A 144,179-nucleotide genomic window follows, 5' to 3' on the forward strand; every position below is an offset into this window, starting at 1 on the left:
TAGTATCACTGTAACTGACTCCATTGCGAATATCACAAGTGCCTTGCCGTCCCCAGCGACAGTCCCATGTTTGATTACTAGCTCCTTGCCTCCAGATTGGCAGGAACTCAGACTGTTGTGAAGGCTTCAAACCTGACTCACAACAGCACTGCTGTTCCAGCCTTGTGTTTCTCACTTGCAGAAACTGCTAGCTGTGCCAGATTCACACAGTGAATGAAATAACGAGCACGAGGCTACTGCTGGTCTTTAAACAGTAAAATAATTCTAATTATAGCCTGCATGAAAAATATCAAACCACTCATTGGTAGCAACATGCCAGCTTAGTTCACAAAAACGTTTCAGACATTGCTGCAGTTTGCACTTAAAGAGATACTCTTTAATCTTGTGTCCTGTCACGTTGCATAAGGTTCCAGGACAAGGTAGGAAATCAAGCTAGTTGGCTGCAGGTGCAAACTAATTGTGTGGAGTGGCTCGCTGCTGTTGCCAGTTGATGATCAGCCAGATAGTTCAATACATATCTAATAAATAGTCAGGGAACATCTATTCCAAATGCCATAGTACAGACAGCTTTGTTAATTGAGTGAAGTTTCAAATACTTCATTGTATCAAAAAAAATGGGAGCTTTCAAGGAATACTGGATGGTATCCAGTACTCTATCTAGGATAAGCTTCATTGTTACATTTTAAATATATTCCGGTTATAACTTGCGTGAACCTCTCTAGAAGTGGTATTTAGGAATAAGATTTTTATTCATATACTGTTACCAGAAGCACAGGATAAAGGCCATTGTTTCAGAAACATATTCATAATTAAACGGGAATTACAACGGTAAAATAATTAAATACAGTCAGAGTGAAACAGTTGCTTTAAAGACTCTGCTGTGTCATCAAATGCAGCTGTCAATTAAAATTATGCAAACTCAGTATTCTGCTTGGAGCATTTCCACCAAATAGAGTCACAAAGGAAAGGGAACGCATCTCTTGATGAGAATCAGGTCAAAAAGGCTGAGAGTATCTACGAGGAGAAAAGTGGACATTTCAGTTAAAGAGACAAAGTCGAGGAAGAGCTGCTTCTGGAGGGTTTATTTCATATAAAGCAGCAGTAGAAAACACAGCTCAGTTCAAATGTAACCCTGAGTTCTTTCATCACAACAACTGAAAAAAAAAAATCACAGACACAGTATTATTACAAATATAAGTTTATTTATTAAAAAACATGCTAGATCGTACTTAAAAATACAAAACTTAACCCCCTCTCTGAATACTTACCTCAGCTATCTGAGGAATAATATTAGAATTGTGTAGATTATAATTGATTAACTAAGAGAATAACAGCAACAAAAGATACTTTTTTCCTCCAGAACAAGCATAACTGTGACTAAATAACTGTTTTCAGGTTGGAAAAATCAGCCCCCAGATAGGAAACATTGATTATTTATTTATTAATGGACTTCACTTACTCTTATCTTCCCTAGTAGACATTAGTGTAGACTCTTTGGAATCGTTGTATTGATCTCTGTTGGTATTTGTTAGTTTCTACTGGTTTCCTTGGGCTTCTGTCGGGAGACCCATAGTGCTGGGAGCTACTAGTCCAAAATTTAGTTGTCGTGTGGAACAGTAGGAGTCAGTTGAACATTTTCACCTGACAGCATCTTTGGTGCAGACCCTGTATTTTCCATACGTTTGAATGGACAGCCTAGACCATGACTTCTCTTCTGCCTCTGTCTCCCTTGACGCCTGAAAAATAGGCTCATATTTTGAGTTGGGATAGTTATTCAGTATCTGATTATAATAAATAACTATGATCCCTCCATGCAGAAGTAATAAATGGACCAAACTCTGTTCTTAGTTATACCACTGTAAAGACGGAGCAACTCCAGTGACAAAGGAATTGCTCCAGAATATACCAGGGTAATTAAGAGCAGAAATTTGTCTCAATAAGCTTAAACTACGGGAACAAAAATATGCAAAGTATTTAATAGATTGTTAGCTTTAGTGATTGGTCTTAATGCAAATTAATAATATTCAAATGATTTCATTATTTTTTTCTGCATTAGTTTAATTAGCCTTCAACAGTACAAGTACCTACAGTGTTCAAGCAGGAAAAAGTTAAAAGTGAGTTACCTTTCTCTCCATCTTGACTCTGAGAAAGGTTAACAACTTCCTGCTTCTTTTGTCATGTCAAATGCTTTACTTTGAAATTGTTTTTAGCACAAATCTTAAAAATTTGCCATATGAGAATAAATTTAAACCATGTTGTCATGTCACCACTAGTGCTAAATTATGGGGCAGAAAGCTAGAATGATAAATAATCTATTTTTATACAAGAGGCTACGAAAATGAAGGTCCTTAATTGGCAGACCACGGACTATCTCAAACCTGGGTAACCAGGATACAATTTCATTGCCCTTGACTTCAATAGGGCCAGGATTTGGTTTTATAAGTGCCTGAAGAAAGAAGATAGTGTGGCCCAAAAGTATCCCTGTATTCACAGGCTACCCACCATTGTAATAATCTTTGTACACAATATGCCTTGTGAGGTGTCATTTGAAAACCATGTTTCAAAACCAGACAGCCCTGCCTAGGCAAAAGTTGTTAAACAGGCCTATCCTGAACAAAGGAATGTGTGTTTACCTCATTGTACATATAAGTAGTAAATAGGGGCATGAAAACAGCAGGGGGAGGAAATGGCAGGAAACAGAACAATTTGCATTTGAGCAAACACAAGAGGGTAAGGGATCAGAGAAAGAGCATGGAGCCTTTTGCCACAAAATTCCATGTCATCTTCCTCGTTATTTGGATAAGCTTTTCTTTGTGGGGTAATCTTCAGAAGACTCTACTTCAAAGATTCACTGGATTATTAAAGAAAGGCGCAGAAAACCTCAAGTTCTCTCTTATTCCTAAGAAGTCACAGGCACCAGCAGCTTTAGGCCTCTCGGAGAGCTCCTGACCAGGGAAAGGGTCAGTCACCATCTTGCTGGAAGACTAGGGTGAAAGAAGACATCTTAAACAAAGCCTAGAACCAAAACTTGCTGGATTAAATTTTAGCCTTTTAGATGCAAGTTTTCATTTTAATTTACTTATAACCATTTCTAACTTTGTTTTATACTTGAATTAATCTAAAATTCTCTCTTCCTTTGTTAATAAACTTGTTTTATTTTTAATCTAAACCAATCCAGTGCTGTGTTTAAACTGAACTGTTTGGTAACTCCAGTTAAAGTAACAAAATGTTGAATATTGACTCCTTACAGAAGCAACGAACCTTAAAATCTGAACTATCCAGGAGAGGCTGGGCATTTCAGAACACATTTTTGGGAAAATCCAGGCTTGGGAATGTGTTGGGGTCACCGTGCAAGTAGTAACCAAGGCGGGTGGAAGCCAGGGTGGGGCTGTAGGGCTGCTGGAGTCAGGCTGTCTAGCGCACAGACACTCAGGGCGTTACCTGCATGCTGGCAGGCATGGGTGGTGAGTCAACTGCCCTTGAGGTAGGCTAGCTGCCCACCTCCTTCTGCCCCTCTTGCTCACCAGAACCCTAAGTCAGGTCCCCCCACCCCCGACTGCAGTCAGAGAAGCCCTGGCCAAACCATCCCAACCCTGGGCCACACTGGCTGGCCTGCCCCAGCCACACCAGTTGGCCCGCCCTAGCTATGCCAGCTGGCCTGACCCCCAGTCCAGCAGCTGACCTGACTCAGCCACACTGGCCAACCTAAACCGACCCCTGGTCCGAGCTGCCTCTGGTTGCTGGCTGAGTCCTATCTCCAGGCTTCTGGCCAAACTGAGCTGCTGCTGGCTTTGGGGTGGGGGTGGGTGCTTGAGACAGAATATGGGCAGGGCCATGGCCTGGCTTAGCCTCCCCTGGCCTTTGATACCCACCGCCCATGCTGTCAGGCTCCTTGTGAGTGGCCCAGCTTGGGAGCTACAATGGCAAAGCATTTTGAGGCAACCCAGCCCCCTCACTGATTTGGATTGTACTCCAGAATGAGACATTCAGTTTTCATGGATTCTAAGGCCACATTGTGATCATCTAGTCCAATCTCCTGTATAATACAGGCCACAGAATTTCCTCAAAATAATTCTCAGACCATATCTTTTAGATAAAAACCCTATCTTGAATAAAAAAATTTCAGCAATAGAGAATCCATCATGAGCCTTGATAGATTGTTGCAATGGTGAATTAATCTCACTCATAAGAATTTATACCTTATTTCCAGTCTGAATTTGTCTAGGTTCAATTTCCAGCCATTGGATTGTGTTTTACCTTTATCTGCCCATTCTTAATACTTGTCCCCATGTAGATACTTACAGACTGTAATCAAGTCACTCCTTAACCTTCTCTTTGTTAAGATAAAGAGATTGAACTCTTTGAGTCTATCACTATGTGGCATATTTTCTAATCCTTTAGTCAGTCTCATGGCTCTTCTCTGACCCTTCTCCAATTTTTCAACATCCTTCTTGAATTATGGCACCAGAAATAGACACAGTATTGTAGCAGCAGTTACACCAGTGGCAAATACAGATATAAAATAACTTCACTACTCCTACTTGAGATTCCCCTGGTTATCCATCCAAGAACTGCAATAGCTCTTTTGGCTATAGCAGCACACTGGGAGTTCATGTTTGTCCGAGTATTCACCATGACCACCAAATCTTTGTCAGAGTCACTGCTTCCCCGTATAGAGTTAGCCCATCCTGTAAGGATGGCCTACATTGTTTGTTCCTAGATATATACATTTACATTTAGCCATATTAAAATTAAGATTATTTTCTTGCTCCCAGTTTATCGAGTGATCCAGATTGCTCTGAATCAGTGACCTGTCTGCTTCAGTATTTGCCACTTTCCTAAGTTCTGTGTTATCTGCCAACTTTATCAGTGATTATTTTATCTTTTCTTTCAGGTCATTGATAAAAGAGTTAAATAGTGTAGGGCCAAGAATCAATCCCTGAAGAATCTCACTGGAAGCACCTCCACTTGATGATGATTCTCCTTTTACAACTACATTTTGAGACCTATCAGCCAGTTTTTAATCCATGTTATGTATGCCATGTTATGGCTATGTTATTCTAGTTATAGAAGCAAATTGTTCTGCAGTACTAAGTCAAATGCCTTAGAGAAATCTAAATATTCTACAGGATCTATTTTCCATAAACCCATGTTGACTGTCGTGAGTTACAAAATCTTCTTTTAGTTCTTTATTAATTGAGTCCTGTATCAGCTGCACCATTATCTTACCCAGGATAGATGTCAGTTTTAACTATTTGTTTAATGTAAAATATTAATAAATAAATTACTGTTATTCATATTTATCATTTCTTTAACTGCTCCTTTGAATATCTAAGTGCACTTTAAAAACATTATGAAGTTTACAGATAATTTGCATACAGAAAAAGGGACTTCTCTTTATAAAGCTTAAATTATCCAATCGGGGAACTGAAACAATACCATGTGATTTTGGCGACCAATCATGCATCATAAATAATGAATACCCATATTGACAAGCCTAAACCAGAGGCTAACATTTCTCCACACAATCTTTTTGTCAAACAATTGCAAGTGATGAACAAATAGTAGAAATCACATCTTGTTTGTGGGTAGTTTGTCAACATAAGAATGGGCACCCTGCATAAGGTAAATCATTCAGATGAATAATAATTCAACCAACTCTACTAATAGACTGATGCTTTCAACATAATATGCAAGTATCTTGCAGTTGTGAAATATTTGTATCAGTGAATGTATTCCCTATTCAAGACTGTTGCAAGTGATATCATCACCCCTTCTGTTATTACACTAGGGTGGCTGCACTGCACGGCTGGCTGGCTGCCAGCCACATACCCATGAAGAAGAGCTCTATGTAAGCTTGTCTCTCTCACCAACAGAAGTTGGTCCAATAAAACATATTACTGTACCTCCCCCACCTTGTTTCTCAAACACCTCTCTTCACTGACTACCCTAATTCTTTCTCTGCTGTTTAGCACAACAATAAAGCCTCTTCACAAAGGTTTGCAACCACTTTGGGGCTCTGCATGTGATAAAATGACATCAGAAAGAGGAACAAGAAGTGCTCAAAATCCTCTGCTCACCTCTCTTTTCTTTTCTTTTCTTTTTCTTTTCTTTTTTTAATCAAAATTACCTAATGTGTGTAAAGGAAATGCAAATAACCCTCTTATCCTTGGTGTACATATGTTGGAAGAGACATGCCCAACTTTTGTAAATCAGTCAGACCTTAGGGCATTTTAAAGGAAAATGTTATGCGGCCATTCAGCATTCTCAATAGAAAAAGCAAATCGTTTCTTGAAATGCTAAGAGCACTACTTTTGATTCTGCTCTCATTATAACAAGCATTCCTGTGATGATGTGACACATCTATTGATGTTAACATTGTAAGGTATGCTCATTTGACATTGCAATCACCTACTTTTTGTTACTTTGTTGTGTAAATTCTTACAATTTCTACCATAGATGTAATGTTTACTGTAGAAATTGTAAGAATTTACACAACAAAGTAATGTAATGTTTACTGTAGAAATTGTAAGAATTTACACAACAAAGTAACAAAAAGTAGGTGATTGCAATGTCATACTGCAGCTGATTCATTCAGTTGGGTTGCTGGTTTCCCTTGGACCATGGCAGTCCATCATTTAGATTTTGTACTGTAGTAAAGTTATAGGAGTACTGACTGTTGTGAAACCCTTGTTTATCTCTAGTCTATTTTATAAGATAATTTTGGCTAATGTCAGTAATGGGAGGATCCCAAATTCTTCGGGTCTATGAAGATTCAATCTATTTAAAAAAACCACTAGCTCTAGTCTTGAGCTTTCATCAGTTGCTACCGTTCTGTTTCTTCCTTTGTTGTGACTTACAATAGAGTTTTAATTCCATGGTCAACATCCTTGCTGCTACTTTGTTCTTCTAATGAAAATAATCGTCTTTCATTGTCCTTTAAATACTGTACTTTTGGCACTAGTAATATGCAAATACTCAGCTGTGGATTATTACACTTCTCTTTTTGTTGGCAGTTTTCCTGAGAAATGGATTCTGTATATGGCCTTTGTTGCTACAGCCGTTTCCAATTTTTCTTTTCATGCATAGCAATTTGGGGAAGGCTGCCATACTCCTGTATGTGAAAGTAATCATGCCAGGCTTTTGTTTCAGCAAGAGACCCTGCCTGTGTCTCCTTTTTACTGCTCTGGATGATGAATCTTTGTGTTTGCTTTCCAACTGCTGCTGCAGCATTTTCATCAGTTATATAGATCTGTTGGTGGTGCTGTGCACAAGTAGTAAATTGAGAGGGAGCTAATGCCCCTCAAATTTAAGGGGCTCATTCTCCCATCAGTATAAGGGCTTGCCTACACATGGAGTTATCCCTAATTAACTATCTCTGATTATCTCCATGCATTGACACACTTACTCCAAATTCTGGGGTTAAACTAAAGCAGGAACAAAGCGCTGTTATTTCAGAATAAGAGTATCCACACATGGAATTAATCAGGGATAACTCCATGTGTAGTCCGGCCCTTATATTGATGTTCCATTCTTAAGGTTGGTGAGCCCGGCACAATTATCTTGGGTACTGGATGTTTCATAGAATCCTAGAATCATAGGACTGGAAGGGAACTTGAGAGGTCTTCTAGTCCAGTCCCCTGCAGCTTCATGCTGCAATCTAGCCCAGTGTGTTTGATCCTTACAGAGAGGGCAAAGGGTAATTAAAGATCTTTTAGAATTCTTACCAATTATGGTAATAGTGATATTTAGCATTGATGTGGTCTTGTTGTTATTTACATCTTCAGATTTTATGAACATTAACTCATTAATCATCAGAACATTTCTATGCAGCAGGTAATAAATAAGTGGCCACAAAGGGCTTCGTCATTGTTATAATTATGTCACCCACCAAGCATATATTCCATGTCTGGGTGAGACTTCTTTGTCTCTGCTTTAATTCCTGTATCTGATTGTCAAACAGACAGTATTTTGTTTCTTTCTCTCTGTCTTTTAGCTGAGTTTATATAAAATGTCACTGAGGGTTTGGAGATTATTTTTTTTAAGATCAAGGTCCCATCTCATCTGACTCAAAATTCCTGTGGGAACCTCATGCTTAAAGCTTACTCTTTCTCTATTGTCACGTTTTTGGACTGAGTAAAAGGCTCAGGGCCAAGTTCAACTCTTAGTGACAACAATGTAAATCTTGACTAACTTCACCAAAGCCAGTGGTATTAGTGTGGATTTATACTGTTGTAAATGAGATCAGAATTTGGCCTGGAAGCTTTGTGGTCAATGCCTGAAGTAGGAAGCTTCTTAACTTCAGGTTTGTTTAAGTAGCTACTCCAGAATTCTTTTCAGAAGAGCACAAAAATCCAGTTCAGACACACTTGCTATTTCTCTTTTAAATCACCAAATCTCCATTAAGTTCAGGAAAGCTGGCAGTTCCTCAGGGAGACAATAATAGAGGCACAACTGCAAACTATTCTGATTCAAAGGAAGAATAGTAAAAGGGCAAAATGGCTCCACCAGGAGTTCTTTAATGACCTGAAAATCAAAAAGGAATCCTAAAAAAGTGGAAATGTGGTCAAATTGATAAGGAAGAGTACAAAAGAACAGCACAGATACATTGGGACAAAATCAGAAATGTTAAGGCACAAAATAAGTTACACCTGGCAGGGGACATAAAAGGCAATAAGAAAAGGTTCTTTAAATATATTAGGAGCCAAAGAAAAATGAAGGAAAATGTAGGTCTTCTAGTTAGTGGGGAAGGAGAACTAATAACTGATGACATCAAGAAGGCTATTTGGCCTCAGTCTTCTCTAAAAGTGTTATTGATGATCAGATACGCAACACAATATTGACAATCAAGGGGAAGGAATGGTAGCCAAAATAGGGAAAGAACAGGTTAAAAAATATTTAGATAAGTTAGATGCATTCAAGTCAGCAGGACCTGATGACATTCACTAAGGCTACTTAAGGATCTAGGTGAAGCAATCTTGGAGCTATTAGCAGTTATCTTTGAGAACTCCTGGAGGATGGGAGAGGTGCCAGAAGACTGGAGAAGGGCAAACATAGTACCTATCTTTAAAAACAGGAACAAGGAAGAACCAAGGAATTATAGACCATTTCAATACCTGGAAAGAGACTGGAGCAAATTATTAAACAATTAATTTGTAAGCACCTGGAGGATAATAGGATTATAAGGAAGAGTCAGCGTGGATTTTTCAAATACAAATCATGCCAAACCTAACTTAATTTCCTTCTTGAATAGGATTACTTACCTAGTGGATATGGGAGAAGCAGGAGACATGATATACTTGACTTGAATAATGGACAGTATGCAGATGACACCAAGCTGGGAGGGATTGCAAGCACTTTGGAGGACAGGTTTAATATGCAAAATGACCTTGACAAATTGGAGAACTGGTCTGAATTCAACAAGATGAAATTCAATAAAATGCGAAGAATTTAAGAAGGAAAAATCAAATACACAGCTATAAAATTTATTTGGGTATAAGCTTTTGTGGGCTAAAACCCACTTCATCAGATGCATGGAGTGGAACATACAGTAGGGAGGTATAAATACACAGCATATGAAAAGATGGGAGTTGCTTTACCAAATGAGGGGGTCAGTGCTAACAAGCCAATTCAAATGGGCTATTCTCAACAGTTGACAAGAAGGGATGGAATTTACTTTTGTAGTGTTAATGAAGGCAATGTAAACAAGGTGGCCCATTTCAAACAGTTGACAAGAAGGTGTGAGTCTCCGCAGGGGGAAACCATCCACTCCCAGTCTTTATTCCGGCCTAATTTGATGGTGTCCACTTTGCAAATTAATTCCACGAGCTGCTCGCGCTGTCTTTATTAGTATGCCACACTTTGTGTAAAAGGAGGTTACCACATTCAATCGATAGTCCTATTGATTTTGGGAGGAAGTGCAAAAAATAATTAGGGTTAACGCTTTCAAAGAAGCCAGAGCCAGGATTTGAAGTGCTTCCTCCTCAAAACTCACATCTCCCCAGCACACACTTCTCTCACACACCTGAGCCCTCATGCAGTCTCCACCACTTTCCAAGTATCACACCACATTGCCTTCTTCCTGAACATCTGTCAGGCCACTGAACCCGCATGAACACGTATGGGCCCATCTGCCCACCACCCACAGAGCTTCTGCTTCCTCCTACACCCAATTTCTGTTCTCCAGAGAACTTGAGGGAGTTCCTGCACCCATGTCAGCTTCTGCTCTATGCACGCCTCACCCGGCTTCTGCTCACTCTCCCTTGCTTAACCACTTAACCTCCTTGCTTCATCTGCTCCTGGGCTTGGTGAATGAGCTGCTCAGGCTGTCTTTGTGCAGGCCAGCAGGAGCTGTCTCCATTCTCCTGTAAGGCTGGAGAAGGTGACTAGAGGAGGAAGCAGCATCCACTGTTGTAGTTGTAGACCCTGGTGAGTGGGTACCTGCTGCCTCCGTAATCTCTTCAGTCATGCGACTGATCCTGAGGGTGCCATGAGCAGCTGCACCATTTGCACAGCCCAGGACTTGCTCTGGGTTAGACAGCAGTTAATGTGATCTCAGACTGCCACAACATTGAGGACTCAGTGTGTGTTTAGGGTGGAGCAGAAGTTAGTGAAGCCGGTGACGGGAAAGGAGATGCAGTCTTAATATTATACTTTTTATATGTGTAACAATTGCCTCAATGACATTTTCTTTTCATGATGGATCCTGGCAACAACATTTAAACTGCAGTAAAGACAAAAGCATGCAGAGGAATGCAACAAATGTGCTGACGGATGCTATGTGTGACAGAGTCAGCACAAAGTGCATAGTGTATCACATGTTTCAGGAGGGTGGAACTTTGTGCCATGGACAACACAGTGGAATGAGCTGAATGTGTAGATATTGTTTTCATTGTCATGGTTTGCAGATAACAAGTATAACTCTCAATCCTGTTTCTTTTGTGAAACCTTACATACAGGAAGTATCCTGACTGACACTAGTGGCTCCACTCCTATTGCTGAACCTAAAATGGTATTTTGCATTTCCTGTTCTCTCAGCATAGAAGATTCCAATCCAGAATCTGTTCATATGTTTTTCACAAACCCCACAAGACCATTTTCTATATTTTCAGATATTTTGGATAAATATTGAAACTCAACTGTTTTGGATGGTTTCATTTTCTCCTGTTATGGTTCAATCTCCAGATTTTAAAAAATGAAAATGTATTCATCCTTTTATCATAATATGTGAGCACTTGAGGGCTCTTTGTATTATTATGCAAGCCTAAGTTAACATATGAGATTCTTTCAGAACTTTCTTTACTATTGCAGTTGTATTCTGACATTCAGGAGTGCAGTGCCAATGGTTATGAATAGGGCCAGTGTTTTCCAGCAATGAAAACAGAGTAATTTCAGCTTTTCAAAGCTGTATTTTTCAGAATGGTTCAGATATGAATTATTGCAATACAATATTTTTGTAATATATACTGAGGGCTAAAGCCAGCTGTGTGTGGGGTCAGGGCCGGCTTTAGGACATGCGGGGCCCAATTTGAAAGAGCTGCCACCAAAATGCTGCCGGAGACAGCAGCAGTGATAATGGCGGCAATTCGGCAGCAGCTCAATCGGTTGCCACTGTTTCCGGAGGCACTTCGGAAGAGGGTCCTTCCTTGGCAGCAGTTGTCTTCTGAGGCCTTACCTTGCAGGGCCCCTCTTCTGGACACTGCGGAGCCCTCTGAGGCACAGGAATCGGGGAATCGGCCTAAAGCCAACCTTATGTGGGGCGGGGGGACAGATGTTGGGCACCGAGGGCTAGAGCCAGCTGTACAGGGGAGGTGGGGGACAGGCATTGTTAGGCACTGAGAGCCTACAGCCAGCTGTATGCTGGGGAGAGGGGGCAGGAGCCAGCTGTGTACATAGGAGGTGAGTGGGGGAGAGGTGCTTGGGATGCTGCCAAGAGCAGGTATGAGCACTGTCCACTCTGTAGCATGGCAAAGGAGCCCAGCGCCCCAATGCCAAGTGCCCTGCCTGCCCAAGGGAAGAGCCGCGGCCATTTTGCTGAGCCCAGGCCTCTGTGAGGAGGGGAGAAGTTGGTAGCGAGGCTCAACAGCAGCCAGCCCCCAGCCTGTGCTGTGGGGATGAGTCAGGTGGCTCCAGGAAGAAATCTGGGAGGGGAGAACCCTGTGTGCCCCACCCACCCTCTGATCAGCAGTTCCGGAAATGAAAAAAATGTGACAATTTCCAGAAAACACTGCCCCTAGTTATGAAGGAGGCTAAGAGAAGCCTGGGAAGAAATGGGACAATTTAGCTCTTTCAGAAAGTGGACTCTCTTGGAAATGCACAGCCCCAAACCTGCTCACATGCAATGGGACAGACAGAGGTACGGTGTAATTGTCACTTATGAAAAGTTTAATTGCAGCTAGCAAAGGTGTCATAGGCCTCAGTGCATTATCAGCCAATGAGGTTGTGCTTAGCTAGGGACCAATTATTGGAATTAACACTTTTCTGTTCATGAAGTTTCAGGTAAATTCTGTTGAATTAATCTTTTATCTTAAGAAATGTGGGCATCCATGTTTAACATAGAAGGGTCCCAGTCTTCCTTTTCTCCAGATAGTTAATAACTAGGGGTGTATGTTTAGCACAATATATAATAGAGCAATTAAGTCCCAGTTCACTACATTGAAACTTTTCTCCCTCAATGCCATAGCCCAGATCTTCAGGTGGCGTAAGTCAACAGAGCTCCACTGAAGTGGTTGCACCTATGTACTGATTCCTGGATCTTCCCTAAGATCCCATCTAAATTATGGGTGTTATCTTAGGTTCATTCTATCCACAAGTATCTCTCCTGTTTCCAAAGAATGTTCAAGTTTATCCAAATAAAACATTGATTTTTCACATGCATCTTACACAGAAATTGTTTCTGTCTGGCCTTAAAGTTTTAATCAATTCTGACATGAGCTTTATTTCATAAACCATCTCTTATTTCTCCTCTGAGAAATCTATGCCAGCTTTGGACATCTGGCCCTTGTTCACCATTGGGAACACAGCGAGAAATGTCAATGAATTTTTCAGCAGTCTCTGCATTGCAACTCCTGCTATCTGTGTCCCCTCCCCACATAATTTATGATGGAAGTAAGCAGTTCTGTACCATATCCCAAATTTAGGGTTAAGTCTTACCCTGACTAGCACACCAGTGACACAGCCTGTGCATCTTCTGCCACAGAGATCTTGCTGGTCAGGATAGCATTCCACAGGGAGCACCTTGCGGTGCCAAACACTTTGCTGCTCCTCTGAGAGGCCAGAATATGAGCATCCTACCTCCGCCCACTATCACTTGCTGTTGATAGCAACATTTGTGGGAGAGAGGTCAGATCCTAATCCTCAGATGGGGAAATAAGCTAGACCCATCTACTAGTACACATTTGTTTGCAAGGGGTGAGACGTACCCTACATCCTCTTCAGGACATAGCCCATTACTGTTGAATTTATTCTAATTATAGAAGGAATTAGTGTGTTCTAGGGCTTGTCCAATTACTTGTAACAGCTCATTGTTACTAGCTCTTCTCATAAACTTTTTGATTTCCTTCATTATCTCTTATTTCTCCATGGGAGAAATAAGTGTCCTTTAGGTGACAGCATTTAGATGTAATAGTGATAAATTCTTTATAAAACCTAAGACACACGAAGTGAATGTGATAGAAAAAGCGAGTCCCTAACTACTTACAGTGATTAAAGATTCCATGGCACTTTTCACAAGAATCAGAATGTTAATTCCAGTTTTCTGGCCAAATGCTAAATTGGTAAATAGTATTCTGCCAACTGTATTTTCATGTGGCTTCATATGCAAGCAGCATTTTTTCCTCCATTTTCAGTCCTCTCGGAAAATACATTTATAACGGTTGCTTGGCCGCATCCCAGAGATGGTTGAATGGAGGTGGTTTGTGTAAAGTGATCATCCTTCTATGGGTGTAATCTGTGATCGTGTAAAGCACCCTGATGTTTGCAAAAGGGAAAAGGGACTACATGAATCAATTTTAAAAAAACCTTAATTTCTATTATATTACCATTAAAGTCAGTATGCTAATAGACTTCTACTGTAAGAGACACAATGGTCCACCAGGGAGATAAGTGTCTCCCACCTCCTGTCTGGAGAAGTTTGTCACAAGACACACTACCTTTGAGTAATCTGCCTTTAACTACAAGGCCTAGAGGACAATTTTCAGCACAGCTCTCATATTTACTGTGCACACATCTCATTAGTAATTATGATGACCAGTCTGACACATGCTTTCAATTTGGTGATCCCAGGGGATCCCTGTGCCTCTAAGTAACTCTGTGCCATATGCCAGTTGGCATCAAGAGGTCCTTGGATCACAATAACTCCTGTTGAGTTTAATGAGTATATATCTGAGGCAAGGATTTGGTCCATAGCATAGACAGAAGTCAAAGAGAATCAGCAAAAATATGCAAGAGATATAAAGTAACAAAATAAATTTACATGTGTGATGCTTTAGATCACAGAAACCCCTTTGGGATCTGCCACCTGATGTGTCAAGACTACCTCTGCTCCTTCTTTTGCTGCCAGCTCGGGACCCCAGCACCCTGTCTTGCTGAGCCAGACACACCCGTCTGCTCCAACACAGACTCAGGGTCTGAATTATTTGCCCCAGAGCTGCAGACATAACTGAAAGCAGCTTACAGAGGTGTTCTTGTCTTTAACGCTCAGGGCTTGGCTACACTGGAAAGTTGCAGCGCTGGTGGTGGCTTTACAGCGCTGCAACTTACCATCCACACTTGCAAGGCACATACAGCGCTGCATCTCCCTGGCTACAGCGCTGGCTGTACTCCTGCTCTGCCTGGGGTATAAGGACTGCAGCGCTGGTGATGCAGCGCTGCTCCGCAAGTGTGGCCACCAAAAGCACTGTAATTGGCCTCCGAGGTATTCGGAGGTATCCCAGAATGCCTGTTCAGCCACCTGCTGTTTTGTTGTAACTCGGGCTCCCGGAAGCTGTTATCTAAAACAACAACACAGCTCGTTGCTCGAGCAGAGGCAGGCAGGGGGATTCATTGGAATGTTCACAGTTGCTGAGGAGAGAAGCAACACGGCGGAGGGAGAAGGGGGATTGTTTTTGGAGCAGCCGCTTATCTGGTTCGAGGCCGATTTGATTTAGTGAACAGAGAGACGGGGGAGGGTCAACTTTTTAAATGATTGAAAGGTTGGTGCTGTGTATCTTCCATCCTTAGAACTTGCAAAGGCAGGGTGCTGACACAGTGTCAGCTTCCAAAAATCCACTCTCTCTGTCTCCCGAGCTCCCTGTCAACTCCACCCCCACCCCCCTCTTTTGCGAAAACGCACGTGTGCAGCCACTTCGAACGCTGGGATAGCTGCCCACAATGCACCACTCCCAACAGCGCTGCAAATGTGGCCACACTGCAGCGCTGGTTGCTGTCAGTGTGGCCACACTGCAGCGCTTTCCCTACACAGCTGTACGAAGACAGCTGTAACTCCCAGCGCTGTACAGCTGTAAGTGCAGACAAACCCTTAGATGGTTAACTTCCAATGGGGTCTAAACCCAAATAAACTCATGAATTGTTCGCCCTCTATAACACTGATAGGGAGAGATGCACAGCTGTTTGGCCCCCTCCCCAGGTATTAATACATACTCTGGGTTAATTAATAAGTAAAAAGTTATTTTATTAAATACAGAAAGTAGGATTTAAGTGGTTCCAAGTAGTAACAGACAGAACAAAGTGAATTACCAAGTGAAATAAAATAAAACACGCACATGTAAGCCTAATACAGTAATACAACTGAGTATGGATAAAATCTCACCCCGAGAGATGTTTCAGTAAGTCTCTTTCACAGACTGGATGCCTTCCTAGTCTGGGCACAGTCCTTTCCCCTGGTACAGCCCTGGTACAGCTCAGGTGGTAGCTCGGGGATTCCTCATGATGGCTGCTCCCCTTTGTTGTGTTCCACCCATTTATATATCTTTTGCACAAGGCAGGAATCCTTTGTCCTTCTCTGGGTTCCCACCCCTCCTTCTCAATGGAAAGACACCAGGTTAAAGATGAACTGCAGTTCAGGTGACATGATCATGTGTCATTGCAAGACTTCATTACTCACTTGCCAGCACACAGGTATACAGGGAGACTTACAGGTAAAACAGAGCCATCTGCAGTCAGTTGTCCTGGTTAATGGGAGTCATTAAGATTTTAAACCACCATTAATGGCTCACACTTTGCATAATTGCAATAGGCCCTCAGAGTTATACCTGCATGTTTTTGTTTACTGATACCTTCAAAATTTCTTTTGGTTACCATTTTTTCATTGCTTTCTGGGGTTTGCCTTTTTTTCTGATGTTTATGTCACAAGAACATTCCTCCTGTTTTCTCTCCAGGCATTATCTGTTTCACTGCATCAGATTATTTCCTCTCTGTTTACCCGTCTGCTTATTTTAGCTGTGTCTTCCTTCCATTCTGCTATTTTTTATAGACTTCCTTCCTACACGTCTTCCTCTGCCCTTCCTCCACAATTTTGTCTGTTCTCTAACACGAACATTGTTGCTCTGAGTCTAGATCCAATAAGATTTATGAGAAAACCACCCTGAAGTCTAGTACTCCCTAATTCTTCATACCTGATCTGAAGTCTGCTATGACTTATGACATGAGTTTCAATGTCATCCAAGACCACTGGCTAACTCTTGCCTGGAGCTCGTGCCCTATGAAGGGATGTCTCCCATTCTGGTAGCAAACCATACAAGGCTTGTAGATATAACTGTGCAAACATTATTCTCTCCACTTTTATACATAACCCACTGCCTATGATCTGCTGGGTTTTTTTCTCTATACATTCTTCTCCCTTGCTTTTAATTACTGAGCATCATCAGTGTAAATCAGGAGCAACTCCAATGAAGTAAATTGAGAAAAATAAGTGTAGGTGAAACAGAACCAGAACCCTATGGATGTTTTTATGAACATTTGCATTCTCCTAATTGATATGCCACTTGACAAGTTCGATCTCCCCAAGGAAAAATCCTGTGCATTTTAACAGGAAATGATGACTTCTCTATATCTTTGTTGTAAACCCATTATAGAATTTAACAAAGAATTTTATCCCTGCAATATAATTTTGTGGAACTTACAAAAAGGAGACAATTCTCTTTCAGTTCTATAGGCTTTACAATAATGTCTATAGAACCCTATCATTTTCCTTCCTACTAAACTATATGAGATCCTGCCATACATGTACAGTCAAGAATGTTGTTTTCCTTTAAAAACAAAAACAAACAAACAAAAAAATTCATTTTAAGAAACAGGGCCTGAGCAAAACCCCATTGCAGTCAATGGAAAGACTCCCATGAGCACAAGTGCAGAAACAACAGACAATTGCAAGCAAATAAAAATCACCCTTAAAAAAGCCAGTGCCTATAAAGTGCAACCTGGCTAGAAGTATCAGTGTCCTAGCTTTACATCCACAGCTTAGTGTCTAACTTCTTCAGCAGCTATTATATGCTGTATATTGTGCTTCTGTATTAACAACAATACCTAAAATGCAGCTGCATCTCAATCGGTCCAATGATATGATATTGGGCTCAAAGGAGCCTCAGACCACCTTTTATTCTAATGGGATTCTTCACTTCTTTCAAAAAGAAAATTAAACTAAACAAGCTGTGTTCAAATAGCTATAAGGCTCAGCTATAAAGACACCAAAGCAAAAAAAGTCTGAGGGGAAATGCCCTCTTTAATCCACTGTGTTTTGACTGGGTATTGTCAGATTTGTCAGCTAGTCATTTATCTTACAAATCAAGACACAACAGTAGGAATTAAGGAATTGGATGACTTAGGGGCCTGGTAATAGAGCCTGGCCCACGTTGGCAATGACAGTGAGTGAAAGTTGATGCTTGTGTGATTTCCTATATGTAATGAGTTGTGTGGTCTCACTCCAATTCCCAAAGGACAGGCATTCACATTACAAAACCCACCCACATCATTGTCTCCTTTAGACTCCACAGAGAGGCTGAGGACCGATTGGCTACAGACAGCAGATTACAAAGTGGTCCTGCCACATCAGGGCTGAGCTATTTTGGTTGAGGATTCAGAAGCTTCTCTGCCACAATCCATTACTATAGCTGTCCTTTGGCTGCGTGCGTGTAAGACTTCAGTCCCCAGGCCTGTCAATTTTGCACTTTCCATAAGCTCTACAGTCACACAGAGTAGGTAGTGGCTATGGTTGTTTTAAAGAATAGTTTAAGGACAGAGTTAGAGACTTTAATCTAATTTTCTGTCCTTCATTGGTTTATATGAGATCCCAGTGCATTATATTAATTTAAATGGTTTATCTTAATATAGTTCAATTTTATCATAAAAGAATTGGTATCTTTTCAGATTCAGCACTACAAAGTAAATCCTTCTCAGGTGCTAGCTAGTGTTTTTCAAAATTTGTGAGCTGCCTCTCCCCATGGCTTTGATCAGCACATACATCTATTCCATCAGGATCAATATTTGTGGAATGTGTTTGATATACTTGCCAAACTTCCTCTTTCCAGAAACTTTGTTCCAGATATCTTAGAAATGATCCAGTACGAATCTGAAACTTTTAAAAAGCTTGATGCCTTGCCAGATAAATCACAGGCACTACACACTATAAGCAAGAGAAATGTAGGAAAATGAGGACAATAAGAAACAAAACAATTAATAAGAAATATTGTATCATCTTCTCCACAGGGGAGCAAGGTCCTAGTGGGGTCAGAGAGGGGTTAGGCTATAATGTCTCAACTCATTTTGTAAGCTTGTGGTGGATGCCCAGTGCAGATACTCCATAGGGAATGGACCCGAATCAGATAGGCTGGATTGGTGAAGAATTTAAAAGTGCTCTTTAAAGGAGTAGAGAAAGGGGTTTGGGGCTCTTATGACTTCTACAGTGGAGACCAACCTTCCCCTCCCTCGCTATTTGTTAGCTCCTCTCTAATCCTTATACAAGGGGTGGATGACAGGTTCCCAGCAGCAGGCTGGATGGGATCAGTATGGGTAAGGGGGAGAACTGATGGCAGCCCTCAAGTATATGGAAAGGATTATGGAATTACCTGCACTGTATAATTTTATCTACTGGATACCCTCAGATATTTAAGAAAAAAGTTGCAACCTAATTAAAACCACAGCCAGTGCCTCTTGTACTTCTGCTGGCATAGCTGCACAATGGAAACAACAATAAGAATCAAAACAATTAATGAGGAATATCATAATGGAGTTTCCTTACAGCTGGCATCTGAGGTACCTAGTGCTGCTTTTTAATAGGTAGCATTCCATTTCTTACAAATGACAGTCAGCCAAAACCACAGCTCTATAAAGGAAATGGAAAAAGAAGAAAGAGGCATTTCACATTTTACGTTTCTGGGAAAAGTTTGCAAATTACATGAACTCTCTGATTCTGAAAAACTATTGAGTGTACAGTTATAGGCATGTGATTCTTCATCGGTCATGATTAATTCTTTCCACTTTAGGCCTGCAGTTGTTGTACTTTATAATAATTATAAATCTAGGAGTATCTATTTGTCACTTTTGATTTGTGGAAAAATCAATTAGTAACTGCTCAATATTATATTTTTAATTTTAATTCATATTCAAAAGCTGAATGACCAAAAGTCTGACTCTTATTTTTATGCAAAAACAAGGAGTCCTAGGGCTGGATGGTTGCATATATGCAAATAATGATGAAGACAGGACATTTACACAGAGCAATCTGGAACAAACAGATTGCAGTCAAACAACATATATTCTAACCAAAGGCTGGAAGCTGAAGCCAGCCCTGAGGAGAGCTTCCAGAAGAGCGGGATGTCCCATCCCAGCCCACGCTGCTGGAGCTCAGAACCGATGGAGGCTCTTACAGTGCCAGAGAAATGGAGGGACTGCCAGAGCTGCCAGGCACTGGGAACACCGAGGGGCTGTTGGGGCTGCCACTAGCCGTTTACCTCAGTGAGATGAACAATGACCCCAGAACCCAGGTACCCCCTGACTGGGAGTGAAGGCAGGAGCCCAGGGAAGCCAAATAGGGTTTGGCTGTGTTATTGACTGCAAGCCAGCCAGGGTGTTGCAGCCGGATTTCACTGCTGACTCAGAGGCAGACCACTCTACCACTGTTAGAGCCCTGGGCTGGAATACAGTGGAGTCAGGTGGGCCTGCATCCCCCTGTCATGCCATCCCTGGGGGTGGCAGCCTCCCTACCTTTAGGCCAAGAGGGCTGCATTGGTCTGTCACCTGCCTGAGCTCAGATACCAGATGGTTTTGCTGTCTTTCCCGCCAAAGAGTTAATCCCCCTAGACCTGTTTTCCTCTGCCTGACTGCAAGCTGGAACCATTAACTGTTGGCTAATTTCCCCCTGAGCTGAGTCACTCCAGAAGCACAGTAGCAAGGGGGTGTGGTCTCCCTCCCTGATGGACAGGGAGAGATCCACGACCACCTTACAGAAATATTTTGGTAATCTTTTCAGTAATATTTTTGACAATTTAACTGACAAACGCACACCCACTTTTAGCAAAGAATGGAAAATTTTGACAGCATTGACAATCTTTTGTGACAGTTTTCATTTTTGAAAGAATAAAGGATTTTTCAATTTAAAAATATTAGTTATACAAATTTCAGTTGTCTCTCATCTCTAATGACTCTACATGGGGAGGCTATCCGATATGAAAGGATCTTTCATCTCATAGACAAAAACATAACAAAATCTAATGGCTGGAAGTTGAAGGCTGACTAGTTTAAAACTGGAAATAAGGTGCAATTTTTAACTGCGAGGGTAACTAGCTACTGGAACAATTTATCTGGAGATGTAGTAAATTTTATATCAGTTGACCTCTTTAAATCAAGGTTAGATATGATGTCGCTTGGCTCCAATTATTGATGCAGAAATCACTGGGTAAAATGCAGAAGTCACTATGTTAATGCAATAGGTCAGAGTAGATGATTATAATGATCCTTCTAGCCTTAAAATATACGTCACTTTACTCCAGACGAGTTCCAGGAGGCATATACCTTAGGTGCACATGTGTAGATTATGAGAAGAGGAAGAATGTGAACATCTAAAGAAGTGTAGAAGCTAATAGAGGAAAGAATTGTTGCCCTGGGTCTTGTTCTCAAAATAGATGGTAAAAAAATGTCCTCTGCACATATGAAACCTTACAGTCTACATCTAGAGCTTCAGTGCCAGCAGAGAAATGAAATGACATGTCACAGATCTCTGCATCAGTTTCCTCACCATGAAGTGGAAACAATAATTATAATTTCCCAGCTCATAAGGTATTGCATTAATTAGTCCCAATCCTGCAACTGATTTCACATGACTGGGCCCTTTGCAGGACAGGGCCTTAATGTTTGCAAAGCGTTTAGAAAAGGAGCAGTGCCAACTAACAGTTGGATTTCCTACACTAACTGCTTAATACTTTAAGTAGCAATAATTGTTTACCTTATGCCTTCTCCACAAGGAAAATTTAACAGATGCTAAGCGCATAAAGATATAACAATGATCATAGATAGGGAAGACCTGTGGGTTAATGTGCAATATGTCAGCCAGATTTGCTTCCGGAATACTGTCTTCTTTATATGGCCTGGCCTTTTAAGGTTACCTACATCTGGTTAGTTGGGTAATTCAATTAGAAGACCCACTTGACTACAGACCTCATTTATCTATATGAGATGGGGCAATAAATCACTGCTTTCTAAGCAACAGTACAAGACAAGTGCCCGATCCTCCTTGCTGATCAGTCCTACAGTGGGGTGCTTGTGTATGGTCTCAGTGACGTGTTGTTCCTTGTATCTGCAGCAGTCTGATGCCAGAAGTGCACAGCACAGCCAAACAGATGAAGAACTGGAAACCACACTGAGCTTCAAAGAAAACTGCCATAATTTTGCTTAACATAGCAATTGGAAAAATACTTGTGGAGAGAAGCATTTCTCGACACGTGTAGTCTGCAATTGTATTTTAATTACAATTCTTCTATCTGAGTCTTACTTCTGGCTGCAGTTTTACTGCTAATATTAGAGCTCAGATTTAAAAGATTATAGTACAAGTTTCCATCACTATTAATACTAGTTTAACAATTCTATGTAAGTGTATAGATTCATAGATCTTAAGGCTAGAAAGGACTGTTGTGATCATCTAGTCTGACCTCCTGTATAACACAGGCCAGAGAACCTCCCAGAATAATTCCCAGAGCAGATCATTTAGAAAAACATCCAATCTTGATTTTAAAAATGTCAGCAATGGAGAATCCAACTTGGTAAGTTGTTTCAATGGTTAATTACGCTGACCATTAAAATGTACACCTTATTTCCAGTCTGAATTTGTCTAGCTTCCCTTCAACTTCCAGCCATTGGCTTGTCTTATACTTTTCTCTGGTAGCCTGAATCCTTTGGTTATAGATTTACACACAAAGCAGCACAGGTAGGTATGGTTTGTAAATCACCTGCACTGTTGGGGCAGCTGCACTTGAGGGGGTTCCACAAGAGGCAGGCTATTTAATTTATGGTGTAGACCAGAGGTCGGCAATCTTCGGCACGTGGTCCATAAGGGTAATCCACTGGTGGGTCATGAGACATTTTGTTTATGTTGACCATATGCAGGCACGGCCCCCTGCAGCTCCCAGTGGCTGCGGTTCACCGTTCCTGGCCAATGGGAGCTGCAGGAAGCAGTGTGGCTGCAGGGATGTGCGGGCTGCCACTTCCTGCAGCTCCTATTGGCCAAATGGCAAACCGCAGCCACAGGGAGCCATGCCTGCAGACAGTCAACATAAACAAAATGTCTCACAACCCTCCAGCAGATTACCCTGATGAACCGTGTGCCAAAGGTTGCCAATCCCTGGTGTAGACTATCTGGGGGATAGCGTTACCTGCTTCTGGGTTTCAGAATAGGGCACAACTTGGCTCAATGTATCTTACAAAGCAGAACTGACATAGTCTCATTTATTGCTATGCCTCTGCTCTTCTGGAATTACCTCTTCTTTGAATGTGTACCTCAAAGTGCCCCTTATATATAGCAAAATGACTCCTAATGGCTCAGATTTAGTATGGGCCAAAATCCATTTTTGCACAGTTATCCATAGCCTCAAATAAATCATATTGGCATGGATCTAAGATCCCTTATGAATTTATTTGCTTTGAAAAACATCTCTGGAAGATGAAGTCCTCATGAATTTTAGATACAAATGTGTCTGCAACACATATTGATGTCTAAATGGTACTGCCTGCCTTGACAATTTGTCTAATGCTTAGAAATTGGTATGTCACTTAATCTTGATAAAGGCTGAGTGCAGATAATGGATTAATCAGCCTATCATAACATAATGAAAATGGTCCCAGGAGAGCACAGATGTACAAAGAGAGAATGATCTGTGGGTTGGAATAGCCCACCAATAATTGAAAATACCTTGGTCTTTGATATGCACCTATTAATGCAAATGATACAGTGTATGATTTACAGTTTGGTCCCACTTATACTCATTTGTATAGGTAAGTTATTACTTGAGGCACAAAGTAATTAAACAACTTTCCCCAGTGTTATGCAGTAGATGATTGGCTTATGTGCCTGAATTTAAACCATAGGTATGCTGTTGTAACCAAGTCTAACACCTTCTTCCCCATCCTGCCTAAATTAGACACAGCCTCCTATATGTGAACTAGATATAAGTGGCAGCAGTTGCCACTTAAAATAAACACACATTTCCCAATATTAAAAAATCAGTGCATTTATTTTCTATTTTAAGTAGCAAAAAGACTTGTGATATTTCAGTATCACTGTGTGGTAGCGTAGTAAATGCTGTTGTCTCCTCCCCCAAGAGCAATCACTGGGCTTCATGAAATGGTCAGAGACTGAGGAATTGAGTTGACTATACATACAGTACTAAAGTGCATGAGGAAAAATAGGAGGAGAAATGGTGGTTTCATTAAACATCACTCAATATAAGCAACTGCATAAGGTAATTGAGTTTTTCCTGTTTTAGCTGTTTATGCATGAAACAGCGTGAACATTCATGACCTAAAACCTGGAGAGGGAACACTCCTGCTTTTGCACTTCTTTCTTTCTGTTTAGACACCTTAGTTATTTTTGTCCATACCCTCTCATAAATCATAACCAACTGAACAAGGAAGAAAAATAAATTCAGGCACCAGAAATAAAAGAAGAGAGCTCTTTTGTACTCCTTTTGACAGGCAAAAAATATGCAGTGCCAAATTCCAAGCCTTGTTCAAGTCTGGAGATGGCTGAATAATAATAAAAAAAGAATTATGAATAATTTATTTGCCAAAAAAATTCCCACATTGGTCAGATGAATTATTCACAATGAATAATTCAGCCAGCTCCATTAAAGTCTTTAAATAATTTCCAATGTATTGAATCCCCTGTGCCAGCCCACTCAGCCCACTTCTGAAATCCAGCAGTAAAAATAAAAGGACCATTTGCACTTGCAGTCATGATGTTTCAATGGTACCTCTAAATCCTTACTCCCTGTTTGAGGAGCAGAACAGTGACTTTACTGTGGGAGTGGGAGCTGGGAACTCCTGAGTTTTAGTGCTGACATGGTTCTCTATTGGCTCACCAAGTGACCATACACATGTTATTTAAGCTTTCTGGGACAAATTCACCCCTGATGTAACTCCATTGGATCCCAAGATGTTATATCAGGGCAAATTTGGCCCTCTGTGTCTCAGTTTGCCCTTTTGTAAAATGAGGCTGATATATTTCACTCACAGTGGTGCCTTCAAACATGCCTGCAGTTACTAGTATGAATCTGGACTAGATAGATAGTGTGTAAACTTGATTACCATTTGACAGCTACTTAGTAGATTTGGTGAAATGTGTGGGCAGTCTCAAGCCATCTCCTAGTAGACCGTTGTGCCTGGCACATTTGACGCTAATGGTCACCCTTGCTGCCACACTCAGGAGGGAGGCCAAAGATGAACATGCATGGAAAATGGACAACCTAGTCACCTCCATGTGTGGCACTTCCAAGGCAAAAAAAAGGTGAAGCACATTCTCAAGGCACCATATGGAAGTTTCCAATGTCATTGCTCATGCTGCCCTGTTCTGTGGCTAGAGTGTCAGGCTGCAGGGTTGTCAATCTCTAGTACCTTTCACCAGAACTCAAGTCACTTTTAAAAAACTGAATGAAAATCTTTTTGATGATCTATTTTTTAACATTATCTAAGATTTATTTTAAAGTACAGAATTGTTCTCTTGGAACAATCTCCCTCTTCCTGTGTACCGCTCTTTGGCTATTGCATCAAATCTCTTCTTAAGATATTCCAGCCCTGAGTCTTCCTTGCCCTGCACCTTGTGAAGGTGTAAAATGGTGTAAAATATATCATTCTGGTGGGGTAGCATTTTACACCCACTTTTCACTAACTTTATACTAGTGTAGGGGAGTGTACCCAGTACAGGGCAACAAAGAACTGGGTTTGCTTTCTGCAGAAAGCCTTGCAACAATGACCTCTGCAAGATTGCTGCACGGCCTTCAGCTTATAACATGATTATACCAGTCAGAATTGTGGCTGAGCTGTTTTTTTTGTATTTGACCAATACTGCAACTTCCTTCAGCCAAGTACTACCTCTCCCTATACCTCATGTTAACAGACATCATCTTCCCAGTGATACTCTGTTTCCCTTTCCTTTCCGCAGGGGTGAAAGTAACTTACAGGACTTACCGGTACTGCCAGAGTCCTGAGGGGGCATGGCCTCATCCAGAAGAGGCGTGACCTCATCCGGAAGAGGCGTGGCCTCTCAAGATTTAAAGGCCCTGGGGCACCAGCTGTGGATGTGGGCCCCAGGGCCTTTAAATCAACCATGGGCTCCCAGCTGAAGAGGTGGCTGGGAGCCCTGCCCCCCAGGCTCAGGGGCAAATTAAAGGGCCCGGGGCTCCTGTCCCCAGGGGAACCCTGAGCTTTGCGGGGCTGGGGCAGGGATTTAAAGAGCCCCGAGCTCCTGCTGTTGAGGGGAGCCCTGAGCCCTTTAAATCCTGGCCCCAGCCCAGCCGCCAAGAGCCGTGGCCGGGATTCAAAGGGCTCTGGGCTGCCCGCAGCAGGGGGAGCTTTGAGCCCTTTCAATCCCCGCCGTGGAAGTCGATGCGGTCCAGCACGAAGTACTGTCTCTTGCCAGTACACCGGACCGGACCGGACCGGCTTACTTTCACCTCTGCCTTTCCGGAATATTGAAGCTGGAGACCATACCTGGCTAATTCCGATACCATTTTGCATAGCACTGCTGATCTAAACAAATGTCAAGTCGTCCCCTATGTTAAATTTAACAGCAGTAGCTGCTTTGGTGAGATTTTGGTGGTGTGTGCAGGGACCTCTTGATGCCAACTGACAGAGGGCACAGAGAAGATGCATGAAGTTTTACCCCTGGGTCTGGTACACACATACAAATTCACCAAAGGGTGGCATCTAAGGTGTGTACCAAGTGCCACTGGCTTAGTGGTCATCATAGTCCCTGCAAAAGATATGTATGGATAATAGTTAAGCAGTTATGTATCTATACTGGAAATTATGTTCTTCAAACCTTGAAGTTAGAAGAAGGTCACCAGTAGGTGACAGGCCTTGGACAGATTCTGTTCTGGCAAGGGGTAGGAAGTACTTACCTCTCTCTGTCTTGTCAGATGTGTATTGTGCAGTGTCTGCATCAAAATGGAGGCCTATTTCCATTACTGAGCCTGAGGCTAATAGAGAGATTGTGAATTCACCTGAGAGAAGATCTGCAGGAAAAAACAAACAGCTGGGGTGGGTTTGGGAGTCAGAGGTGCATCATGCTGTTTATGAGTAAAGACAATAACTGGAGCTACTAAGATAAACCTGGGACCCATCACTGAAAAGACAAGCTGAGAGTGTGGCTTGTTTCATGAGAAATGGATCCCAGCTTGCCTGGCTGAAAACGATGATGGGTAATACTATAAGATATGGCAGTGACTAGTTCAGTAAGACTAGCTTCTACAATGCACGTTATGATTTTATTTTACATGTAACCATTTGTTTTCAATATATATACTTGCTCTCATTTAATCTCTACTCTTTGTTAAATAAACTTGTTTTCGCTATACCCGTATCTAAGTGCTGTATGTTAAATGGAGAGGCAATCCTGAGGTGAAAAGGGTAAGCTGGTGTGTACTGCTTCTTTGGGAGCAGTAGATTGGCAAATTCTGTGAGTGGGCCTGGGGCTGGACACTCCAGAGGACACTCAGAAGGCTTGAGGGTTGAAGTATGCTTATCTCTAGCCTGTAGAGAGACAGCAAGCTAGGTGCAGGCCTTGAGTGCTTGTGTTGCCCATTGCTGATGGGGTTAGAGAGCTGCCTCCAGACAACACAGGTACTGAATTTTGGTTTTGCCGGTGGGTACCCAACACTGGCTCCATCCCTTCTCCTGGGGCCCCGCCCCCACTCCATCTCTTCCCATCCCTGCTCCCCCAAAACTCCCTGCCCTGAACACCTCCTGCCCTCTGCTGGCTCCTTTCTGCCCAATCCTGCCTTAAGGGCAGTGAAGGGGGAGGGGTCAGAGAGGAGTGAGTGGTGGGCCAGCCCCACTCAACAGCTGATGGGCGGGGCAGTCTGCTCAACAGCTGATTGGTGGTGCGGCCACTGAAGAGCTGATGGGGACACAGGACCAGCCACTGAACAGCTGATTGGTGGCCAGCCCCAGGGATGCCAGAACAGCAACCATGGTCAACCTATTTTTTTCCATGGGTGCTTGAGTCCCTGAGAATCCCACAGAGTCCGCGCCTGTGCCAGGCAGGCACAGATAATGTTTCCTCATGCCAAGGGCAAGTGGTAGCAAGGTGCCTCACAACCCTGGGAAGCCTCACAGCTGGTGTCATTTTCTTCTCTTTCTGCAAACATTGAAGCAGTTGAACTGTTCTGCAGTGATTGACATTCAGAAATCTTGGTGCCCAATTTAGAGACTATATGGTATTACAAAGCAGAGAGTCCAGCTGTTTAGCTACTTTTCAAAGTAATTCCAGTCAGCAATAGTTTGCAAAGTCTGTTTAACCCATTCAGAACACACATTTTATTAAAAAAAAGCTACGAGTTAGCTTTCCAAGCTGGCACCTTTGTCACATCTCTTGCATCTAGTTTGAGATATTACAGAACAATGCAACATGCAAAAACGGTGGGGTGTAGCTAGCAGATTTAAAAAAACCCTTTGTTCAGGGTCTGAACATGCTCCATTTCCATTGTTTTAAACCTGAGCAAAACTGGCCATTCTTAAGGGAAGGGCATTTAGGACTGTGTCCTAGAGCTGACTGAAGCCCTTTTAGGAGAGTCTGAGGAACTCTGAGTTCAATGGGCATTGAGGGCCCTCAGTACTTTCCACAATGTGCTTGGCAGATGGCAGGCTCAGGCCCTTATTTGTCAGTGTGCCAACTAGCTCTTCTGCAACACTTCGGGGGGCAGGGGAAACAAACATTAAGAAATTTTACTTAGAGGCTAAATCCAGGAAATGACATTAGATTAGGTGAAGAGTTTCTATTTGCTGGCACAGAAATACTTTAAAGCTTACTCAGCACTTTATATCAGATGCTGATTGTCTGTGGTCACAATCTCAGCTTCCTGTTTACGTACTCCTAATATTTTCAGTGAGTCAGCATCTGGTCTGTAAAAATGTGTAGTTGTACAGGACACACTTTTCTTAGACACTGCATTTTTCATGAATGGCAGGGCATGAGTCATTTTTGCTCGGCCTTGTTCTTCAGTTCATGGCACTGCTCATGTGTTTTTTTCCCCCATGTTTCCTTCAGACTGGTTGCCTTTTCAAGCTTTCCCCATTACCCAGGAGATCAGCATTGCTTCAGAAATATAGAAAATTAAAACAACACTCATCAGTTGTGAGATGCAAGAGCTTAATTTTTAGGACATTTTGCTTCAGAAACCTGTAGTTTAGCACCTTGTAAGGGGAGCTATATGGTATCATGGCATTACAGATTTTGGTAAAATGGTGGCTTGTATAACAAATTAAAAGAAGTTACTTGTAAGTGGGAAGCCCAGGAGATAATACATTTTTCTCTACCTTATGCAGCTCAGCTCAAGAACTTTGTTGGTGTGTATTTCAAACATGAATAAATCTTTCCCCCTTTTTGGCCATAAACAGAGTTCCAGCCTGACTTTGTAAAAAGAAATATGGCTCAGGTTCTCATACACCATCAAAAAGTGGGTGTATTGTTTATTAGGGCATGTTTATTAGGGCAGTAAAATAGCTTGCAGCCATACTGGTGTTCCAATGATGTAGTGCCTAAGTCCCATTTTCAAAAGCAATTTAGGGACTTGGAGAAAGCCATACTTTCCAAGGCGAGTCACTTTGACTCTAGTCACGTTTGAAAATGGGAGTTAGGCTCCTCAGTCACTTAGGTACTTTTGAAAATATTACCTGTAGGGTTTAATCTGTTCCATGAGCTGAGTGTGTTGAAGTCAGAATCTTCTTAAAGCTGGCGTTCTTGAAAAAGCTTTGAGAAGAGATCAAATCCAGAGTTTACCATGACAATCCCCATATTTACAACCTCTAGATTTTATTGTTACTACACTCTGTACCTTAAAATTGCTTCAACTGGTTCACAACCCAGCAGGTTATCTGTTGAACAGTGCATGCTGCCTAGAACATATTACCTTGACGCTTTGCTGTCTTTACTGGCTGGCTCCCCATTGAATGCAGATTATGCCTGCACTGAACCTCTCCCACCCACCTCAGCTCCCCAGAGGCAGTGAGTCTCATAGCCCAGGTTAGCCTACTTGGGCTTACACTATGGAGCTAAAAATAGCAGTGTAGACATTCCCACAGCACTGAGGCTGGAACCCAGGCTCTGAGACCCAACCTCCATGCCTGGTTTCAGAATCAGATTTTAGCCCCATAGCTCTAGCCCGAGTCAGTTGATCTGTGCTCTGAGACTCACTGCTATGGGGTTTTGTTTTGCAGAGAAGATGTCATATTCAAGGTTTCAGTCCTCAATCTGCAAAGTTCTCCCTAAAAGTGACTCAAGTTACTTGAGGAACCACCCTACTCCCTATGATCATAACCACTGATGAGCTGCCAAAATCTTAACAACCGGTTCCCTATAAAAAGTTCTGATTTAAGGGGGGGAGGGGCCAAAGCAGGGAGGAGACATACTTGTGGGGCCGGAGGCCCATGTAGAGCCTGGGGTAAATTGCCCCATTTGCCCCCCCCCCCCCAGCCCTGGAGCTCACAGCCCTCCCCCTTACCTTGCCCGCAGCTCAAAGCAGCAGGACGACTCAGGAGCTCAGCTGAGCTGCCCAGCTGCTGGCCATGCTGCAGTTCTGCAGTGGGGGGGGAGTGGGGAAGGGGCCAGAGGAGACATCCTCATGGGGCCAGGGGCCTCTGAAGGGCCTGGGCCAATTGCCCCACTTGCCCCCTCCACTCCGGCCAGCCCTGGAGCTTGCAGCAACCCCACCACCACCTTGCCGGGCCTCTCAAAAAGAGGCAGCAGGACGACTCGCAAGCTCAGCTGAACTGCCCAGCTGGTGCCAGCGGCTGGCCATACTGCAGCTGGGGGAAAGCAGGGGAGGGGCCCCGGGAGCCTCAGCCTCCCCAGCTGGGAATCCTGGGAGCAACAGGATGGTCAGGCCCACGGACTGGAGTTCTTTGCCACCTCCTCGTCCTTTAACAACTTATTCTCCACGGAGGTCTAATTTTAGCAACCAGTTCTTGGGAACCTGTGGGAACCTGCTCCAGCTCACCACTGATCATAACCTCCCATAGTAACTACATTACATTGGAACAATGGAATTGTTAACTTTCCAGGAAACATCTTTCTTGGCAACTGACCCATGATTATGAAACTCATTTCTGGAAGAGATCGGGGTTTGGGGTCCTTGGAACAAATGTAAAATTAATTTCTGAGACTGCAGGATGGAGAGAGAACAAAGGATAAAATAGTCAACAAAGGCCTGATCCTGCTCACATTGAAGTCAATGGGAGTCTTGTTAGGGCTAGAAGCAGGAGCTGCATTTGATTGTATATAGCTGAATTTCATCACTTTTAAAAAAAGTTGTTCTTTTCCATTTTGCTGCTCAGCTGTTTAAAAAGGGAGTAGAATTTAGGCATTATTTCTTTAGCAATTGCATCATTCATATAAATTAACAGGGTTAGAAATAGACAAATAGTTTTAAAAAGCATTAAATAAAGATGAGTTGTTTTGTTCCTAATATGCTTGGAAAAGGCCTTATTTATCTTAACCTCTTGTGCAATCTTCTGCTCATTTTCTATTCTTTTTCTTTATTTTTTTTATTTGCCACTCCCTTCCCTTCATTCCCTTTTCAAATGTATCTTCATCATATCATACAAAAACAACAGTTAGACATTGGGAGAAAAAAAAAAAGAAATTTTTAAAAAGGGAGCATCTCCTCTGTAATTTATAGCAAGCTGTAACATAATAGTTCCAAACTCACTGGAAGAGGTCAAATTGCACAATTGTGCATGTCTGACTGAAAGAGACGTCCAGGACTATTGCAATCAGGAAATGTTTACACAATTGAAGGACTCGTGAACATTAGTCACTCTGCATATTGCATGTATTACAGGACAGATTCTATGGACTTGACTTACTCCAACGATCTTCACTATGTTTTTGTGTGTGTGTGTGTGTGAGCTCCTGATTTCTTTTTTAATGCATGAATTGATACTATGTATGCCATGACTTCAGTGAAAAGGGGCTTTTCAATTGTTAGTGCAGTGTTAGCTTGTGAATCAGGATTGGGCTTATCGTAAGCAACAATGTATTGTAGCAAATTGCCACAGGCAAGGATTCAAAGACTTAACAGGTATTTTCTGTCTCTAATTTCTATAGTTATTACAATTCTAATAGAATGTAAAATGATCCTGAAGCAATTCTAAGGCGGAGGGGCTGGGGAAGGTTGAGGAAATGGTTCACCACAAGAACTCTGTGTTCCAGGATTTTTTTTATTTTTATTTAAAAAACAACAACAACAAAAAATTTAACATGTTTGAGGGGAGCCCTTGGGTTAATAGACCTTGTGGAAAGACATCACTTGAAGGAAGAGTTGGGAGGGGGCACAGCAGATTGGATCAGGGATTGGAATTTGGGTATATGGAAAGGCTCAGAGATAAGAACAGGCAAAAGATAGGAATGGAGCCGTTAACTGTATTACTTGGGTAAAACAAAGAGGGGAATGAAAAGTGATAAGAGCAGAGAGGTAGATTTTGTAGAGATTTGGTGATGGAAAATGAAGGCAAGCCATGACTTTGGGGAATAGTCCCATTGATCCCAACTGAGTAATCTACATGCTTAAAGTTAAGCAGGTGCTTATGTGCTTCTCTGGATCAGAGCCAGAGTACTCAACATGTAGGAGGATCAAGCCCCTGAGGAGGGCTGGATGTGGTCAGAGTGGCCCTTAACCTCAGATATGCTGAAGCACAGATGTTTGTAGCCTATGCATCTACTTCCACTACTGTTGCCAGACCTCCCTGAGGGAGCTTTTTTTTTCCAGACAGTAATATTTATTTCCATCCATATGTCCCTCTGTTAATGGCAATTTACTTCCTACGGGCTCTCTCCTTCCCACCAAAATACATAATACTGTGTAAATTCCACTGAACTTTTCATCCAAAGATCTCAAAAGCCCTTTAAAAACATGCATAAATAAAGCTTTGTTACAATGGAGGGAAAATATGATCTGTAGATGGGGAAGATGAGGCCAGAAAAGTAAAGTTTTCAAGTAACCACTGGTTTTTGATGACTTAGTTTTTGTGATCCAACTTTGGCCTGATTTCAAGAAGTCCTGAGCCTCAAAACTCCAGTTGAAGGCAAGGGAGTTGTAGGTCCAGCGAACCTGTGAAAAGTCACCCCACCATATCTCAGTTTGGGCCACCTTTCAAAAATCTAGCCTAAATAATTTACCCCAAGTCACACAGTAAATCAGTTATAGTTGTGATTAGAACCTAGGACTGCTAACTTCCTGAGCCCTGCTCGAATGAAACAGACTCTTTCTAGATGCCCCTTGCTTGTATGCTCAGTGTCACACTGCTTAGTAGATTGGGGTCAAGAAGCAATTTCCATCTCCCCATCAGATTGGCTAGGACCTTATGGGGGAGGGAAGGGGAATTGCCTTCCTCAGCAGTGTATATGGATCAACTGTGTATATCTCACCTAATCAATTCTCTGCCATTACAGGGACCTCCAGTACTGGTGGGTTGGCTGCTCCTGTGCTCTGCCTGTGGCATGCTGTCTAGTCGCCTGAAAACTGAAGTGTATTGGTCTAACTAAAGTCTTTGGGCTCAGTATAGGGGTAACTGGGTGAAATCTAGTGGCTTCTGATATACAGGAGGTCAGGCTAGGTGTCTTAAACTCTATGAAAGGAACTATTCCACAGCATGCATTTATCCCTTATTAGAGTGAGTGTTTGCAGAAAAACTGTAGGTGTCAACTTTTTATACATAAACACTGTTGCTAAAAGAACACGATTTATGGATTTCATTTTGTATTGGCATGTTACAAAGATATGTGTACACTACAGCTGTGCCTTTCATCTTCAAAACCTGCACACAGTTAAGCTGCTCTGAAAAAGCTGATGGCTTGAATCACAAACTCACGCTAGTGAGCCTAGTAAATGATGTATGCTTCCTTTCTCTTGTGAAAGGGATAATTAACATTACCATCACAACATCATATTCTGTTGAAGGAAACAGTGAACTAGAGCTGATGTTTTCCTGTAAAAGCTACTGACCATCTGCTATGTCAGACTTCTGGGTAATGACTGGTGTCAGTTTCACAACTGAGAGCACTCAGTCTTGCAGAAAGAACCACAATGCACAATTGTGGGGAAGAGCTCATCTATCTTTGACATTTGTAAGTAAAGGTCAGACCAGAAGTGTTTTCCAATTCACTAGTAAACGTAAACATTTTATATCTCCTAGAAAATCCAAGTCTAGAATGTATACTGCTAAAAATATTACGTTAAAATACACAGTGCTTGCATTAGTGAGGTACATAAAATGTTTCTTTCAGGAGAAGTACCCAATATGGAATTATTTTCTCTCTAATTAACCTACAGACAGGTTTCTGGAGAGACTGATGCACTAACTAAAGTATCTGAGAGGTGTAAAAATATCATATTGCTGAATCTGCTTTAAGTAACACTCAAATAAACAGATGCAAAAACACTATCAATCTATTCTTGCTAAAATTAAGAGCTCACTGTTAATTTGGGGATTTATGATGCTGAAAAGATTTTTAAATAATGACTATTTATTTTACTAATATTTTTGCTAAATTAGCATCTATTTTTATTCTTAGTGAAGGATCAACCTCCTTAGCTATAACCCATAAGCTTCATTTCATTGTAACATATATCCTCATCATCAACATCATCGCTCCAACCTTTTAAGAAATTATCTGATTAAAAGTAGAAGGGTTGAAGGACAATTGGGGATAATCTGCATATCGAATTTTTTTTTAAAAAAAAGAGCAATTAAGACATAATGAGTCATTACCTTGACTTCACTTGTATTTTGTCCCCTTTTCCTTATGCTTTGCCATTTGGTGGACTTTCCACATTCTAATCTCTTCAGGGCAGGTACTGAGCCTTCATTTATGTTTTTACAGCAATTGACATTATGGACACAACCAGATATAAAATATATAATATAATAAAGTAATAAATATAACAACATGATTTTCGGGACTCTTCTCAAGGTATTTTTTTTGCCACTCTCCTCCATAATTAACCCTGCTCCATAATTAACCAACTCTCCAAGACAATAAATGAGCCTGCTTTGGAGGACAGGGTCAAAATTCAAAATGATCTGGACAAATTGGAGAAATGGTCTGAGGTAAACCGAATGAAGTTCAATAAAGACAAATGCAAAGTGCTCCACTTAGGAAGGAACAATCAGTTTCACACATACAGACTGGAAAGAGACTGTCTAGGAAGGAGTATGGCCGAAAGAGATCTAGGGGTCATAGTGGACCACAAGCTAATATGAGTCAACTGTGATACTGTTGCAAAAAAAGCAAACGTGATTCTGGGATGCATTAACAGGTGTGTTGTAAACAAGACACGAGAAGTCATTCTTCCGCTCTACTCTGCACTGGTTAGGCCTTAACTGGAGTATTGTGTCCAGTTCTGGCACCGCACTTTCAGAAAGATGGGAGAAATTGGAGAGGTCCAGAGAAAAGCAACAAGAATGATTAAAGGTCTTGAGAACATAGCCTATGAAGGAAGCTGAAAGAATTGGGTTTATTTAGTTTGGAAAAGAAGAACGTGAGAGGGACATGATAACAGTTTTCAGGTATCTAAAAGGGTGTCAATCAGAGGAGGGAGAAAACTTGTTCACCTTAGCCTCTAATGATAGAAGAAGCAGCAATGGGCTTAAACTGCAGCAAGGGAGATTAGGCTGGCATTAGAAAAAGTTCCTAACTGTCAGGGTAGTTAAAGACTGGAATAAATTGCCTAGGGAGATTGTGGAATCTCCATCTCTGGAGATATTTAAGAGTAGGTTAGATAAATGTCTATCAGGGATGGTCTAGATAGTATTTGGTCCTGCCATGAGGGCAGGGGACTGGACTCGATGACCTCTCAAGGTCCCTTCTAGTCCTAGAGTCTGTGAATCTATGAATCCCTGAACTCTGGTGGTTGTGGGAGGATATTTCAGTCTTCGTGACCCATTCAGGACCTGGCCTCTTTGCCAATTATTTTGATAATTTTTCATGATATGGACACAAGTCCACCTGTCAGTTAGACTGCCAAACTTACTTCATTTAGGCCCCTACAGTATAGTCAGATTGTACATTTTTATCATTAATAGCTGGGTGGAACTGAACCTGAAACTGAAAGGTTAAAGGACTGTCAATTCCTTGAGCCATCCAGTCTCCCTGCTTTATTTCTTTTTCTGGATTTTTTCCAACAGCATAACTGCATTCAAGGCCCTTTGTTTTCAGATTTTACCAGTTTTTACCTAAAAGTTCCCAAGTTTTCAAGAAGTATTTTTTAAATGAATTTTCACCCAAATTTTGGACCATTCACATACATGAAAATACTGATCCCGTTAAGAAAATACAATACATTACATTAGGGAGATGTTCTTATGTTAATCATAAATGAGTCATCATGTAAAGGCAAGGGTGTCTGTCAAAGAAAGGCAGCGTAGTGGAAGATACACACGGTACATCTACATTCCAACCCAAAACTAAACCCAAAAGACCCTGCTGCACCAAGTCTCTGAGCCTGGGTCAACTGACTTAGGCTCCTGTGGCTTGCACTATGGGGACAAGAATAACAGCATAGATATTCCAGTTTGGGCTGGAGCCTGGGGTCTGAATCATGGCAAGGGGGGAGAGTTTCAGAGCCTGGTCTCCTGCACAAGAGGGAATGTCTACACTGCTATTTTTGGCACTGACAAGCTCCAGTCAGTTGAGCCAGGCTCTGAGACTTGCTGCTGTGGGTTGGGTTTTTTTGCAGTGTGAATACATCCACTCACACACTCACCCATGCATTCATGAACATATTGTTAGTGGTGATACAAACAACAGAATTAAACTGCTTTTAATTTCAATACGCTTAGTTGTCTCAATTTGTTGCTTTTTATCTGTTCTCGCATCCCCCAACATTAACCCCAAAATGTAATTTTTTTGCACCAATATTTATTTTTTGTAAGGAACACCAATAAATTTCCAGGAATTTTAAAACAAAATAAAATCTAAAAATGAAGGGCCTTGACTATATTACAGTATGAAAATGTAATACAAAATGTCTATCGTATTTTTCTTTTTAAAGAAGTAATCATGTCACTCAATTAAAAAAACACCAGTATCTGTTCCTTTTTAAAATGTAAACTAATTTCTTCTGTTTAGAAATAGTCAATCCCCCTGAAGGTTCCATGTAGGCGCTTGAGAGAATGTTGGTTCTTTCAAAGCTTTGCACTGTGATTGACTAGAATCCACCTGACTTAGGCAACAAGAGCCAACCAGAGATTTATTTGGCTGTTCTTAGATTAAAAGTTTCAGCTAACAAAGTCAAAACTAGTGTCAGACAAAGAGAGCACTTCGAGTCTGTTCATTTCCCTGGCATAATTCCTTAGTGAACACTTTTTACCTGTATTAATCCCATGTCAGAACCGTACGAAACTCTGAGGGAGAAACTCTGGGCTGTATTGCATAGGAGCAAAGGAGACTCTTCTAGGGCAAGAGTTACAAATCTGGATTGCCTGCCTTTAGGCTACTATATCCATATTTAAACATGTTAATAGTGGCCTGATTTTCAAAGCTACTGAGCATACAGCAGCTCTATTGACATTTTTGGAGTATAACTTTAGTGCACCTCACTCTTAATAAGATAGAATCTGCCTCATTTTTAGGTCATAGATTCACAGATTTAAGGCCTGAAGGCACTGTTATGAACATCTGGACCAGGGGTTTTCAAACATTTTTTCTGGGCACCCAGTTGAAGGAAATTGTTGATGCCCATGACTCAACGGAGCTGGGGATGAGGGGTCTGGGGTGTGGGAGGGGATCAGGGCTGGTGCAAAGGGTTGAGGTGCGGGGGTGAGGACTGTAAGGTGGGTCCGGGAATGAGGGGTTCAGAGTGTGGGAGGGGGCTCTGGGCTGGGGGGTTTGGCATGCAGGAGGGGCTCCAGGTTTGTGGGGGGCCTCAGCACTAGGGCAGGGGATTGGGGCACAGGCACAGACTTACCTCTGGTAGCTCAGCAGTACAGCTGGGGTGTACCGTGGACTGTGCTGTGCCCTGGAAGCAGCCAGCAGCAGATCCGGCTCCTAAGAAGAGGCATACAAGTGGCTCTTCATGACTTTTTCCTGCAGGCACCACCCCCACCAGTTCGGAGTGCGGAGCCAGTGCTCGGGGCAGTGGCAGCGCATGGAGCTCCATGGCCTCCCTGCCTAGAAGCCGGACCCCTGCTGGCCACTTCTGGAGTGCAGCATGGTGTCGGAAAAGGTAGGCACTAGCCTGCCTTAGCAGGGCGGCACCACCAACGGGACTTTTAACAGTGCTGACCAGAGCAAGGCAACCCAATGTCGTACATGCCACAACCCAACCCACAGATTGAAAAACACTGATCTAGACCAACTTCCTGCATAATAGGCCATAGACCCTGACTGACTCAAGACCATAACTGCTGCATGAGCTATTGTATATCTTTTAGAAAGACATCTGGTCTTGAGTTAAAGATTTCCAGTGATAGAGAATCTATCATGTTCCAAGGTAAGTTGTTCCAATGGTTAAGTACCTTCACTCCTAAAAATGTGCACCTTATTTTTAGTCTGAATTTGTCTAGCTTCAGCTTCCAGCTATTTGATCTTGTTATACCTTTTTCCTGCTAGATTAAATCTATTCCCCCGTGTAGGTACTTGTAGATCATGATCAAGTCACCTCTGACCCTTCTCTTCCATAAACTAAATATAACGCATTTCTTAACTCTCTCAATATAACACATTTTCCTCAAATGTCTCACCATAAGGCAAGTCTCAGTCCGAATGTCTCACTGTAAGGCATGTTCTCAATTATTTCCTTGAATGTTTCACCTCTAATCATAGAACAGAATCATAGAATCATAGAATATCACGCTTGGAAGGGACCTCAGGAGGTCATCTAGTCCAACCCCCTGCTCAAAGCAGGACCATTTCGCAACTAAATCATCCCAGCCAGGCCTTTGTCAAGCCTGACCTTAAAATCCTCTAAGGAAGGAGATTCCACCACCTCCCCAGGTAATCCATTCCAGCGCTTCACCACTCTCTGAGTGGAAAAAGTTTTTCCTAATATCCAACCTAAACCTCCCCCACTGCAACTTGAGACCATTACTCATTGTTCTGTCATCAGGTTCCACTGAGAACAGTCTAGATCCATCCTCTTTGGAACCTCCTTTCAGGTAGTTGAAAGCAGCTATCAAATCCCCCCTCATTCTTCTCTTCTGCAGGCTAAACAATCCCAGTTCCCACAGCCTCTTCTCATAAATCATGTGCTCCAGCCCCCTAATCATTTTTGTTGCTGTCCGCTGGACTCTTTCCAATTTTTCCACATCCTTCTTGTAGTGTGGGGCTCAAAACTGGACACAGTACTCCAGATGAGGCCTCATCAATGTCGAATAGAGTGGAATGATCACATCCCTCGATCTGCTGGCAATGCCCCTCATCCAAAACCCTTTCCAGTTTTCCTGCATCCTTTTATAAGCGTAGACACCAGAACTGAACACAGTATTCTAGTAATGGTCTCCTTTATGCCATATAGAGAGGTACTGCCACTTCCTTAGTCCTACCTGATATTCCTCTGCTTATACATCTGTAGACTGTGTACACTTCCTACTACAGCATTACACTGGGAAGCTCATATTCCATTGATTATCTGCTGTTGCTCAGAGTCCTTTTCAGTTTTTTTTGCATTCCAGGATAAATTTCCTCATTTTGTAAGTATGACATACATTATTTTTTACTGGGTGTACCTGTGACTAGTTGTGACCTTAACAGAAGATTTTCACAGCATTGTCTTTCACCTCCCTTAGTATGAGGCAATGTTTTCTGTCATGAGGCCCATTTCCAATAGTTAAATCAGCAGTTGTGGTAGCATAACCTTACTGTAATACCTCTGCAGCAATTAGTTCTCTGGGAGTCTTCACTCTTATGGACACTTCCAGACCATAGGCTCAAAATGCCACAAAATGACAGCAAAAGAAAAAGGGACAAAAAAAGAGAGATTTCAGAGAAAAGAGAATGATGAGAAAAAGTATGTGTTGGGTAAACAGGAAATGCCTTCAGTCCATCCTCTTAACTATGGCTGGCTCAGATGCACAGTAACAAAGTTTATTTATGACTTTCACCCAACATAATTTTAAAAATCTCCCTTTCTACTGGTGTATCTGCAAAACATACTATGTCACTTCAGCTAAATGTAGTTGTTATTTGAGTCCTTCCAAGATACGTTCCATTGAAAACTCCTTTTGAAACAGTTTTAATTTCTCTCTCTCTCTCTCTTTTAATTTTAACTTTTTTTTCAAATATGTTTGTCTACCTTTTCATGAAGCAGTGTCTACCAGGCTTTCAGAAAACAAGAAAAGAATCAAAGGTGACTATGGGTACATTGTCAGAGATTTTCTGTTTATCAAACCACCGATGGTTTTTAGTGAGATATTATATAATCAGGAAAAACAACACTGTGAGGAGATGAAGAAACCTGGAAAGCATCTCATTAAACTCAAACCATTGAAGAGGTGACTGCATCAGATTAATATTCCTCTTTGTGCCATCTTATTCCAATACACATTTTCTCCACTACCAGACAATGGTGCTAATGCAACGTGCTGTAAAATATGTGCTTAATGTATATGAAATGCTTGGCCTGACTATAAAGATTCTTAGCTATTCCTATTAAATTGCAAACTCATTACATAGTTGCACTTATGTAATCTGGGCTGTTATTTACTCTGCACTTAGCCAGACTGATCCTAATATTTGTCTCATTCATATGCATATTGCACTTGCACATGCCATCTCAAGATTAATACACTACCTGCTTGTAGAATTCTCTGACTTAAGGATAATAATGTCAAATCTGTAGATGTTTTAAATCAAAATTATCTCAGCCTTATGTTTCTAGTTTTAGGTTCATAAAACCAGCATTTCTGATTATCTTGATAGGAAACTAATTGAAACACTGTTATGTAAAGCTCAGTTCTGGATTTTTAAGCAGGAGCCCACAATACTTATAAGGTAGATTGGACTGGAAAAAAGTGCAAGGAGGGAGGGTCTCAAATTCAGCCTACCCAATTCCAAAATGCTAAGGAATGAAGACCCTATGCACCAGTAAATTTGATTTTTGTATTTTATATTGTACACCTCTGATGAAAGCACAGTAGCTTCAACTCTGCACCCAACTTAGTGGTGTTAGAAAAACCCTAAGTGGATCAGGAAAACTTGTTCAAGATAGTCCTTGGTTTACAATGGTGCCAGTGGCTCCGTGGAGCTGGGCCCATGCTCAGAAGGGGCCCTGGCCTGTTCCGATTGCACTGTGCCCCGAGACCCCGCTGGCTCCCCCTGCCCACCACTTGCTCCTCTCGGCCTGCCTGCTGACCAAGGGCTCATCTCCTCCTCCTGGCCCCCCTCCCCTGCTCCTCTCTGCCCCCTGGCCAGACCCCAGTGCACTTCTGGCTCCAGGCAGTCTCTGGTTCCCACTACCTGTGGGGCTTTGCCTGTCTCCCTGGAGCTGTGCCGCCTGGTACTGGTGCAGAAGCCTGGCCAGTCTCAGCCAGTAGTAGGGCGTTGGGGGATAGTGTGGAGGGCTTGGCTGGGCCCCTCCAGTAAAGTGGGTCCTGAGGGAGCCGGCCTGGATGATTGCGCCACTCCCAAGGGGCCGGAACAATTCCTGGCTCCGGGATCAGCCCTGGATGCTCTGCTGACTCAGCCCAGCAGACACAGTCACCTCCCAGAAGTGCTGGTGAGTGTGGCTGGAAGGCAGGGAGTGGGTTTCTGGGAGGCCTGGGTGTGTGCTGGGCTGTGAGGGGGCAGGGAAGATGTGTTGGAGCACTAGGGATGTGTGTTGGGGCACTAGGGAGTGGGGGTTCTGTGAAGAATGCTGGGCAGTTGTGGTGGGGCTGTGGGCAGGGGTGGTGTTGTGCAGGGTGCTGTGCATTTGTGGGGAGTCTGGGGGGGCCTCTGGCCTTAGGGAGTTGGGAGGGTGCTGGGCAGGGCTGTGTGGCATAGCATGGACCAACCCCTGACAGGGCGGGCCACTGTGCATCTGACAACTGCCAGTTTGTAAACAGTGCCCTTGCACTGGGCTTTGGCAGAGCGGTGCCACCTCTGCCATACCATGTCCCTGGCCAGCCCCTCACTCCAGGGACTGACCTCCCCGCGCCAATGCTCCATTGCCCCTCTGAAGGCCCACAAATATGTTTGGCACCAGGCCCACAAAAGGTTAATCCAGCCTTGGTTCAAGATCTGAGCAGACACAGTAGAGTGCAACTCATTAATGCTTGAAGTCAAAGCAAGCACTGTCACAGAAGCAATGAGGTAACACCACTGTCCAGCACCCATAGGATTAGTGAAATATTTGACAATAATGTGTAGGCAAAATTGCTTCGATTGATATAAAGGTGTGAGATTCCAGTGCTGCTTATTGGCAAGAAGAGCATGTAAACAGCAATGATAAAGAATCCAGGCTATCCTTCTCTAAGTGTAGGATGCTTGAGGAAGGACATTCAGAAGGCTTTGGTCATTGAGAATCTGAGTTCTTACTATATGTCAGACTGGGAGAAATGACTACAGGAAAAAACATTTCTCTTTACAGCTCATTTCTCTTACAGCAGTAATGCAACCTCATGCTCTAGATTTTATACTTCATCTTAAATCTTATTGTAAAGATACATTCTCTCATCACTACACATCCCATGTGTACACAAAGCTCTTTGGTTTAGGTGGTAAAAACTACCATAGGCAAGTCAGATCCAACCAAAGGATATAGCCGCCCTAAAGAGTCATTTGAAGTTCTTCATTATCTGTCCCCTCCCCCCAAATGAGGGTGAAACGAAACCAAGCAATTTCCTGTTTCTAGTTTTTTTAAGGGACTTTCAAAGATAGGTTATAGACAGAGGCAGGCGTCCTCTTTGGTCTTAATCATATATTCCTGTGGAAGATATTAGTCGTTTGCATCTCTCTCTTTCTGTAATGGGTTAGAGGTTCAGGTCAGTGACGTACAGTAAAGAATCTTTGTGAGCTACTTTACCCACCTTTGGCACTTTGAAACATATGCTTTAACTTTATCTGACAATATGACTCTTACACTGTACTCAAAGCATGTTTCAGTCATAGCTGCCTGGCATTTTAAAGGAAAAGGACTTTTTCATGTTAGATAACTGAAGTCGGCCCTGCAGACAATACAAGCAAAGGGCTTAATTCTTTTTCACACCCATTGACACAGGAGATAAAAGATAATTAGGAAACTGATTTATGTATCATACAGTCAGAAGACTGTGAAGCAATATCACAGAAAAACAGAAATATATCTTATTATCCTTAACACATTAATTTGAATGGATTTTATTGGAAACCAGATTACATGATTCAGGTTTATCTCAGCATAGTCAATACTGGAAATCTTGCCAAAAAAGTGAATATCCTGTCTCACATGATTTTTATAAGATCATTGGAACAATGATTACAGAAGTCTTTCCACAGTTCTAAATATTAAAATTTGTCCTGTTCCAAAAATCTGTGTAGTGGATTGCTAAATAAATTAAATCTTCCAGTTAACACCATGAAAGGGGTACTCATGATTTTGTTAATAATAAAACATGTAATAATCAGATAACAGAACTCTAACAGCTCCAGTGCATTACAAATGGTTGAAACAATATCAAATCCTTAATGGAGAAAATTTAACTTTACGTGGGTGACAAAATAGGGGAAAAAACACTATTGAGGTCATGATATAATATGTCTTTCATGTACAATGGCATGACGAAAATCAACATTTTATAGATGACGGGCCAGATCCCCAACTGGTATAGATCAATGTGGTCCACTGACTTCAACAGAAGTACACCGGTTTAAACCAGCTAAACCCAAATATGTAATTTATATATACTGATGTCAAGATTTTGTGATGGGCCCTTCCTGTGATTAAAAAAAAAATTACAAAACACCAGAAGCTAAAGTGGTAGCTGTGTACGTTTGCATATCTTCTCAAGGAACAGGGACCTGGCCAGGGCTGTAAATCTGAGAATTTCCCCTCCATTTCTCAGACGGTGTGAACCTGGCAGAATCAGCTCCTACACTAGTCCCTCAATGTGTGGGATATATGAGAGATGCGGAGAAACAGAGTACAGCTCCATCCACTAATTCACAGCTTCCAACAGTCCCTATCCCCTCTCAGGTTCTGAGCAGATCAAAACACAGGAGAGAATATGCCCCCGCATTGTCTGAAGCTGTGCAATGCTTCCTAATGCACTGAAGACCTGGCCCTTAATCTATAAAAGGGGCCTATCTGTATTAGGAAAAGACTAGCCGATAACTTCACCCAGACTACACAATTTCACCCAGACCACAGGAAGTTTAAAATTATGGCCTGGCTTACACTTGCAGCTGTACTGTGTATCTAAAGGGAACAAAATGATGAGTTCCCATACAGTAACAACAATAATTTGTGTGTAATGAACCTTCTGATTAAAGATACTTATAGAAGGTTTGGATATCTCGGGCTTTAGTAATAAGCCAGAGATTTTCTACTGCATCTTTTGCTTTCAGGTCAGTAGGTGGCTGGTTTGAATTCAGGTCAGTAGTAACAAAATTATTACCATCTGGTAGCTTTGGAGAGGTCTGTGTAAGATAAATTGGTGTTTAGTCCAGTTCCCATGGGGACAAAATCCCACCAGCACAATGGGTACCAATTGGCAAACTCAGCAGAGCCTCTGAGGAAGGAATAGGCATAGACACTAGTCTAAGCCTTACAGCTGATTTCCCCCAAGCCAGGAATGAAATGTTGTGGTAGGATAGTATTTTTCACACTGGTCTTTGTATATTAATCAATAGGACCGCCAACTTCAGGGCCATCAATCCAATGCATAGATAAGTATTAAATTGGCGCCATTTGAACACATGAGATGTTTGTCTTTACAGGTGACGTATGTGTTTCCAGAGAGTTAGGCCAGACCACAAATAAACTATTAAAAATTGTATGATTTTTATCTCTCCCCATCAGAGTATATATAATCAATTGGCATCCAGATCTGATCTTGGGATCTAGGCCCCTGAGCCCTCTAAAAGTCCATCTCCTGGAGACTCTGATAGCGGTGATAGCCCTGCTGTAACTTAAAAAATTATAGAGAATTTCATTTTTCATTGATTGTAGTTGTCTACAGGTGTATGATGGGATGGAAGTTATTCACACAACTACTCTCATGATTTCATGTGTACACCGAAACTTTGTAGCACCACCACCTCTTCACTTACTTTTGTGAAGTGCTGCACAACTCACAAGACCAGCCCCCTTTTTATCTTATGTACCAATTTCTATCTGGACATCTTAAATATCCACCTAGATACACAGATACCAATTTTTAGATCCAGGAATAGATCACGGCATTTTAGGCCAGATTCTGGTCCCTGCTCTACTTTGGGTTGATTCAAAGGGGTAGTAACCTGGTCACCTCTGCACTCTGGCTCTTCTTAGTCTCTGGAACAGCCTTTTGGGGTTGTTGTGGGAAGCAAGGGGTAAATTAAAGTAGTCTTCAGGGATCTGTACTCCTCCCCATCCCGCGCCACACTGAGCAGATGCAGCTTAGAATTAGGGCCTCTAGAGCCAAATTATAAATGCCTTTTAATGTTTGCAAATAAACATGTATTTTTAAATATGAAAACCTTTCAAACTGTGTTTTAGCAGAGAGAGTTAAAACGCCATACGAATTCACATTAAGCCTTTCCTTACTATACTACTGGAAACATTTACAAGATCTATTTTTATTTATTTTTAAAGCAATAAACTAACAATTTTTTTCATTCATCACAGAACGTTGTTGCAACATCTGGATCACACTATACGATACTCAGCTGAGTCAGACTGGACAAGTGTTAGTCTGAAAACAAATCAGTAATTCCTACCTGTAAGTTAAGATTTCAATGACTCGCTCATCAAGGAGTCCCCTGAAACAGGGTTTGTGACAGTGCCAGCTACTCATGTAAATAGAGAAAACATTCAAAATGTTTGCCTTATAGCCAAATGAATCTTCCTTTTCAATCTCCTGCAACAGGCATAGAGTTACATAGAGACACACACCATTTAGCTACAGCATCTCACCAGCCTCTCAGTCAAGAAAACTCCTTCCTTTCACCTTGATTCTTTTCGGCAACTCCATTTTCTGTGGCACATGGCCAGTTCTCAAGGCCCAGTATATGAGAAAAACTACTACCTGCTTCTTGCACATACACCGCTTCACCTCTGCTATCCACACCCTACTGGCTCATCACTGATTTCTGGATCCAGTTCCAAATTGCTCTCCTTGTTCTTAAATCCTTCTATGCACTTGGATCCAGCCAAGTCCAGCCTACCTCATAGAACTTGCCTTCCTCTTGCCCTCCTCATTCCCTCTGCTTGTCTACAATTTGCCTCTCTCTCTTCTACAGGGCTCACTTGTATCTTTTGTTGCCTGGAAAAATCTCTCTGCCTTCCGACTCTCCATCTCATTCCAGTTATTAGCTAAAATATATCTCATCTCAATTTCTCTCTTCCTCATTTTTGTGATCTTTGTTACTGTGTTATTTCACTAGTGAAGTATTTTCTGGCAACATACATGAAAGATGCTATGCAAAATAAAGTACATTAAATGCAGTACATGGACTTGATCACCAATCTTATGCTATGCATTTAATGAAGATCTAGTTTTTTGTTTCCTGTCCAAACAGTTCTGAGATATTCAATACAGCATGATTTCAATACTTAATCTGCTCAGTCTCTACTTTTCCAGCCAATCTGTGAGATCTAATGCCTCTCTCACTCTGAGGTTAAGAAAATGTTACTCAGCTAGAACCTCAGCCTGCAAACAAACAAACTTCATCAGTCGGTAGTGGTTTCAGCAGGTGCATATAAGTACCAAGAAACACAGAAGCAAGTCTAGAAATGAGGGAAAATGAGTATGTTGAAGAAAAGGCTTCATTACAGAGTCTGTAAACAGCTTCCAAGCCAGGGATTTCACAAATCACAAACACTTACTGCTGGGATTGAATTTCAGATATGCAGCTCTGGCAGGAATTTAACATTTAATTTTACTCTGAATCAAGTTCAGATAAATTAATAGAGTTTCCATTGCATTTGCCAGGACAATTATTTTCAGCATGTTTAAAAATATTCATTGACTACACTTCAAACAACAACAGGATAGATTTGAAAAGATGCTGCGTGTAGAGAGGCAGCTTGCATTTTAGCGCACTGCACCAGTCTCACTGTTGGGTTTGGCCGTCGCAAGAGAAGCTATACCGTTTTTAACTTGCTGCAGAAATGAGTGACTAATTTCATGTTGCTTCTATTAATTTTACCAAGATGGAAGAAGCAAAAGCTTTGTAAGTACGGGGAGCAAAAAACATGAAGAAACACATTTTTTAGCACAACATTCCTAGATGCTTAATGCAGAGCAAGAGTATGTGCATGTGAAAAGGGGAGAACGGAATGCTGTTACTGATATTCATGTCCTGATTTTAGGCCCAGTACTGCAAGGTGCTGAATAGAGCTGGGCAGGAAATCGTTCTCTTTCCCATTCAAATTTTTGAGAATTAATTTTTTTTTCCTGTACTGAATCAGAACAAAAATTGGAAAATCACATATACAGGCAGTCCTTGGACTTATGACGCCCGACTTACGTCACATGCCATTTATGAGGCTTTTCAATTGACTGCCCATTTCGCCCCACAATGCTTGTTTCGCCCTGACTGGCTTCAAGGCAGCAGGGGGGCTTGTTGCCGGGTAGGGTTGCCGCTTGTTTTTGATTGGCTCCTGGCCCCAGCCAATCAGAAAACTTGACCAGTGATAGGTTGAGGCTCAGCATGTGAGCCGTTCTCCCTGGCTTTCTGAACCTGTGTTGCTGGCATTCTGAGCAGCATATGTGAATTTATATGTTTCTTTGAATGTTTTTTACAAAATAGTGTACAGTAAATACAGTGATGTTGCAACATTAGTCATCTATAATTCATTTAGTAAAAAAACTGGGTTATTGTGGTGAAAATAGGGTATCAAGCCTTGGTTCAGGAACCAATCCTCCCTTCATACTATTGATTCCTATGGGAAAAGCAGTTTCAACTTACAACACAATTCTGAGGAACGAATTGTGTCATAAGTCCAAGGACTCCCTGTATTGAAAAGTGGAAATCATGACCTGAAAATCCGGGGAAAAAAATCAGATTGGGTCAATTGAAACCTCTCATTTCAATAATTCTGGAACCTTTCTTGTCCATTTTGACCTTTACATTTATTTATTTGTTTATTTAATTTCCCAATTTTATTGGAAATTAACTTCCCAACAAAACAACATTTTGTCTACAAATTCTGAGCAGTTCTAGTGCTGAGCACTTTCTACACCTCATGATTCCAGGGAGAACTGAAGTCACTCGCACCTCATATAAGCAGTTAGACTCTAAGTTCTCCAAAGCAGGGACTGCAGACTACTCTGAGTTTATACGGTACCTAGCACAATGGGGCCCCGATTCTTGTTTGGTTTCTAGACACTGTCATAATACAAATACAAAAATACAGCTCAGTAATGCAGCTTGACAGTTTCAAATGGCTGAATGGTAGCTGCACAGAGGTTTATTGTACTTGCATTTCACAAAATACCCTTTTCACTAAGGTACTGGATTTACTTCCTATTGCTTAATGTAACACATAGCTTGTCAGCATGCTGTCAAGTAAGTAGTGTAAGACATCCCTCGCAAACTAAATGAAGTAACTTTTAGATGTCTTCTAGGCTACTAAACACAAAATGATTTACACTTTAAAAGATCAGACATGATAGATCAAAGGATGTGAGACATATTTTCTAAATAACAAAATCCATCTAGAAAAAAATGCATTAGGAGTCAAGATCAAGAATTCCAAATATCTTCTTCCCAGTATATGGGGCAACTGGATGCGGAAAAACTTGTTGAAATAAATCAAATGCAGTACCTTGTGAACTTGGGCAAACTACTATATATAGCTCGATACTACATTGTTCTGAACAGTTAGGTGCGTGGTGGAATAAATTCACATTTGTCTTTGTAGCATCAAGTTCCAACCACTGTTAAAAGCAGATATGATGCATCAGTGATCTGATTTTGTGTGGAAAAGCCTATTTATAGTCCAATGAAATATATACCATTAAAAAAAAAAGAACACTAGGAAACCGGGAAACAAGATTTTATTTGTAGCAGGATAAAGTGATGTATTTCTGCTCTATAATTCAACTTTTCATAGCTTTTTAAAAAACATGTTGCAATGTATAAAACTGAATTCTTTGTTGTTCTTACAAATATTTTCATCACAATCTTACGTTGCAATTTTGAAATCTATTTGGTAATGAAAGGTGTGATGGGTTCGGTCACAGAGACCTTTTCCAGTTACATCATATTTACACTCATAAGCATATTTCCATAAAACATATGGAGTGCAACATCACACCCTCCTCCTGAATTTTACTGCCATGACACCATCCATGGTGGAGGCAGTACGTCTAAAATTCCTCTTTTCTGGACAGGGCATCTGCTACCCAGTTCTCTTTTCTTCTCCTCCTGAGCATGCTGCCTCTATCTTTCCTTCTCCTCCTGGGCAGCTTTCTGTGCTTCAGTCTCTTTGTCTTTTAAGTCCAGTGCTTGCTGATGTGCGGCTCTTTGTCTGGCTGCTTCTGCCTTCATGGCAGCCTTTTCCCAGGCAAATTGCACATCAATTTCCATTTGTCTTCCCTTGAGACTGTCACTCAATGAGCTGGGATACCACTGAGAACAACCCTCCTGCCAAAACAGGTGCCCCTCCACTCCTATCTTGCTGAGTTAGACACTTCAGTCAGCTTCAGCACAGACCCAGAGGTTGGGTCACTGAAACTGAGATCCACTCAGCTCAGGGGGTTCTTAGTTAACACAGACTTTCCCAGCGCCCAGTGTTCAGCCTTTTTGGGCTATCTGCAACCTGTGCAGTTCTAGCTTCTTCTGTGCTTCACTCTTACTTAGAGACAGAACAGTTTGCCAAATATTTCCCTAACCCAAAATAAGGAAACAGAAAATAACAACCAGTAACCACTTTGTCTGTTCTCCAGCCACCACACTTAAAACTCACTACCGGTATCTCAAAGCACATATCCTATTGACTACGCCACTGTGATGGCTTCGGTCACAGAGACCTTTTGCATAAAGCATAGTCCATTTACTTCATATTCATGCCTATAAACATATTTCCATAAAACATATGGAGTGCAACGTCACAAAAGGACCCTTTAAAAAAGTTCCACTTTTACAAAACAAAAATACACTTATAAGATGAAGTAAAAACAATACATTGGACATTGGCTGTAAAATATTAGTTTCTGAAGTCACAATAGTCCACTGGTGACCAGTGTTTAATTCTGTAATTCTTATTCAGGATACATTCACATTATCCTTATGGACTCAGTGGAAGTTGTGCCTGTACAAGGACTGCAGGGTTGGGCCCTAAGCCATCAAACATATTTTAATTTGGGAATACTTAACCTATGGACCAGATCATTAGCTGGTCTGAACTGGCGTAGCTCCACTGACTTCACCAGCTCAGGATTTGGCCCTGAGTGTTTATGTACCCTTGTGGGGCTTTCCAGTAGAAATGGACCCTCTGGAATCCCTATACCATATGACATATCATAAAGCATCTTAATTACAACTGTCCATGGCTGGGAGAGGTGAGGGATTAGGAAAGCGCCCTGTGCCTTTCCCTTCCCCAGCACTCCTGTGCTTAAGCATCCATAATTTGGCACTCAGGGTATAGTGGTATCCAAGGCCTTGGCAAGGCCCCCTGCACTGGGATGAATTTCACCTAAATGGAATAAATAAATGGGGGAATACAATTTATGGTTAAACAGTTCCTTATTATGTGAAGGAAATGGCAATGAGAACATTTATACAACTACAGTCCTGGATGTTACAGTAAGAATGGTAGTATTTGGATGTCAAATTACAATGACATTTTAGTATGAACTCTGTAAAGTATTGTGGTGAGTCCACACCAGGTACGTGATCGTCACATAAAAGCTGGTTTAGAAGCTGGGAAATGGTCTTTCCAAATAAAATTTTCAAAATAGATCAGGCAATACATAATGGGACCAGTTAAGATCTCAGCAATTTTCTATTAAGGTCAAGTTCTGCTCTCTTTGAAGTCAATGGAAGTTTTGCCATTGTCTTCACCAAAGGCAGGATTGGACCTTAAAACTGGATTGTATATCACTGTTTGGCAAGGACTTTCATACAAATGAAATATTCCCTTTAAAGAGAAATTATTGCACACTTGATCAATGTTGCTAAATTGAAGTAATTTATTTCACAGTGTTTAAGGCACAAACAATCAAAGTCCCTTGATAGATTCATAGATTCTAGGACTAGAAGGGACCTCGAGAGGTCATCGAGTCTAGTCCCCTGCCCTCATGGCAGGACCAAATACTGTCTAGACCATCCCTGATAGACATTTATCTAACCTACTAAATATCTCCAGAGATGGAGATTCCACAACCTCCCTAGGCAGTTTATTCCAATGTTTAACCTCTCTGACAGTTAGGAACTTTTTCCTAATGTCCAACCTAAATTTCCCTTGCTGAAGTTTAAGCTTAAGTTATGAAACTCTTCCATACTATATTCATTTTCTCAACTTCATACAGATTTATTTTTTCTCAGTAGTTTAACAACAAATTCTATTGTGCAGTAGAGGACTAAATTCTGCTGTCTCATAGATTGGCCTCACTGACTTCAAACACAGCAGAACTTGTGTTACTGAGGACAGAATTCAGCCCTTAGACAGCAGCAGGACATTTGATATGTTTCTGCAGACAAAACCCAGAGCTTAAAGATAATGCTGTAGACAGGCTGACTGATAGTTTTTTGCCATGTGGATCAGAGGTCAGACATGCCTTCTGACATTCAGCAGACCTTTGAGGCGGGAGTTTAAAAATAAATGACAAAAAGAACAAACGAAAGCTCCTATTAATAAGTGTTTTACCAGAATCACATATCTATTATCACTGCTGTAGTATCCTTGTGGAAAAGAATCCTAGGCTTCCAGCCCAAGGATCTTGATGAATAATTGTCAAAATAATCACAGCTTTGTTGCTTTAGCACTGGTCTTTGAACAGCATTCAGGTTTAACTGATGTTCCTGAGATTAGCATCTTGGCAATTATTTTTGAAAACAGTTGCATTTTCTTTAAAGTAAGCTGGTTCAGACAAGATACAAATTATTTGTATCAAATTTGATTCTTTAAAAAGGGATATTGTATAAAAATATACAGTAAATGAAACAATGTTGATGCTGCCTTACCCCTTTCAAGGGTAATAAAAAATATTGCAAATAATGAGTTAATTTAGAATACGCAAGGATAAAGAAGGCACTGAAATCAGTGGGTATTATAATAACTAAGGGTCTGATCCAAAGCCCACTGAAGTCAATAGGAGTCAGCACATTGCCTTCACTGAGGTTTGGGTCATGCTCAAAATAAAGAGAGCAGAATTTGACCCATAATAAATAAGTATGATAAAGAATGATCAAATGTCAACATTATATATTTTTTTAAAAAAACTACATTAATCCACATGACCCAAAATGGCCACACTCTACACCCAATACTGACTGCGTTTCAAAGTTGGGTTTGTTTTTCGACAGTGCTGGAGCATTTCAGGATCAAGGTTTAACCAGTTGTTTTGTAGAGAATTTTTTTCAGCTGAAGCAACTGGTGTGGGAAGAAGCTGTTTACATCTGACTGCCACGAATGGGGTGGCTGTGGTGTTTTCAGCCCCTTTTGGAAGAGGCGTCACTGTGACCATGGGTACGCTCAGGCTCCGTTCTGGACTGAGACCTGGAATGCTGGGAATTGACTGTGTTTGATTTTTGTTGAGAGATTTTGCCTTTTCTGTCTTATGACACATTAGAAAAAAACACACGGAAATAACAGCGACAATGAGTAAAAGAGCCACTGATGCAAGTGGGATAATGATGGACAAAGGGTTGCTGCTTTCACGTGGCTTCACACTGGGACTTTTGGCATTTGCTTTAACTGTAGTCTTGGTCCTTGCAGATCTGCTCTCAACTGGTTCCCCATTAAGCAATGAATCTTCCTCATTTTGATTTCCCCAGCGATTTCGGTTTTGCCACCTGATCTGCACAGTCTTTCCCAGTGCTTCTGTATGTCCCTCATCCTGTTGGGAAACTGGTGGCTCATCCTTGGAAGTAGTATGAATTTTTAAAGTGTCAGTGTGGGTTAAGAAAGGCACGTGACTTGTAAATCTCTGCACAAATAAAGGATCATATGGCATTATGACATATTGAAAATAGCCTACAGCAGGCTGCACATCATCAGCCCTGAGTATGAATGTGAACGAGTCATTTAACATATCAATACCTGTCAGATTAGCATGTACATCAACCAGCACAACACCTCTGTCAATGTCATTTTGTGTGAACAAATTAATTCCTACAAATGTGGCATCATTTATTGACCTTCTTCTTACAATTCTTCCATGAGCTGGGGGCACTGTCACTTCAAATTTGGGATTGCTATTTGTCAGATTAGCTAATTCTGTAGCATCCAGGTCCTTGATCCTTAATTTATAAACCATCTCGTTTGGAATTTTCAGGTCAGATGCAGCTTTCACCAAAGGCCGTGCTATGATATTGAGTACCTGTCCTGTAAGATTACTTTCTGAGGTGAACAACATAAACTCCAATATATCCCGGGATGCACTGAGATTTGTCATAAAATAAGATAGTCTTCCTGAGTGTAAGTCTGCCTGCTCAAATTTATTAACCTGCTCATTTCCAATCAGTAAATGGCCACATTTGAAGGGCACTGTTATTTCATAACTAATGTCAGTACTTTTTCCATTTGTTGTAGCTGATAGCTGTACATTAGTAATAGTGACAGAGGTCTGCCCCTGCGGAAGTACCACATCAGTAAGGTTGACTAGGGTGAGAGAGACTAGTATGACTTCAAGGCTGAAAAGTTTGTATAATGGGCGATGTTTGCCATCAGTCACACTAAAGTAAAAAACCCCAGAGGATGAACTTCTGTCTTGTACAAACCAAACTCTGCCACTATCAACATCAGCTTGCGTGAAATCTTGTATGGATGTACTGAGATCGTTCATCATTGCTAAATGGCCATTGGTGGGATTGCTAATGACTGTGTATTTAATCTCTCCTGGACTGTTGTCTAAGTCTTCGACTTTCAGATTTTCTGGTCCTAGCACAGATGTATCTCCTTGCAGAACTTTCAAACGCAGTCCTTTAGTTTTCAGCTCTGGAACTTGGTCATTCACTGGAACAATGGTGATATTAAATATCTCTTCCAAAACATCAGTATCAGGCTTTCTTGCAGACTTACTCTTCAGGTTTAACCAAACAGCAAAAGTGAAATGATCAGCAAGTGATTCAGAGTTATCATGCATGTAAATGATTCCAAATTTGTTAAGTATGTACTGTGAGAAGTTAGGTTTTTCTTCAGTAATATTTCTTTCTCCAGCCACAATTATGCCATGCTGAGGTAAAGATATAACTTGATACCGGACTTCATATATAGAACGTTGCACCTCTGGTAACTTAACCAATAGATTTGAAGCATCTAAATTTGTTTTGTTGATAAGGACTTTACCTCCTTCCTGAACAATAGCACCTTGCAGAAAGAAAAAGAGCCATTTAAAAACTATTACTTGGTCATTGCAACATTTCAGAAATAAGATGCACATGTGCAGTAGCAATACTAATGGAGATCAGGGAAGACGGACTTGGAGTCAATGTTTCAAATGCTCTCCTGGTATATTTATATCCCACAATACCGTCTGTCAAATCTAGAAAATTATTACCACATTTTTTTTAAAAAGTAGAGATTTAAAATTCAGGGGATAAATTCCTGTATTTATGGATGGGTGTTGGATTAAAGATGTAGCAATGCCTTAGAGCTAGAGAAGACACTCTATTATTATCCCTAGAAATTACTACCACATCATTACAGCAAAAAAGGATAATGTTGTGTTTGCAATTCGAGAAGAACAAATAGATATATTTAATTTCTAAAGTGCTTTAATATTTTAAAGTCTCTTAAAAAAAAAAAAGGTTTAGTAAACTTTAGTTTCCCAGGCTACTCTTCTGCCCAGGCATCAGAAAGAGGGAAAAAAGAAATAATTCACTAAAACCTTTTCATTAATAATAAACTCAAAAACCTTTCTGTTTTTGCAAAACATATGTTTTGGACTTAAACTACATTTTGACCAGTGTCCCTTTAAATGTTTACTAAAACAACTGGAAATCATTTACAAAATATTACCTACACTGCACTCTGTGCTATAAATATTTTGGCCCCTTGTTATTGAGGAAAAGTTTGCCCTGCAGTTTTTCTAATATTCTCATTGGATCCCACATGTGATCATAAATATTAGGAGTCTCAAAGAGCACAGTAACCTTACCTGTATTTGCAAGCAGGCGACTACTCTGATCATGTCTGTTAATTTCATATGAAATGGCAACGTGAAACACCTGGAGATCCAGAGCTGCTGGAGGGGAGGAGACTGTAAATGTGAAGTAATCTTCTGCACTCCAGCCCACAGCCTCATTATGTGTGTGCTCATAGATGATCAAGCCTTCATCCACCTGTCCAAAGTAGAGGGAGTCAGTCACTTGAATATAGAGGTACAACTGGAGAATATTCATAGGCACAACAGTCTGAAGCAGAACAGTGTCCATGACAATGCTTAATGATTGTATACATAATGTATGCGGGGAAATTACCTTGTAGTTCTATTGCCTTGAATATATAATCTGTGCAATCTTCAAGTCATTAGCGCCAGACTGGCAGAACTCACCAGGCTCTTAAATTTGCTTCGCTTTAGAAGTAGAAGTAACATAAAAATAAGTGAGCAGGCCCTCAAAAGGGTAAGACAGTAAAAAATACCTAGTAAGACACTGCTGGGAGCTGAAGGAGCTGGTTCAATGACTGTTAAGTCCTGCTCTCTCTAGGGCAGCTCCTTCACCAACTCTGGTCCATAAGGAGCTGACTGGAGTCCATGGCAGGCAGCTTGTATACTCAGCAGGGAATGGCATACAACAGCCAGTAAGGAATTTATCTCACACTCTATCCTGCTATTGCTGCCTTTGAGGATCAACAAACTTAAGAGTTAATAGAGTTCTGCCAGTCTCATGATAAGGAGTTAAGACTCAGGAGTGAGAGTCCAGTAGGATATCTTCAGAGAAATAAACATATCTACATACAACACTTTTTGTAGAAATGATACAAAGTATACATATATACACAAACACACACACACCACTTCTCCCACCACTGAAGTGTATCTGTCCCTGGGAATGCATATCTATTCAATAGCACACAGGAAGACAACTAAGCATCAGACAGGGCAAGAAATGAAGAACATATTTTCAGCTGAATTTCTGGTCTACAAAAAGCAATTACCTGCACTGGAATTTGGTCAGAATCTCAGGGTTAATACCCATAATCTTGTGAAAATGCCGTGGCATCTCTAGTATCAGAGCGGTAGCTGTGTTAATCTGGATCTGTAAAAGCAGCAAAGAGTCCTGTGGCACCTTATAGACTAACAAACGTATTGGAGCATGAGCTTTCGTGTATTCACCCACAAAAGCTCATGCTCCAATATGTCTGTTAGTCTATAAGGTGCCACAGGACTCTTTGCTGCATTTGTGGTATCTCCAGTAAGCACAAGAGGTCAGGACTTTGTTTTCAAGTCTTATCCAACAGATTTATCCTCATGCTGAAGCACTGGTTCACTGACTAGAGAGAAGAGTGTTACATACCGAATCCTTCGAGAACTCTCATTCAACTAACTGACTTGGCTTAACCTGTGTTAGTTTGTGATTGCCAATGAGATCGCTGCTGAGATGGTATTTTTTCTAAATTTATAACCCATAAATATTTCTTTACACAGCTTGAGGTCATCTCATGGACCTAGCACAGGTTTCCATGACATATTTTTGAATGGATTGACTAATTCTATCTATCTAAGGCATTTCCAGTGTTTCTAAAGCACTTAGCATTATGGAATCTAAGCTCCAACTATGAACGGGACCAACCCTGCTCCCACTGAAATCAATGGAAAAGTTTCCACTGACATTAATGGGTGAACTGAGCCCTGGGGGCCAAACTTCCAAAACAACGTCCAAAATAACATAATGTGTGTTGCCCCAAAAATATAGTTATTGCTAAACTCTGCTCTTTGTGACTGATGTTTGCCAGAATCCCCCAAAATGATGCAAAAAGGTCTTATGTCCATGTAGATACAAGGGCAGGATCACTCTAGTAAGCATAGCTCGAAGCTGGACAAAGCTGGACAAAGCTAATTTATGATTTTTACTATTTCTTTAAAATCTATCTGGGGTATTTTTACTGCATGCACATAAGAGTCTCTGGGTTAAGGAGAGGATGCCATTGGCATGGATTTTTTTGGTCCATTTATGCAACTGTTTCAAATAGGATTAAAAATTAGAAGATAATTGAATGAGTTGTATTCAGTTTAATTAAATAAACACATTTGGATTTAGTCTGGGGAGGAAGCAAGTGGCTAGTTGAATGAGAAAAAAGATTGTTGAGATATCATGAAAAGATTGCCAAGAAAACAACCCACTGTATTCAAAATTAATCTAACAGGCTTGGAAAATAAGATGCACAAATTAGTTTTTTATGCTGGCTGCAAAACAGCTAGCCTTGGACAAGTTCCGTGGAAAGCGCGTGATAATTATGACTTTATTGAGGCAGTGAAACACAGACATAAGGAAGGAGATTAGCTAACTTCTTCTTTAGTCAAGATAAATGAGTTTCAGTTGCAGTGAGAAGTATGTATTTCTGAATACTGACTATAAGACCAAAGAAACTGAAAAAACTAAACTGAACCAAAATGCTTTCCAGTCCAAACTCACAAGAATTTTATTAACAAACAGAACCTGAATTTCTTATTCTTCACATTCCTACTGAATATTTGCACAATTCTAAGCTCCAAATATACATTATCAACCATATTTGCTATCTTTTTCATTGCAGTTTAGCTTGCTCCTATATGGCTAATACACACTGAACTAAGCCAGGTGAGAATTTTTCCCAACATAAAATTTTCCTTCTCTTTTCCCGTTTCCCTCATAAGGTTAGAGGACCATGGTTAAAATACCTGAGCCTTATCTACAATACAGCTACCACTAATGGAGACTATGGGTCCAAAAACTCCCAAGGACAGACAAGGCCTAAAATGGAGACAGACACACAAAATTTGGCTGAGTATTTTTGTAATTTGTACAAAGGCATTAGAATTTGTAAGATCTAAGGTTATAGGAAGAAGCTGCAAGGCATTTCAAAGTATTATTTGATAAATAACATTTAGAGACTGTATCATATCCACAAGAGAACAGAGTAAAGTTACATGTACAACCTAAGCTATGGCATTTCCTGATGTGCGCACATAACTGTGTAAACCTTATGTTCATAAATTCATAGATTTGAAGACTAGAAGGAACATCTGAGCTGACTTCCTGCATCTGAGCTGACTTCCTGCATAACACAAACCACAGAATTTCACCCAGTAATTCCTGCATCAAGCCCAATAACTGTGGTTGAACTACAGCGCATGTTTTACAGAAACATCTAATCTTGACCTAAAGATTTCAAGTGGTGGAGAATCCACCAAGTTCCTTGGTAAGTTGTTGGTAATTGCTGTTAAAATTTTCCCCTTATTTCCAATTTTATATTGGTTAAGCTTCAACTTCCAGCCACAGGACCTTGTTATGACCTTGTTTGCAGATTAAGTAGCTGTCTACTATCAGATATCTATTTTCTATGTAAGTATTTCTAGATCATGACTAAATCACTTCTTAACTTTCTGTTCTATAAGCTACATAGATTGAGCTCCTTAAGTCTCGCTGTAAGGAATGTTCCCTGAGAGTAATTTGTTTTGTGGAACACACAATTATATCCAGATGCTTTACACAAAGGCTCAGTAATTCTCTTTTAGTAGCAGCCACCCCTATAACTTTCTTCATGAAAGGTAAATGAAGTTCTCTCTTTTTAACCCTTCAAATTCAAGGGCCTGCATCATGGTTAAGATTCTTCTATCCAAGCATTTCCTTCAGGGGGATGCTCTTTAAGAGCCTAATCTAATGTTCACTGAAGTCAACAGAAAGACTCCTATTGACTTCAAGGGGACTTGGTCCAGCCTAAGTGACCGTGACATTTGGTGTTAAACACCCCAAGGGACTTCTTGGATGACTTCTTCACCCAGGACCAATGACTTCCAACCTGTGCACTAGTGAGGAATGAAAAATCAGGAAGGGAAACTGGATCAGCCGAATAGCACTGGACATTCGAAATCTCCACCTTAGTTAAATAAATATCATTATAACCAGAACAAGAGAGTGAAAATTATTCAGTCTTCACCAATTTCCAACTGGGAGTGCAAGGGCTTCTCATCTAGTGGTCACTGCAAATTCCCAGATATTGAATGACACAGCTAAATTGGGCAATGATTGTGATGGGACACATGGCTGGCACTAAAACCAATGTAAAAGGCCTGGGCAAAGAATGAATAACTAGGATTCACTTTACAATAACAGTCTGCCACTGGACCTTCTGTAATGTGAATGCTTACCATGGATTGAGTAAAAGTGGAAATATCCTGTGTGGTGTTGTCAGTGTCTATTCTGATCAGTCTTCCAAGTTTTGGGGCTCTGACAATTGTAAAAGTGATAGTTCTGTTTCCTGTGTTGGCCGCATCGTTGGTTACAGCTTTCAGATCATGAGCTGAAATAATTTTCCTAGACCCTAAATAATAATTAAAAATAATACAAGTTTACAAAAATGTAAATATTTTACCAAAGGAAAACTTTCATACCTTTCAAACTTTCGTACCACACAGCCCATAATCTAAGTATATTTTCATTTATATAGCACTTTATAAAATTAGTTGTTTGACTATCTCCCTAATTCTCATATCTCAATACTTAAAGAATAAGGGTGACCCCCAACACATGCAGATCTTTGTCATCAGACAAGTTCACATACAGTAGCTTTTATTTAAACTGTAGTGAGGTGGTGCGGCCTCCCTCTGAGCCAGAGGGGGAGGAACCACTCTCTCTGCCCAAGTGGGCAGAGTCAGGCCGGGTTTGGCCCTCCCACTGGAAGTTGAGGGGCAAGGCAAGAAGTACAAAAGATGGAACTCCTAGCTCAGTTGAAACAGAGCCAGGGAAGGAAACAGACGTGTCCTTCTTGCTGCTGCCTGCTGACCCATCCGCAAAGCCAGGCAGCATCATGGACCTGGAGAGGACTAAGGCTGGGGAGGAGCTGGTGGGACTGCCAGCGGCTGAGTGCCCTGATGAAACAGAGGAGCGTGAGACCATGGAGCCTGATCCAGAACTCTGGTAGGAAGTAGCCCAGGGAAACCAGACTTTAGTTTGTTGGTATTGCAGCTTAACAGCCAGTCAGCATGTTGCAGGAGGATCCCCACTGACGCAGTTGCAGGACACTTTGCCACTGTTAGGGCGCTGGGCTAGGATGCAGTGGAGTTGGGTGGGCCTGCATCCCCCTTCCCCTGCAACCCCACCTCTGGGGCGGAGGCTCCCCACCATAAGCCACGAAGCCTGTGTTTGTCTGTCGCCTGCCAGAGACAGGATGCTAGACTGTTGGCCAACGCTCCCCTGCCTAAGGGCTAGCACGCTAGACTGTTGGCCATCACTCCCCTGCCCAAGGGCTCGTGCTCCAGACTGTTGGCCAGCGCTCCCTGCCTAAGGGTTAGAGCTATCGACCGCTCATCAGCTCTGCCCTGCCTAAGGACTACAGCTTAGAGACTGCTTATTTGTTCTGCCCGCTAGAAGGGTTGAGACACTAACCACTGATTCCCCTGATAGTAGGCCATGAGCCCAGTGATGCAGTGAGGCGGTGTGGCCTCCCTCCGAGCCAGAGGTTTTGCAGCCCAGAGGGCTCAAACAAAGCGGCAGAAGGTATTTTTGTAGTAGCCAGTACTGCACTTCATTCATACCAATACTACTAGAGCAGTGAAGTTAAATCAAAACAATTGGACATAAAACATTGGAAAAGCAAAAAACCCAAAAAAGCACTACACAATCACCACAGTGCTGTGAAATAGAAAATGTATCTTCATAATGATTTATTTCACTAACATTAAAGCATATGCATAGTTATAGAGGAGGCCAAAAATCCTTTGCATACATAGTACTATAATAACCGATGCTCACTGGATTAGGGGCTACCAAAAGGCACCCTGGAACATAGCCAAACCAAGACAATGTATACAATAGTTGTGACAACAGAACAAAGCTAGTGACTTCCTAAAAGAGTGAATGTAACACTAAAAAGTACATCATCTTCAAATGCCATGCATGCAGCATTGTCCACGGAACATTACAATGCAATGTTAGACATTTTATTCTAGTTTAGAATAAATACTTTTGAAACAACTAATCTATTCATTAAGACTTCCTTATAGTGTTTTCTTTTTGACAAAACCTCTTTTTGCAAATCATTTTCAGTAAATTTAAGAACATTAACACTTCAGCTTGCTAGAAAGGAAATGTATGTTTTTCTTAAAACCTACAGTGCAATAGTCTACCGTAAATTATACTAAAGAATGGTCTCATGAATTTCCCACATCTCCTTCCCCTCCAGGTTTAGCTTGCCCTTGAACAACAAGCATTTATGGGTATACATAGATCATTCTGGACATTAGTAAGATATATCCTTGGAGCCTGAATCATCAACCAGTCTCCTGTAAAACATAATCTTTGCAAATGAGTAATGCAGAATAACATATGAAGAATGGGAATGTTTTAATCAGATGGTACCTTAAGCAATCTCCTTATTTACAAGGCAATAGCTGTATCTTGGCTCAAACTGTATATACTCTGAAACTGAGTTATTGTTATGCTGAAATGAGATCTTCCAGTTCTGTCCTCTTTCGTCCTTCTCCCTCCTATCACCTCTGTGCCTCTCAAGATCCACACTGCTTAAGAAACATTAGCCAGGCCCCCAAAGATGGGGTGTTTTAAATTTTGTGTATTTTAAATGTTCCCTCCTTCTTCATTCCTCCACTCCCTAGCCAATTTAAACAGTAGGGAATTGCGGACCAGAAAATAGCTATAGAGTTGTGGATGATCCAACCCACCACTGACTGGCTCAGGTAATTCTCTTTCTGTATAACTATTATTAAAACTTGTTTTCATCTCATAGAGTAACTCAGGCTCACTCAATTATTCAGGACATTGCTTCTCCTAAATAATTTTTTTTTTAGAGGAAACCCTCCCAATTCCAGCTATTTCTGTGCAGACACTTTTCTATGGCTTGAAATTTCTCCCTCTGCAGCAACCCTCCTCCCAGAGCTAGTAGGTATGTACCATACATCATACATAAGATTTTGTCATAGTTATTTTTAGTAAAAGTCACGGACAGGTCACAGGCAATAAACAAAAATTCATGGAAGCCATGACCTGTCTGTGACTTTTGCTGCTGTGGCTCCATGCTTTCCCCCACCACCATGGTGGCTGGGGGCTCCCCCTCCACCCACGGCGGCTGGGAACTGCAGGTTGACTAGATTTCCCAAAGAGAAAATGGGACACCCCAGCCGCTTGCCCAAGGCATCCTCCTCTGCCCGCACAAGGCTGTCACCTGTCGCTGGAACCCCAAGGAGGGCACCCTCAAGAGTTTGTCACCTGTCGCTGGAACTCTGCAGGGTGCCCTCTGTCACTTGTTGCTGCTGTCACCTGTCGCTGGAACTCTGCCAGGGCCCTACTGGCTGTCAGCTCCAGAGTCCTGCAGCCCCTGGGACTGAAGCAGAGAGGTCTCTGGAAGTCATGGATTCCAGGACTTCCATGACCTCCGTGACATAAACGAGCCTTAGTCATAAAGCATGGGTAGAGTAGCTTATGCCCAACTTTGAAGACAGACACATGCTCTACAGTGTGTCCAGGCTTCACCTGCCCATAGAACAAAATTCCGGAGTTTGCTTCAACATTGAGGCTTCCTTCAATCCCATAAAATGTAACCTGACAGTGACTATTATATATTTGTGGGTGAGAGGCTACTGAAAAAGAAGAAAAAACAGTGCCATTACCTAAGGCACAACCCCTTCAGGATAGTCAAAGTGCCGCAGTTCAGAAAAGCTGAATGAAACAAGTTTTCCTGTGTAGCGATGCACATTAATCTTAATGTTTAGGAGCAAGCTTTTTCATTTTTATAAAACAAGTGGCAAAAAAGAGAGAGAGGGAAAAAAAAGAAGAGTTAAGGTTACCCAAAGTGTGAAAAAACTCAGCACAATTTCTCTTTCCATATATATATTTACTAACTCAAAGTAAAATAACAGCTCAGCAAAGACCATAGACCAAGCTGAGCAGGTGGTGAAGGAAATATATTTTCCATGCTGGAAAGCTGTCAAAGTTTAGAGACTTTTCCTACAAAAATGTGTCAGGAATATTTTTTTTATAATTATCTTTGGCTTACAGTAGAAATTCCTGTAAACTCTGTGCCTGAGGCAACCTTACAAACCAAAAAACACCAGACAGGCGTGGTACAGATTTATTTTAATCACATTTATACTGACTGAATTACAAGACAATGCTGCAATAAACTATTTTTTTTTTTGTTTCCTTTAAGTGGATTGTATTATGAGGCTTTATTTATGAGAATCCTGTTTTAAAAGGTAAACAAACTTAAATATTTCTCTCATGCTAGCTTAACACAACATATATAGATGAAGAGCTGCAGTGCAAAACTTCCCCAACACTGAATCCCTCCCTGTGTTGATGGATAACCTTCTCTGAAAGACAAAGGTAGTTCAGGCAACACACTATCTGTATGAAAGGTGTAACACGCAAAAGTGCTGGTAAGAGACAAATCTTTATTTCCTAGGCCCCAGCAACAAGATGAGAGTCAGTTTCAGGAATTAAACCTGGGACCTTTCCAGAAGTCAGTGTCTGCTGTTATACTACTGTCTCATCCAGGAATCACTTCTGGGCAGAACTGTGCTACAGCAGAGCTTGCAACTTGTCTACTTGCCAGTGATGAGTACAAAACATCTCTGATGAGTGTGGCTCCTAATCCATCAACTCCTTCAGAACTTAGGCTTTCATTTAAAAAGTTAAGATGTTGGCTGTAATGGTTGCAAGCCTAAACTTTCAAATGTGAACCAAAGCAATTCTGTCTTCCCCAGTCATCAAAAAGACAATTGTAGGTCTCTGCTGCTTTTCATAACTTTCTCAAGGAGCAACTAAGTGAATCAGCCAACTGGTTAGTATCAATGTTGCTATTCAGAATCCTGAGGGCATTAAACTTTACTCTGTTCCTATAACTTATGAGCAGTCGAGACAAGCTCAATATTCTAACACATACTTTATGCCACTACCTTCTATGAACTTAAAGAAGAATTTTGGAATTAATTCAGTTTAGTAATCTCCTGTGTTTAGAACAGTACAAGTCATACTAATGTGCATATATATCAATACCCATATCAATAAATTAAACATTTGACAAATGAATTCAACTGTGGTTTTAAAAATTACAAATTTGGATATGTGAGAAACGAAGTGGGTAGGGTAATATCTTTTACTGAACCAACTTCTGTTGGTGAGAGCAACAAGCTTTTGCTCTACACAGAGCTCTATTTTGGGTCTCTGACTTGGTCTACACTGGTGGGGAGCAGGTCAATCTAAGTTCCACAACTTCAACTACATGAATAACGTAGCTGAAGTTGCCATACTTAGATCTACTCACCGCAGTGTCTTCTCTGCAGTGCAGGATCGCCCGGCGGGGGGGACACAAAAGGGACAATTTGACCCAGGCCCCCACGAGAGTTTTTCGGGACCCCTGGAGCGGGGTCCTTTGCTTGCTCGGGGGGCCCCGGAAAACTCTCATGGGGCCCTGGAGCTTCTTCTCCTCCTGGTCTTCGGTGGCAATTCAGTGGTGGAGGGGTCCTTCCGCTCTGGGACCCGCCACCAAAGTGCCCTGAAAACTTCGGCAGCGGGTCCCGGGGTGGGTATTCGGCAGCAATTCGGCAGCGGGGGGCCCTTCCGCCCTGGGACCCGCCACCGAAGTGCCAGGTCTTCGGCGGCAATTCGGCGAAAACCCCAGGCCCCCTGAATCCTGTGGGTGGCCCTGCTGCAGTGTGTCAACTGCTGCCACTGCCCCGTCAATTTTGCCCGCGCCTCTCGCAGCAGTGGAGTACAGAGTCGATGGGAGAGCACTCAGGGGGGCAATTTATCACATCTAGACTAGACACAATAAATCAACCCCCACTGTATTGATCGTTGCCCGCCGATCCAGCGGGTAGTATAGACATACCCTCAGTGTAAGCTCAAAAGCTTGTCTCTCTCACCAACAGAAGTTGGTCCAATAAAAGATATTACCTTACCCACCATTTCTTTTTAATATCCTAAGACCAACATGACTACAACACTGCATACAACAAATGTAGATGTGTGTCCATCTACAGCTATTTTATAGCCAGACAGATATCTATCATATAATTGTACACATTATTTCCTATGCAATTATTTCAAGTAAACTGAATCAAAATAATTTTATAGCCGAAGCCATACCTGGAAACACTCTCAGTCCTTTTTTAATTTCTAGGCTGATAACTAGAGTGCGAGCTGTGATACTAAAAATTTGTCGAGGTGCAAAGTTCAGACCATCTGTAACCTGAAAATTGAAGCCTCCAGACATTGCTCCTAAAGAAAACAAAAATAATCACTTTCTTGTAAATTCAAATATTATTTTAAAAATCCCTTGTTATTTATTCAGAATATGGTGGGAATACACATTGGGACAAATTCTGTTCTCACTTACACCACAGTAAAACCAAAGTAATACCACTGAAGTCACTTCCAACTTATACTTTCGCACTTGAACACTGAAGAGTTAAATTAAAGAATAATGTGGAAGAGATTATAAACAATAAAAACTACTGAGTTCTATTTGCATTTTTAAGGCCAGATCCTCCACTGGGTTAATCAGCAGAGTCTATTTGACTTCAATGGAACTACACCAATTTACACTAAAGGAATATCTGGCACTTAACCTCTTTATTCTTCCCTCCTTTTTACCTTAGCAGTGGCACCATAACTGAAGTAGTAGTCTGGCCCAGATGCAGTTTTTGCAGCAAAACAACTATAATGGCATTACTTTGGAATATGTTTGTAGAGATAAATTGGCTCTGAGTTTAAGCAAATTAAAAATATTCTGCAGCAATTAAAAATATTTCATTTCAAGATAGCTTCACTAAGAGGACCCGCAGCCTCAGACTAAACTATTAGACAGCCAGTGTGTGCTAGAAAGAAATACATTTCTTTTTTAAAATCTCCAAGCCTGGATTTACTCTGACTTGACTGTCAGCAAAATATGTTCCAGTGACTGCATGGGGATTGAAATATCGTAAAATTATACTGCCACACTCTACTATTCCGATGCTCACAGCACTGCTGAACAAGTGATGAGTAGGGGACACTAAGATTATTTTTTAAGAAGAGGGTCAATGAAAAATTAAAAATATTAACTGCTATCAATAGCTAATAACATTTATAAGTATCTGCCTGTTATACTTAATTTAACTCCTTTATGTTGTTATATGAATGTATATCCTGTAAGCAGAAGAGAGATCACTACACTCTTTCATGTAATGATCGGCACTTTTTGACAAGTTATAAATTAACATATCAGAAGAATTAATGTTTGCCTGAGACCATAGTTAATGACTTCCCCAAGGAGTACCATCAAAACCAGCTAAACAGAATATAAGCTCTAGAAGCTTAAGCAGCATCATATTTATTTTTAAAGCTTTAACTTTTCCAATGTTTTCTCTTGATAAAAATGCACAGCCGGTTGCTGATTTAAAGGGTTGACAGCATGTGCCTCAGGTGAGGAGAAAAAGGCTTATTTAGCTTCACTTGCTTTCTGGTTAATGTGGATCAAGTGCCTGATAGAAGTAAACAAAAGTTTACTGTGGGAGCAGAAGTAGGCCATAAAGAACTGACTGGATAGCCAGCTCCTATTCACTGACTAACATTATTATAGTATTGTGTTATTTCTATCATAACTGATTTTAAAGGGGCCATTGAATAGTTTGATCAGAATGAAAAAAAGGTGAAGTGAAAAGAAAGGACGCCAGAGAGAAAAAGATTGTAATTGTTGCAGTAAGAGATGATGAGGCCCTGGGAAAGGGTTGGACTGGGAGAATGGAAAGGAATAACCTGATTTCAGTGATGCTGGAGAGAAAAAATGTGAGGATTTAGTGGCAGATTCTGTGGAGGGAAAGGAAGAAAGAAATGACACAGATTGCAAGCCTGGGTAGGGCAAATAGTGGAATGCTGATCATGACAGAGAAGAGAGGGCTAGGATAGATATGGAAAGGAAAATTTCAGTTTTTACTATGCTGAATTTGAGCTGGTGACAGGACAACCAGGATGAGATGTGGAAGAGACAGATAATGATGCAACATTGAAGGGAGAGGGAAAAGGTGAGGATGAAGAAGTAGTTTACAACTTACAACGTAAGAGTTCGTAGAATCATAGGGTTGGAAGGGACCTCAGGAGGTCATATAGTCCAACCCCCTGCTCAAAGCAGGACCTAATCCCCAACTAAATCATGCCAGCCAGGGCTTTGTCAAGCCTGACCTTAAAAACCTTTAAGGAAGGAGATTCCACCACCTCCCTAGGTAACCCATTCCTGTGCTTGAAGAGTTATTAGTCAAAGCTGTGTGATACCACAGGGAAAAGAGAAAAGCATAGAGGGCCCAGGGCACAGCCCTGGAGGACATCAAAAAAAGCCAAAGAGAGGATAAGCCACTGAAAGAGTGGTCAGAGAAACTAACCAAGAGCCAGAATAACAAAAGTCACTGGTGCCTGGGGATGCATGAACTTTCAGGAGGATGGAATGATCAACGGTATAAAAAATGGCATAATGAATGGAAGAGAATAAGAAGGGGATCCTTTGCCGGGAAAAGGTCATTGGTCACCTTTGGTAAGAGAGGCTCCAGGGAATGGAGAAAGCAGAAGACAGATTGCAGGGGCTGGTTAGTGGAGAGAAAGCCAAAGAAGCAGTGGGAGATGACTGGAAATGAGGAACAGAGAGAAGTTAAGCAACACCTGGCAAGCCAAGCATGGCCAAGAAAGGGGAAGCATGGGGTAGAATATCATTAAACTGTTCTTCGCTAAGCTGCATTCCTGGAAATCTCCTTTTAAGATAGGGTTTGTGGTTAAGCAGCACACAAATCAGGAACTACATATAGCACCTTTCATCAGAGAGGAACCCACACACTTAACATACTGTGGTAACTAAGGCCCCAAAATTATGAGTTTTTTCTATTTAAGAATTACCCAGGCATAAAGGACTGCTGGTAAAGTTAGAACAGACTATTGAAAGAATAAAAACCCAAGGTCTAACGGCTAAATTTCTTCAACAGTTTGAGGAAACTCAGAGTTGTTACAGCTTTTCACAGAAGTGTTCTGTTGTTGCAGCTAAAGAAACTTCCCCTTTTTCCCTGTCTATGAATGAATTAAAAATCATATTACATTAACAACAAACTGTGATGCAAGTAGACTAGTTGCCAGCTCATGCCAAGGGCCCTGGGTCTCAACTGACAATAAATGCATAGCTGGAACCAGTCTGGCTCACCTGTGTGTTGGTACTGTTAAAACAGGTATTAGAGTTATAAGAATGTGTTTAGACTTTATGAAATGCTTGTCAGTTGCTGCACGTATTAATCTCACTTATAATATCTGTATCCTATGTTATAAGGTAATATTTAAGGGTTTGCTCTGTAACTGTAAATCACCAGACAAGAAAGCAGCATTAATGAGTATGAAAGGACTAATTTATAACAGGATGTGTCATCTCCTGCCCAGGGCCGGCTCCAGGGTTTTTGCCGCCCCAACCAGCAAAAAGGAAAAAAAAAAGCCGTGATCGCGATCTGTGGCACTACCACCACTGCTTCAGTCTTCAGCAACAATACGGTGGCTGGTCCTTCGCTCTGAGAGGGAGTGAGGTACCCGCTGCCGAATTGCCACCGAAGAGCCAGATGTGCCGCCCCTCTCCGTTGGCTGCCCCAAGCACCTGCTTGCTGGGCTGGTGCCTGGAGCCGGCCCTGCTCCTGCCCAACAAAGAAGGACCATCAACATCAGATGAATTATTGTGGAACATCAGGGGACAAAAGATTGTGTTGATTGCTACCACCACCACCCCACCGAAAAGGAGACATTCAAGTGAATTCTTCCCAACAGCTGAATTGGCAATGTGAAGCAGAAGGGAAAGGAATAAAAAGTCCTTAAAAAGAGGAACTGTATCTTTTATGTGGCTTGGACTCTGAGGGGCAAGGATTACTAAGCATAAGCAAAAGATCCACGGTGCTTGGCCTGAGTTATTGTAGAAGCTTCTATTACTTTTTGAATTTTAGGGTTGGAATTCATTTGTGTATATATGTTTACCTGCTTTAACCTTCTAAATAACCCTCTTATTTCCTTTTCCTAGTTAATAAATCTTTAGATAGTTTATTACAGGATTGGCTACAAGTGTTGTTTTTGGTTTGCTAAGGTGCATTTGACCTGGGCTAAGTGACTGGTCCTTTGGGACTGGAAATATACTAAAAATCACAGCAATATTCAGGTTAAGAGATCATCTATCACAAAAGTAAGCTTAACTAAGTGGCAAAGTAGATCCGAGTACCCAAGGGCACTGTCTATGACTTAATGGCAAGGCTGTTTCAGTGTTTAAGGAGTTTACACTTGATAATTGTTGGTGAGAACTCATAACCAATTTAGGGTTTGAGACCTGGTTCTTAGTCTTCCCTGAAGTTGCTACTCACACTTGAGCTTTGCACAATCGTTTGACACAAACATAGACATGATACAATGTGCCAGATATAGTAGCAAAATGGGGAACGTCCTGGAATCTATTATTATAAATAAAATGCATACAAAAGGGAAGCCAACTATAAGTAATACAGCTTTGAGCAAAATAGTATAAACTTTAGTGACAGAGTTCACTTCATGGGCAATTCTGTTAGAAAAGAAAGAGGTTGCATTCATGTTGGTTTATTTTAGTTTAAGTGATAAAGGGAAGAAGTAAGGCTAATGTTTGCAATCAAACATGTTTATGCTGTCAAGTTAGTGAAATACATCTCTGCTGAAAGAGGCAGTAAAAAAAAGTAACTGAAACCAAATACTACGTTTACAAAGATACTTGGCCCAGAGTAGAATAATCAGAAATGTAACAGTTTGAGCAATAATGCACAGACTTAGATTAGCCCTACAGACTACCACTGTTGTTAAAAGAACAGAAATGGAAGATTTGTAAAGCTATTCAACAGTTCTTGAATTGACTTTGCATTGTATAATGGACTATTACATTTAAAGAGCATAAAGGAAAATGGAGAGACTTTGTATAAACCATATGAATTTTAAACTGGACATTTCAGCAGCTAGACAACTGATGATGGAGAAACTGCAACTTGACCAAGCATAACTGCAATGCTGGCCAACGGATGCACTGAAAGGGGCCCATGGAAAGCAACATGCAGAGGTAAATTGCTGACTGGAGCAAACCAGTTAGTGTTCAAGGTATGGCCCAAGATGACTGCAACAGTTAGGCCTAACTTTTCTTACACATGCTGGTGCAATAAGGTGTGTTACACAAAAAGACTCCAAAATTCCAGTCCCAGTTACAAGAACTCAAAAGCTAATATCTTGTCCTTGACTGAGGTGATGATTCTCATTTTGACTGGACAATTCAAATCTTTGGAAGGAGATGGGTCACGATCTGATTGGTCAGTGCCACCATTTCCAAGAAGAGAAATCAAGTTGGACCACACAGCAGATATAGAATAAAATGGCCTGTCTTCTTCAATACATTGCTTCCCAAAAGCCAAAGACACCTGGAAAGGAGAAGACTGAGATCCTGGACCAGCCACCTGGGAGTCTTCTTGGTGACAACAAGAACCTATATTAGATAGGCATCTTTAACTGTCTTTTACAATTTCCAGCAAGTTGAGTTGCCTGGTAGTGTATTAAGAAAAGACTACAGTCATGTGCATCCTTTGCTCCACCAGCATTTGCATGTCAACTCCTGCTGTGAACACTAACTGAGCTGAAAGCTGATGGCTGAGCACAGATCCAGTGATAAGTACCATATAGAATTTCTCTTGGATAATGACTCAAATCAGTCAATTGACCACTTCCTGAAACTGAGTATCTAATTAATAAGTAAGAGTACATACTTGTGTATGTGTTGTAAAGATTGTCAGAGTTATATTGTCTCTCTTTGTTTTGGAATAGGTTCCAACCAAAATTTTTGTAAAGTAGCTTTAAAACTGTGCAAGTTACAATTAGTAACTAAGATTGTAGAACTGTACACGTGTCTATCACAGCTAACAGTTTCATACCATCTTTCAAATTCTAGGTGTATATAGACATAAGATGAGACCAGGTGAGTGAGCTTCTTGTATTGTACTCAGTCTATACAATCTGTCATAAATGCAGAAGTTTATTTTAGATAGATAGGACGGTTAGTGAGCCCCATTAGCCTGGAGCTAATATCATTCATTGGGAGATAGGTTAAAAGGGTTGACTACTATAGATTTATTGGGAAGGAGACCTTGGCGAATTGGCATGTATAATAATTGACCAAAATCAAAGTTTTGTGAACTCCTTGCCAGAGGATGTTGTGAAGGCCAAGATCATAACATGGTTCAAAAAAAAACCAGACAAATTCATGAAGGATAGGTCCATCAGTGGCTATTAGCCAGGATGGGCAGGAACGATGTCCCTAGCCTCTGTTTGCTATAAACTGGGAATGAGCAACAGGGGGATGGATCATTTGATGATTACCTGTTCTGTTCATTCCCTCTGGGGCACCTGGCACTGACCACTATCGGAATACAGGATACTGGGCTAGATGGGCCTTTGGTCTGACCCAGTAGGGTCATTCTTATGTTCTTATGATTCAGTTTTGGATTGTTTTTCCTCTGTTGTCTAAGCAACACTGGAGTTGATAACCAATTGGCACAAGTGAGGCCCTATCCTGAAGGAAAAAGTCAAAAATCTAAACAAACAGTCTCCTTCACAATAGGGTAACTGCGTGTAAGTATTATTTTGGGTTGTGGTCGTGTAATTCGATTTTGAAAACCTAAATATCAACAAATTTTCTAATTTATGTAGCCAAATCACAGTCCAATATCATTTTTGTCTTCTTATATCCTATACTATTAGATACCATTGTTAAAGATGTTTAGTAACTTCTATAAAACTAATTGAATCCTTTTTCTTTAGCGAAGCAGTCAAAATCAAAGAAGCCTAAGTCAGGTGGTGCAGGTAATCAGTTGCTTAATAAAGGTTTGTTTTATACCCTTTATTATAATACACACTGAAATATGAAAAATACAGAAAAATCATTTCACCCACTACAGAAATGCAGCAACTGACAAACAGCACACAGCAACCTACACAAGAGTTTAGAAGAGGCATTAAGGAACACTATACTATACTATACTAAAAAATGCTATATCCAGTTGAAACTGCAGAGGAAATTAAGGTAGGTAAATACAGAAACTGACATCTAGCTGAAACACTAGAGTTAAGAACCCTTCCCTTACAAAAAGTCCCTTGAGATCCTTAACAAGAACTGGTCAGAAACTCAGTTTTATGTCTCATTCAAAAGATGGCATCTTCAGCAACATCCTGTTCCCTAACACAATACATGGGCATCAGTTCACTACTGACACAGAAGGAAAAGTACCATGTACTATGATACAGCCTTTCCTATCTCTCCATACAGCTAAAACTCTCATCAGGCTTCCATCTCACATCTCAATTACTGCAACATCCTTTTCTGTGGCCTTGACAAATGAAATCTTGTCCCGCTCATATCCATTCAGAATGCTGCTATGAGATCATTTTCCTAGCCTGTCACTTTGATCATGTTACCCCTCTCCTTGCAGTCCTTCACTGGCTCTTCTCTTCTCTATCAAACTTGACTACATTTTCAGGACTCTTCACAACCCATCTCCACCTGACATATCATCTCTCATTCAATATTGAGATGTCGACTTCCACCTCCAATCAGCCCATGATGTCAGCCTGCATTGGTCACTTGTTAAATTTTCAAACAGGTATCATGTTTTCACCCATGCCTCCTTTCACATCTGGAAGAAGCTTCCTAAAATCCTCAAAACTTATGCACCTTCAAAATCCTTCTTAAAACTCTCCCTTGCTGTGAGGCCTAAAGAAAGTGTGACAGTGGCTTGGCTGCTGCTGTGCTGAGACCAATGCCTATCGTGCTGACCAGTACTGTGTCACTGTTTCATTGTATTCCCGACAGTCTGCCTGTATCCAGCTGTTGTCTTATACTTAAATTTGTAAGCTCTTTGGAGACAGGACTGGTTTTTGTTCTGTGTTTGTACATCATGTAGCACAATGAGGTCCTGATCCATGATTAAGGCTGCTAGGTGCTATGGTAATACAAATAAATCAATCAATACATCACTGAATTACCAATACTACTTCCTATAACACCTAGGTGTTTGCTGGAAGTTACCTACTCAGGTAATGACCTGAACCCTTCCCTGTTTTGCTTGTGAGATCACACGTCACTTAATTAGTGCTTCTAAAATTATATCATGTTACAAGAATATCTCCATGAGATTACATTTGTGAATATCCCCATAGTATTACATAACAGAATATTCCCACATGGTAGTTTTAGAACTACCTACCATTGTGTACAAACACCAGCTGTCCTTCCATTATATGAGCCTGGGTAAAATTAAGGATGCTTTTGTTTGGAGAAGATTTAAGAGCCAAGTGGCCATTGCTAGGTGGAGTAATAGAGTACACTAGCTCTGATGCTGAGGAGTCTTTATCTTCTGCACAAAGGTCATCAACTGTTATTTCCGTAACTGAGCCCACCCAAACCTTAAAAAACAAAAACAAAAAACAGACGAAGAAAAAATTACATGGATTGGATTGGTTCACTGTATCTCATGTTGCTAAAACAAGTAACCCTGTAATCGAGTATGGTTGCTTATCATTGACTGTAGTGTTTCAGAGAAGATTAGGGTTGGAAGAGACCTCAGAAGGTCATCTAGTCCAATCCCCCTGTTCAAAGCAGGACCAATCCCCACGCTGATTTTTACTTCAGTTCCCTAAATGGCCCCCTCAAGGACTGAACTCACAACCCTGGGTTTAGCAGGCCAATGCTCAAACCATTGAGCTATCCCTCCCCGCCCTTCTGAAATTATTTAAAACTTCAAGGTATCAAGCAACACCAACAAACAACCTAATTAGTTTTAAGATGGAGCTTGACACATTATATAATCCTGTTTACGAACAGGATTACATAACGTGGTTTCCTGCAACAGCAGGGAACTGGACCAGGAAGATCCCTCCAGACCTGTGTCCATCAACCACCTCCTGCATAAATCAGTATTTCAGACGACAATACAAATGTCTGACAGTGTCTGTACTCTGTGTCTGACAAATGCAGCAGTTTATTTCATGGAGTGTTAGTGCCATGTCCTTAATTGTGAGCAAAACACTCAGTGCCCTCAACTTCCACTGCAATAAATGGTACTGGAGATGTCACAGATTTGGGCCATAAGAAAGACAACAGATTAAATACGATACAACTTCTAATAAAAAGGCAACAGTTTTTTAAACTAAATATTTTCTTTCAGTTCCCACCTGTTCACAATATGCACCCAGGGCTCAATCCTGTAAAGGATTGTATAGCTCTTAGAGGTACTGACTGCATGGAAGATGAAGGTACTTAGCATTTCTGACAGTTGCTCAGCACTTTGAATCAAAGCCTAAACTAAGACAAAAAACCACCATTTGTGAACACAGCATATAACCCACTACTTTAATTCTAGTGCAAACATGACACGTCTCTCTGTCTTCAGAGCAGTGATAAGGCCGTAAGTACTGATATCCCAGGATGGGAACATTCTGTGGGCTTCATTTAATTTTGGTGGTTATTTTCTGCTTTGAAAGTAAAGAGCAACTGTTGGCTTTACTTTTGATCTGTTTGCATTTTTAATTATGGATTAAGGTGCCTAGAGCTCAGGATAAGACATACCTATTATAAACTGAAATCAAGTCCATAGATATGCAACACATGCACACCAACTCAATCCATGAAGAACTGATTTATAATATAAAATCTTTGATAATCAACAGTTCTAGTTAAAGTGCAGAACAGATATCATAATGTACCTCTCTGACTTTTAGTGTATTAATAATATCTTATTGCATTTGATTCCATTGGCTTTTCTTGCCTCTGCCCAATTCCTGCTCTTTAATTCATTATCAATAGTTATTTGATGGTAAGGTTACGTTAGTAATTTAATGGGGGGAAAAATATGCTTGACAAAAGTTATTTCACTTCTCCTAAAATATGACCACTATGTAAAGGTTTTATTGCCACTTGTTTGATGATTTGTAGCCACCCCAAACTCATGCCAATACTTTTATATCGCATCATCCTGTATATAGAAAAATATAATATATTGCATATAAATGGTAAAACACTAGGGAGAATATTTACAAAAGAGTATGAAAACGTGTACCCATGTGTAACTCCAATGCTAAACCTCTATATGACTTACAAATTTTCCTCATTCAAACTTGAAAAATAATAGGGCTTTTTAGCTATAAAGATATTGTTTAATTCATGCCTCTCCAGCACACTTACACACAATGCCTTTTTGTGCACACACTGTGTGTTAAGATTCTCTGCGTGCCATATAATGTGATATATGAGGAATGAAAGGAGATCCATGAGCTGAAATGGAATGCAAGGAGGCAAACACTTGAAATACTGCAAATACTTTACAAATACAAGTGACTTGTTTCCCACATCTATTTGCATCACATAGGGTGGAGATCAAGGTTTTCTTAAGAACAGAACGAAAAAAGTATGCAGAATTCCCGAGATGTTAGTTTTGCATTAATATTCTGCATTTGCCTAAAACATTCCACTTCTACAGTACGCAGGAAGGTTCACGACCTTTCTTGCTGAGAAATGAAAAATACCCCATTGACCTAATCCACAGAGCTCTGCTTATAGAGATACCCTGTTAAGGAGAATTAATTAACAAGGATAATAACTTAGATTTTTTTCATGAAAATATACGAAAATATAGCCACCTTGTGGCTACACTGAGGTACAGCCAGACCTTACCACTACTAAATCTTACTTAAATGCATAGATAAACGGGACCAGCAGAGTCAGGATTTTTATTTTCTTCAACCTGAATCCCCCTGATTTTTTCAAGAAGTGCTGCTTAAAACATGCTTAACTTTAAAGGCTTCTGTTTAAGACACAATGAAGTAAATGGGTTTCAAATATGTGACTAATGTTTACTATGTACTCAAGAGCTGTCATGAATACGGACAAACTTAAGCCCATATTTGTGAGCTTTTCTGAATCAGAGCTCTCATCTGTTAGCTATTCTCTGAGAAGGTTTCTCTTTTTGATTGTTCAACTGGACTAAAAGTCCTAGCAATTCCCTTGTAATTGTTTAGAATACTTATGGTTTTAAGTTACAGAGTGAACTTAAAGACTAATTTCAGAGTAGCAGCCGTGTTAGTCTGTATCCGCAAAAAGAACAGGAGTACTTGTGGCACCTTAGAGACTAACAAATTTATTTGAGCATAAGTTTTTGTGGGCTACAGCCCACTTCATCGGAAGCATGCAGTGGAAAATACAGTAGGAAAATGTACATATACACACTCAGAGAACATGAAATAATGGGTGTTACCATACACACTGTAACGAGAGTGATCAGCTAAGGTGAGCTATTGCCAGCAGCAGAGAAGAAAAACTTTTTGTAGTGGTAATCAAAATGGTCCATTTTCAGCAGTTGACAAGAAGTTGTGAGGAACAGTTGGCGGGGGAGAGGGGGGAAATAAACATGGGGAAATAGTTTTATTTTGTGTAATGACCCATCCACTCCAAGTCTTTATTCAAGCCTAATTTAATGGTGTCCATTTGGCAAATTAATTCCAATTCAGCAGTCTCTCATTGGAGTCTGTTTTTGAAGTTTTTTTGTTGTAATCTTGAGTCTTTTAGGTCTGTAATAAATACCGGAGACTGAAAGTGTTCAACTGGTTTTTTGAAATGTTATAAATTCCTTGACATCTGATTGTGCCATTTATTCTTTTATGTCGTGACTGTCCAGTCGGCCAATGTAACAAAGCAAGAGGGACATGTGGCACATGATGCCATATATCAACATTGATCAGATGTCAGGTGAACAAGCCTGCTGATATGTGGCTGATGTGATAAGGTACATGAGGTGTCACACCTGAATAGATATGTGGAGAGTGGCAACGGGCTTTGTTGAAGATAGTTCCCTGGGTAGTGTTTGTCTTTGTGTGGTCCGTGGTTGCTGGTAGTATTTCTTAAGGTTGGGGGCTGTCTGTAAAGCAAGACTGGCCTGTCTCTCAAGATCTGGAGAGTGAGGGATCACCTCAGTGATAGGTTGTATGTCCTTGATGATTGCCATAGAGAGGTTTAGTTGGGGATGTAGGTGTGCTAGTGGCATTTGTTACTTTCTTTGTGGGTCTGTCCTGTAGTTGGTGACTTCTGTGGTACATCTCGGTCTGTCATACTGTTATCCACCTCAGCAGTGAGTATTGTAGTTGTAAGAACACTTGAATAGAGATCTGTAGTGTTTGTCTCTGTCTGAGGGTTGGATGCAAAATGCATTGGTATCTCATAGCGCTTGCTTTAGACAATCGGAATCATGTGACTGTGGTCTGAATGAAAGCTGGAGGCATTAGGTAAGTATAATGGTCAGTAGTGTTTCCAGTATAGGGTGTGTGTCATTGATGTGACAAAGTTCCTCCTTACCTGTGGGTCTAGCGCTTATCGACAGCATTGCACACTTGTAGATCTCCCCTCTGTGAACCCAAAGTCTGGGTCAATCTCTCTGTATCTGATCAGGAGTGGGCACGTTGGGGGGAAACCCGGACCAGCCCTCTACCGGGTCCATCCCAGGGCCCTGTGATTGCAAGCTGTCTATAGGCCTCCTTAACAGCTGTATCACAGCTACAACCCTCCTGGGCTACTTCCCCATGGCCTCCTCAAACACCTCCTTTTATCCCACCTACGGAACCTTCCTCGGTCCTCTGATAAATGCGTGTAACTCCTTAGTCCTCCAGCAGCACTCCCTCTCAACTCTCAAGCTCCTGCGCTCTGCGCCCACCCTCACCACAACCACCCACAAACTGAAGTGAGCTCCTTTTAAACCCAGATGCCCTGAAGCCTGCCTGATTGACGCAGTGATCTAAATCAGCCTGCCTGCCTTAATTGGTTCTAGCAGCTTCCTGATTACTCTAGTGCAGCCCCTGCTCTGGTCACGCAGGGAACAGAAAACTAATCATCCTAGTGACCAGTATATTTGCCCTCTACCAGACTCCGATACCCACTGGTCTGGGTCTGTCACAGTGACCATCGCTTATTAGCACTGTAGCGTCCAGGCAAGTGGACTCTCGTGTGTGGACTGGTCCAGGCTGAGGTTGATGGTGGGGTGGAAATTGTTGAAATCATGGTGGAATTCCTCAAGGGCTTCTTTTCCATGGGTCCAGATGATGAAGATGTCATTAGTGTAGCACAAGGAGAGCAGGGGCCTTAGGGGACAAGAGCTGAGGAAGAGTTGTTCTAAGTCAGCCATAAAAATGTTGGCATACTGTGGGGCCATGCGGGTACCCATAGCAGTGCCATTCATTTGAAGGTATATATTGTCCCCAAATGTGAAATAGTTATGGATGAGGACAAAGTCACAAAGTTCTGCCACCAGGTGCGCTGTGGCATTATCAGGGCTACTGTTCCTGATGGTTTGTAGTCCATCGTTGTGTGGAATGTTGGTGCAGAGGGCTTCTACATTCATAGTGGCTAGGATGATGTTTTCAGGAAGATCACCAATGGACTGTAGTTTCCTCAGGAAGTTAGTGGTGTCTCGAAAAAGCTAGGAGTGCTGGTAGCGTAGGGCCTGAGGAGGGAGTCTACATAGCCAGACAATCCTGCTATCAGGGTGCCAATGCCTAAGATGATGGGGCATCCAGGATTTCCAGGTTTATGGATCTTGGGTAGCAGATAGAATATCCCTGCTCGTGGTTCTAATGGTGTGGATTTGCTCTTGTGCTGTTTCAAGGAGTTTCTTGAGCAGATGGTGTAGTTTCTTTTGGTAACCCTCAGTGGGATCAGAGGGTAACGGCTTGTAGAAGGTGGTAGTGGAGAGCTGCTTAGCAACCTCTTGTTCATATTCTGACCTATTTATGATGACGACAGCACCTCCTTTGTCAGCTTTTTTGATTATGATGCTAGAGTTGTTTCTGAGGCTGTGGATGGCACTGTGTTCTGCACAGCTGAGGTTATGAGGCAAGTGATGCTGCTCTTCCACAATTTCAGCCCGTGCACATCAGCGGAAGCACTCTATGTAGAAGTCCAGTCTGTTGTTTCAACCTTCGGGAGGAGTCCATCCAGAATCCTTCTTTTTGTAGTGTTGGTAGGAAAGTCTCTGTGTGTTAGTATGTTGTTCAGAGGTGTGCTGGAAACGTTCCTTGAGTCGGAGACGTACAAAATAGGATTCTAGGTCACTGCAGAACTGTATCATGTTCGTGGGGGTGGAGGGGCAGAAGGAGAGGCCCCGAGATAGGACAGACTCTTCTGCTGGGCTAACAGGATAGCTGGAAAGATTAACAATATTGCTGGGTGGGTTAAGGGAACCACTGTTGAGACCCCTCGTGGCATGTAGTAGTTTAGATAGTTTAATGTCCTTTTTCCTTTGCAGAGAAGCAAAGTGTGTGTTGTAAATGGCTTGTCTAGTTTTTGTAAAGTTCAGCCAGGAGGAAGTTTGTGTAGAAGGTTGTTTTTTTATGAGAGTATCACGTTTTAAACCGGACAATCTCTATATAAAAGAATAAATGGACACAAATCAAACGTCAAGAATTATAACATTCAAAAACCAGTTGGAGAACACTTCAATCTCCCTGGTCATTCTATTACAGACCTAAAAGTCACAAGATTACAATACAAAAAACTTCAGAAACAGACTCCAACAAGAGACTGCTGAATTGGAATTTGCAAAACGGACACCATTAAATTAGGTTTGAATAAAGACTTGGAGTGGATGGGTCATTACAAAAAGTAAAACTATTTCCTCATGTTTATTCCCCCCCTCGCCAACTGTTCCTCACAACTTCTTGTCAACTGCTGAAAATGGACCATTTTGATTACCACTACAAAAAGTTTTTTTTCTCTCCTGCTGGTAATAGCTCACCTTAATTGATCACTCTCATTAGAGTGTGTATGGTAACACATTGTTTCATGTTCTCTGAGTGTGTATATATATATTCCTACTGTATTTTCCACTGCATGCTTCCGATGAAGTGGGCTGTAGCCCACGAAAGCTTATGCTCAAATAAATTTGTTAGCCTCTAAGGTGCCACAAGTACTCCTGTTTTTTAAAGACTAATGTTTCTCATATTAATAAAACTTTTCAAATCTGTTATATTCATGCAAATATTGCAGAATGATACAGAAGTTCAAAAAAAGGAAAATCCAATAGCGTTCATCCCTTTAAAAACAATACAGCACCCCCCCCCCAAACACTGAAGGGGGAAAAACCTGCTCTGTTCACCACCCAGATACCAATCATAAATACTGTGGTTTAAAGAAAGAATGTTGAGGAGGCCTCAGAAGTGAGGGAAATGGAGTCAAAGGAATCGCTTTACATTTAAGTGGTAAGTGTGACACTTTGTTGTGTTTGGCAAAAAGTCCCATTACAAGATTAAAAATTTAACTTTAGTATCCATCTGGAGACCACCAAGAGTATAATACTTACTTCCATAGGGGCCCTCTGTTGCTAATAAAGGGAACTGATACTTTTAACATTTTTGTTCTGTTTTGTTACTGACTTAGCTGTTCTTTTAAGAGCTTTGTTATACCCCAATCCTGCAAGCTTGCTCATGTGTTTAGCTTTATGCACTGTGAGGAGTCCTACTTAGGTAAACAGTGTGTAAAGTTATAATATGAACAACTGTTTGCAGGATCAGGACCATATTCTGTAGTAGGCAACATGACCAAATGTATTGCTTGAAATGCAAAAGTTTCTTCCGAGAAAGGTTATCCTCTAGACAAGGTCTTGCAACAAGGTGAACAAAGTGGTTTTCAGGGAATTTTCATTCAGCTTTGTAAATTTACTTCTTCATCTCTAAAAAAGTATAAATTAAGCCAGGGCTATTGTATTTAAAATACATAGATTTCTACAAGCAGGTTAAAATTCAACAGCTAGCAATACGAGATACCTGGATGAGCAAGGACAGCCTGGCTGGAACCTAGAATTTAGCAAGTTTCACCCTAGGTAAGCACTGCCTTGGAACTCCCAGCGGATAATAGTTAGTCAGTACTGAACCAGGCAGCTGGTTCAAGGAAAATCTTTATAATCCAATTTTTCCCCATCTATTTTAGGCATTCAGCTTGGTTTAAAGTGATTGTTTGAAATAAATCATAATCTCCAGCTTTGCATAGTGCGCACATAACTATCAGAAATGCAGTAGTTCTGTATTTTAGTACCCTGCTGCTGCACAAGAACAGAGTATGTAAGCACAGTAAAGGGTCAAGTGGGACAAGCAAAACCACAGTCATGAATACAAGAACCATGGGTTTGGTGTAGGCAGTCTGCCCAGTTGAGTGGATAGCATTTTATCTATGTTCTGGACGACTGACATATTTCAGGATTGGATTGAAAAGTTGTGCCATTTATTTATGTTTTAAAATTAAGGTAAGTTTTGGGTCTGCCAACCAACTTCACATGTTCCTATGAAGCTGGGTTCTAAGAATCATTTTAAAAAAATCAATGTGCTGTGCTGCTGGGTCTCAATTCTGTCAAAGGATAATTCTTCATTGCAATTATACGCAAGGAAAGAGAAATCAGGAAGAAGTCTTGGTAGACATCTTTCCCCTGGGTGTATTACTAGATTACAGTTAATACCCACTGTGTTGATGCCTGAAGAACCCCACCAGTGGATAATTATCCTCCCCTGCAGGAGTTTATTGTGTAATACTTGACTCCTTTAAGAAAACTGCCAAATTGTCAGGACTCAGCATGGTTTAAAAGCCTAATATCTATGGTGCACTGCAGTATGGATGGATGCCTGCAGTGGGTAAATGCCATCACTGTGAAGCGCAACACTGCCAAAACAGTAACGGGAAGAGGAGAATATAATCTTTTTTTCTTCTGTGAAAAGGTTTATGGATGATGGTAAAATGTGGTAATCCCTACAGTACTCAATCTGTCTACACAATACTCAAATATCATTCATACTCAGGATTAAATGCAAACATGTTTTAAATGTTGTAATTTGTAAATTGCACTGTACTATACTAGGGCTGATGCACTATGTAAATATCTAACATTATCCTCCTTCAAATTCCTCCTTTAAAAAACTCTTCTCTGGTGTCATGCCTACAATAAACTTGCAGCTCATTTACTGTTAGACAGCTGATAGGCCATGACCACCATTTTTCAAGACAATCAATATCATTTTATGATCTGTGCTCCCACCCCTCACCCCTTTATGTTTGTTTTAGTCACCAGTCATCTAGTCTTCAGGACAGGATCATCTCCTATGTTTTTACAGTGCCTAGGATAAGAGGGCTTCAGCCTGCAGGCACTGTTGTAATATAGAGAATAATCCTCTCACATTTATGTAAATCTGGAATTATACCACTGAAGCGAATGGAGCCACACCAATACAAAACAGGGATGAGAAGAAACCATTCTTTATTCCTTACAAGATAGAATGGTTGGTTAAATGCTATCTATGGTTACTACGAGAAAAAAACAGACCAATTCTACAATCTTCAATTCCACAAGTTCTTTGGGAACTATACAAAGAAAGCAGACTTTGGGTGTTTCAGAATATTATCTTTAATTCATATTTAACAACCACAACCCAACAAACCTACAGTAACAGACAGTAGTAGCTCCAGTCTCTCTAGTAATACTGTGAGGAGTGGTTCTATTTTGGACCCTCACTGTATAATACAATATTATAATTTTTATTAGGACTTTCTAAAAGATCTGCATACGTTTTCTGAGAGAAACTTTCATGTCTCCTATTAGAAATATCAGATACTTAGTCAATTCCCTAAAGCATAGTAAGTGGGTGAAATTCTGTTCTCTTACCCCTATGCTATCTCCACTGACTTCAGTGGGCGCTGCAGAGATATGACAAAAAGCAGAATTAATCTCAATGGACCTGATCCCCAGGAATAGTTCAGAGGTGCTAGGCACAGAATCCGAGGGATGGTGCAAAAATAATCTGAAGCCGCCTTTATGGTCCCTCAATCCTGAAGCCTGCCAAAGGCCAATGCCTCAGGACTCCTCTGACTTATGCTGGCTAGTAACTTCATCCAAGTTGCCATTACTTCTGGCAGGGAATGTTAAAAGACAGCAGTGCTCCACCCATACACCTTTCACCACCATGTGTCTCATGTCAAGGCCAAGAGGAGGTAGTGGCACAGATCCAGCTATAAGGCCCTAGGCCACTCAGGGATTCCTCTTAGACAAAAGGAATCATCAGCCAGCCTCTAGGTGAGTTTAAGGTCTGCTTTGCACCATCAGGACAGCACAACACAAACTTAGCAAGAGCCAGGATCCGATTTCATATGTACAAACAATTGTCATAGTATCCACTCTATCTACAGAGCCTATCATCATGGTATTTAAGCACCAGAACTGGCTTCTAGTACATAGAATATATTTCCAGGTTTACACATATCTATCTCTATTCTGTGTGATTACAGTCCTATAAAATAATGTTAGATTAAAAATGAAGATTTTAAAATTATAAAGACGAAAGTATGAAGAACTTACCCTAAGTATTTTGTTTGTACTTATTACAGGAGTTTCATCATTTACTGACGTAACGGTCACAAATATAGTTTGGGGCAAACTTTGTTTCCACAGTTCTGTGTTATTTGCTATGACAGTAAAATTGTCACTCACCCCCTCACTGTCATCATGAATATAGTAGATTAATTCTTGCTCTACCTGAAAAATAAATGGACTGAAAATTAAAGAAATTAAAATAAAAAATGTTTTGAAATTTAAAAAAAAAAAGCATTCAACCATTCCAGCTCTGCAATAATTCTTTTTCAGCCTTCATGACCCCATTCTTCTCCCACTGATCCACACTCTTCTATTTCTAGCATATCAGATTGCATATAGGCATTTGGTTATTCTGAAATAACCTCAGATATAGTGAGGCACATATGCAACTGTATCAGAAGGTCAAAGACAAACCAATAAATCCCAAAGAACTCATATAAAAATAGCTAAAGCTCTGTTAACTGATTTTCAAAAGTGAACCCTCTTAAGTGTTTCATTTTTATATAGAAGAGGTAAAATGACTTAAGACATCACTATCTGCAGCTGAAAGTCAAATTTGTGTGTTTGGGCTATAAAAGTTAAAAATCTATATTCATTAACATTTTTCAAAGGTTAACACGTTTCAGTTTATGCATTTTGAAACAAGCTAAATATTGAAACCTTCAAATTAGACAGTTTTCATTCAGATGTAAAATGACCCTCAATTACGTTGGCAATGTAAGATACCTGGCAGGCTTCTACTCATTTTAAATTGTTGGCTTATTACATCTCATGCCATTTAAGACAATTTACTATATTCAGGAGTCTGAAAAGTAGTATAAAATCATACATATTCATGTTTGGGCAGGAGTTATCCCACTGGAATATAACATATCAAAATAATACATAATGTGGATCTTTACTTTCAAGTAAGCATATTAAGGAATATATATGTTTTTATATGCATCTAACACCTGTAACTCTGGTGTAGATTTTTGAAAGGGGAAAATACTTTGCAAACCATCAGTACTTTATTTTGCAGTATCAAATCATTATTATTTGAAACTAGTGAATCAGAAAACATCTTGCCATAACTCCTGCTCATGCCCCATGCCAACAGATGGGGTGGATTCTCCATCACTTGAAGTCTTTAAATAAAGATTGAATGTCTTTCTTAAAAACACCTTCTAGCACAACCACAAGTATGGGCTTGATGTAGGAATTACTTGGTGAAATAATGTCCCCACTGTTATGCAGGAGACCAGACTAGAACATTATAATGGTCTGTTCTGGCCTTAAAAACAGATGATTTTGAGACCCTCAACTGGCTTTCTGACCTTTTTCATAGCCTTTTAAGGCTACACAAAACTTATTTCCACTTGTATCTTATCATGTAATCTCCACGTTCTCTGCTCCACCAACAACGCCGATATTTGTCCACTTCCCCACTAAGCACATCCAAGGTTTATTCCTTGCCACTAGTTTGACATTCACTCAGAACTAGACTGAAAAACGATGTCCTCCCCCTCAATCCTGCTACTTCTACCATGACTTTTGCAGGAAACTGCCAACTAGTAATGGCTAAATAGGGCCTATTAGGGAATTGTGACATATCTTATTTGTATCTTGCAGCTGCAGGCATATAAAAACATGTCTACCTGTCATTGTTTCCTTCATTCTCCCTTCCCCATTTCATCTTGTCATCGACAGTAATCTCCTCAGGTAAAGGACTGTCCTTTATTGAGCTTGTATAGTGCCTAGCACAAAGGAACCCTGGCTTGCAGGTGTGACTGCAATACGAATAATTATCAGCATTTAAAAAAAAAACACGAACAAAAAAAGGATTGACATTTAGATCAAGCTTACCATAGTCACATTACCTGTTTTTTGGTAAATTTGGTTAACTTTACTCCAGGAAAGCGAGAGTTTCCAACATGCCCATTCTTTGGTGGCTCAACTAAGATAAATTCACAACTGAGTCCAGTGAAATGCTGATTAGAAATTTTTAGATAGTCTTCCACCAGGGCTTTAGAACCACCTTCTATTACTGTAAAGTTCTGCACTTCTAATGGAATCAGCTTAGGGATGATGTCTACAGAGATTTCTATTTCACTGACCACTCGAATGCCATTGGTCACATCCAACGAAAAATGGTCTTGTAGCTGGTCAGAAACTGTCTGGACATACTGAACATTGCCATCATCAATATCTTGCTGGGTAAAGGTCAAAACTGGCTTTTGTTCTGCACCAAGGTAACCTTCTTCTGATGCAAACTTCCGAATGTATCCATGCACTGGAAGAGCCCTTAATGTGAACACTATCTCTGATGGAGAACTGTTTTCATGTACAACCTTAAATTTACACACACACAAAAAGTCATTAAAGCAAAAACAAGCCAATTTCTTTAATTCTATTCTGAATTTCTCACTTTTAATGCTGGGACAGTAAATCATGGATTATTTATCCATCCATTTGGCTGGAATTCTCTATTTATAAACATCTGCAAATGTCTAGCACAATGCATTTCCAGTATTATGTTACGTATGTTAGGTAATACTGCATGAGAAAGTGTTTCAAAACCCAAAACATGTCCCATAAGATCTCTCAACTGAAAAAACAAAAACAAAAAACATCATGAGTTAATTATCTAAAAACTGTGGAATGCTGCTTGGAATGTGATTTCACAATCAGCACAATAATGTGCAACATGAGCCTCCTTGTGGTAGTTACTTTAATGATGAAAATGATCCCAATAGATGCAGAGAAAAATATTAAACAGAATAGGCCAAAGCTAATGCTTCTGAACTGATGCTTTTAAAACTCCAAGCCATATCCTCAGCTTGTGTAACTGGTATAGCTCCAATCAGACCCTTTGTATTTAAGCAAATACTTTGGATACAGTTTAAGTTTTCCTCCCCAATATTTGTTATTGGTTCACCTACCATTAAACGTGAACTGCAAATATATTGATAAATGTATTTAAAACTGTCTGGTTTTCTTGTAGTGTTGATAAATACAGTGTCTCTGCAACTTAATTTTTTTCAAGTACGCAGGGAATCGAAGCCTATGGTCTCTGTCTTATTTTAACAGATAGATTTGTTTTTTCTTTCTAGTGATGGAGGAATGCTAGTGTCAGAGTGCGGGGCTACCTGAAGTCTATAACCCTTTCTGCATTGAGGCCAGCAGATTCTCAAGTGCGGATACCATAATTGGAGTTACTCTTCAAAATTAATATCTAGCAATAATTCAAGTTAGTTACGTTAAAGATGGCGGTTTTGTGGAACCAAGACATTAAAAGGGCTTGCTATGCCTGGGAAACAGGAATAAAGAAGAAAATCCATTACACATAGAAGATTAAAGCTAAATTTTAACTCACCTGCAATTTCCCCTTACTGATTTTAACTGGTTTTCCTTCTTCAACTAAGAGATTGTTATTGTGTACAATCTTTGGTGGACGTTGATGGCTTTCCAAGTACATACGAACATGCATTCCAGCATCCTGGTGGATATCCTTAGCATAAACTGTAAAGTTAAATGTGTCAACCAGGTTGTTACTGTCGTCATGCCTATAAATCACATGTCCCCTTTTTAGGTCAAGTTGGGTAAAGGAATCTGTTGCTAGATTATTTACAAAGATTCTTCCATGTTTTGGAGACAAGAATAACTCATAAGTAATCTCGTGATCCCTTCTAATGTCTTGGTTTGTGATGGCACTAAGGTTAGTTGTTGTAATAGTTCTCTCTTTTCCTTTTTGGACCAATAAGCCTGTATTGTTTGCTAGTCTAACATAGGGATCTGAAGCACTCACTTCTAGAAGAGAAGACGTGTAGTGTTTGCCATCAGTTATAAATAACACAAAGCGCCCATAATCCGCACCTCTATGTGTAAATAGGACTCGCTTTTGCTCCAGGTCTTCTTGTTTGAATTGATAGAGACTATGAGTGTTATCATTCACTAGAGTCAAGTCTCCATTAGGAATGCCACGCCTAGTGTACAGCAACTGCCCGTCATCAAAATCAGAATCAGGATCATGGTAGCATAGGTCTGCCAAGGTCAATAAGCGCTGCCCATTCTTAACCACATGAAATACCTTATCAACCACACGTACTGGTTTCTCATCATTCTTCAGCTCAACAGTAATATTAAATCTTATCTCTGCTGATAAAGGTTCTGTTCCAGCAGCAGAGCTCACCCATTCTCCTGATTCTCTGGTGGATGCTACGACAAGAAATTCATCGTACATGGTCTCAGTGTCATCATGGACATACATAAGGCGTTCAGCCATTATATCTTGGTTACTGAAAGTGGTGAGGTTATCATTACTCTCTGGTGAATCTGAAAAGTTAATGAGTTTTAATTTCCCATGTTGAGGACTCTTTGTAACTTTATATTGAAAGGCCTTATTATCCATGGTTTGTGCAAACAATCTGCTTTTTGTTATTAGCGCTCCTTCACCTTCAGTTATGGTCAAGCCATTGTTTGTCAAAATAATGCTTGTCAGCTCTGCTTTAATGTTGATTTTGAAATCATACACATTTGACTCCAAATACTTTGTAAAAACTAGAAATCTAAATGAATCCTGAGTGTTCTCATGGGGTCTGTTAATTAATTCATATTCTACTTCATGGTCTATAATGCTTTTTTGGCTAAAAGTTGAATTTTTTTTCAAGGCTTGGTTCTTAAGGAGCATTTGCCCTTTCTTGGGTAAGGACAACAACTTATAATTAAGTTCATTTTCAGGTATTTCTATATCCATCATCACAGCAAAAAGATTATCTGAATTCAGACATTTCTTTTTTGTTTTTTCAATTTCTAGAGGAACATGTTTCAATAAATTATACCTCAACCATTTCACTGTGATTGGAAACATAAGCTCATCACTGATTGTGTTTCCAATGTGAACCTTAAATTTAAAGTGATCTGTAACATTTTCCAGCTGCAATGCTTTGAAAATACTATAGTACCTCACACGGCTGCGCTCAATAGAGCGCTGAGAAAAAATGTTTACTTGCTTCCACTCTCTGCTAGAATGCTGCCTTTGAATTTCACCAAATTGGGGTGATTCTGTGATCTCATATCGTATCTCCATCTTTTGCTGGATGGCATTTGTTTCAACTGCCAAGTGGCTGAGTGTGATCAAAGTTGCATTGCCTTGTAGAACTTTTATTCCTGTGTTATTGACCACTTTATAATCCAAAGGAACAGCCATGACACGCAACACAACTGTGTTGCTCATTTTCTCTCCATCACTTGCTCGCAGCACAATTCTCGAGTTCTTGACCCCAGTGTGGACAAAGAAAATGTTGCCTTCTTTTAAGTCCTCATTAGAAAAAGTAATAATGGCTCTCCCGGGATTCTTGGAATTTTCTAAAAATCCTGCATCTGTATTCAGATTTCCAAGTACTGAAAGACTGAGATTGGCAGAATCTGTGTCTTGATCTGAAACCTTTATCAGGTCAGCAGTCAAGCGTTTCTTTGAGTTCTCTAACAAAAGAAATACGTTTCCCTCAGGGAGCATAAGTTCAGGAACATCATTTGTCGGAGTGATGGTAATCCTAAAAACATATTGCTCATGTCCTTGCAGATATGGAGGTATGTCCTTTTTACTACTGGCAGAAATGGAAAGAGTAAAATTATCGTAAGTGTCCTCAGAACCATCATGGACATATAGCACTCTTCCTTGCCACAGGTCTAACATTGTAAACGTGCCCTTCTCCTGCTCTGGTTCAACCCCTAACCTCAAGTAACCATGAGAGGGCTGCACCTTTATTTTAAAAAAGATCTGTGACTGACGAACCCCTAATTTCTTAAACTCTAAATTTACTTTAATATGTTTAGATTCAAGTGGAGCTTGTCCACCCTCTGGGACAATCAAGTTATTTAGAACCAAGAAATGGCCACTATCGTCTTTGCCTTGGGGTTTGGAAATTTCAGGAAAATTGACAGAAGTGGAGGCTGTTGTTACAAGAGGAGACTTTTCTGTTGTCACTACAAAAGAATTTGTCTTAAAAGAATTCTCTGTTTTGCATCCAGCTGAAACGTCCTTTGTAACTAGAACATTCTTTAATGATCTCTTTTCTGAATTGACTTTCAGGTCTCTTATGCAACCTTTGAAGGATCCTCCTCTGGCATATTTTCCAGAAACTGAGGTTAGCTCTAACTTTATCACTTCTACCCGTGTGCTGTCATCTACACCACCTACAAAGAGTGGCCCTTTAAGAAGGGGTATCTTGCTATGGGAAGGTAGTGTTGTTTTCACTGTTTCTCCATCTAACATCAGCTGCAAATATTGTGCGGTAAATTTTAACTCAATGGAGTGCCACTTATTATCACTGACTGACTTAAGAGAAGAAAGCTGCATTCTACTTTTACTCTTTCCAATATGGGCCTTAATTAGTCCATTCTCAATTTCCATTGCAATGAAATCTCCTGCTCGTCCAGAATGATAAAGCAGCAAGCCTCGCTGAGCTGAGGTCTGTATTGCACACTCTAAGCATCCTTCACCCTGGACATTCCACAGCTGGAAAGAAACATAGGATTTGGAACTAAAGAAACTGATAGGCTCATCTTCACTTGCAAAGAATTCATCACTGCATCCTAGTGACACTTCATAAACATTTCTGAACCCAGGATAAGGTCTCAGGGACGTTAAGATCTCATGCTGATTGAATAACACATCATCGATACATCCTCGGAAATTGGTTAGTGCTCTATCAAGGTAAGGAACATCAAGGGTACCGCTCCCACCAACGTAAAGTCCACGTTCAATATTTAATTGATATAGAATCCCAGGCATTTTTGTACTAGTTCTATAATGTTTATCAAGTACCAGTGTGACATTATCATTTTCATGATATAATTCAACCAGGTGCCAGGCTAAATCATTTAGCCTGGAGCTCCGTTGAGAATGCAGCACTCGTTCCCCTGCTCCAAAGTTCATTCTCAACTGTAAGAGATAAAATTTTAATGATGAAAATCAGAAAGTGCATGGATGATAATTAAATTAATTGTGTGTGTCTCAAAGAAACAAGTAATACTTAATGCTTTAACAGCTGCTCAACTTAAGTTTCAATCGCTGCATTTTCAAACTATGAGCACAAATGTATTTATTATTTTTATGGATTTGCTAACACTACCACATCAAATCCAAACCAAAACCCATTAGACATTTTGGGAAGGTTTACCTGCCAACACAATTTTAGTCTCGGTCAGATGCAAACCCAGGAAGTAACTATTTCCAGTTCTGCTATGACCAAAATTTACAAGAGCCCAAGGTGAGCATAAAGTGCAAGGTCATGCATGAATTCCTGCTATAAGTTGGGAGCTCAACAGTTGAAAGTGAAAGAGGAGGAAAGACACACAAGTATATAAATTGATCACAAGATGACTATGAGCTACTAATGTGATACGTCTGTGGAAAAGACAAATGCAGTCTTAGCACATGTTAGGCGAGATATTTCCAGTAGCGATAGGACAAGGTACTGGTAAGATCTTATTTTGAATATTGTGTACAATTGTGCTCACCCAAATTGAAGAAAGATTAATTAAAACTTGAACAGGTGCAGAGAAAGGCTACTAGCATGATCACAGGAATGACAACCTATCTTATAACAGGAGACTAAAAGAGCCTGGCTTGCTTAGCCTAGCAAAAAGAAGGCTGAGAAGGGATTTAATTGCTCTCTATAAGTTTATCAGGGAAATAAATATCAGGGCAGAGAAGAGCTATTTAAGCTAAATAACAATGTTGGCATGGCATAAGAACAAATGGGTAATAACTGGCCATGAATAAATTTAGGTGGAACTTAGACGAAGGTTGCTAACCATCAGAGGAGTGAAGTTCTGGGAGTAGTGGGGGCAAACAACTCAATCAGTTTTAAGAGATAGTTCTTGATAAAAGTATGAATGGGACTGTACAACAAGGTTGCCTGCAGTGCTGTGGGGGCTGCCTTTGACAGTTCTGGGGGTCCCTTTATGTCTTATGTTCCTAAAATCTCATGCTTCAGCTAGACACCTGTGGGGCCAGGAAGGGAATTTTCACTTCAGTATACTCTGGGAGTGGGGGAAGGGATTGTCTCCTTCCTCTCAAGCATCAGAGATGGCCGTAGCTAGAGACAGGATATCAGATAGGCAGGATCAGGGCTCTGAGGTGGCACCTAGCATTCTCTCTCATAGATGCTTGGCATACTGGCTCCTGTTCACATGGTTAGGGTCTAACTGACTGCCATATTCAGGGTTGGGAAGGAATTTCCCCCCTGGTCAGACCTTGCAGAGTTTTTTCCTTCCCCTGTAGCATGGATGTGGTTCACTTGCCACGATTATCTGGGTACAGCAGAACCTCAGAGTTACAAACACCTCGGGAATGGAGGCTGTTCGTAACTCTATAATGTTTGTAACTCTGAACAAAATACTACGGTTGTTCTTTCAAAAGTTTACAGTTGAACATTGACTTACTACAGCTTTGAAACTTTACTACGCAGAAGAAAAATTCTGCTTTTAATCATCTTAATTTAAATGAAACAAGCACAGAAAATTTCCTTACTTTGTCAAATCTTTTTTTAAACTTTCCCTCTATTTTTTCAGTAGTTCACATTTAACACAGTACTGTACAGTATTTGTGTTTTGTTTTTTGTCTCTCCAGTCTGATTGCTAATTTTTGGTTCCAAATGAGGCGTGCGACTGACCGGTCAGTTCATAACTGTGATGTTCTTAACTCTGAGGTTTTACAATATATCTTACTTTACCAATTCCCTGCCATTGCACGGGCCTCAAGCATTGGTACACATTGGTCCCTCCTCTTCTCTGCTTGTAACACACAATGGTTTAGTCTCCTGAGAACTGTAGTGCTTTAGTCTAATTCTGGTTGTTGGGCAAGGTGCAGAGGTGGCTGCATGGAGTTTAGTGGCCTATGATGTACAGAAGGTCAGACTAGATGACTTCGTGGTCCCGCTATGACTCCAAAGACAAACACTAGGCAAACCAGTACCTGTGCTCTCTATTTTCTATAATTAAAAAATCACACCTGTAAATATCCTGAGTGCAGTTCCACCGAACAATGATCGTCGTTTCCAGCTGCAAGAAAAAGCAATCCATGTGGCTTGCTGGTTCGAAATCGTAACTGCAGTGATGTTCGAGTGGATGATTCTGCAATGTTCAGCTCCACGTAGCTATCACCATAAAATGATACTAAAAGAAAAAAAAGAAAGAGAGACTTACAATATATGTACTTTTGCAAAATGCCTCCTCATCCTTACCATACACACCCACACACTGGGTATCTACTATATCCGAAAATGAATAGTAAGAATTAAATGTCCATTTTTGCGTGCTAGAATACACCAATCCAGACAGCTGGTGCAGTGCACAATAGAATCCTAGGTAGATACTACACTTGATCTTAGCTCATACTAAATTCGAGAAATAATGCTACTGAGAACCTTGTGGCCAACAGCTAAACACACTGCTGGCCCTACGTCTAATGTTTAGAGAAGCAGTGGAAAGACTTTTATATCATCACTGTACTTAGTTCTACAGCAAAAGCAGACAACACCAAAGAGGGCATAAACTTAGGGTTGTGGTTCTCAATCTCCAGAAAAGATTTTAGTAGTAAGGAGGGAGTTCAGGAAGTTATGTAGTCCACTAAAGCAGAGGTTCTCAACCTTTTTCTTTCTGCGGCCTCCCTGCAACGTGCTATAAAAACTTCACAGTCACCTGTGCCGCAATAACTGGCTTTCTGCATATAAAAGCCAGAGCCAGCATTAGGGGGTAGCAACCAGGGCAACTGCCTGGGAGCCAATGCCACAGGGCCCCCCACAAAGCTACATTGTTCAGGGTTCAGTTTCAGCCTCGGGTGGCGGGGCTCAGGAACCTGGGCTTCAGCCCCATGCGGGGGGGCTTCAGTCTTCTGCCCGGAGCCCCAGCAAGTCTAATGCTGGCCCTGCTTGGAGGCCTCCCTGAAACCTGCTCGAGGCCTGCAGGGGGCCCCAGACCATTGGTTGAGAAGTACTGCACTAAATGATCTCTTTCTCTAATGAAATAATCTGCAGAATAAAAGAGTTGAAAAACAACTGATCTAGTCAAATAAGTTTTGGAGTTGAATGGACAGGAGTTCCTCTTCCCGTAAACACGCCGTAGACAGAAGGCAAGTAAATGGACAATAGACTCGGATGCCTTAGACTAGAGTCTCTCATACAACATGTGCCTGAAAAATCAAAAGCAGTTTTCCTGACCTTTTGGTTTTTGTTGTTCTCTACAGATAAAATATTATTGCTCTAATAATAGAGGAATGTAAGCACCTCCCTTTTTCAAAGGAAATATTGGGTCAAGAGAATTGGATAGATGAGGGAACTGTTCTTAATCACTATAATAGTAGCAGTAGTTGTAGTATGATAGCGTGTAGAGGCAGCAACCAAGGCAAGGAAACCTTTGTGCTATATACTGTACAAACACATTGTAAAACACGGCCCTTGCCCTGAAGAGTTTATTACCCAGCAGGCAAGAGAGATGGAGAAACGAAATACTATCACCCCCACTATACAGATGGCAATCTGTGGCACAGAGAAATTAAGTGTCTTGCCCAGACTCATGGGAAGTCTATGCCACAGTTGGAAAATGAACTTAGATTATTTCGAGTCCCCTCCCATGTCTTAATCACAAGATCACCCCTTCTATTATGGCCACACTAGATTTTAGGAAAGCAGTATAATATCATGGGCCGTGAGAAGTTCAATTGGAGAAATGCAGAGGCTTTCAATCTCTGTATTAAGATTCTGCGGAGTTATATTTCTATTGCTACATTAGATCCTAAAACCCCTAATGAATAGGAGCAATGGTACGGGATTTGACTAGAGTCCTACCAATGAACTCCCTTAGGAAATCTATTGCTGAAGTTTGAATCTTTCACAGATTTTAAGGTCATAAGGGACTATTATGATCATCTAGTCTGACCTGATGCCTAACACAGGCAATAGAATTTCACCCAGTGATTCCTGCACCAAGCCTGATACCCTGTGGCAGAACTACAACATAGATTTGAGAGAGACCTCCAATCTTGATTAAAGATTCCAAGTCTTGGAGAACCCACCACATCTCTTGGGGTAAGCTTTATTGTGCACAGAGCAATACCTTTATTTAGATCTTCCTGGATGAACTAGAGAACAACTAGGCTAGAGGTAGCACAGGATCAAAAATGCCTCACAGTGAACCACCGGGGGGGAAATATCTGAGTGGAAATAACAGAAGAATTGACAAAAGATTCCTTGGGATTATAAATTTTGCCTTTTACAAGCCAAGCCTTCGACTCCATAGTTGTGGGTGAGGCAGCTAACTTGGCAAACGGATCTATCAACCTAGGCATTTATCCATGGCTAAATCGCTACTCGAGCCAGGACCACCTACAGTGTCCTGGCATTGTCTGTGTTTGGATTCTTCACCCATGAAAGAAGCATGTTATTATAGTGTAGCAGTCAGGTTCCTCTAGAGGAACCTCTTCAGTATGCTTTTTGGCTAAAACCACATTAGAGGTGACCTTCTGAATGTCTCTGGGACCATATCTTTTAAAGAGAAATTGGTTTTGCTCTGGTTACATCATATGATCAAGTAATATGAACGGAGTCAAGCCAGTAACATTAGAATGTCTCTTGCTGTTAGAACATGTGAATTTAGCACATCATTTAAGGAACTTGTTTTTTATATTCTCTCTGGGACTGGACAGTACATTCCATAATACTAAACAGAGCCCCAAGAAAGAAAGGAAAGGTCCTTAGACAAAGTCAGAGCATCTTTCTTGAAAATGACTATAACAAACCAGTGTAGTTGTAACCATGTCAGTCCCAAGATATTAGAGAAACATGGTGAGTGAAGTAATATATTTTATTGGACCAACTTCTGTTGGTGAGAGAGACAAACTTTTGAGCCACACAGAGCTTTTCTTGAGATCTGAAGAAGAGCTCTGTGAGGCTCAAAAGCTTCTCTCTCACACCAACAGAAGTTGGTCCAATAAAAGATATTACCTCACCCACTTTGTCTCTGTAATAAACAAGAGCAGATATGGAGAAAGTGCTCAGACTTCTAGAAGAGGGCTTTTTTCAGCCAATCATTTAGATATAGTAGGGGGTGGGTATTTTGCCCCATTAACTCAGACACCACCTATAACAACTTCTTTTGTAAAAGCTCAATCCACTTAAGCAATGAGAATTTTCTATTTTCTTAAATATGTCTCGGGACGTTGGTATATTAATATATAAGTATGTGACATTAAAATTCACTCACTGTACAGTTACTAGTACTGTTGTCTCTATATTTCTATAGATGCAAAAAACTGAATAAGTGAGTTCTCATTTTAAATCTTCTGCATATTATGTAATTAGCTGGTTGCTTTAGTTCTAGGGCAGCCTGGCATCTCTTGCTCTTTTGGCAGACTTTGTATGCAGAACATAATTATCCTGGCTTTCACTGTCATCATATAACAAAATCACATTTAAATTGTCGTCCACTTTCAGCCCTAGTTCACTGCTATTTAAGCATCTCCAGTCCCACTGAAGACTGTTTTTCAAAATGATTTTTCTTTGTCCTTTTCTACCTGAAATACAGATCAATAAATGCCTTCTTTCTTCCCTAATTTTAAAAAGCAACACCCAAAACATGTAACTATCAAACACATGAAGCCTAATTCTGCACCCAAATCCACTTGTGCAGTTACCAGGAGCTGTGCATGCATCTTGGAGAACAAAATTGGGATCAAAGACTTTACCTAAAATTAGCAACACAATTTGTTCTATCAAAATTGTTCACTCTGCGCTAGATTAAGCCCTGCAAAAGGAGTGGCATCTAGCTTTACTTCTGCAGGAGGAACCTTGGGAAGGAATGGTGAACTCGCAGTCACAACTCCCTTGCTGTTGGGGGGAAATAACTTAATGCAGGCCGTTACAGGGCGCACCTTACACCATCCATCACATCTTCTCAGTTCCAGTGCACTGGGGAGAGAGAAGCCTAGTCTCTGTCTATTCCCTTACTTTGTGTGTCCCCAACTCACTCCCAAGGGGGAGCAGCAGCCACATGAAGCCTGTTCTCCCTACTATGCCTGGATTTGTAATCCAGGAGAGTCCCTCACATCCATGCAAGGTACAAGAGAATGAGACTTCACTAAATTCCCTCACCCTCTGAGTTTAGAATTGGTAGTCTTTTTATATGCAAATATTGAACTACACCATTCCATCTCTTAAAGCAATAAATGTGCATCCCACTCCTCTACACAATGCAAGACTCAGCTCCCACATGGCAGAACAGCTGCAGAACATTTCTGATCTTCAAAGTGTTTAACAGATATTGGCATCAGTGCTTCTCTTTAAAGATAAAATAATGTTTTGGCTGTAGGCCCACATGCAAGCAAAAACAATGTAGCTTACACTGAAAGTACTTCCAGAAATGCTGAACCCTTCTGATGTGGAAATGAAAATATGCTAACTAAGCTATTGATTTTATTTTTTGTCACTAAAACAGAAATGTCAGAATTAGGTCACAGGACAACTGTTGCTCAGATTAATTGCACTAAAGGTAGCCTGGTAACATTCCACGCAGTTACAGAACACAACCAGATGTAACCTCTGTGTTATTATATTGTGAAATGTCATGCAATCTAGTAAATAATCTAGTTATTAAAGGTCAAAATATAAAAAAGACAGAGGATTTGTCAAACAGTTTCTAATCTTTTTTAATTGCTATAGTATCTAAATTTCATGATTGCTACTTCAGGAGGGGACACATTTGCTGTCCCTAGCAGGGATAGGAAGAAGTCACTTCTTGAAAGTTAGGAACATAGGGATTGCCATATTGGATTACCCAGCGGTTCTCAAACTGTGTGTCAGGACCCCAAAATGGGTTGTGACTCTGTTTTAATGCGGTCACCAGGGCTGGAGTTAGACTTGCTGGGGCCCAGGACTGAAACCTAATCCCACTGCCAGGGCTGAAGCCCAAGCCCAAGGGCTTCAGCCCTGGATGGCAAAGCACAGGTTAGAGGCCCCCCACCCAGGGCTGAAGCCCTTGGGCTTTCACGTCTGCCCACCCCCCGCCCCATTCGGTGGAGCCTGGGCGGGGTTTAGGCAGGCTCAGGCTCCTGGTGTCCTGTAGTAATTTTTTGTTGTCATAACAGGGTCTCAATTTAGTGAAGTTTGAGAACCCCTGGATCAGACCCATGGTTTATATAGCCAGTATGATGCCTCAGAAAAGGGTGCAAAACCCCCACAGTAGTCAGTTTTAGTATAATCTGCCCCCATAAAGGTCTGATTCTAATCCCTCAAAGTTAGAGACTGCCTTAAACCCTGAATTATTAGCTCATCCAAAATTCTTTGTTTGTATTTTGACAGGCTGGATCACAGAAACTCTCTTGGGAGCTGCCACCTGATGTGCCAAGACTACTTCAACCCTTCCTTCCTTGCTCTATCACCTTAGGACTTCAGTGCCCTGCCTGGTTTGAGCCAGACTCACTAGCCTGCTGCAAACCCAGACCCAGGTCTGAATCACGTCCCCTAACCGCTGTACGTTTACCTGAAAGCAGCTAACAGAAGTGTTCTTGTCTTTAACACTCAAATGCCCAAATCCCAATGGGGTCTAAAACCCAAATAAATCAATTTTACCCTGTATAAAACTTATACAGGGTAAACTCAAATTGTTCACTCTCTGTAACACAGATAGAGAGATATGCACAGCTGTTTGCCCATCCAGGTATTAACACATACTCTGGGTTAATTAAGAAGTAAAAAGTGATTTTATTAAATACAGAAAGTAGGATTTAAGTGGTTCCAAGTAGTAACAGACAGAAAAAGTAAGTCACCAAGCAAAATAAAATAAAACAAAACACGCAAATCTGTCTAATCAAACTGAATAAAGATAATCTCACCCTCAGAGATACTTCAGTAAGTTTTTTCCTCAGACTGGACACTTTCGAGGCCTGGGCACAATTCTTTCCCCTGGTACAGCTCTTGTTCCAGCTCAGCTGGTAGCTACGGGCTTCCTCATGATGGCTATCCCCTTTGTTCTGTTCCACCCACTTATATATCTTTTGTATAAGGCAGGAGTCCTTTGTCCCTCTGAGTTCTCTCCCCGCCACCCCTTCCCAATGGAAAAGCACTAGGTTAAAAATGGATTCCAGTTTAGGTGACATGATGCCATGTCACTATAAGACCCAAAGCCTTCATTCCTCCCAGCCTGACTCACGGGAAGGCCTGCCTGCAAACAGAGCCATCCACAGTCAATTGTCCTGGCTGATGGGAGCCATCAAGATTCCAAACCACCATTAATGGCCCATACTTTGCATAATTACGATAGGCCCTCAAAGTTATATTTCATATTTCTAGTTTCAGATACAAGAGTGATGCATTTATACAAACAGGATGACCACACTCAGTAGACTATAAGCTTTGTAATGATACCTTACAAGAGACCTTTTGCATGAAGCATATTCCAGTTACGTTATATTCATTCATTAGCATATTTTTATAAAATCATACAGAGTGCAACGTCACATGTATTAATTGTTATAACTCTGGATGTTCTTGTTCTCTGTATCTGTCCAACCCCTCTTGAATGTTATTAATTTCTTGGCCTCAATGATATCCTGTGGCAGTGAGTTCTACGGTCTAATTATGTACTGATTATTTCCCTTTATCAGTTTTGAAGTTGCTACCTCTCAATGTTAATTATTGGTATTACAGTAGCGCCTAGGACCCCATTGTCCTAGGTGCTGTACCAATGCAGAACAAATATACAGTCCCTGTCCCAAAAAGCTTACAGTCTTGCATATATGCACAAGAAAGGAAGTTCCGTTTCTCTGAGAGATTTCTGGGGATAATAGTGAGTGATTACATAACAGTGTTCTTCTGTCCTGATGGCTAAGTGCCCTGAGCACTAGCTGAGTAATTTATCCAGTGTCTGGCTAGAACTGGGGCTTTGAGGAAGTTTACTCACCAGAGGCTCACTACCAAAGGCTCATGCCAGGGGAAAACAAAAAAACTAATAGGAACAGATTGGGGAATCAATCACAATAAATAATGGAGATTACTATTGACTCCACAGAATGAGAGTCTGTGCCTATCACTTATTACTCATGTTGGGAGAGTTTACTTTCGATTCTCTGCGGCTCATGGAGCTAAGCTAGAAGCTGTGCCCAGGAGCAGTTTTTTCCCATCTGCACTTGTTGAGAAGGGTGCAACCTCTGCTTTTGGATGCAAATGTCACTGCAATTTATCCCTGCCTTCTCCATGTTGGGATTAGATTACTGCAATATACTCTGTGTGGGACTACAATTTGAAACCCTCCAGAAATTGAAGTGAAAGAATTCATCCTGTGTGCTAAGAAACTTCTTTTTCTTTCAGCTGTGGAACAGTCAAGTGCTTTTTGTATTGCCACTGCTGGCATTGGCATTTGTCCTATAATGTCTTTTTACAGGTAGATTGGTGGTAGATAAAGATGTTGTGGAATCTGTATGGCACAAATGCAGGTGCCCACTTTTGAGTGTGTTTATGGAATAGTATTTAGTGAATAATAGAGAACACTCACCAGGGCTGAATTGTGATAGGACTGTGCAAACACAGTAAAAGACAGCTCTAACCCCAAAGAGCTTACACTCTAAGACAAGATATCAAAAGGAACGGAGGCAGAAGAATGAAGGAAAAGGTACTAAGAACATGTATTTACATAGGCCAGATGTGTGCATGACTAGATGGTTTTAACATGTTTGGTTCTGATCTTGAGGTTCATAAAAAAATTAATCAATTATAAGACATATCAGAAGTTTCTAACATTAACTACATAGATCCAAGCTACACAGCTGTGTGCTCTCAGTCTTCAGAATATAAGACCCTTCAGTAAAAGGTAGTGTAAATCTTCCTTAGTCTAGTAAGGGAAATAAATGTTAATTTTCTAAGCATAAAGATGGTTTTCCTTTTCGTGCAACTAGTTCTTCAGGGTGTTGATTGTTTGTTTTGATACATTAAAAACTTTTAGAAGCCTGGTTCATTTTCACTCATTTCATGACTGTCCAACATTTGTAGTGCCAGCTCAAGAAGAGAGAACAAGTAGGAAACAAATGTTTTCTACTTCTATTTGTCAAGCTCAAGATACTCTTAACAGCCCTACATCAAAAAAGTGTACAAATTCAATTATAAATTCATAAGCATCCCAGATTCTCACTACATGTCCTATAAGCACTTGTTGAAAGGCAGCCCATAAAGCACAATGGAAAAACTCCACTTTCCTACAAACCCCAATAAATAAGTTTATTTCTGTAACCTAGAGTAACTCAGTTCACTGCTAATAAACACATTCTCACAGTAAACTCTCAGGACCTCTTTTATAACCTCATCCCTATCAGGGATGGACCCTGGGCCACCCACAGATGCATCCCATATAAGCGGGCAGCACACAGCCCCCCTGTTCTCAGGGAAATGGTCAGATAATTATCTGCAGGTGAAGTTCTTCTCTTTAGAGAAAATGTGTTTTCAGCTAGAATGCTCTGTTGGAAAAAACTCTCAGCACTATTCATTAGAACTCAATCAAAGTGATTCTGTTAGATTAATTTATAACAAAAATGTTATGACCTACAGATTTATTTACAAATGTTGTTTGATTTTCTTCCTTTACCTTGTGGCTGCAGGTTTATTCTCTGAAACAGTCATTCAGACTGTAACAGAAGGAGTGTCTCTAAATCTAACCCTAGCAACTCCAGAGTATATACAGAATGCTTGAGGTAATCTGCAAAGATAAATATTAGCCCTAAGTCTATTACACAAATGTTAGTCTGTTGGTAGTGACTAACTTGTATTAAAACCTCTAAAATAAAACTCTCCAATTCTGCATAAGAGGCTATGGCAGTAGCCTTATTAATACAGAAAACCTATTTGTTAGAAGCTGTAATCGATGGAAATAAACTTGGGTTTTTATGCAATATTCATGTGCAGCTGTTAACTTTTTTGCTGATGCTTTTGTAAAGGTTTGTGTATACTAAACAGTGCTAGATATTAAGATTACCAGTCACAGAAACCAAGAATTTGAGTAACCCAAATACACCTAAATATATGCACAATGGAGGGAAACACAATTTTGGAAAGTAAAGAGATTGCCCTTTAAACATTCAAAGGGATCATAATAAACTGTGAGAACATGGGGGTGGGGGGGGAGAAATCCTTAATTAGGTTGTTTTACAATGCTGATTAATACTAATTTGAGATATGCTTCCACTTTTATATAGAAAGCAACAAATGGGTCAGATATCTTTTGGAGAATGTGATGCAATCTTTTTAACATGAGATTCTGTGGAATTCAGCTTTACTGCTCACTCTACTACAGGTAAACCCCAGATTTTATGAAGGTCTCCAAAACCCTTCTAATATAGTTTTGAACAAACTAATGTTGATGTTGTAAGACTTTAGAAGCGAGGGAATAAATGTCAGATAACTTGAGTTTTGAATCAGCATTTGGAAAAATTCGGATTTATTTATAATTATAATTACTTTCTAAAGGTAACCTTTTATTTGCCTCTTGCTTAAAATGGAGATAATGATATTGACCTCCTTTGTAAAGCGCTTTGAGACCTATTGCGAGGTCTGAGGCCTTTTTCTGCAGCCACACTAGGACAGCAGCAGCCATGAGCTAAAAAGCAGAAAGTCAGTCTCACATCCATCTAAATTACATTAAAACAATGAAATATCAGGCTGTTAAGAAGGCACCCCTGCTCTAAAAGTACCCACCATCACCAGATTTAAACATCTTCATATCTTTTTTCTTTTTAAGAAAAATTTCTTTGACAGCATTCTGTCTGGCAAGGAATCACTTACCAACAGTTGTGATTGTGAAATCAATACTACTATACTGTTTTGACTTTATGGTCCCTACTTCTCTATTGTTTATCGGTATAGTCTCCGGTTCTTTAATTGCTTCTGTCTGTTGCATAACTAATAATGCAAGATTTAAATCAATTAAGGTGCCAGGGTACGACTGTTAAAGAATTGTTTTGCAATATATTAGGACTGGTCAAAGAATTATTTTGTAATACTTTAACCAAATGATTGGTCAAGATATAGCTTAGTATAACGCCAACAGACCTGGTCATTGTCGGAAGGAATCGAACTGGGGACCTCTGGAGCTTAGTGCATAAGCCTCTACTGCATAAGCTAAAAGCCAAATGGCTCTTAGGTAAGACTGTAGAACAGTCTCATTTTATATCTCTCTCTAAGCAGTCTCAGTGCCACTAGATGGGACAGATTACCACACCCAGAAGGTGTGTGGGTTACCTACTTCCCCTAGCTGAGGAAGCACATCCCTAGCTTCAGAGACTTCCCAACTGAAATCCTGGATGAGCCCACTTGCAATGCAAACAGACCTCAGCCGTCTGTGGGCGGGATCAAACCTGGGATCTCTAGAGCATAGTGCATGAGCCTGTACTGCATGAGCTAAAAGCCAACTGGCAGTTAGCTAAGGCTGTAGCGAAGACTTACTTTCTCTCTCTCACTCTAAGCAGTCTCAGTGCCACATAAGCAGGACTCAAGTTCCTATATAAACTGGGGTCCAAAAAGGAAACCGGCGGAAAAGAAAGGAAAAGAAGAATAAAAAGAAAAGACTTAGAAGAAGAACAACTCACCTCCAAGACACAGCCCAAGATCAGAGCTGCTAAAATCGTATGCACGACCGTGACAAGCAGCAACCAGAACCCAGATGAGACTGACCTTGCATGGCCAACAGGGAAAGTCCTCCTGTGTAATCGGGATTGGTGAGCATAGCATTGTATGCTTACCATGTGTATTCTGCTTGGTGATTGTTAAGAAATAGAGGCTGAGGATATTACTGTGTAAGGCTCTTTAACCAGGACAAGGCCCTGCAAATCCGTAGAAGATTATGCCCTGAGCCCTAGGAATTGGGTAAGGGTAGGTGCCTTTTGCCCCAAGCCCTAGAACCTGGGTAAAATGGGGGGGCCTAAATTAACTGGTTATGCCACAAAAGAGTAGAGATGAGATGCCCCAGCGCAGTGGTGGGCCACATGCGGCCCATCAGGGTAATCTGCTGGTGGGCTACAGACAGTTCTACATTGATCGTCTGCAGGCACAGCCACCTGCAGCTCCCAGTGGCCGCTGTTCCCAGTGGCAAACTGCAGCCACTGGGAGCTGCAGGTGGCCATGCCTGCTGATGGTCTACGTAAACAAACTGTCTCGCAGCCCAACAGCAGATTACCCTGGCAGGACGCAGGTTTCCCACCACTTCTCTAGAGCGTGCAAGTAACATTATGATTAGGAAATACTATACAAGAGTTGCGTAATAGTACTGTATTATACTGATCAGTAACCCCTGTAAGGATCAGATTAGAAATAACCTATTTTTCTAAAGTTTGAAGTAGGGAAGATTTTTTTATCACAATTTCTTTGCAGATTAGTAAAAATTACAGTCTGGAAATTAGAACTAGATTGCCATGATATGGCTTTAAAGTGCTGAGTAAAACTTCACCATCCTTATAAAATTGAGACTTTGCTTCTATGCATGTGTCGGATTGCTAAAACAAAGCAAGTAATTTTCCACTAGAAGATAGGAATACCTAGATATTTGATGACAACAGCTACTGTATGGTTAAACTTAATAGCATATCTTTTTTTTTATAGAGGAAAATCCTGACGTTCCTTTGATCCTGATGCAGTAGTGTGAGACATGAAAGTGTTTTACGCTATAGAACAGATACTGGAATTAAAGCACATCTTTGCTATGACTTCAATATTGTGGTTATCTGCATATACATTAACTGCTGTTATAAAGTCAACATACTAAATTATCACAGTGGTATCTGAAACAGAACTGTTTCCTCCAAGTTTAGGGAAATACATGCACACATCGACAAATGTAAAAAGCAACAGAGTTCTGTGGCACCTTATAGACTAACAGATGTATTGGAGCGTAAGCTTTTGGGGGTGAATACCCACTTTGTCAGACTCATGTAGTGGAAATTTCCAGAGGCAGGTATAAATATGCAGGCAAAAATCAGTCTAGAGATAATGAGGTTAATTCAATCAGGGAGGATGAGGCTCTCTTCTAGCAGCTGAGGTATGAACCACCAAAGGAGGAGAAACTGCTTTTGTAGTTGGCAAGCCATTCAGAGTCTTTGCTTAATCCTGAGCTGATGGTGTCAAATTTGCAAATGAACTGAAGCTCAGCAGTTTCTCTTTGAAGTCTGGTCCTGAAGTTTCTTTGCTGCAGGATGGCTACCTTTAAATCTGCTATTGTGTGTCCAGGGAGGTTGAAGTGTTCTCCTACAGGTTTTTGTATATTGCCATTCCTAATATCTGATTTGTGTCCATTTATCCTTTTCTGTAGGGATTGTCCAGTTTGGCCAATGTACATGGCAGAGAAGCATTGCTGGCACATGATGGTGTATATTACATTGGTGGACGTGCAGGTGAATGAACCAGCCACAACATCATCGGTTCATTCACCTGCATATCCACCAATGTAACATACGCCATCATGTGCCAGTCATTAGCCTTTCTGGTAGTGTTCCCACATGCCTGTGCTATTCTTTTATACTTATGTACACCCAATACCACACATTTATATAATTGAACTGTTTATTTTCTAACCTGACTTCACCTTTTTTACATGGGAAATGTTTTGGTAGCTCTCCGTTTCTGTAAGACAAACATAACCAGCAGTGATACCAATTGAAATAAAGGCCCAGATGGCTTCCACTCCCTGCCCATTCATGGACAGTCCTCCCAGGTCCTGAGCAGAAACAGGAGTGAGGGAGCTAGTGGGCTAATAACACTGTACCCCACTTCCTGGAATCCTATGGAAGGCTCCGCAGGGAAGAGGAGTGAAAGCTGGACGGGCCATGAAATCATCATCCCTCCATTCAGATTCCTCAGAAAAAGGTAGCACAACCTAGGACGGCATTATCTTGTCCTGAGCCCCCCTCTGTGCAGGGGTATCTCAGATGAAGAGGTGCCTGGGGCAGCTGCACACAGGGAAGGCTCTGACAGCATGGCTACAATACAGCCATACTGCCAGGGAGCAGCACATGCCCCTGCAGCCTTTGGTGCTCATGAGAATTAATTATGGATAATTTCACAAGGGCTTCTCATAGAGTTCTCCTCCTTCACCCCCTGCTTCAGGTTCTCTTCTTGGAGACTGCTCTCTAGGCCAAACATTTTAACATACTGCAAGGAAAAGATTCTGCTTTTGCTTGTCATAGTCACTGAATAAGTTACAAGAGCTATATTCCCTGAAAATAACAAATGCCTCAAGGGGAAAAGCCATTAACAATATTTTATGTACCTTTACATTAAACAAAATAAGCTTTCATTCAAATCCAGATCTATATCCAGACAAAACAACTTCTTGTTTCTCTTTATTAAAAAAGAGAAAACATCAAAAACCCAAGATTTCCCTCATATTTTAAATGATTTTAATATGGTCTGATCAGGTCTAACACTGAATTCAAAGCTAGGTCTATGTATGGTGAGCAGGATTTGGCCCCAAGTGTGCTCCTGTAGAGATCCCCATGCTTCCTTTTATTTAATAAACAAATAACCAAACAAACAAACAAACAAACACTTGGCTTCTGGAACTCATTAATAGGATCCAGGGTCTCCATCTACTGCATAGATAATGCACCTAATTTTGTTCTCACACTGGTGTAAATCAACAGCCAGTGGAGTTGCTGAGAGAAGACTCAGATATGATATTTACAATGAGATAATATATTTACAATGAGAAGTAACACTACTCCAAATTCATGTTAAAAAAATTACAGGGAAAGTAAATTTTGGGGAAGTTCTGTGGCCTGTCTTATACAGGAGGTCAGACTAGATTATCACAATGGTCACTTCTGGCCTTGGTATCTATGAAATGATTGACTCACATGATATAAAACTTTAATAGTGGAGTTCACATTAATGCAACAAAAATACAGAGGACACCTATTGAATTTCTTTTGCATAGGCACATCTGGTTGCTATAGCAGACATACTAAAAGTAATACAGTATAATTAACAGTGATATTTCCAGTTTTCATAAACAGTGACCAAGCCTTCCTTTCAGTTGTATACTTTTTTTTCTGGAAGGAATTTTGGCTTTTTGGTTTAGGCACTAGATAAAGACTCAAGATTGAGACTACTTTCCTAGCTATCATAGAAATCTCTCTGACTCCAAGTCATAGAATCAAAGGACTGGAAAGGATCTCAAGAGATCATCTAGTACAGTTCCCTGCACTCATGGCAGAACTAAATATTATCTAGATCATCCCTGACAGGTGTTCGTCTATCCGGCTCTTAAAAATCTCCAGTGATGGAGATTCCACTGTCCTCAATCTCTAAACCAAGGATATATAAGAAAAAGACCCAAAAATCGTGACTGTCCCTATAAAATCGGGACATCTGGTCACCCTATTTACTTTTAGTATCAGAGGGGTAGCCGTGTTAGTCTGGATCTGTAAAAGCAGCAGAGAATCCTGTGGCACCTTACAGACGTTTTGGAGCGTGAGCTTTCGTGGGTGAATACCCACTTCATCAGACGCATTACTTTTAATGATTGCATAAGGGCCTGGACTTTAAAGTTCTTTGTGTAGAAGAGTTGCAGGTGCTCAGGCATGAGAGGTCTCAAATTTAAGGGCTACTTCTGAACATTTTGATCACTACTTTAAAAGTGAACTTAAAAAAACAGGCGGAGGGGGGAGTCTTGCTTGTGTCTTTTATTTATCTTCTGTAATGTAGGATGACCCCTTACAGTTTTTAAAAGGAAAGGGAAGCCTTTTTTCTAATTTTTTTTTATTACAGAGATGGGATATGTCAAGTTTTCCATGGAGGTCCTCCTGAGGACTGCAGACCTCAGTGAAATAGAGACATCACAATAGACTAAAACCTGAGCCAGACATTTCTTTGCCGTCGGTTGAAAGGGAAGAGATGTTGACTCTTTCACAAAAAGCTTTTATCCTGTTGTCAGGAGCTTAAGTTAAACCAGTCTTAACAAAAAAGAGTAAAAAAAAATTGACTGAACATCAGCTCCCCTTCTACAGAGGGACAGGGCAGCTGCAGCTCATATTTTCAGCTTTGCTCCTGCAAGCCCGTAGGTATGTGCCTAATTCCTCACTCTTGGCACTACTCTCATGAATAAAGTTATGTGAAAATGTAAAGGGTCTCTTGTGTGGTATCACTGTCCCCCTAACTCTCCAGACAGTCCTCCAAGCAACAAAACAAAAACAAAACCAGAAATCAATGCCTAATATTTCAGGAGACCAAAAAAAAAAATGAGCAGGAAAAAAATCTTTAAACAAAAAGGCTTTTAAGGTTTTTGTTATGCACCATAAGGAAATAGAACAAGCAATGTCCTCTAGTATACAACTTTAATGTGCTGATAAATCTTCAATCCACTGTAAGCAAATAATAAACAAAGAAAGAGTTTAAAAGTTCAGCACTTATTTTAAGGCTTGACATTTCTGAAATCCCAATTCAGACCCCCGAAATTCAGACCTTCCAAATTACGAACAAGACCACACAACCCTTCCCGGTGGGCTAGCTCTGGCTTAAAACGGATACGACATGAGGGAAGTGCCTGTCAAATGAGTCTGACTTCGATTGCAGGTCCGCACACAAACACCCAGTAAGCAGTAAGTACAGCGCGCCTAGGGCACTGAGCCCCGCAATCACTGTAGCTGGTAGTAGCGGAAAGCGCTCGCCCCGCCAGGCAGTTGTGGCCTGAAGTGCCTGGTGCTCGGGGCCTTTCCCCTCTGCTACAGTGCAGCGCCCGCCGGAGCCCAAGCCCGCCACGCATGTGTCGGCTCCAGCTGTCGGGCTGCGAGTGGCACCGGCCCCCCACGGGAACCGGAGCCGGAGGGTCCCGCCCGCCGAGCAGAGCGCGGGCCAGGCCGGACAGATGCTCGCAGCCGCTGCGGCCGCGAGGCGGTGGCAGGCCCCGCCTAGCCCTCCGCGGAGCAGCCGGGGGCTCGCGCGCCCGGAGCGGGGCGAGGCAGCATTTCTCCGGCGCCTGGCAGCAGCCCAGCCCCGCCTGACGAGAAGATTCCGGGAGGCCCGGGCAGGGGTCTCTGCACCCTACCTGCGAGAGCCCGTAGGCTAAGGGCGAGCAGCAGGAGCAGGGCGCTGGCGAGGCCGCCGCCGGGACTCCTCCAGCCTGAGGCCATGCCGCCTGCGCTCCCAGTTTTACCGGCTGCGCTGGCCTCCAGCTCCGGCGAAGGAGGCATTAGCGGCGCCGGGGCGCACGGCCGCAGCGCAGCCCCGCCCGAGCAGCAGCTGTCGCGCTGGCCCCGGTCGGGTTACACTTGGGGGGGCGCAGGCTGCTCCCGGGGCGGGGCTTCGGAGTGCCTGGCCCTGGGGAGAAGAGGCTACAAGGCAGCTCCCAGCCCCCATTCCCTACTACCTGCGCCCGTTGCTGGCCCCCCAGCCGCTGCACCACCAACTTGTCTGACTCACCCCCACCCCCGGCCTTCCCAGCTTGTCCCCGTTATCACCCAAACCCATTTAAAAACAGTTGTTTAGATCATTTTAAGTTGGATTCTTAAAAGTGCTTAAGTGTCTTAGACATTTAAGTCCAGATCCACTTAGGTAACTAGGTGCCAGTTTGGGGTGCCTAAAACTGCAATCCACAAAATTCGCATTTGGCTCATGTGTAACCCTGTAGGCTGTTTCAGGCAGGGCCGCCAACAGGATTCAGGGGATGGGAGTCTCCCTTAGTAGGGTTGGGAAGGAGGTAGGTGGTGTTGGATATTGCTCTTTTCATGTGCTCCCTCTCCCACAGAAAAGATAACAGCTTGGCTCTTTGTGTTAAATAGCTGTCTGCAAGCCTCAAACTGCTGAATGAGCTTTAAGGTAGGCTGTGCCTCCCCAAACAGCCTGCCCCTGCCCCCATCCAACCCCCATCCACTTCCTGTCCCCCGACTTCCCCCTCAAAATCTCCGACCCATCCTGCTCCTTGTCCCCTCACCGCCCCCCACTGAGACCCCCTCCCCAACCACCACCCTGGGACTCACCCCCCCACCAACCCCTCTGTTCCCTGTCCCCTGACTGCCCCGACCCCTATTCACCCGCCCACTCCAAGTCCTGACAGACCCCCTCAGAATGCCCAAGATCCAACCCCCCTCTTCTCCATCCCCGACTGCCCCCCCCCCAGAACCTCTGCCCTCTCCCTGTCTCCAGGGCTCCCTGCCCCTTATCCAACCCCTCCAGCACCTATCTTTCCCCAATCATTGTGTAGGGAGCTAGGCACCCAAGTCAGGCTTTGTGGATCCCAGTGTTGCACCTGTGACTTTTTAGGCACCTAGAAAGTTAGGCACTGCCACACTGAGTGTTGCAACACCTAAGTCCCTTTGCGGATCTGTTCCTTGATTCCCATTGACTTTCAATGGAAGTTGGGTGCCCAACTTAATCAGGCCCTTTTGAAAATTGTACTCTTTATAATCAGAACAATATTCGCTTAAACCTTGTAAACCATATATGTAGAAAAAAATTAAGTGCTTGACTTCCATCAACTTTTTGGTGTATACAGTTACAACAGATCATTCCAACATGTTGGTCATTGTTTGGTACCTGATTTTGTTTGTGTTCACCATTGCAAGATGAAAGAAAGGTATGCTGTCCATAAGAAGCCAGAAGCCAAACTCTCCCACAGAAATTACTTATCTGCATTTTTCAGGTACAAAAAAGTATTGAGCAATTTCCTCTTCTGCGTGTTGCTCTACCGAAATCCTAGACCTGCTCAGAATTCTTGACTAATGCTCCTGTACCTATGGTACCATCTGCAGGAAAAACTCAACAACACTTTCAGAAATTATTGTGATTGACTGGTCATTTTATGTATGAATCCATAGCTGCGTCTTTCAAGCAGATTACATAATTATTCGTATCCCAGCAGCTCCCATAATGTGCTAGGCACTGTCCACACATTCAGGAAAACAGCAGTTGACTTCAGTGGGGCCAGGATCTCACCCATGGTCTCTGCCCTAGAAGAGATGGTAGTTTGAGGGTATGTCTACACTTACCATGGATCAATGCTGTGGCGATCGATCCACTGGTCACCACACTTTAGGAAAGGTGTGGACAAATTGGAGAGAGAGTCTAGAGGAGAGCAAGAAAAATTATAAAAGGTTTAGAAAACCTGAGCTATGACGAATGGTTAAAATAACATAGGCATCTTTAGTCTTGAGAAAAGAAGACTGAGGAGGGACCTAATACACTAAGGGCTGTTATAAAGAGAACTGTGATCAGTTGTTCTCCATGTCTACTAGAGGTAGGCCAATAAGTAATGGGCTTAATCTGCAACAAGGGAGACTTACATTAGATATTAGGAAAAACTTTCTGACTATAAAGGCACTTAAGCTCTGGAATAGACTTCCATGGAAGGTTGTAGAATTCTTGTCATTGGAGGTTTTAAAGAACTGCTTGAACAAACACCAGTCAGGGGTGGTTTTAGGTTTATTTGGTCCTGCCTCAATGCAGCAGGCTGGATTTGATGACTTCTTAAGGTTCCTTCCAGCCCTATGTTTCCATGATTTATATGGATAACAAGAATATCCAAAGTTAGTGCCGTTAATACTAATTAAAAAGTTAAGGAAGGGATATAAAACCTCATATTTTGGGGTTTGAACTAATCTCTAACTTTTAGGGGTTAGGAGGAGACCCAATGTGAGGGGCAAATTATCCCACACCTGTCTTCCGTGAGGTTTTATACCTTACTCTGAAGTATATGGTGACTGTATGTGACTGATAACCATGATGTCTGATAACATGGGTATATCTTATCTGCAGTCAGGAAGTGTGGCATACCCAAGCTAGCCTTCGTCTAGTAGATCAAAACAATCTCAAGTAACAATAGGAGGAAGCTGCAGCAGCATGGGCAGTGGCAACCCAAGCACGTTCCTAGGGTTCTGGGTGTGCTGGACTAGCCATGCAGCCAGCTGTACTGCTGCTGCTTCACTGCTCTTGTTACTCAAGCTGGCTTTGATTTAGGTAGATCAGGTATGTGTACATTTGCTACAATCATCCCCCTCCTTGCAGTGTAGACATAACTTATGTGTCTGATACTTGGAGCAGTTCTGAGGGCAGTGTGTACTAAACAGGGATTTATCAAGTATTGCTGTGGATCAGCTTAGTAATGGTCATGTGTTCTTGCATTTTACAAAAGTAAGTTTATTTTATTTCATCCAGAAATATTTTTTAAGGAAGTCTAACCAAAGAGACACCAAGAAGAATAAAAAAGATAACATTGTGGATAAATACTAAGGTAAAATATGGCAATAATATACCATATGAAATTCTGGCGGAAGTTCAAACAATTCCTTTCCATTTTAATAATTACATTTGATTTCATTCTTTAAAATCAATGTTTAGATTCACTCTGTGTCCTATAAAAGACAACTACCAATAAAACGTATTAGACGAATGGATACAATAATTTTTTGGCATGACTGTATAGGGACTGCAGCAGTATTTAAAGATACGTATAAAGTCATAATTTATTAAACTCTCTTTAATCCAAAAAGGCCCTTTTTATCTTTTAGCCTTGCTTAGTAGGCTATTGTAAAGGACACAGCGTAGCCCTCTGATTTTTTTTAAATTGTGGGTATTCCCTGAGATTTTGTAAACTCTAGCTTGACCTGTATTCAGTTAAGGAGAACATAGCAAAAAAGGGCATTTTAAACTTAGTGCCTGTGTTTTCTCTAGGGTGGGAAACATTAGTATGACACTAAAATAAAGGCTTAAATTTGTCTTGAGGTCTATAAAAAAGGCCTATGAAAACTAGGGGAAATAACAGTAACCAATGGAATAGTGATAAACAGCTGAAAATAAGAAAAATTGGATCCACATGCTTTATCATATAATCATTGCTATTACTAGTAAACTATATGCTAGATACTCTACATACATATAATGAAAAGATAATGAAGTTTACATCCTATATATATGATAACAGGTGGAAAAAACAGACAGGATGCACAAAGTAACAGTGAGATGATTATGGCTGGCACAGGCTCCAAGCCAGATCCAGAGGAAGTTCCATACTTGTGATTGCTCTTCCCTTGTGTCCATTATTTCAAAGCACTAAACAAGATTTAAATGTTAAACAGAACCCATTGGAACAATCTGGCCACAGGGCCCAACATAGTCTTTTCAAAGATGTAAACATATGCTACTGTTACCTGCAAAATCTAAGGCACCCGTCTACACCCTACTGAGGGCTCAAGGCGTGATCTGGTCAATTTAGTGCACCCCCACACTTTCCCTTCCCAGGGCTCAGGGTGTAAAGCACCTATTCTTACCTACACAACTCAGGAAGAAACCTGGTCAATTTAAGTACCTGGCCTTTCCCTCGGGGCTCAGGGCTCTACAGGTCTGCGGAAACTTTTCCCAGTGAAAAAGCCTTAAACAGTTGTGCTCTAAACATCTATTTATTAGCAACGCACACAGAATACATATACCAAGCAAATCTCTTATGCTCACCACTCCCAATATACAGACAAATTTCACCCTATGGCCAGTCAGGATCGTCTCATCTGGGGCTTCCTGGCGATGCCTCTGCATATCACGGTCTGGCAGAGTAGTCAGAGTTCCTGCAGCTTGATGTTGCACCACAGTCCAGAAATGGTTCCCAAAGAACTAGCTCCCTCCTTCAAATTTATTAAACCTATCACATGATCCCACTCCTAAATAACAAAAATTAGCACTTATGTGTCCTCCTTCCTGCCCAAGTTTTTACATTTTATTTTTCATGCCTAAATTGTAATTTAGTTGTGACCTTACATATTCATAGATTCATAGACTCTAGGACTGGAAGGGACCTCGAGAGTCCAGTCCCCTGCCCTCATAGCAGGACCAAATACTGTCTAGACCATCCCTGATAGACATTTATCAATCTACTCTTAAATATCTCCAGAGATGGAGATTCCACAATCTCCCTAGGCAATTTATTCCAGTGTCCAACCACCCTGACAGTTAGGAACTTTTTCCTAATGTCCAACCTAAATCTCCTTTGCTGCAGTTTAAGCCCATTGCTTCTTCTTCTATCATTAGAGGCTAAGGTGAACAAGTTTTCTCCCTCCTCCTGACGACACCCTTTTAGATACCTGAAAACTGCTATCATGTCCCCTCTCAGTCCTCTCTTTTCCAAACTAAATAAACCCAATTCTTTCAGCCTTCCTTCATAGGTCATGTTCTCAAGACCTTTAATCATTCTTGTTGCTCTTCTCTGGACCCTCTCCAATTTCTCCACATCTTTCTTGAAATGCGGTGCCCAGAACTGGACACAATACTCCAGTTGAGGCCTAACCAGCGCAGAGTAGAGCGGAAGAATGACTTCTCGTGTCTTGTTTACAACACACCTGTTAATGCATCCCAGAATCACGTTTGCTTTTTTTGCAACAGTATCACACTGTTGACTCATATTTAGCTTGTGGTCCACTATGACCCCTAGATCTCTTTCTGCCATACTCCTTCCTAGACAGTCTCTTCCCATTCTGTATGTGTGAAACTGATTGTTCCTTCCTAAGTGGAGCACTTTGCATTTGTCTTTATTGAACTTCATCCGGTTTACCTCAGACCATTTCTCCAATTTGTCCAGATCGTTTTGAATTTTGACCCTGTCCTCCAAAGCAGTTGCAATCCCTCCCAGTTTGGTATCGTCCGCAAACTTAATAAGCGTACTTTCTATGCCAACATCTAAGTCGTTGATGAAGATATTGAACAGAGCCGGTCCCAAAACAGACCCCTGCGGAACCCCACTTGTTATACCTTTCCAGCAGGATTGGGAGCCATTAATAACTACTCTCTGAGTACGGTTATCCAGCCAGTTATGCACCCACCTTATAGTAGCCCCATCTAAATTGTATTTGCCTAGTTTATCGATAAGGATATCATGCGAGACCGTATCAAATGCCTTACTAAAGTCTAGGTATACCACATCCACCACTTCTCCCTTATCCACAAGGCTCGTTATCCTATCAAAGAAAGCGATCAGATTGGTTTGACCTTCTCTGTTTATGCATTAGGACGCTGGTCAGAGCTTATCTTACCATTTATTGAGTCTCTTTCTGTATCCTCCCTAATTTCCCAGTGTCTTTACACCCATGAAAGCTCATGCTCCAAAACGTCTGTTAGTCTATAAGGTGCCAAAGGATTCTTTGCTGCTTTTACAGATCCAGACTAACACGGCTACCCCTCTGATACTTTACAACTTTGGTGGATATAACTCTCGTTAGGGATGTTCCTGAGATGGGGGTGCTTTATAAGCAGCAGAACATTCTTTTTTTTTTTCTTTTTTTTTCAATTTTAGTGGTGAACTCCCTGAGTTTCACCCAAGGCAGATTAGTATGGGGGTGCAGGGTTCATCAGGTCTCAGGCCTACACTGCAAAGTTGCATATGACAATTGTGCTAAGAGTAGATTTGAAGTCATACAACATTAACTGATATTATCATCTGACAAGGTGTATTTTAACGTGTCCCAAGCAGCTTGGTTGCTTGTTATTTTTCTTACAGGTGGAACTGGAGCTTGGGTGCTGAAATCAGACACTGACTAAGCAGAGCAAGTAGCCTCAATAAGGATCCAAAACTGTAGAACTAAAGTTACAATACCATAAATCTGTTTTCTAGGTTATCTGTCTGGTTCCTTTTCTTCCTATGAGATTTCAAATCATCATTCAGACTGGATTTTCTTCAGCAACTTTTTAGCAGATTTTGTCCTTTTTATATGTTTTTAATTGCAGTGTATTGACTTGGGCAGAGAGTATCCCGTGGGAAACCACTGGGAGTGGTGTTCACCCTGATATTACTTAACATCTTAATTAAAGATCTGGAAGGCATGGACCAGGTAAACAGCATGTGAATTATATTTGCTGGTGACACTTAGGTGGGAGGTTTTGTGAAAGACAGCATGGACAGAGAAATGATACAAAGGGATCTCAAATGTGGACAGGAAATACCGCAATGAAATTTAACCTGGAATAATGCAGGTTAATGCATCCGGGGCTAGTGCATGATGGAAAGGCACAGGAAGTGGCAAAGCAGATCTGCACAGTTCAGGAGAATGACAGGGAAAACTGTGCCTTGGCTCCATCACAAAGTGGGAGTTGTACAAGTTCATCCACACATCCCTACTTTTTCTCATTTTCAAAAATGGCTTAAGCACTTCAGACCCTAAAATCCTATTAATTTTCAGTGCGACTTAGGCGGCTAAGTAACTTCTGAAAATGGACTCCTAGGGTCAGATTTACAAAGGTATCTAGGTGTCTAGAGATGCAGATAGGCAGTTTGTGGGATTTTCTAAGTCCCTAAGGTAGGTGCCTAACTCCCATTTACTTTAGGCACATAAATATCTCTGAATATCTGTACCTGGGGCCATATCTACACATACAAGGGGGAGGGATAGCTCAGTGGTTTGAGCATTGGCCTGCTAAACCCAGTGTTGTGAGCTCAATCCATTGAGGGGGCCATTTGGGGAACTGGGGTAAAAATCTGGGGATTGGTCCTGCTTTGAGCAGGGGGTTGGACTAGATGACCTCCTGAGGTCCCTTCCAACCCTGATATTCTGTGATACTGCACTGCAGTGGCGCAGCTGTACAGATGCAACTGCGCTGCTGCAGCACATCTGGTGAAGGCATTCTGTGCCAACTGGAGAGATCTCTTCCATTGGCATAAAAAACCCCACCTCTGTGAGCATTTATGCCGGTGTCACTTATGTCACTCAGAGGGTGATTTATTCATACCCTGAGCTACATAAGTTATGCCAACATAGGCTGTAGTTAGACATAGCCTTAGACACTTAAAAATACATTACCGTAGGCTCCTAAATTCTTGAGAACCAGTATTGTGAAGGTATTTAGGCACCTAAAGAGGCAGATAGGCATGTAGTAGAATTTTCATAATTTGAAATCATGATGCACCAAGGAGTGGGGAGACAGCAGTGCATTGTGGGAATATAAACCAACCAGGGAGCCCAGCCCATAAAAGAGAATGGGAGCACGTCTGGGAATAACACAACCTAGCAGGTCGCTTACATCTTTAATTTCTGTTGTTGTATCTTAGAACAAATATTAATCATTTGTGAAATTAAATACTTTATGGAATATAATATGATTGCTAGTGTGGCTTTCTCCTGAAATGTCTGTTACTCCGGCTGTCTCCTCTTGTCTGCGTGATGTAGGGTTAATGAGTGGGGGTTACTTTAAAACCTCAAAAGGTTCCAAGAATTCTGAACATCCAATAATCTAGAAATTGAGAGTGCCTATTTTATCAGATTCAACACAGAGATTCAATAGTATTTTTAAGTCTTTCTTAATCCATGTAGGGACAGGCCTTTGAACTCACAATAAGCTTATCCATTAAAGAATCTTCATTGTCCTTTCTCTCATGGTGGCACTCAGGAATCACATAAATATTTTTGGGAGTGCATCCAATTTTCCAGGCTTCTCTGCCTGTTTTTCTGTGGCAATAAGGTTTGTGGCCACCATTTTGTGATTTTTTGAGAAGCTGCGGATTGCACTGTGTAGTTAAAGTCACCCAGTGATCAAAATTCAGTAACTGAGCTGCCATGCTCTTCAGCCCGCTCTCTGCAGCTCTGAAGGTTTATAATTAGGGCTGTCAAGCAATTGAAAAATTAACCACAATTAATTGGGCTGTTAATAATAGAATACCATTTAAATTTTTTGGTGTTTTCTACATTTTCAAATATATTGATTTCAGTTACAACACAGAATACAAAATGTACAGTGCTCACTTTGTATTTATTTTTTATTACAAATAGTTGCACTGTAGAAAAGAAACAAAAGAAATAGTATTTTTCAATTCACCTCATATAAGTACTGTAGTGCAATCTCTTTATCATGAAAGTTGAATTTACAAATGTAGAATTATGTACAAAAAATAACTGCATTGAAAAATAAAACAATGTAAAACTTTAGAGCGTACAAGTCCAATCAGTCCTACTTGTTAGCAATTGCTTAGAAACAAGTTTGTTTACATATATGGGAGATAATGCTTCCTGCTTCATGTTACTTCACTTGCAAGTAGTGAGACAGGCATTCACATGGCACTGTTGTGGCCGGGTGTCACAAAATGTTATGTAAATGTGATTAGATTTATATGTCCTTTCATGGCTTCACCCACCATTCCATAGGACATGCGCCATGCTGATGATGGATTCTGCTCGATAATGATCCAAAGCATAGACTTATACACGTTCATTTCATCATCTGAATGAGATGCCATCCAACAGAAGGTTTGATTTTCCTTTTTTGTGGTTCGGGTTCTGTAGTTTTCACATAAGATGTTGCTTCTTTAAGACTTGAAGGACATAAATCCACACGTGTAGAGGCCAAGCTAGGAGTGTTATTACACACGCACTGGAGGAGTGTCACTTGCTTATTAGGCTCAGAGGCACTGTCAATCAATTGATTACAATAGAATATATAGACTATTCCATGGACAGGGAAGGTGACGGGTTAGGCAGTTCCACACCCCAGGATAGGTTTTGCAGCAAGACAAGATACACATTAGCCAATGGTAAAAGGTTATATATGTCTCTGCCCATGTCTACGTAGCAAGTTAACATTTAATTAATACTTTGATAAAATGTTTTAGTATAAAATTATATGTTGAATTCTGATTTGGGGGTCCATAGGATGGAGCAACTCCTTTGTTGCCAACAGTACATTCCTAGGATAAAGCAAAAGAACAGTGAAAGTTATATGGCAAATAAGATTGTCCCCTTTATATTTAAGGCAGGCACTTGTCCCTGGGAACGGATGCGGTGGAGGATGCCCATATATTATCTGACGTGCCACTTTTCATAAACTCAAGATTGGATCTTTGGGAGAACGTTCCCTACAGAAGGGACTGACACAATAGGAACAGGGTTCCTTTGTTACATTTGCAACTCTGAATAAGACACATATATTTATTCTTATCTCCAACACTGGCAATTTGCTGACAGGCCTCATTTTAGCCAACTAAGATTATCTGTTTACTCAGCTTTCTCTTAGCTAATCACGTTTGCTAGCCTCTTGGTCTCTTGACCAACTCTGGATTCTGGGTTGAGGAAAGAGCTGGACACCATATACAGGTTGTTATACAAAATGCACGTGTGATTTTAACCCTTCAAGACTTCTGAAGCATGCCTCCACACTGAACGTGTGCTTGGTCATGACTCGAACTGCCATACACAAAATATATGCACGAATGCACGGTAACAGGTGAACATCACACTTCTCCACAGGAGTTCAGTCCACATTAAATTAATGTTTTTTTTTTTTTAAAGGACGTCATTCTACATGGAAGCATGTCCTCTGGACTGGTGGCTTAGCGATGAAGGGGATCACATGTTCGCGTATCTGGCACATAAATACCTTTTACCATGCTGACTACAACAAGTGCCATGCAAAAGCCTGTTCTCACTTTCTGGTGACACTGTAAATAAGAAGTGGGCAGTATTATCTCCTGCAAATGTAAACAAACTTGTTTTTCTTAGCGATTGGCTGAACAAGAAGTAGGAATGAGTAGACTTGTAGGCTTTAAAGTTTTATATTGTTTTGTTTTTGAGTGAAATTATGTAACAAAAAAAATCTACATTTGTAAGTTGCACTTTCATGATAAAGAGATTGTGCTACAGTACTTGCATATGGTGAATTGAAAAATATTATTTCCTTTGTTATTTTTACAGCGCAAATACACCTCTACCCCAATATAATGCTGTCCTCGGGAGCCAAAAAAATCTAACCACGTTATAGGTTAAACCGCATTATATCGAACTTGCTTTGATCCGCCAGAGTGCGCAGCCCCAGCCCCCCAGAGTGCTGGTTACCGTGTTATATCCAAATTTGAATGTTATATCAGGTCGTGTTATATTGAGGTAGAGGTGTATTTGTAATAAAAAATAATAATATAAAGTGATCAGCGTACACTTTGTAGTCTGTTATAATTGAAATCAATATATTTGAAAATGTAGAAAAACAAAAATATTTAATAAATTTCAATTGGTATTTCATTATTTAACAGTGCAATTAAAACTGTGATTAATCACAATTAAATTTTTTGAATCGTGACCAATTTTTTTGAGTTAATCACTTGAGTTAACTGCAATTAATTGAGAGCTATTTATAATTGGTCTCTTTCATATTTAGTGCCCAAGTATCCCTTGTGGTTTGAAGTGGTGGCAGGACTTGTTTCTTCAAAGATTCCTGTTGTGTGGTTTGTGAGGCAGAAATCCAGAGTATAAAAAATTCTGTTTTTTGTTCTTGCTCTCCCTTTTAGATATATTTCCATATGATGGGCTCAGAGACCAGCTTTTGCTCAGCAGTGTGCTCTCAACACACTACCTCTGTTAGCACTAATAAATTACTGATCTAATTAATGACAAAAGTGAGTTACAAGTGATGTCAGATGCTACATTGCCCTGAGTCCCTCTGACAGGTTAGTGGGTTTACAACATCATATTACTATTAATTCAGTTTTTTTCTGTCTGATAATCAGACTGAGAGTGCAGGGGGAACAGTGAAAATGACTATTCTCTAAGTGCTATTAAATGTATAAAATAAACAGAGAGAAATACTTTAGACCCAAGATACTATGTTTCGTTACTGCAATTACAAACTAGACTAATATGTTTAAAAACAGGGTCTTTTAGTGCACTGATAATCTTAAAAGAAACATAGCAATGCAGATAGAAAGAGACTGATAGAAATATGAAGAAAACATATGAAATAGACTGTTTCTGAGTCCTGTTAAGTCTATGCATTCTGGAATAGATATCTGGAAATTATTAACATCTGATTTCTTCTTGCAGTATTCAGAATGCTGCAGAGTCCAAAGGTAGCATTGACTTGCTTAATGAAATAAGGAATGACCTAATGATCAAGCTCATGTCACATTTATCATAATCTTGCCATGCTGCCACGTTTATTCAGCAGATACTCAAAATTATGAGGAACATAATTGCTCGTCTTTAATTTAAAGCAGAAAAAACCACGCAAATATCACATAAATGACAATCCAAATTAGATATATGCTTTAACCCTATCTCTTAGTGTCGAAGGGTGTGCAAAGACAAGTGATAAAAAGGGAATTCAAAAAAGGAATATAGTGTACCCATATTTCCAACACAGGTTCAAATACAGACTTCAAACTGTCTGTGTCACTTTGTCTCCTGTGCTACTGCAGGGAAGTTGTTTAGATGATGGTAAAGGCTGTTGTTCATTGACTTTGGAACAAAATCCCTGCAGGAAATTAGGACAGAAGGAAATGCAAAAGTAAATCTTGAATGTTTCATTTATTTGTATTAGTATTTGGATTAGTTCAGTGAAGAGGCTAGAGCAGATGTAAGGTGGTGAAGACTCTAACAGGTACTGAGTCCCAGATCCTCAAACTCCCACTGAAATTAATGGGAGTTAGGCTCCTAGATACTTTTGAAGATCTACACCTTAGTGCCTTCAACTCTCATTGGTACCCAGTAACTTGCAGGATGGAGCCTATAAGAGAGGCATGGGAAGCAGAAGAGAAGATGTCAGGGACTAGAATAGCAGAGGAATATCGGAGATAGCTAGAAGAGCATCAAAGCAGGAAGGGTCTGATTTTAATAGGAATTAGGCACCTAAATACCTTTACAAAGCTGGCCCAAAGTCCTTAGAGTTCTGAGGGGGTGGAAGGGAATATTGAGCTGTGAGGTAAGTAAAATTAAGAATTATAATTTTGATTTCACTTTGACCGACGCAGGAGCTATGGGGATCATTATAGAACAGTCTGTGTAATACTCTGTGTTTTCTGATCAAGGATTTAATTCACTCCAATACATCACTAGCTACCAACGGTCTTATCACTGCAATCTTTCACACATTTTGTCCACTTGTACATATAACTGACATTTCATTGCCTTAGCCTACTACTATAGAGGAGTAGTTTAGGCAATACTGTCTTAAACACAGGGAAAACTTCTGGAGTTCCTACTCCTGCTTATTTGGCAAATCAAAGCTTAATTAATGCCATTACTGCTACTGTTTCTCTGTGACTGTTTTTTCTACCTCAAGAGCTACTATAGCACTACCCAACAAAACGCCACCTATTTAAGAATTGCTGGGTGTTACATAAGGTAATCAGTGATGATACTATTAAAAAATTCAATTCCCTCTCCAATGCACTAAACAAACTTATGCAAAGATATAAAGGTTTAAAGAATTTACAGCAGCTCTCATGTGAATAAAGTCACTGATTGATACAGTGCTGGTACCAATTCAGTTACATATCTCTCAATCACTAGCAGCCCATGTTTGAGAATCTGATATTGGTATAGAGTGTGGGGAAAGTGATATTGCTGGATCAAGCATTGATTCCATGGGAAAGGAATTAGTGGACTCTTTTCCATAACTGTCAGAGATCTGCTTGTGGGTAGCTACCAAATATAACATCAGACACTTAAAGACTATTTAGAGCTGAATGTGTGCTATGACTGATCCATGTGCAATACTGTATATATACTGTGTGCCAATTTTGCCAGTGGCTCAAACCATAAACTGTGGAGTATTTCCCGTTGGTCCAGTGAGCTGCTTCAGTGGTGATGCTCTCTATCTGTTTCTAAGCAGTGAGACTTCCTGGCAATTGCTTCTTGGACCAGGATTTTAGCTTATAGATCACCCCAAAGTCCAAAAACCTCTCTGCACCTTGTTCATCTGCTTCATGTCAGATTTTATTTGGTTCAGATTAAACGGTGATTAAACCTGCAGGCAACACCAGCACTAGAAATGTAGGTGGGGACTGACCCAACTACTACCAACTAACCAGGAAAGATTAAAGTAGTGATGGCTGCAAGCAATCAGGAAATATTCTATGCTAATAAATGCAAAGTCCTACACTGGCAAGAGGAAATTAACAGCTCCGCTACAAAATAGTGGATGTAAGAGCAACTGCACCTATCACATTAAAATGAGTTTTTCATCTTTACTACTTACTACTACTGCATGGAATTAATTTCTTACTGCTCTTTTTTAATCTTCCTCCCTTCATGTGGATTCTGTTTTCCTTGTCCTCTGACTGCTTCGATACCATGTTACCTGTTTCTGCTATCCGATGGCAAGTGGTCCTATTCATGTTTTAGAGACAAGGTGGGTAAGGTAATATCTTTTTTATTGGACCAGCTTTTCTTGGTGAGAGAGACAAGCTTTCGAACCACACAGAGTTCTTCTTCAGGTCTGGGAAAGGTGCTCGTATTTTGTGAATGAAGTGACAGGTAAAGTAACTCACCTATGACTGAGTCAATAATTCAGGAAACCTCTGGTACCAGCAACAGGCACTTCTTCATATACAATCTATATTCTCACCAAAACAAATGTAAAAACTGTATTGGCCCAAACCAATCCTTAAAAAAAAAATTGGGCCCCAAGACCACTAGATGGAGCCATTAGGTTGCCGAACAGAAAGAATCATGTAACATTTTCTTAAGTAAACAATTTCTTATCAAATACAATTATGCTTAGGTCCAGCTTCTGAGAAAATTGAAGGAAACAGTAAAGTAGTATTGTTCAGTTCAAATGGGATCAACCATTCTTTTATTCACAAGTTCTCAAGTCCCAGTTTAACAAAGATTCCATGAACAAGCCAAAGAAAATGAAAAAGGATACTGTGTTAATGGAAGCCTTGTTTATTTTTATAGTAAAGACAGTTGTTTAAAGCCAGCATTCAGGAATGAAGTAGAGAAAATCTTTTGTTGAGTTAAACTGGAATACTGCTAAGGGCCTGATCCTGCAAATTCTGTGCATCTCCTGCAAGGATTTAGCATCCTCAACTCCCATTAAAAAAATTAAAAGGTAATGCATTCCATCAAAAATTTTCAGACTTGGACAACTAAATTCATGTTGAAGTCAGAGGTGGCTGTGGGTGCTCAGCAGCTCTAACAATTAGGCTACTTATTGACATGGTATTTTAGAAGTATCTAAGTGACTTAGGAGCACAAGTTCCATGGAAAGTCCATGGAATTTATGCTCCTAAATCAGGCACTTCTGAAACTCCCACCATAGGTGCCTAAATATAGATTTAGGTGCCTGACATTAGGCACCTAAGTTTGAAAATTGACCTAAATATCTTGGGATTCTACTGTACCTTTTAAACACAGCCTTGCATAGGGGTGACTGTGAGTGCACTGCCTCACTGGGAGCGCCAAGCCACGTTGTACCTTAGGATATACAATTTCAGCACAGGGCCTGTTTTTAATTAACAAAGGATGCACTCGACTCTGCTGCCTGGTGTAGAGCAAGGAGTAGGTGCATTGCCATGTCTCCCTCTCACTTTCCCTGCACATTTTTAAGTGGCTAGTAGTATTAACCATACTAACTTCACAGTGTCTTTGTGGTCAGCTGAGCAATTGGTCCTATAGAGGCATAAGAACGGGGAAAGGCATCTTGCCCCCACGTCTTTGCCCACAGATGTAGGGGACTGACACAATCTGGCTTTTCACATTGACAAACTCTTCAACAAACTTTGTGTTTAAAGCATGATAGAAGCAGAACACCCATGGACTCCCTAGCACCACAGGGACAGGTTCCATCTAGCATGCATTATCCTGTTGAAGTAGATAATTGAGTGCCATGCAGTCTACTGTGTGACTTAAAATGAAACTACACTGGCTCCCTAGAGAGTATTGAGTCAAGTTCAAGGTCTCAACCTTATCTTCAAGATGCTTGATGGCCTGAGCTCAGCATATGTAAAAGATCATCTACATCTCTGTGACGAAGCCTGTGGTTGATAACTCCAGTCCTCTAGTACAATGGATCATTCTACCATTAGGGTAAATCTCATCTACACAGGAGACCATGCTTTCTCAGAGGCTGGTCCAAGACTGTGGAACGAACGCACACAGGAAGTAAAGACCATAACAAACCTCTCCTCCTTCCACTCCACGTGCAAGTGCAACAATGGGTGACAGCAAGTGGAAGAGGAAGAACGGAAAGGGAAAGTATTAGGTTAATCCATTAGTGGCCCATTTAGGAGCAACACTTTTGGTGCCAAAGTGGATAGCCCAGAGCACTTTTATTCTAACATTTTAGAGTTAGGTGCCTATATTAAAATGTCTGCATTTCAATGGTGTTAAGCCACCATAGCTGCCATGAAGTCAGCACCTTTGAAAATCAGTCCTCTTGCTGAGGTGACTAAATATGATTTAATAACCTGGTTTTAGACAGCTAGATTTGAAAATGTGGGCTAAAAATCTATAGTTCACATGTTCAAATCATTACTTTCAAGAAGGTTTTCATTGTACTGTTAAGGAGAATTTTACTGTAATTTACTTTAAAAGAGTAGATATTATACCATGCTTTCTCTGAGCTAATATTCCCAAATCATGTGGTAACCAAAGTCAGTGTAAGATCATCAATGTTTCTACATCTGTTGCTGCTTTCCACTTTGTAGGCTCTTAAATGTAAACTATAGTGGATATTTTTGTTTCATTTATGTCTGAAGTGGAGAAAAAAATCAAAGCCAATAGCCGCTGTTTCCTGCCTCTAATTCAAATTATTCTATAACAGGGGTAGGCAATCTATGGCACGGGTGCCGAAGGCGGCACGCAAGCTGATTTTCAGTGGCACTCACACTGCCTGGGTCTTGGCCACTGGTCCGGGGAACTCTGCATTTTAATTTAATTTTAAATGAAGCTTCTTAAACCTTATTTACTTTACATACAACAATAGTTTGGTTAAATATTATAGACTTGTAGAAAGAGACCTTCTAAAAAGGTTAAAATGTATTATTGGCACACAAAATCTTAAATTAGTGTGAATAAATGAAGATTCGGCACAGCACTTCTGAAAGGTTGCTGACCCCTGTTCTATAACATTATAATAGACATATTTTATCTGATCCTATTACATGTACTTGCTGTCAAAATAAATCACATTTTTTCACAGAAATGCACATAAGTGCAGATCAGCTGCCTAAGAAATCATATGATGTGAATTCTACAAGTTTTCATAAAATTGATTTCAATGTATAACTTCATGTCCAATTTTTATCAGGAATAACAAAGCTGCTGGTGAAAAAGGTGAAGAGGTGAAAAAAGATGTTTCAGTCCTAGTTAATTAATCTTTTCATTAGAGAAAAACGCACAATGTGTAGATAATTATAGTCTAATGTATCTTAAAACACAAACTTTAGTTTCATCCAGGGGTGGCTCTAACATGGGTTCCTGGGTTCAGTTGCACACACAAAAATCATGAAACCAAGGGTGTCAAACGTGAGTGGCCCTCCAACTCCATGCACCATGTCACAACATCCAGAGCATGTAGCCAGGCCAAGCCCCACAAAACAGGGGACGCAGCCACCATGGCAGGCTGAGTGTGGTGTGGGCTTGCTCTCCACTGGGATGGAATTGGGATTGCAGTGCTGGGGCAGAGGGTGCTGCTGCAGGTGGTCATTCCCCCACCTCCCTTGATTATAGCTCAAAATCATGTCCAAGGGGAGTTTAGCGTAGTGCACACATTGAATTAGGAGGTTACATCCACCCCTGGATTTGTCTCATAACGTTTTATGGCTAATAGGAATTCTTTGACAAGAGTATAACTGCCTTAGAGCCAGATTGCAACCTTTGCTACAGGCCTATTGCAATTGATATAACAATATCCCGAACATACCTTACTGAGTGGAGTTTAATACCTTTGGGGTCCACTGAATTAAAAAATGCAACTGGTGATGTGTTATTGTGAGATTATATCTAAGGTCTCTAGGAGGGGAAGATATGTGAATACAGTTCCTCTGGTTATCAACCTTATGAAGCCACCACCTGCAGAGATGCATGTATACCAGTTCAAATTGGGTTCTCCAGACAAAGAAAGGATTTTTGAATAAATAGCCTGTTTGTAAAGAGACTTACAGCCTTCCTCGTGATCCTGCAAACAGACAGGACCTCCAGTCCACAGAGAGCCCCAGTCCTTAGGGAAGGGTTGGAAGGACTTGGCCTACTGAGGCCCCATAAGACTGTGTGATAGTTTAGAACTGGGCCTGTTATGAACTTATGAGGACAAAAGAGACCCCTTTGGAAGGACTCACCTGCCAGAACCCATATTGGAGAGAGATGAGGGAAGCTCTGGTCAGCTTATTAGCATGTGCATAGCTTCTTCTATTGTTGTAATAGGTTTTCTGTGTAGTGCTTTTACCTTAAGAATAAAATAGGCCCTGTAACGGGGCTCGGCCGGGGCTCGACCCTCCCTGGGGAGGAGGGGAGCCACACCGGCCTCACTGCACGTCGTCGTTTGAGTCTGCCCTTTCTTCAGGGCGGAGCAATGCTGCACAGTCGCTCTGGGCTCCGGCCTTCTGCTACAGGGCAGGACAACAAGAAAGTCAGCTCAGGACCTCAGGCCCTCAGTCTCGGGGCTGAGGGCCCCCAATGTTCGGGCAGCTTGAGCCCTTTGGGGCAGGACCGAGCAGTGGTACAGTTTAAAGGGGCCTAGCCCTTGGTTCGGGCAGGTCACCAAACACACAGTTATAAAGGCTCAGACCCTCTTGACTCAGGGCTGAGCAGACAACAGTTCAGCCCGCTCAGGTCCTTTGGGGCAGGACCAAGCAGTGGTACAGTTTAAAAGGGCCCAGCCCTTGGTTCAGGCGGGGCACCAAACACACAGTTACAAAGGCTTAGACCCTCTTGGTTCAGGGCTGAGCAGACCACAGTTCACTAGACTTGATGGCCTCCTCAGGCCAGGGAGAGGAGGGGGTTCTGCCACCCAAGTACGGGTGGCAGGGGGAACACAGGCCCACCCACTCCACTGCGTTCCAGCCCGGGGCCCTAGTAGCGGCTATCACCTCTAAGGGTCAGTGGGGTCCTGACCGCAACACACTGACATGGGTTCAGGTATATTTGCAGCCTGACTGCAGTCGGCTGCCCCGGGCTACTTCCAATCTCCCCCTCTGGGTCTACCTGATCTGTGGCGTCGGCCCCCGGGAAGTCCAGTAGCATGGGCCCCTCCAGGCCAGGGCTGGGCGGTAGGTCCGGCAGTACCTCTGGGAAGTCTGGCCAGGCCTGCTCCAGGGGTTCCTCAGGGTAACAGCAGGGACGGGGTGACTCCAGCAGCTCCTCCTTGTAGCGGGCACGGGGAAGCTCTGGCAGCTCCTCGTCGTAGTGGGTGCGGGGAAGCTCCAGCCAGTTAGGGCACCGGCCCTGGGCCTCAGCAGCTTCCCAGTCACGATCACCCTCTGGCAGGTCTGCTCCCGACGGCAGCTGGACTCCAACTGAGCGCCGCCGGCCGTCTTTTATACTTCCGGGTCGCCTTCTGACCCTCTGAGGGGCGGGTTCACTGCCCTGTGGCCCCGCCCCTTTAGGCATCTGCCGGGGCTCAACCCTCCCTGGGGAGGAGGTGTCGTAGCTTCCTACTCAGATTAGAACCTTAGCGTTCATAACTGAGAAGCTAGCATGAAACCTCCAAGCTCAATTACCAGCTTGGATCTGATATCTCGCTGCCACCAATCAGGATTCTGAGCTCCTGATAAACTCTCCCGGGTCTCCCCCAAACCTTTCCCTGGGGGGACCCCCAAGACCCAGAAGCTCTGAGTCTTACCGGTAAGGGAAATACTCCACTTCCCTTCCCCCTCCCTCTCCCACCCAGACTTTCCTCTCCTGGTGCAACTTGGGAGAGCTGAAGGCCATCTGTCTTTACATCACAATACCAAGAAGCCCTGTCCCCTTTCTTCCCAAATAGACAGAAGGCGCGGCAAGCTGGACAAGGAAACAGAGATTCAAGATCCTATCTCTCTTTCCCCCATCCCACCCAACTCCCTGTCTGCGAGCTCCCTCCGTAGCTCAACAAGAAGAATCCCCTCTCTTTCTATGTTGTATGTATATATATCTCATTATCCAGTCTTAAAAGAAAACTTATAGAAAAAATAAAGAAAATACATAAGAATATTAAACTCTGGCATTCAAGAGATCATACAGGAGCTATTGCTTATAAAGATAAATAGGAATAAACAAGTCTGATTAAAAGCATCCACAAAAAGACACACATGTAAATTACAAAATACTAATAGAACCTATTGCTTTTCCTTGTACTTCACAAACCTTGGTTAACAGAAGGTAAGAAAGAAGCCTTGGAGACAGAAAGAGAAACGCTCTTCTCCTACAATAGTTCCTGAGAGAAAACAGACAACAGAAACGAAAAAGAAACACCCCTCACTTTTGAAAAATCCGGTTTCCTGATTGGTCCTCTGGTCAGGTGTTTGGTTCCCCTTGTTAACCCTTTACAGGTAAAAGAAACATTAACCCTTAGCTATCTATTTATGACAGGAGGGGAGCCACATCGCCTCGCTACAGGCCCACATAGGAAATGTTGTGTGGTAACTTAGTTGCTGGTAATTACTCTGCTATTAGTTTGAAGAGAAAGGCCTGTTTTGGTAGACTGTCTTTTGTTGGGAACAACACAGCACAGGCAGGGAGCTGTGCAACCTGGAAATACTCAGGAAGGAGTGAGACGTGTCTCCTCCCAAGACAGCTGACAGCCTGTAAGTGGGTGCCTTTGGTATACAATATAGGGGAATATAGGTGCAGTTGCCTGAACTGAGACCCATACTAGGAGTTACAGGGGTGTATATAGCCCCCATGCTCCCTTCCACCTGCTTCCCAAAGTGGGAAGAACAACCTCTGCTAGATGGTTATTTCCCATCCCACACTTGTGAGCAGAGCTTTTCTTCACCCCACTTCAACGCACTGACCAGCCCAGGAGAGTCAGCATAGCACAGATTGTTTCTCCTCCCCACACACCTAGAGCAAAAGGGAACCAGAGTCCAGAATGTGACTCTGTGGTCAAACTTTGGTTATTGGGCAGCTCCTGGGGCAAAGCAACTATGCATTGACCCTTGCTCAGGGCTTGTGACAAAGACATAATTTAGTCATAGTGATTCACACAGAAATCAATTTTAGTGCCATAGAACATTATTAAAGCACACTTTTAAAACTATAAGCCAATGTTTTCAAAAATGGATGGCTAATTTAGGTTTCTAAATCCATATTCTGGCATCTATATCAAAGGAAAGTTTAGGACAGCTGTTGGGTACGGCACACTTTTGAAAATCAGGCCACTTATGATTTAGGCATGTGAACATAAGCCTACCTTTAGGCCCCAATTTTGGAAAATCTTGACACCAACCTCTCTGCATTTCTTAACAAGAGTATAACAGCAAAGTGTATTCTGATACTAGTAAGTCTTCCTTATTTTTATAGCTTTTACTACCAAGGACATGGAGTATTATTAAAGTGAAACTACACTTACAAAAATAAATGAGCAAAGTACATTTTGTGATGCAGCAGACGTGGATTGTTACTTTTGGCTTCTTTGGTTCTAGTTTGTTTATTCAGGCATGACTTCTCTAAGGTACTTAAGTATGTACCTAACGTAAGCTCATATTAGTCCCATTGATTTCAAAATCACTAAGGCACATGTTTCAAGTTCAGCATGTGCTTAAGTCCGCTCAGCACCACATCCCAGTCCCAGGTCACCTTTGCAGGAGAGCACTTCTACAGTGCCCGAGTCCCTAAGGATTCCTCTATTTTTAGAGATATTTTGATAGGGCAAGGACCCTTGACCCTGAAGTCTTCCTCATCTGCCAAGGCAGAGAGAACCTGGCAGGCAGTCAAAGGCCAACACAGAAGTAAGAAGCTATTGGCTTGTTACTAGACATATACTTTAAACTAAAACTATAGGCAGAGGATTTGAACTGCATCTCTGCTCAGGCCAAAAGGATCAGGGTCCCTGAAAGGGACAGTTGTGAGGATCAGGCTTTTACACCCTTTGTTCTAGAGTGGTGGAGCAGAAGGGAATTGCACATTGTCCAGTTGGTATCTATTGTCAACTGGGTTCCGTCGCAGGGCATGTGGTCTCACAGTGGGGATCTGTCAGGGTCAGCTCCAGGCTCCAGCAGAGGAAGCATGTGCCTGGGGCGGCACATGCTAAGGGGTGGCATTCTGTCCATTTTTGGGGCAGCACAACCCGAGCCGTTTTTTCATTATTTATTTACTTGGGGCAGCAAAAATGGTAGAGCTGGCCCTGGGATCTGTAGGGACAATGTCATGAAGGAGAAGTTGGATGATGGCTGTTTGTAGCTCATCTTTCTTAGCTTAGAGCAGGGATCAGAACCTTTGGCACATGGCCCACCAGAGAAATCCACTGATGGGCTGGGATGGTTTGTTTACCTGCAGCGTCTGCAAGTTCGGCCGATCGCAGCTCCCACTGGCCGAGGCTCACCGTTCCAGGCCAATGGAGGCTGCAGGAAGCAGCGTGGGCCGAGGGATGTGCTGGCTGCCGCTTCCCGTAGCCCCCATTGGCCTGGAACAGCGAACTGTCAGTCTTACATTCAAACTAATTAATGTACATTTGTCCACATTGAAACATAGGTGCTAGAACTAGGGGCATTGGAGGTGCTGCTGCACCCCCTGGCTTGAAGTGGTTTCTGTCATATGCAGGGTTAACAGTTTGGTTTAATGGCTCTCAGCACCCCCACTATACAAATTGTTCCAGCGCCCCTGCATTAAACTGCATTTCTCATCTGCTGACCAGCCATCAGGCAATCCAAATCATTTTGAGTCTGGTTACAGATCCTTTTCCTGTACTTAAATGCCCGTTTAGACTATAAGAATTGCTTTTTTTATTATAGCTTCTGTTCTGGTTGAACCTATGCTGCTTTTTTACATCCTGCTTCTCACATTATTCCAGAAGTGAACGAAGCTTCTGAAACTGTTCTTCTACAAGTCATGTGGCTCCTGCCATTAGCATTAAATCGGCAGCTGCTTTCTGCTCTGCAATTGAAGTTGCTTATCAAGTTGCAGCTGCAATAATTTCTCACCATTGCTGTGTAGAAACTGTCCCCTATTGTAAATTCAGCCTTGCTATCACTAGCAACTAGTGACTGCTCTGCACGCTTATCCTGTGCTGATCTTGGGCGGATGTTCCTAGACATGTGACTGTGGCACTTTCTGAACGTCTTTGTGGGTAGTTATATGCCTTCCTGGCATTAACTGTTTTGGATTTATTAAAATGGTTAGATTAACACCAATGAGCAATCACCCTCTATTTTTTTCCCTTCTTAGCCCTTTGCAGAACAGATTCTGTCATCCTTTCTCACGTTAACTTCAGAGGAAGTATTTGTATGTGTGTTACTCAGGGTCCCAAATTCTCAAGTGTAGGTGAGCTCTGCTCATCACAGCAGGAACTGGTGATGGAGGAAAAAGTGACTGTCCCTCAGGCTTCCTCTAGCTTGTGCTGGCACGCTGGGGGCTCCTGAAGACAGTTTACATTTTTGGTGACTGCTGGAGTAGAATATGCTGTGATCACACACACCCCTGCCTTGCATGTCTTCTGTGGCAGGGGGGACAGCAGGGTAGGAAGTGTGTTGGCCTTACACCACTCAGGGATCCACCAGACTGGGGAAAGGCACAACTGTTCTTGTTAGGGCTGTGCTCTGTATTGCAGTTAAGATTTGGAGGTCTTCATTTATCCTGTGCTAATTTAAAGTCTGTTTCACCTTTTCCCATAGACACCTTATGCTATACTTTTCATGATGACTCTCTGCTGGTCCCCCAGCTGCGCCAAGGATATGCTGGGCACCTCACTAAATAGTTCATTAGACAAGGCCTCTACCCAAAGCATTAATCATCTAGAATGTAGACATGATGACATTACCAAGGAGGGCAGCACAATCAAGAGAGGAGGTAGGATGGTTGGGATTACAGAACAGAGTCCATAGAGAGCCATTAAAATATTTGTAATTAGTTTTTTCTATACGGATCTTGAGGAGGGATTTAAATGAGACTGGGATAGTGGCTTGGAAAATAGGTTCTGAATGATCATTGCAGGCACACAGAGTGGCTGGGAACATGCACTGAGACATTTTGTGTGAGGAGGAGTCAAAGGAATTATTAAAACTGGCGTGATTAGTCAAATAGAGGGGATGAGGGAATGTAAGAGGACACTCCTTTGGAGTTGAGTGATGTATGGTCTTGAATGTAAAGCCAAGAGTAGAACCCTGGGCCCTCTGAAGTCAACGGGCGTTTTGCCATTGGCTTGAGTGGGGACAGGTTTCAATACAAGAAGTCTGAATTTAATACACAGAAAAATGGGAAGGCCATGGAGGTCCTTGGGGTGACATGGACATAGCAGTGGGCAGGAATTGATTTTTAGCAGCCGTATTGTTGCCGGACAGCAGGGGCTAGTGAGAATCAATTTTCCTGACTTTACTTTCTTATTCACTATTGGCCATGGCTAATTTACCATCTCCTGTAGTTCAAAATTTTCCCTCCAGCATATTTATTTATGGAAGAACAATGTAATTTTTAATCTTTTGATTCCTTTAATTTTCTTGAGAGGCCTGGCATCAAGTTTAAGAGTTTCCTCTTGACATTCCAGGCGTGAACTTGACTCATACAATCTGGCAGAGCTTTTACTGTCCTACCCCCTAGCCTGAACACTCCGTTCTGGGCTGTTGCATTTTGACACTATGAGTACATTTTTGTAGCAGCATGGTTGTTTCATCCCAAACCATACTCCAGACTTATTGAGTTTCAGACAGTTCAGTTTCAGTTGCCCCCATGAAGTGGGATGGTGATCCAGTGAGCTGAGCATTGCAGTGGGAGTGAGGTGATTTGGGTTCTATTCCAAGCTCTACTGCTGACCTGTGATGTGACCTTGGGCAAGGCTTTGCCTCAGTTTTCCCATCTATAAAATGGGTGTAATGAGACAGTAGCACCTCAGAGTTCTGAGCATCTCAGGAATGGAGGTTGTTCGTAAATCTGAACAAAACATTATGGTTGTTCTTTCAAAAGTTTACAGCTGAACAGTGACTTAATACAGCTTTGAAACTTTATGCAGAAGAAAAATGCTGCTTTCCCTTTATTTTTTTAGTAGTTTGTGTGTTACACAGTACTGTACTGTATTTGCTTTTTTCCTCCTTTTCCCCTCTCTGCTGCTGCCTGATTGCATACTTCCAGTTCCAAATAAGATGTGTGGTTGACTGGTCAGTTCATAACTCTGGTGTTCATAACTCTGAGGTTCTACAGTACTTACCCTCCATTTGTAAACTATTTTGAGTTCTATGGCTGAAAAAAATATTATATAAGAGCTAAGTAGAAATATATTTGTTAACTGGCTTGATAAAATTCTTATAATTGCTAGAAACAGTCAGCTTATGAAAAAAATATGGATGTTTGAGGATATGTTTACACTGAAGTCAGAAGGGTGATTGCCGCTCATGTAGGTTTTAATCTAGCTAGCCTGGATAAAAATAGCAGTGCAGCTAGTGGCACATGCTTCAGTGTGGGCTCTCCAAGTCCCTCCCCAGAACCCTGGGTTCGTACTCACATTCCTTGCCCACAGTGGGGTCCATGCCACCACCTCTTCACTGCTATTTATAGCCACACTAGCTAGATTAATGCTAGGGGAGGATACCTATACTAGCTGCAATCCCACCTCCAGTTGCAGTATGTGTGGACTTACATCAGAAGCTGATCAATGTGTGCGTATATCTTTTGTTGGCTTCTTTTTCAGCTTGTGTGTAGTAGTTGTATGTTGACATTACTGGTGAAAGGTCACTGGATCTCCACAATTTAGTTAATTGTAAATTACACCCAATTCTACTGTATGGCCCCGTGCTATATAACATAGTTCGTAGGTCTTGTGGGATTAGATGGTCACCAAGTGTCTCTCCTGACCATTGCCATAGCTTCATCAGCCTACTCACATTCGCTAGAGGATTGCTATTGACAAGAGGAATAGGAGTCCAGATGATGACTGGTCGCAGGAGATAATTGCTCTGGAGCAACTATCTCTTATGCTTATGATACCATATGTATCTAAATCCGATTGGAGGCATCTTTCCCTTCCTTTGTGTGGTGGTCTCAAAATCACTTTAATGCTTCTGTTCTTCAGCTGGCCACATTCTGCCTTTCTCTCCCTCCACCATGCGCTATTGGAAGAACACATCCCGGATATAGGCAGATTTTAGTCTTGCTGATACCAGGGATATTTTCTAACACTTTTCCACTGTTGGCCACAGGTTCAGCTCTACCAGCGATTGCACCATTGATACTCCACATGTTGACAGCTGTCCAGCTATCAATAGCATTCAGAACACCATGTTCTGTACCCTGCCCAGAGCAATTCTCATACTGTGTTAAAAATAATGGTTGCAGTTAGAGACCCTCTCCACTGTGAATCCTAGCATAACACCAGTGTAACTGATCTAGTATTAACAGCAAGCGGAGACAGGGCCAAACATACTGTGTTCCAAGGCTGCTTGCTGAACTGTATCCAGGCTGCTCTGAGTCCTTTGAAGATGGGCCCACTCTGTGAAGCAGTTTCAAAGTGGAAAGCTCTTCACTGCAGCATCACTGGAGCCAAACTCAAGAATATTAATTGAGGCATAGAGAACCTGGATGCTAAGCAATGGTTAGGTCTGACTGCTACAAGGGACCAAGAAGGAAAAAAGGGGATTATGGGAAGAGGGGACATACAGAGCAAGGAGAAAGAGAAGGTGGGGAGGCAAGGAAAACAAACTAGGGGAGACAAGTCCAAGGGAAACACAAAGACTGAACAGAGAGAAGGGAAATAGTTTGTTCATTGCATTTACATGTAGTGTCATGCTTGCATTTCAGGTAGGCATTGATTAACATATGACTTTGATAGGTATCAGAAAAGGGGTAACTAGCCAATAGACCCCTAATCGGTCCCCATATCATTTATTTTAGCACCTTGTCACACAGCAGGGTTCCCTCACCCTGAATTCCTTGTTGCAAACAGCCCTCACACACTTGTGGCAATTTCAACACCCAGTGCTTTATTTACCAAGTGCTTTCTATATGTTTGTTCCCAATAGCATAAGGTTTTTCCCCAAGTCTTTACCTACGATCAAGGCATAGGAGGCTCTGAGACCTTGAGTATCTCTAGCCCTTCTTTCCAGCCTTTCCCCTCCCTGCTGACTCTTCCTGCCTCTCTTTTAACTGTTTCCAGTTGACAAGCAGCGTTGCCCAGCTAATTAGTTAATTCCATAGTACTGAAACTATTACCGTGTCAGTTTACCCCATGTGAGGACAGTTCCAAAGTGCACAGAGTGGAGAGTCAGCCGTAGGCTTTTCACACTGTCACACACCTACAAGCATTTTCACTAAGGCCTGGGTGAGCTAGAGGGATTATATTTACTTTACAGGCAGAACTTTAAAATGCCAGTCACAACTTTGATTAAAATGATTTTCTGGGTAAAAAAAGAAAAGAAAAGAAAATTATTTAACCTGATTGAAAACCCAGTGAACTTTCTATTGGCCACCGAGCAAGTTATAATAATACAGTTATTACCTGCACCTCCTCCTAGGTAGCCGACTCTTGTGTAGCTGTCCCTTAGGTCCTAATGGCTGCACCCATTCAAAAATCATTCTTTTTTCTTTTTGTCTGTTGCAATAAGATTCAGTAGGAAAGAGTTTTCCCTGAGACTAGTTTTGTTTTCTGTTCTTGAAGAACTGTAGGTTTCTTTTAACATGTTCTAACTAACGTGCAAACACTAACTTTTAAGCAATGGGATATCTGGGTATTTTTGGCCTTGCCACTCTCTTTAGCTCTAATAAACAGAATTAACTGAATAGAAGGAAAAATAGGTTTGCATTTTCAATGAGCATTGCTAAATTCTATATTCACAGGACATAGAACTGAATGGCAATTGAATCCTGTATATACCTTCAACTGGGAATATTCTTGGGTTCCTTTCTCTTTGCTGTTGATTTGTTTGCTGCCCAAGGAACTTATTGTAGGTGGATATTATCCAAACATCTTAAAACTAGAAATAGTTTCTGCAGTTCTGTTTTCTTCATGATTGGTGGTAGAAGCTAGTGCCAGTTCTGAGTCTGCTCCTTAGAAATGACCTCATGCCTAACTGCTTGCGTATGTTTTCCCTGAAGGAGAAGAAAAGATAGATTGCTCTTGGAGAGCCTGATTCTCCTCTCAGTCACACTCATATAAAGCCACTGAAGTCAATGGAGGCATGCTGCTGGAAAACAGATGACATGGAGTGAAGAACTGGCCCCATTGTGTTTGAAGTTCTAGGCTGCATAGTATGTTTTGCAGGCATATGTAATTCTTTCCAACTCGTTCCTGACTCTGCTTGTGAACTGCAAAACAGACGTTCATGATGTGTGCCATTTGATAGACCAAGCAAGATATTTTTGTAATTCTTAAAGAGGACAGTTGTTTATAAAAAGCATTAGTTTTCCTTTGTGGGGATGAGGTTTTACGGAAAAATTAGTCATTTGATAGCTGATGTTTGAATAGTGTTATGTTGCAGATAGCGATGTTTCCATTAAAATGTGTCAGTTTTTTAAAAAATAGACTGCTGCTTTCAGCCACACAGTCCAATGATAATAACTAAAACTAGAAAGGGACTATCTGATAGCTCCTAGTAACCCAAGGCCACTTGACTTCACAGATACACACCTTTATGGACATCTCTCTGATATTTTAAGAACCCCCTTATAATGGATGAAATCTGATGTTTGGGGTGATAAATTATGGCTTTTAGGGCCCGATCCTTCACTTGTTGTAGTCAATGTGAATTTTGCCAATGTGAGCAGAATCAGGCCTTTCTTTGGACCCATTCATAACTGTTGAATTGCAGCATGATTTCAGGAACAGCCATATTTAGGCTACTCCTTCGCTTTATATATAATCCCCTTCTCAATACTCTAACAGTGCTCAAAGGGAAATGAAACAAAAGGTAAAGTGACTTACCCAGTAATTTTACTCCTTTGAAGGTATTATCTCACAGGATACCCACTTCTGAGGGTCTCAAGTTTCCAGTGTAACACAGAACGTCCCTACTGCTTAAATTTTTCTCAAGAGTGTTGAACACCCAGCAGCTCCCACTAACTTCAGTGGAGGCTTCTGGTTACATTCTACTTTTGAAAATCAGACCAGTTAATCAGGAGTTTTCACTGGGTGGGCCTGACCTATAGCACCCCCACTGGCCAATTGTGGCATTGTAGGTGCTCCCTTCCTCAGATCCCCTAATGTTATCAAGAAGTTAAGTGAGGCTTTTCATACAGAACAATGTCCCTTCAGAGAAATCTACTTTATTAACCAAAGAACCAATGAAAATACAAGAAGGCCTTTGCTGGGGTGGAGGTTATGTTTACACTAGCTGTACCGATGCAGCTGCGCCGCTGTAAGATCGCTTGCGTAGCCGCTCTATGCCAACAGGAGAGAACTCTCCCCGTCAACATAATAAAACCACCTTCACAAACAGTAGTAGCTATGTCCACCACCACTTAGGCTGACAAAACTTATGTCACTTTGGGGTGTGTTTTTCCATACCTGAGTGACATAAGTTTTGTCAACTATAAGTGGTAGTGTAGACATGGCCTAATAGATGGGAGACAGAGCCAGCTTTAGTTTATCAGTTCCCACCTCGGTCCACCACTCCCCTCCAGCAGGGTTCTTTCACCCCAAGTGCCTCCCTGAAGTCAGGCCTCTTGTCACAATCTGGAATGAATCCTTCCCCAGAGCCAGGGTCTGCCGAGATCTGTCAGCTGCAGCTTTCTGTGGGGCAGCATGTAGTTTTTGACAGGCTGGGCTTCCAGCCATTATTTGGGAGTTCCTAGTTCCTAGAAACTCACCTTCTAGGCATCTTGCTCTGGGGAGCTCTCCTTGTACCTGCATGCCACTCCTCCGCAGCTTCCTATCTCTAGAAACCACCTCAGCTGACCCCTAGTAACACTTTATCAGGCTCATTAGCTGCCAACCAGCCACCTAGGGATTTAATTACTTCCAGATGGGCCTCAGTTGGCTCATTCTGCCTTACAGGAGCCTGTCACAGGTAGGCTGATCCTTGACTCCCCTGAAAGAGCCAGCTCCCATGACAGGAGCCTAAGTATGAAGTTAACAGCCAGCTTTAGGCACCTATTTTTGAAATCTTGGCATGATGTTATCTGATTAAAATATGACCATGTAGATCATTGTTGCTACCATTGTTATATAATTGCAACATATCTTGTACAAAGGTTGTCAAGTAAGGTGTCTATGGAAAGGTTATGATTTGCTGAATATAATTATGCTATTTGTAGGCATTTATCATTTTTGTATTTGAAGTTATAAGCATTGTATTTCAAATATGTTAGGTCCTGTGGTAACGCCCACAAGGTATATAGCCAGCATGTCTAGAAGGGACTATTCAAGTTAAGTGGCCCATCAAAAGAACACTTAGCTCACAATGGAAGATGTCCATCTGAATGAACTTTCCTGTTCCATCTGCAGTATAGGTAATGGCCTCTGCTATGTCTAAGCAAAATCATGCATGGACATGTGACTTGCCCATGTGACTCCAAACACCCTCTTGTTCCCTGTGATTTTCCACTAGCTGTACTGAGGGTTTTGATTGAAACAATGGATTTCCCTCCACATGGCAGAAGCTATAAAAAGCCCTGGAAACATCTCCATTTTGCCTCGTTCCTGCTTAAACCTCTGGTCTATGAATTTATGCTAATGGAAGCATTCTAATCAAGGGGCTGAGGTCCTTCCAATGATTTGGAAGCAATCAGAGACTTAACAAGCCATCAGTTTATTCCATCACTGCTACAAGCCTGAACCAGGAACTTTGGAATTATTGTATGTATTTGATTCCTTTAACCAATTTTAACTCTCACCTTTCTTTCTTTCCTTCTTTCTTATAAATAAATCTTTAGATTTTAGATTCTAAAGGATTGCCAAAAGCATGATTATTGGGTAAGATCTGAGTTATATATTGACCTGGGTATGTGGCTGGTTCTTTGGGATCAGAAGAACCCTTTTGTTTGATTAAATTTGTTTTAAATAACCACAATCTTTAAGTCTAGTCTCTGGGTGTTTAATCCAGGACTGGAATGCCCAAGGAGACTGCTTTTCTGACTTCTTGTTAGCCAGTGTGGTGAAACAGAAGTTTCCTTTTGTTGCTGGTCTGGTATATATTATGGGAGAATAACCACAAATTTTGGGGTGTGTCTGCCCTATTTCTCAGCAGTTTGTCCTGAATTGGTAATTCTCAGTTGTGACCCATGAAGGCACGGTAACATTTGGCCAGTGTGTTTATCATCCCATATGCACCTCATATGTTAGTACACCCAAATTATATGTGTATATTGGATGGCCAAATTAAGCAGATACAGTAGTTGGACTATTAAATTCTTCCTTCCTACGTTAATCCCTTCAATACAGTGATTATCATTCTATATTTACGAAACTACACAGTCACCATTGGCAAATGTTGGCCTTGTAATGTCAACCACTATAACAATGACTGGCTAAGAGAACCTTTGCACTGTGAAGAATAATGTTTGAGAAAACTTTGTTGAGACTTGAGAGTAATTTTCCACTAGTTAAAACACTATAAACACAAAGACGAACGTCTAAACTTGTGACTCCAGCTAAGGCCTTAGCCTGGTATTTTAATGTTACCACAGTGTAATTGGAGAAAGACATCAGTGAATTATATGATTTCTAGATGACACAACATGATTTTTAATTTTAGTTCCAAATCACTACCCACAGTGGACACTTTTCATAGAGAAAAGATATAATCCCTGTCCAGAGAAATTTAAACACTTTTCATTAATGTTAATATTATAAGTGATAGCTCACTGAACACTAAGCAATGCAATTATGTGTCTAACCTTTACAAATCTGCATTTTGTTGCAATAAGGAAATATTAATTTTGCAACTTGATAAGCTGCATCATATTCATTTGCATAAAACACTTTCAACAAGTTAAAGATAACAGGGAATGTTACCTAATTGTCATGGCAAGGGACTGGGAATCTTAGGGGTTTATACTGCTGTTCATGTCTGCAGTATCTGAGCCCATATTGGAGCACATGTGATTTATTTCCATTTCTTCTAATGGCTTGTTGTCATCTCTCTTTGTCTTGATTTCTCCATATGCAAAATGGATATTGTATACAATTCTGGTCTAACTCACAGAGTTGTTCTCTCAGTAGTTAAAGTTCACAAGGGATCATAAGAACGTAACACAAGAATGGCCATACTGGGTCAGACCAAAGGTCCATCCAGCCCAGTATCCTGTCTACTGACAGTGACCAATGCCAGGTGTCCCAGAGGGAGTGAACCTAACAGGTAATGATCAAGTGATCTCTCTCCTGCCATCCATCTCCACCCTCTGACAAACAGAGGTTAGGGACACCACTCCTTTCCCATCCTGGCTAATAGCCATTAATGGACTTAACCTCCATGACTTTATCTAGCTCTCTTTTAAAGCCTGTTATAGTCCTAACTTAGGATTTTGAAGACATTCTTACGAAAGGTGCTATCAGAGCGTTGTTGTTTTTATAGCTTAGAATAAACTCTGCAGCTTAGAATAGTATTTGGCCCAGTATAATTTAAATTATTTATTTGTCCTTGTTTTACTGGAAGCACTGAAATCAGTTTAAGAACTGGTCAGTCCTAAGGTATTTGTAAATTAGATGTGTGTGCTGCATCTGCTCCAGGATGTCGTTCACAGTTTACAAACAATTGACCTACATCTTGATAAACCCTATGTGTTCCATTTAACTGGAATTGGATTTTGTTCTTGGCAAAATCCCCAAAGATTAAAAAAACAACTCCTATTGTGTATTGTTCCCACCAGCAGTTTTGGGAAACCTGTATGTTCTCACTTCTGGCAACCTTCTCTTTGAGGAATGTGATGCAGAGCACAGATAAAAGCACTAGCATCTGTTAAGATGCTTGGCATTGCACTAACTACAGTTTGAAGATGGATTGAGTCATGGGGTGGTAAGCAGACACAATCCAAAGTTAACCCCAAACAAAATGAATGTTTGCTTTAATTGGATGGGGGTGTGATTTAGAAGAAGCACAAACTACAGCCTGTAATTCAGGGAGAGGCATGAAAAGTTTTTGAAGTGCAGTTGCTTGCTGTGTATTTTCCTATGCTTGACAATCGTATAGCAGAACTAGGTAAATGCAAGCAATGTTCTATAAATATTCATTCATATGAGCTTTAATGAAGGTTTGTAGGTCATTCAAAAGCTCGTACTTAATAGAATCAAGGTGTTAATTCATTGTTCGCTATTGAATGAGAGAGAAAAGTGCCACCTACTAAATTATTGGCTCTATTTCCAGACACACCTATCAATTTCTTAAAAGTTCTCTCATTCAAGCACTGACCTAACCTCGCTTAGTTTTAAGATCTGACAAGCCATAGTCTGGAATTATTTTCTGTATATAAGCACTGAAAGCACATTTAAAACTTTAAGCCTTCTACTGTAAATGGTATCTTCACAAAGAATGCGTTGTTCTGGGTGGCTTTACCTAATTATCTTTTCCTTTTCTCTTTTTGGTAGTTTAATAAAATGTGGGTGTCACACTCAATAGAAACAATATATGTTCTGTGGCTACAAAAGTGACATCGTCCTTTTTCTGCTTCTTATTAAATATATTTAATACAATATTAAGAGTTTTCACTACTCTTCGCTGAAATATACAGTATATGTGCATCTTTGTGCATGTAGCACCAATTAATTTTTGCTTCTGATTTGATGGCTGGATTCAACAATATAATCTTCTGTAAAAGATCCAGCTGTTGCTACTACTTGCTCCTCACTATCTTATTTTTAGTTGGAGAAAATGAAATGCACCAAGAAACACTCCCAGATGTTTTCAACAAATACAGGTGTCCGTTTCCCTAAACATTAGTGAGCACAAATAGCTATGGTGATTCTTCTAGGACAATTCTGTCTCTTACCCTTTTGTAAAATGATGAAATACAAACCATTAACATTCAAAACAGAGTAAATTATCTTCTCACTGATGTCGCTCTTTGGTCTGCGTGTAGATATCAAGTTGATACTGATAGATTAAAATCTGTTTTCAGCAACTGACTCAGACATAACATCATCACTTCCTGATTAGATTGATATGTGTTTCTATTATTTGCTTATTTTGCGCCTTAAGAAACAATTCTTTTTTGTTGTTAAACTGTAAACAGCATTGCAAGGCCTCATATTAAATCATAATTATTTACCATGCTGTTCATGCACCTTTGTCCCTAGGGAATGTGGTGACGTGAATATACAGGAAGATCGGGGTATTTCTCACCAACAGTTTCCTGTTATTGATATGCTTTTGTTTAGTTGTGATCTTTTTTTTACCCTTTCAGGTTCTCAGGGGAAAAATAAACAGGCACATGACATTAATCAAAGTCCTAGACTATCATATTGGGAGTCTTACAAATACTTTAAATGTGGAGTGCTAGCCTAGGACTGGATGTTTCGCAAACTACCGTGACAGGTTATTGTTTATTATTATTTACACTCTCATCCCCCAAAAATGCTTCAAATAATTTTAAAAATTCTTTTGTGATTGGGTTACTTTCTGGAAGCAAGAAGAGTTCAAAAGTTTATCAAGACAACCTTGAACTTTTTTCATATGCATTTACCGTTGTACAACTACTCTCAGCTTCCTTTAAAGACAAATCATTCCACAGTGCATGAATCAAATAGATAGATAATAATAAACCTGTTATGTAGAAGCAGACATACGCATTTGGGTTGTATGAGGCTTTTTTGGGGTATCAAATTCAGGACAGAAAATCTGCCTGTCATTATGGCACAGCAATTTTTAAACTATGTTTGACTATCCATCTTTTGTCTCTGCCATTACAGATTCAAGATACAGTCCTAGATAGCTGCCTCTTGATAACACCTTTTCTTTGCAAACAGCAGCTGCTCTGAGACACCTGACACCTATAAATGTCAAACCTTTGTTTGAGGATGTGGCATTGTTGTTGTGAGTCACTGTAGAAATAATGTGGGAAAATGACTTCCAACCCTTGCTCAGATACCACAGTGGTAAGAATCTAGACTGCTGGATTTCCTGGCTAGAATGTCGCTCACAAACACTATATAAATTAATGGAATTGCACTAGTGTAAAAAAGAGTAACACAGTAGTGTTTCAGCCCCTTAACACTACAATCTCCATGGTCAATGGTTTTGGTTCCTATATTGTAGATAGTATTTTACCTAAGGGCTGGTCTACACTACAAAGTTAAGTTGGCTTAATTACATCTCTCAGGGCCATGAAAAATTGCACATCACAAGCAATGTAATTAAGCCAACTTTTTCCTTCTGTAGACACCACAAGATTGATTGAGAATTCTTCCATTGACCTAGCCATCACCTCTCAAAGAGGTAGATTTACTAGAGTGACAGAAGAACCTCTTCCGTCTCTATAGGAGGTATCTACACTTTAGCTCTACAGTGGCACAGCTGCAGCTGTGTGGCTGTAGTGTTTCTAGTATAGAGCTACCCTAAGTAATCTTATCTAAGTAAAACACTTAGTTAATTTCTCCAAATGTTAAACATGAAAGCTACATGTCCACATCCTGTTTATTTTTAGCGATCGATGTGTATTCAGTCCTTATATCAGAGGGGTAGCCGTGTTAGTCTGGATCTGAAAAGCAGCAGAGAATCCTGTGGCATCTTATAGACTAACAGACATTTTGGAGCATGAGCTTTTGTGGGTGAATACCCACTTCATCAGATGCATGTAGTGGAAATTTCCAGGGGCAGGTATATATATGCCA

General features: G+C 41.2%; 1 protein-coding gene across 3 annotated transcripts; it reads right to left on the reverse strand.

Moving 5' to 3' along the window:
* Positions 1-29,373: 29,373 nt before the first annotated feature.
* On the reverse strand, positions 29,374-108,767 carry LOC116818249 (chondroitin sulfate proteoglycan 4-like). Of its 3 annotated transcripts, none has more exons than XM_032769019.2 (10): positions 108,673-108,767; positions 92,615-92,778; positions 86,972-90,541; positions 85,476-85,946; positions 83,602-83,778; positions 73,432-73,630; positions 65,270-65,401; positions 59,317-59,489; positions 55,123-55,306; positions 29,374-29,449 (listed from the first exon to the last, which is right to left on the reverse strand). In XM_032769019.2, the coding sequence occupies exons 1-10, from the start codon at positions 108,755-108,757 to the stop codon at positions 29,415-29,417; spliced, it is 5,190 nt and encodes a 1,729-aa protein (XP_032624910.1). In that variant the 5' UTR covers positions 108,758-108,767; the 3' UTR covers positions 29,374-29,414. The 3 variants fall into 3 exon arrangements, with proteins under 3 accessions (XP_032624910.1, XP_032624908.1, XP_032624909.1); XM_032769017.2 differs by lacking the exon at positions 29,374-29,449 and adding an exon at positions 50,375-54,332; XM_032769018.2 differs by lacking the exons at positions 29,374-29,449; positions 85,476-85,946 and adding an exon at positions 50,375-54,332.
* Between the last annotated feature and the right edge of the window lie 35,412 nt (positions 108,768-144,179).

This window comes from Chelonoidis abingdonii, chromosome 6, assembly GCF_003597395.2.
Source record: "Chelonoidis abingdonii isolate Lonesome George chromosome 6, CheloAbing_2.0, whole genome shotgun sequence".
Taxonomy (NCBI): Eukaryota; Metazoa; Chordata; order Testudines; family Testudinidae; genus Chelonoidis; species Chelonoidis abingdonii.

What these genes read in the sequence shown, in the direction of transcription:
- LOC116818249 (XM_032769017.2), bottom strand. Translation starts at nt 108,757, where the DNA reads ATGGCCTCAGGCTGGAGGAGTCCCGGCGGCGGCCTCGCCAGCGCCCTG. An exon ending in CCAAATTTACCAAAAAACAG is followed by an intron (nt 83,779 to 85,475) that starts GTAATGTGACTA and finishes TTTATTTTTCAG; the next exon opens with GTAGAGCAAGAATTAATCTA. An exon ending in AGGACTGAGAGTGTTTCCAG is followed by an intron (nt 59,490 to 65,269) that starts GTATGGCTTCGG and finishes ATTATTATTTAG; the next exon opens with GGTCTAGGAAAATTATTTCA.